Source organism: Mytilus galloprovincialis, chromosome 7, assembly GCF_965363235.1.
Source record: "Mytilus galloprovincialis chromosome 7, xbMytGall1.hap1.1, whole genome shotgun sequence".
NCBI classification, from domain to species: Eukaryota; Metazoa; Mollusca; class Bivalvia; order Mytilida; family Mytilidae; genus Mytilus; species Mytilus galloprovincialis.
In genome coordinates this window covers 37,898,892-38,015,786 of record NC_134844.1, presented here as the reverse complement: position 1 = coordinate 38,015,786, position 116,895 = coordinate 37,898,892, and the positions used below count along the sequence as shown (strand labels likewise).

Here is a 116,895-nt window from a genome sequence, read left to right as displayed (position 1 = left end):
TTCTGTATATTTCGGAACTTATTCTCGAGACGGTCTGCAGACTCGTTTTAGATTCAAATGACGTTTTCGGTTGAGACAAAACTGTTAAATAATTAAGTTAGAAATTTCTAAAACCCTTTACTAAGTTCTTTTACTGATCTATGAGAGCTTGCGTTTTTGTAATGGTTTTGCAGTGACTCGGTTCATATTCGTCCAACCGTTGTATTATAGTGCTCTAGTCATTTATTGTATTCTTGTCTTTCAATTTTGCTTATGTGCTTTGTCTATATGCCATTTAGTTTTTCTTTTTGACATAGCATTTTTAAGTGATTTAAATACGATGTTCACTGCTGTTCCCCGTTATTTTACCTTTTTACCTTCTTTTGTCTGTGCACATATTGCTTTCAAAATAATTGAATTTTATGCAAATTTCGTAAAATGTAAGCTAGCTTTAAAACTAGGATTGATCCAACATTTTTCTGCTTATTATAAGGAAAAACTTGTACCAAGTCAGGAATATGAAAGTTGTTATTCATTCGTTTAGTTTTTTTGAGATTTTGATTTTTCCATTTGATAAGGGACTTCATGTTTTTATTTTCTTTGGAGATCGGTATTTTGTTATTTTATATTTAAAAAAAAAAAAAAAAAATTCGTCTAAATTGGTCTGAACCTTAAACTTACACAGTGGTCCAATGTCTTTTCGTTCTTCTATAACTTTCGTAATAAACTACTCGGCTTCCAAATTTATCATTAAAATTGATTATATCTGGAACTTTATCATTTTTATTTGTACTCTCAAAATAATTTTCAGATCGGCCGGAATGGCACTTTTTGATAGCCCATTTTATTATCTAAAATATTCACGGAGAATTTTATTTGTTGTCACATAAAACTCAATTCTTTATTATTAAGTGATGCTTTTGTCTCAATATAACGCTTTTTATCAATATAACGCAAATGTAAGCAACTGTGAGACAGGTAGAAGGTTTAGCTTGGTATTAAAACCAGGTTCGACCAGACATTTTATTTTCCGAAAATGTCTGTTCCAAGTCAGGAATATGACAGTTGTCGTTCATTCTATTTGTTGACAAAGTTTAACGTTTGAATGTGTTAGGTTTAATGGACTCCCTCCTTTTCAAATTAAATTTAACTTTCAACTGAGCATGGAAGTATTATATTGACAGGAACTCCAACGAAAAATTAGCACATTCGCACCCCACTGATTTCTTTAGGAAAATAAAAGGTTCCGACTCAGTATGTCAAGTATGTGTTAACTCCTTTGTGGGGTATCTGCGATGCCGCCCTCGCTTGTGTAGTTTACAGAAACTGATTTTATCACGTGATCTGTTATCGAGGGTCTTATCTACCTACCAATGTAAATAAACACGGAAACTCCCGTGGCTAATTGCGAATCGCTATATGAATAACGACACCTGTTTCTATTCAATAATTAAAGACTACAGCTGAAACAATCTTAAAAATCGGTCCATATTTAACAGAATGACAAAAGAAAAATAACTGTATTTGGAAAGGAGATAAGATTATTTTTAGTTTTGTCTAATATGTTTTTATTACTAGAACTAGGAAATCGGGAAATATCGGATTATGCAGATTACATGACTCTGAAGTAGAGTGTTTGCAGAAAATAATTTGATGTCCGTGTAGTGTGCCTGATGGCGCCTGATAACTCAAATTTTAAGTTAAAGATTGTAAATTTTAATCGAGTGTAACACAAATATTAATAGTTTCTCGATCGTAAAATGTAACTTAACATATTTATAGAAATTGTTTTAAGCACTAAGAGGTGGATAATTATATGCCCGTGATTGTCTCTAGTATGTATCAAGTTAAAACACAGATTACATGTACACCTTCTTTTTTTTTTTAAATTCAACCTGGTCCGAGATTGCTCTGGCGTCTGACGGATTTGCTTTGGGAAATTTATAAAATTTTCTTTTTGTTGAAGTGAATGAAACATTTGACACCGGACTTTCAGTAAACAATTCAACAAGTGATTTGTTAGCAGTAAACCTCAATTATACATGCAGATTACAACTACATGTATTTGTTTCCTTACACAAGACATTTATTATAATTCAATATAAAAATAAGAAGATATGATTGCCAATAAGACGGTAAACGGACAGAAAGTCAAAGGACAAAAAGTCACAGGACATAAAGTCACAAATTTGATAGGACAAAAAGTCACAAATAATTTGGTGACAATTGTTTGAATATATAAGAGAAATATTTTGAAATATTTACTTTTTAATACATATACTCATATTAAAGTTTAGGAAATGTGTCATTATACTTGAAAAATCAAGATTTATTTAATTTTAATCAGGCAAAAGATACATTTCTTGGCACCATGAAGCCATTTAAGTGCCAAACCACTTTGACATTTTGTTTTTTTAACAATTATTTGATCATCTTTGATACTATTTTGATAAATTTTGTTAACAAAGTTGGTTTATATACAATAGTTCAAGAAAAATACAAAAATATTTTTGTAGAATTAAGCGGTTTTTATTCAAAGAAAATAATCAGAAAAAATAAATTGTGACTTTTTGTCCTGTGACTTTCTGACTACTCTCCACCAGAGATCAAATGAAACAGAAGTTTTCAACTATAGGTCACCTTACAGCCTTAAACATATTTTAGCAAATCCATTTCATATATGAAAAAAATTCTATTGGCCTGATTATGCACAAAACAAATAACAGAGAAACAAATAAGCGAATATAAAGAATAAATAGATATTTGCAATTGAAAATGATGTCCATGCAAACGGTTATGTTTTTTTATCTATTTTTTTTTGGGGGGGGGATCATATGGCATCTGTTTGAAATTAATCAGTTAGTTGTCAGTAATGATTTTGTTTCACATTGGTAGCGCAAAAGGGGGATGGTTATTTTTTTACTACAACTGAATCAAATGAAGAATAGCATTACTTTTTTTTTCAGTAAACTGATATGGCGGAACTGTGGTGGAAATTTTTTGTTTTGCAGTCGGGTCCTTCACACGGAATCATCTTTTCTATTGAACATGTTTCAGATTTACAAAAGCAATAAAACTCTTCAAGTTCTTCTCCGATAATTTTTTCAAATTCTTCATCATCAAAATCGTGCATGTCCATATTGATTAGTGAAATATTTGTAAATGTTGATAGTTTATTAACATAGAAAACCTAAAAATTATAAATTGTCAACTATCAAATATTGGCATGGTCGTTAAATGTCATATCCTTGACATTTATGTATACATCCGGTTACTTCGGTAAATTCCGTAATTACGAGTATCCCGAAAACGTCGTTGAACCCATGCATCGATACAACTAATTGAAAGATGTCAAATTAATTAACAGATACTTAACGATTTTGCGGCATCGCACTATAAACGTTTTAAGTCGGTTTGTTGGAGTTCCTGTCAATATAATACTTCCATGAACTGAGTAACTTTGTCAACACGTGTTTTTTTTAATGATATTTGTAATAATATAAATAGATATAGGAAGATGTGGTGTGAGTGCCAATGAGACAACTCTCCATCAAAATAACAATTTAAAAAAAGTAAATCATTACAGGTCAATGTACGGCCTTCAACACGGAGCCTTGGCTCACACCGAACAACAAGCTATAAAGGGCCCCAAAATTACTAGTGTAAAACCATTCAAACGGGAAAACCAACGGAATAATCTATATAAAATTTAAAAAAAACAGAAACGAGAAACACGTATAAATTACATAAACAAACGACAACTACTGTACATCAGATTCTTGACTTAGGACAGGTGCAAACATTTGCAGCGGGATTAAACGTTTTAATGGATCCAAACCTTCTCCCTTTGTCTGAAACAATAGCATAACATCACAAAATAGAAAAAATCACGGTAAAATATCAATTGGCCGGCTTAACTCAATCAAAAAACTTACATTAATACACTTTAATAATAAAAAGTCCGTTTTCTCGTCTTTTCTTTACTAAAATAGCTAGAAATCTATAAAAAAAAATACTTGACTTCTTTTTAAATACATTATATCCATGATATTTGACACAGTTTATTTTGTAGTATATATTTGGCCTTAAAGAAAATATCAACAACAGACTTTTAAAGATCACCTGTTTCGCGATTTAAATAAAGGGTGGTCACTTAACTTTTAAAAATAACAATTAAGTGTATTTTTAGAAGAAATCTGAATTGGAGCATATAGCGTCTACTTTCAAACAACTGAATAACTGGTCGACCGTGCGGAACAATGGCCATTCAAGGTCGCTAAGACCCCCTAGTAGTTTTAAACTGTTAGGAAATTTATTTCTTTATATTTCGTGTATTATACATCAACATTGGATGGTTAAGTATATTTTGAATGGAATGGATTTGAGTTGTGTAGGTATGTACATGTATAAAGTTATAAGGAGACCTTTGTGTATATCTTTTCAAAGTAGAAATAAAAAGTTTAAGCCCAAAATCATTTCCATTTTTTTTTTACGACATAGGCAAAATGCCAATTATCTACATGTATTTACATAAAACGGTTAAGTCTTCAAAGTTGTTTGTCTACCATATAAAGTAGCATGTCGTTCTACTCTTTTTCTACATATTTGCTGTGTTCGTCATTTAACTTTCAAATATATGAACTATTGGAGGTTATTATTAATGTACACATTATTAGTATACGTCACTAATTGTTGATCTAAATAACTTAAGTAAGTAAACTATGCGTGACCTATTTGAACTATTTAAATGATAAAGACAATTAAACTACTAACATATTGAAATTTTATACTTTTCTAAATTACATTTTTATTTACTATAGAACAGTCCTTTATATTTTTGTAGATTGGCCGTATGTCATTATAACCGTAACTAAAGGAGTATTCAAATTTAAGATATTAAATTTATTACTTCAACGTACGTTTCTCTCATATATAATACTCCATCAGTTACGGTTATAATGACATATGATAGAATTGTACGTTGAAGTAATAATTTTAATATTTTTAAATTTGAACACTCCTTTAGTTACAGGTATAATGACATACATGTACGGCCAATCTACAAAAAATATAAAGGCCTTTACTATAAGATACTAAGTATAGAGGAATCATGGGAATGTGCACCACAATCGAGAAAAGATAAAAAGAAAGAGTAGTTCCTAATGCAATTCTATGAACAGTATTGAACAGGGGGTATATTTAGAGCCCATTCCGTACGTTCTCTAGGTTATAAATTCCAGGCTAGAACAGACTTTTAACATTTGATTTAACCTTTAAGACTTTAGTGCTGTATTTTAATTTAAAAGTTTTATATTGTTTTATGTTGTGCTGTCTTGAGTCTATTAGTGCTGTAATTTAAAAAGGACATGTTTTATATTGTTTTATGTTGTGCTGTCTTGAGTCTATTAATGCTGTATTTTAAAAAGCACATGTTTTATTTTGTTTTATAGTGTGCTGTCTTGAGTCTATTAAACATTTTTTTTATTTATTATATATTATTTATTTACTAAAAAGGGTTAAAAATATTTCTCTAAAATGAGCTTATTTTAAAAGGTTACCTATTCAACACTGTAATAAGATCATTAAATATTGTTTTTATTGGAATAAATATTGATTTTGTTATTAGAAGATTAAAAGCTAACTAAATTTTACTAGTATGTTATATATATATACATATTCATGGATCTACAATCTGTCGATACCTGTAACTTAGCATTGCACAAGGTCATGTTTTTCTCTGGCTGTTTATGATGTCTTTACACTAAGTCCATTGGATGATGGATGTGTACGGATTGATAGTTTAGTCTTAGATGCATGATTTGTTTATTAGTTGTTAGTGGCTTTGAACTAGCTGTCAGATAACTGCGAGTACTCTCAGATCTGTTCATTGCGTCTTTTTGTGTCGGGATGTATAAGTACCCGGCCACGTCCACTTGTATTTTTGTCCATCTGATGAGTTAAGCCTTTTTCAATTGATTTTTATAGTTCGTTCTTACGTTGTTCTGTTATACCACTGTCCCAGGTTAGGGGGAGGGTTGGGATCCCGCTAACATGTTTAACCCCGCCACATTATTTATGTATGTGCCTGTCCCAAGTCAGGAGCCTGTATATTCAGTGGTTGTCGTTTGTCTATGTGTTACATATTTGTTTTTCGTTATTTTTTTTTTACATTAATAAGGCCGTTAGTTTTCTCGTTTGAATAAATGAACGAAAAACAAATATGTAACACATAAACAGTGTTACATATTTGTTTTTCGTTCATTTTTTTAACATAAATAAGGCCGTTAGTTTTCTCGTTTGAATTGTTTTACATTGTCTTATCGGGGCCTTTTATAGCTGACTATGCGGTATGGGCTTTGCTCATTGTTGAAGGCCGTAAGGTGATCTATAGTTGTTAATGTCTGTGTCATTTTGGTCTTTTGTTGATAGTTGTCTCATTGGCAATCATATCATATCTTCTTTTTTATATTTGACAATTTTAATTTTCGCTAAAATGGGTTAAATTCTGGCACTCAAACGTCCTATTTTTTTTTCGCTCAAATGTCCTATCAATGCGCTCGAATGTACTCCGCCGGTACTTGGATACTTCAGGGTGTTAAAATATCCATATCTACGGATATGAACGTAGATAACTTTCCTTCTTTGGAGACAAAGGGACGATTGAGAGTTTGACATATTATAAAGATACTTGTCTATTTGTTGAAGACTATGCTGGACTATACATTGATATAAATTATTTTTCTCATTTTTCGTGGTTTCAGGCATATCCAACATGTCCTGTTATTCATCAAGTAATAGAAATTTATCGAAATGTATTCAATTCAAAGTACATTTCAGATTGGACAGAACAACTGATGTTTCAATTAATTGTATAGATATTGGTGATTTACATGAACTTCCAACTAAATTTCAATAATCTCATCTATAACTCATTTATTTTCCCTTTTGAGATTTCACACGTTTTACTGGACAATCAAACTTATTTTGCTTTGACAGTTGACACTAATTTGTAAAGTGTGACACACGTTAACAATTGACAATCCGTGTGCATTTCATTGAGTTCTTGCTGCATAATACATGAACAATCTGATACATTCTTCTCGAAGTCACGATCCGCTATTACATGAAAATATTTGACACATGAAGAATTCAATGTCTTTATTTGTTCTCATCCCGAATAAGTATGAAATATTTGCCGCTGGATGTTAAGCTGACATCAACCAATCAATATGAAATGGGGGGGGGGACAAGTTTCAATGTTAGAATGATTTTCACTTATATACAAAATCTCAGAAAAGAGCAAAAGTCCCGACTTAGTGCAGCTCTCTACTCTTCATTCTCCACTTCCTCGATTACAGGTCCCTTAAACTTAGCATTGATTTAAGTGTTGTCTATTCTATTTATAACATTCCACAACACCACGATCACAAAGAAAAAACGTCAAGCTATGAAGTTTTAAATCACAATATTTTCTGAGTTGCGTTATCTATTATCTATTATCACCATTTATCTATTTCAAATACAGATTTCGGGTTTCAATATTAAGTAATAATTTCACAAATTATATCGAATTAAAATATGTTTATGCCAACATGATCTTGGAAATAATTATCATACTTCAAATATTTTCGTAAAGAGACACGTATATATCATTTTTTTTGGGGCGTTAGCCAATAATAGCCATATTGACCTACGTAATTGTCATATCAGTTTAATACCAAATACCGGTGGATGTAAATTCATGTGCAACACTCAATGAAAACATTGGCGAGACTGGATAACACTCTCATCTGTAATTAAACTAGAGGTAGTCAATGTTAGATACAACGTGCATCAACGATGTGTAAAAAGCATTGAATAGCCATCAAACCTTACTACTACCAAACAGTAATCTCCAGAATTTCAGTCATTCATATAATACAAATGTGTAGTATTAATATATTTTCTTCAAGTGTTATTTCTATTTGAAGGGTTCAGTGAAAAGGAGAGAATAAAATGAGCAGTTCGAAATGGCAGCCATTCAAAAAATGCCGAAAAGGGATAATAACTGTTGCTATTATTTTTTTTGTACTGCAGATTTTAAACTCCTTGCTATACGTGTATTTACTTGAAACATCTAGTAAAGGTGAGTTTATCATGAAACGGCCACAATCCATACATCAATAGTAATGTAGGAATTGTATAAACTCACAGTGATCAATCTAGGCCCAGTTGTATAACTTATTGATTGATTCATTGTTAATTGCTCAGCTTCCAGTGGCAAATATTTCATGCATTTTCAGGACGATTTATTTAACCTCCGGTTATTTTTTGCCTGTAGTGTAAATTTTACATTATAGTAACTTGCTAAACAACCGTACTGTTTCAAGGTGTGTAAATATACGTACATGGACATCTGAAATTGGCTATGCTCTTTTGATACGCTCTCAAAACGTTATGCAAAACCGAAACCACTTAAAAATACGGAACAACAATTATTGTGGGAAACGAAGTTTGATACATTTTCATGTGTTACATTCGACAATACATTTTAAGAACAACTAATGTGAAGCAAGCTTTCGTGATAAACCATGCAATTAGATCATACATGTTCTATTATAATATAAAAAGAAACCTATATACGCATTGTTCTTCATAATAAATTATTTCTTCACAAATGTCAGATATATTTCATTCTTCTCATAAATTGCAGCATAATAGTCCAATCTAGGAGATAACAGATTCATATACAATTTTAGAGGGTGGACATAATTCATATACAATCTAAGATGGTGGACATAGTTCATATACAATTTTAGAGGGTGGAATACTTTAATTTAACTTATCTTAAATACTAGCTAAACTGCATTCAGCTATTATATTTCCTGCAATATTGATGTATTGTCAAACCCAGAGTTTATATTCTGGCTAGTTCCATTTTATATCCACAGGACCATTATCAACGTTAAAAGCAAACTCTCAGATAAATTTTAAGTAACTTAATAATTTTATGACATGAGACTGTTATACTTATATAATAGTCCCAGCTTACGACTGATGTGTTTTATTGTCTTTTAGTGGTACAATGCAAAGGATATGGTCACGTGTATGAAGAAGACAATGAGGTAGGTTTTAATTGAATCCTTATATGGACATATCATTCATTTAAGAATTGAATGCTTTTTTTTGTAACTTTATTGGGGTGTAAAAGCGTTGACCGAAGTACATTTTGTATGAAGCGCGGAAGCGCTTCATACTAAAAATGTGCGCACGGTCAACGCTTTTACAACCCTATAAAGTTACAAAAAAAGCATTCAATACTTATAATTACATTTTTACCTATAGGATCATGAAAACACGCCTTTTATCAAGTTTTTATTTCATTTACCAGTGCACTTTATTGTGGGACCTCGTGTCATCATGAATGAAAAGTTGCATTATGTAATGCAATTGATTAAGGAATATCACGAGATTGCTAGTTAGCCAATCAGATTAACATATTATATATCTATAATACTAAAATTACGAGGTCCAATTTGTCAGCCGTCATCGGGTAAAAACGACAAATCAAAGAATTCAACTCTTTATATAACTAATATAGGACAATGGTGTAGATTAAAAATTACACCACTCCAGACCCTTTTGTTTTCCACATAATTAATATTGCCAATAATTAACAAGTTCCGGGTCTAATCCGATACCGATACCAATAGTATATTCACCTGTTAGCTTCTGTACGTTCCGCATTTGACAGGCGCACCACCAAACGGTGTATTTAGGATTTTGCTATATACACGGGTCATAATCAAAGGGCTGACACTACTAAATTCAATCATTGTCAAATTGTTCCCTATTGTAGCTTTATTCAGCAATCAGCAAGACTTTCTAAGATAACTAATATAAGACAATGCTGTTGATTAAAAAATACCCCATTCCTGGATAGCCTGGACCTTTTGTTTACCAAATAATTAATATTTCCAATAATTGATAACTTCCAGGTCGACTGGTTCAAACAGAAAGATTTGAAAGCAGAGAAAACTTTGTATCTTATAATCGACATGACTTTATCAGATGACAATACCAATTACTAAAATAAAGCGTAGGCATAGTTATATACTTTAATTCAGTCACGGACCCGCGATATCACGGGTGTGTACTTGTGTTTTTCTAAGTTTTTACAAAAATAATGATGGAAATACACATTGGAATAAATAATGACATTCATTCCCGATATCGTTTTTGAAAAGGTTATAAATTCTATTTTTTCCGGTATCCCGGCCCAAATTCCAGTTTCTATAGGAAATCAAATATTTGCACATCTCACAGTCAATTCAGTAATAATTACCCTTTCGTGGTCCTCGAGATGCATCAAACATGTTTCCTCTAGTCTAATGTAATTATATAGCCATGCACCAAAAGGAATTGAATGTGGAAACCGATAAAAATAAATATATTATTACACAGTCGATGTGTACATGGTACAAGATAAATAAAATAGTGAAAGAATAAGGTTCGATCAAAGGGAAACAACACGGGGAAAGTATTTAAAAGATCATTTAGAGAATCTTTTTATATCTGAATGACGAGGATCAAGCGTCTATGACATTTAACAATTCTTGTTTCCCTTGAGACCATTTTTGTATATATTGAATACAAAAAAAAAACATTAGTATATGTGAAAGAGGGACGAAAGATACAAGAGGGACAGTCAATTTCATAGATAGAAAATAAACTGACAACGCAATGGCTAAAAATAAAAAGACAAACAGACAAATAATAGTACAGAAGACACACCATAGAAGAGAAAGAGACTGCAATACAAAAGAAACAATAAATTGATTGGTTAATTGGCTGTTGTTAAACGCACTTTTCAGCACTAATGTGTTATTTCGTGACGCTCAGTTTTTTCTGGGTGGAGAAAACCACTATATTGCGGTAGGAAAACCGACAATCCTAGTCAATTAAGATAGGAGTCGAATGCACCTGCCATATGCGAGATCCGAACAGACAACCTCAGCGTTGGCAATATATTGATAATAGTAAGACAACATAGACCACTCGGCTACTGAGGTCACGAATCACTAGACGAAGGTTTGCAATTATTGAATAAAATTACATAACACAGTCGTCCTTCGTTTACAAACTCGTTTCTACATATCTTAAGTAGTGCAAGGAAGCACTAAAGTGAAAATCTTCGTCATTTCATTTCAGGTAAACACCACTGATTTGGAAAGTGTCAACTACTTTCAACTACAGGTCAACAGAAAAACGGCTTTGATACTCGGCAATTTCAGACAAAACAAAAGTAAAATATATGTATTATAGTTAATGATAAAATCCTATCATTTTGGTCTTTGAAAAACAGTTTGCCAGTTTGCTATATTTTCAGTAAAGTAGTTTGATTTGCTATCATTCTAAAAGATTGTATATTTTTTCTATGCGACATGTTTCTCCGACTCAAAGTATCGGATGTCATCGTCTGAACACCCACAAGGGTGACTTGGAAATAGAAATATGATCACTGAAGGTTTTTATCAGTAAACCCCTTTCCGAGGAAGAGCGTCTGGTCGGCTTTGCGGGATGTACAAGTACGCAGCCACGTCCGTTTAGAATGGGGACAAGAAATCCATCGTGAAGAGAGATTGCTAAGATATCTGCACTCAAAGGAACCTTGTAACAATCGTTTAAGGGGGGACTGTAGGCGGTCTAATACGGTTACGCAAAGCATATTCTCGCATTATAAAAACGCTATCAAGGTGCTGGTTGACAATTAGTTCTCAAAAGTTATATGCGCGCACAAAACAGTACTCTCAATGATGCACTTCTATCTAAATCTTCATTAAACCTATGCAATAATCCTACATGTACCAACACTACTTAAACAGTAACTCCCCAGGACAAAGATGACCTAAGACGTTTTGTTAAGCTTTTGTTTCTACATTAATTTACATGTACCCTTTTGGTTTTGAGGGTTTTATTTGTATAACGATCACTTTTTTTACTTAAAAACGGATATACAAAGAAACTGTGTGTTCGTTAAGCATGGTCATACTCGTGCATTAAATAAACAGTAGTCAAGTGAAACATATTCCAGTTCATGCAGTAAAAAAATAAAGAACTTATTGACCAATTAAAAATAATATGTTGCATGTTACGTATTTTTTTTAATTTTTGCAGGTTATTTAACAATCGGGATACCAACTGTTTGGAGGAAAGGCGTCAGTTACTTGGACGGAACATTATCTTCACTAATAAAGAACACCCATGAAAATGAAAGACAAGAAATTGTATTAGCTATATATTTGGCAGATCAAAACCAAACATGGATAAGAAAAACAGCATACCGTTTAAAGCACAAGTATGCAAATCATTTGAAATCAGGCTTTATGCAAGTATTTCATTATCGTGAAAACCTTTTTCCAGATTTTAAGTCTCTGCCTAGAACGTTTAACGACACACAAGACAGAGTTAAATGGCGGAGCAAGCAGAATATCGACTATGCGTTTATGTTCATGTATTGTAAAAATATATCATATTATTATATGCAGCTCGAGGATGACGTTGAAGCCTCTCCTGATTACTTTGCAAATATGAAATTTTTCATATCAAATGCAAACTTACAAAAAGAATGGTTTTGTTTGGAATTTTCAAATTTAGGATTTCTTGGTAAATTAGTTCGTAGCAGTGACCTACAAGAAATAGCAAATTTCTTACTGATGTTTTACTGGGACCAACCTGCCGACAATTTGTTCAATTATCTAAAACAAATAAAAACACAATTTACTGATATAAGGCGAAGACCGTCTCTTTTCCAACACAAAGGTGTGATTTCATCCCTTACTGGGAAACATCAGTTTTTACAGGATTCTTCTGCAAAACGTTCATTTTCTAGGAAACGATTCTACAATCTAAATCCTCGAGCCGATGTCTCAACCAATATAGAAACGTTTGAAGATCATACACCAGAGAAAGCCTACGATCTTTCAGATGATTACTTTTGGGGAATGTCTCCAAAGAAAGGAGACCAATATTTCATCAAATTTTTAAATCTAGAGAATATCACTCGTCTATATATAGGATTTGGTCTTCCACAACGATCAAATGATATTTTTTATAATTGCGATGTCAAAATATCCCAAAACTGCAAAGATTGGTCTATAATTGGGAAGGCAAATGGGAATTTGTTTGACACAGACGACCAAAAGATACATCTTCCAGCCAATGTAAAATGTATTATTTTGAATGTGACAGCCAATCAAAGTAACTGGGTTGTCATAAGAGAAATATCTGTCTTCAGAAAAGGAGACGTTGTGATCGAAAATCCGTCACATTCTTCAAACAAAAATTTCGACAAAGTACAGTTTGTAGCTCAAGAATTAAGAAACCGCATGCAAAATAATCCGATTTATGCACAGCAGATGCAAAAAATGCATTTTAATGCAATGCAATTTCAAGAAGAAATTTTTCGGAAAACAGGTGGTCGGAATAACAAACCATTTCAAGGAATGCCCGCAATTCAACAGAGATTTCCTGCTGCGAACAATTTCAAACAAGCGAATCAGCATCCAGATCAAATCAGAAGAAATATTAATCGAATTCCCCGAAATAGAATGATGAATATTCAGTATAAAAAGAAAAAGCATCATTAACACATGATTAAAAGAGAAAATTAAAGTTCATAAAATGGTGTTCAATTCAAAAATGTTTTATATCAATTGAACAAAAGGGAACTTAATATTGTTGAACATGCATTTTAAATACCTATACACTACAAATTGAAAACTACATTTCTCAAAGTTGTGTTGTTTTGTCTACAGTATATTAAAAAAAAATTAATCAATATGCCGAAATAAAAAAAAAGGCGTCATCCACAACAACTTTGAAATTACAGCAAAACAACACAGTACATTAAACGAAAATAACATACAATGTAGCAGTTAATCACTAAACAAGAAGTGTATTTTTTTTTTTTATCTTTTTCTTTCCAGACTGACGAAGAAGCGGTTAAAAGTTATTACACTCAGACAGGTTATTACAGAACAAACAAAATTGCATATATGAAAACAGGCCTTGTAAGAGCCACGAAAACTTTCAAAAAGAGTCTGACTATTGCTCATATCAAAAGGTGTGTTTTTTTCTCTTTTAATTTCCTCTCGTTAAGTGACTGCTTAGTTGAATGTGTCTCCAAAAATTAGTAGAACTAACATAGAGCGTGCAAGAATGTCTGCGTTAATTTCGTAAAAAATCGTTTGTGTGTAAATTCTTTTATTTATAACTAGACTACCAGAAGGTATAGACCCACTCATAATTCTGACCCGGCGACGAAAGAACGTATAAGAAAATAGTACATATTAAAAAAAGGGAAGTTCCCACGGATAGGTGTTAATATAAATCTTTGTAGAACATATTTTAGTTATTAAGGTATCAAATGAAAGGTGAAGGACTGGTGATCCTTGTAAAACACATATCAACTGACAGTTCTGAATAATACAAAAATGTATGAAGGATCGGATATTAAAATTGAGTGCAAAATACAAAACCGAAAAGAACAGACTTATTTTGGCATTTCGATGAACTTAATGAAGTTTTGAGAGAAATTTATGTATTACAGAAAATATATTACACTAGGGTTTTCGTCATCACAAACGGGTCAAAACATTAACTAAACTTAATCATTCGTAAATATAAGTCAACATAAAGACATCTTATACGTCCGGGTATTTCACATCCAATTTTTTATAGTATAAATATACCTTTAGAAGCACAAAAATGTCGGCATTCGCCTCAGAAGTTAACAAAACTTTCAAACAGACTTATTAAGAAGGGATATAGTTACGATACTGTTGTCAGGTCATGTAATATTTTGGCTTTAGTATTGATTCACTTATAGGATCTTTACATCGGAAATAAACACATTTATTCTAAATCCAGTTGTTGGCATGATACGGGTTATGTTCTTTACATATACTGTATGATGGTATGATACTAAACCCCTAACGAGATGAAGTGTGCTTGATATCCATAGGACGAAGACTCAATCTTTCAATCAGTTTAATTGAGGGTTGGAGCTTCTGGCATACCAGTAACTACTAGTAGTCCCTTGTTTATTTATGTAACATTGTCATCAAGTTTGTTTAGATTCTTTTGTTACGTATTCTAACATCGGACTCGGACGTCTTTTAAACTGAGTGTTACTATGCGTATTGTTGCGTATTTATTTTTTTTCTAAACTGGCTAGAGGTATAAAGAGGCGAGTTGAGATCTAAAAAAAAACACGTTTAACTCGCTGCATTATTGCGCCTATCCCAAGTCAGGAGCCACTGGCCTTTGTTAGTCTTGTGTGATTTCTTATTCTAGTTTATTGTACATGGTTCGGGGTTTAGTATGACGTCCATTATCACTGAACTAGTATACATTTTTGTTTAGGGGCCAGCTGAAGCACGCCTTTTAGTGCGTGATTTTCTCGCTGTATTGAAGACGCCTTCGAGTGGCCTTCGATTGTTTTCTGCTCGTTGGTCGGGTTTTTGTCTCTTACACATTTCCCATTTCCATTCTCAATTTCATTTAAGAAATAATTCTTTCATGCCATGGTCTATGCTCATTTTAACATGGGTAAGCATTATATTTGTCAATAGATATAGGAAGATATATTAATATATAAATATCTTAATAGCGAGTGTGGCAATGAATGTTGTGTGGCAACGCTTGACTGACATTACTGAGTGGAGGTGTTAGATGCATCTGGTGTAACAAATGTCCTCAAGTTTTACAACTATGTCACCAAGGATGGTCTGTAATGGTTAAAGAAACTGAATTTCATTAATATGATGGATACATTTTGTAACACAAAAACTTAACTTTATTTGACAAATAAATAAAGTGGATATGTACATGTATCAATTCATAAATTTACATTTAATGAAATTTAAAGGTGTATTATACCTCTATCTCTTTTAAACCATGTTTTCGGACAGCTGAATTCTGGTGGAAGAAGAAAAGCTAAGAAAAGCTGTCTCATGATGTCTTTTGCATTTGTCAGGTACTGGATGTTGGTACTGGCGTGACAAGTCTGTGTGCAATGCAGTGCATATTGACCAATTACAGTGATGAGATCACTTCTAAACTCTCAAAAAATCTGTCAGGAGAACTGTTCTAGGACAGTACGTAGAACTGTCAACCTGACACCATTTAAGTCAGTTCTAGCTAGAACAGTTCTAACCTAGAACTGATTTGGTCAGTTCTACCTAGAACTGATTTGGACGGTTCTACCCTAGAACAGTTTTAGACAGTTCTACCTAGAACTGACCAAATCTTAGGTTAGTTCTACTTCTAAAACAGTTCTACGGTTAGAATTGATTACAAATTCTACGGCTAGAATTGATTTATAAATTCTTCGGCTAGAATTGATTTTTAATGATAATTTCTACGGCTAGAATTGATTTTTAATGATAATTTCTACGGCTAGAATTGATTTGTTAGTTTTAAGAAATATTGTATATATATGGGGCTTGGGCAAAATAGCGATTAATATTATATAGAGTTTTGCTATTTTGCCGGTTTTATTTCAGATTTCTAATGAAGATAACATGTTTAACCCCGCCATATTCTGCATGTATGTGCCTGTTCCAAGTCAGAAGCCTGTAATTCAGTGATTTTCTTTTGTTGATGTCTTACATAAATTATTTGTTTTCCGTTCATATTTTGTACATAAATTTTAGTATTTATTATTATTTGAATTGTTTTACATTTGTCATTCCGGGAGTCAGGATGGCTCGTAAAACAAAATTATCTGACCTCATTAACCAAATGTAATAACTTGTTTCCCAATCTACTATTATAAATAAATATGTGTTTAAATTAAACTTAAACTGACCATATTTGCTCTTCATCATGTAAATCTATATACATTTAGCTGCACACTGCAGTAATCCAGTTATATTTGTAGGCAAGGATGTATTGTACAAATGACAGCAATTATATTGGAAAACAATGACTTCAAAATTTTGTTTGCACTAAATTAATAGTACTGTATCAGCATTGTCCTCTTTTTATTCAAAACATTGAATCGTAAACAAATGTGATATCTGCTTATGAGTAGTTTTCATACCTCGGACAGACCTGTTTAACAAAAATCTTTTGACCGCGCATCAATCTAAACATGTAAACTGACATTATTTGCTCTTTTTTCTACAAATCTATGTAGCTGCACATTAATTCAGTTATAATTTTAGGTCAAGAGGGACTGTAATATACAAGTTACAGCAGTATTGGAAAGTAATGACCACAAAATGTTTTTTAGCATCAATTGAGAGTGCCAGCATTTCCTATTTTTATTCAAAATATCGCATCAGAAACAAATATCAGTAGTTTTCATACCTCAGACTGACTCGTGTAACAAAATTACTTGTCTGCATCAATAAACCATATTGAAAACTGACCATATTTGACAGCATCAACCAAAACTGACCATAAAACTGAGTCATCTCTTATGTCGTAAAGTTTTGTTTTCAACCGACCCTTATTGTCAATTTCTAGATGTAAGTCAAGATATGAGGCCGATTTAACTGTATCAGTAGTATCGTTTATCTCTAGTGGGATGGGATAGATGCGTTCCACATAGTCACCAAATTTTGAATGATTTAGTGAAAGAACATCATCTATATAGCGAAAAGTAGAGTTAAAGGATATTGCTAACTTCTTGTCTTTCTTCCTAAAAAGTTCCTGCATGAAGTCAGCCTCATAATAATAAAGAAACAAGTCGGCAAGTAGAGAGGCACAGTTAGTCAGTTTGTTCCCATTGGAATGTCGACAGTCTGTTGAAAAACACGTCCTCCGAACGTTACAAATATGTTGTCAACCAAGAAATCAAGCATCTTGATAATATCAGTTTCAGAGAGTTTTTTGTTTGAATCAGAGTGATCCTTTACAAAGTAGGATTTATCCCTCCCTAAGACAAGATACTTGTATCTACGTTTGCCATTCTTTTTTATGAAGCAAAGCAATACCAACTCTTTCAATTTGTCTTTTAGTTTGGAATGTGGAATACTTGTGTAAAGAGTAGAAAAGTCATATGTTTTAATATTGTAACAAGATGAAAGAGAGTTAGATTTTATGTACTCTTGGAATTTTTAAGTATCCACATCTGATTCACGCCACCTCTAGAATAGGCAGTTTCACAATAACTTTGAAGCCCGTCTTTGATTGCTGATAAAATAGATGTTAATAATTTAGAAAGAGGTTTCGTGGAGAACTTGGAAGACCCAGCATTATACCGTTGTTTGTAAGGACACTTATGTAGTTTAGGTATCCGATACAGTGATGGAAGATCCAGTTCTTCATCTTTGGTTGAAATTCCAAAGGAACATAGAACAGACCTAGTATGATTATCCAGGATTTCCTCTTTGGTAAGTGTCGTGAGGGTATATGTTGAGTTTCCAAGTGAATTGTAAATACGTAATTCGTTTATCAAGCAGTTAATGTAATGAGTTAACAATCGTACGTACGACAATCTGACGACTATCGCAAGACACTCGTAATACAGTTGCACGATTGTCTCACGAATACCAAACTTCGTACGATACTCGCACAACATTTATTGTCTGCCAAACGACAGTTGTACATTCGCCGTGCCATATATTTTCGTCCCTGACGTCTCCAGTAATTTTAGAATCTTCATATGTTTCAGCTTGTGGTAGTGGGTCATCCGTCTGGTCAACATCATCCACGTTTACTGCTATTACGTTTCTTTTGTAAATTTTCTTTTCGCGGGCATCCTTGTTTAAAAATCGCTAAACAATTATAATATAAACGAAAAAAGAAAAAAACGTCGTTTACTTGGACCGAACTTATATTGACAATGAACGATATTGAAAGCAAATGGCAAATGACACGCAATCAATCGGGCCTTCTTCATACACAAGTAGGTCGAAGGCAAACGCGCAAGTGACCCACGACTGATTTGCGACAGGCGTACGACAGTGGCACGAGAGTGACACGACAGTAGCACGCGCATTCCATGAAATGAAAACCTGAAATATAGCCCAATATATTGTCATACGACTGTTGCACGACCGACTTGCGACAGACCCACGACAGTACAATTACATTTTTTTTTCTTTCGTGTACCCATCCTGAACATGTCGTAGCTGATGTGACCACTCGAAATATGTTTTTGACATTTTGCACGACAGCTATTTCATAGATCTTCCACGACAAAAAAAATGTACAATTGTTGTGACCGGGGCTTTAGGTGTAATATCACCATAATTGATTGGTTTTCCCTATTAGTCTTTGTTAAATTGCACTTTTCAAAAAATTGTGCAGAATTTATCTTTGTTTCAAGTAAAGAAATACTTGGCGTGAATGAAGTTTTATCCTGTCCAGTACTATAGAAAAAAATTCAAATGACATTTTGATTTGCATATACGAAAATAAATATATCTAGAAGTTAACCAATCAAATCTCCCCCCCCCCCCTATTTAACCTGTGTACTCAAGATTTCAAAATATTCTATAGAAACCCCAAATAAAAATAATAAGGGTGCTTTGAAATATCCAAGATATATGTGTATGACCCTGAAATGTTTTACTGCTATTAAATGGACCAGTTCTATTTTGTTCTCGTGTTCAACATATAGAGCCTTGCGGGACAGTTTGTCTAGATGATAATTTTGATAAATAATAGATAATAACCTCACAGCTTTAAATTTAGTGCTGATAATCAAATAATTCTTTTATAATTCTTTTATCATTTCAATTAGCGCTTATTCAGCCTAATGCTTAAGCGACACATCTTTGTTACATTCTTTTGTTAATCTGTAAATTCTTATTATATAATTTACAATGTAATTGTCATTCGATAACCTCTTTTGTATTATGAGATTGTCATCAAGCAATTTTTGTAACTAAATATGTTTTCTGAAGTTTTTACTACAGTGAGTCAGGCAGTCGTACTGACAACTTCCACAATTTTGAAAACTACATGTATATTCTACCCTGAAAACATTTTACTGTTAACTACTGCATAGGAGGTGTATCTAATTCTACCAGTGGAGTTAAAGTGGGTATTCTCAGGAGAGTGACTAGACCAAAGTCATTGTCTATCGTTAGCCTTCAACCGGCCATGTAGCCTCTCGTTTTCATCGCCAAGCTAGTAGATTACTGGTAGTAGTAGCCAGTCTCCCGGTCACAGTTTTATTCCACTAATGAGATTATGTAACTTACCTGTGATACTGTAGTTACATGATATTGACCGTGAACTTTAAAAAAAATGAATTACGAAAGTGAATCATTTGTCATGATATGAATATGATCTGCTTTGAATGAAATATTTATCAACCCAGTCGATATGAAAATCGCTGTACCATGATACTAAAATAAATTAACTGTATTCCCTTGTTGGGCTGGGATCGTAATATTGTGAATGTCTACTGCATAATAATTGAGAATGAAATGTTTAAAGCGAAATTATTGTTATTCTTACGGTCAAAAAGTGATTAAAGGAGCTGTTATATTGCTAATTCTGCAGATTACGGTTATTTTCACCTACATGCATTTGACTGTTAATTCAACCAAAGGTAAGTGAATTTATTGAACCCCCTAAAAAGTCAAATAGAGGTCAGAAACATATAGTTTATCATATCATATATAGATATAAGAAGATGTTGTATGATTGTCATGAGACAACTCTCCATCCAAGTAACAATTTATAAAAGTAAACCATTATACGTTAAGGTAAAAACGTAATACTTTGATATCGAGAAAACTACTTATTTTTTTATTGTTTTTATTTAAGACAATAATTATAAAACATTTGACGAGAACATTCAAGTTAAACAAGAAATGCTATTAATTGGGATTTTTTTTTACCGTCCTATAGCCATTTTCATTGATAACCTTTTTAGAAAAATCATTGGTTTCTATGTTAAACAAATTAGTTAAACTTCAAATTCGTGTCAACTGTAAAATACAATTAACTGTTACAATCTAATTAAATCAGACTTAGAAATTACATAACAGACTAAACGTGCTATTTAAACTTGTGTCCTATACTTGATTTCAGACTTACTTTTCGTAAAAGGCTAAAATTAGTCATTTTAACATTTACCATATAACTTTTAAGTTCGATAATATACTATATCTGATGATATTGTTTTTGTTTCAGTTTTTCAAGATAGAAATTATTACAAACTATACCAGAATATGCTATTGGTAAGTCGAAATGTCATAAAATAAAAGTTAATAAGGCAAAATCTTGAATCTCTGTATAACACCACTAATAATTCTATGTGATGTTTGATTTCAGCATTGTACTTTTTCAAAACTCATTTTTATTTTATATAAATCAGTCAAATTCAATCTGATTATATCATAGATTGTTGTTTCATATTTAGCCTACAAGGATCTGACGCTACGTTTTACTCTCTGTTTATAAACACCTTTTGGGATCCCTTGGTTTGTTTTAAGCGAAACGATGACGCGGGATCTCTAAGTCAATTTCAACTGCGAATTCTTAATCTAATAGACATAGGAAGATGTAGTGTGAGTGCCAATGAGACAACTCTCCATCTAAGTAACAATTTATTAAAGTTAACCATTATAGGTCAAGGTACGACGTTCAACACGGAGCTTTGGCTCACACCGAACAGCAAAATATAAAGGACCCTAAGTTATTCTAACATCGGACTCTGACCTCTTTAAACTGAGTTTTACTGGGCGTAGTGTGTGTGTTTCTTTATTGTACATTTAGCTATAGGTATAAAGGGGGGGGGGGGGGTTGAGATCGGACAAAACATGTTTAACCCCGTCACATTTTTGCGCCCGTCCCAAATCAGGAGCCTCTGGCATTTGTTAGTCTTGCATATTGTTTTTTTTTTATTTTAGTTCATTTGTATGATTTTGGAGTTAAGTGCGACTTCCATTTTCACTGAAATAGTACACATTTTTTGGGGGGTGGCTGGGCAGTAAGGACCACCTCCTTAGGGTTTTCTCACTGTGTTGAAGGCCCATTGGCGGCCATCGGCTGTGATCAGCTATTTTGCCGGATCGTTGTTTTGCTTGACATCATTATTTCCCATTTCCGTTCTCAATTTTATTACAACCTACTAGTATTTTAAACAACCGTTTCCTATACTTTTTTTTTTACATCACAGTCTAATGCAACAAAAATAGAGCGTTTGGATACAGCTAACACACAATCAGATACTGCAGTGGGATTCCAGCTCAAAGTCAACAGAGATGACGCATTAATTTACGGTCACTTTAGAAAAACTAAAAGTAAGTAAAAGTCGTTTACTTATATTCATATGATTGAAGTGAATGTAAAGAGATGGTTGGTGAACATCGATAAGATAATCCGAACAACACAAAAACCGTAACACATTTCAAGGTCAGTATAAGGTTTATTTGATACAAACACAGTATAAATCGTTCTTGGTAAAATGTATAAACAAGGTTTTAACTTGAGTGGAGCCTGTAAAATATACATCAATCACGATCAAATGTTCGGAAATGTGCACGACATAAGATTTTAAAATTTGTTTATGTTTAATAAAATTAATAGTTATTACAGATAATGGATAAGCTTCTATAAAAATAAAACGAACGCCCTAGAAGGAGTTATCAGAAATAGTTTGTTTTGAAGATTAAATTTTGCTTTACATATTATGTTAATTTATAACATGCATTTAATTGATAATTTTAAATTTTACGACTTCCTCAGGATTGAATTACAAAAACTTGATATTTCATTGGAATTTTTGATAAAGATGTAAATAAATTGTAAAACATTTACGGCAATCTTAGCAATTTTTTATAGGAATTTTCTAGTATTTCAATTATGTAATTCAATGCCAATTTTCCAATTCAATTTTTATCTCTTAATAATTATAATATATGATAATACAATTCAATTAAGTGTAAAAATATATAGAAATAAAAAGAGAGCCATTCTGTACAAAATAACAAGAGAATATGTAATATTAAGACACTAAATAAATTCGTATATTTATATAAGAACATTTAATTTACAGTATATAACACGTCTATTTAAAATAATATGACACAAGCTAAAAAAAAGTTATCGTATTTCTGTTAACGAAAGCTTTGAATTAATAATATATAAAGCGTTTTACTAGAAGCTAATTAAATCTTTTGCCATTTTTTTTTATTCGATATTAATAAGGGTTAAATTTGTTTAAACGAATATTTGAATTAACTAAACAAAGAAGTATGTCACTCTTTAGATAACCAAGTTGAAAGTCTTTAAATTTATAAATATTAAGTAATAAGTAAGTCAATACACTTATTTACTACTGAGCCGGGAACTAATAGAGTTCATGAAGTATTACAAATAAAGAACACGAAGTTAAATTTTCTTTTGAATTTTCTTTACATCGGGAACTATAAGAGTTCAAAATACAGAACACGAAGTTAATTTCCCCTGTGAAGTTTCCTTACATCGGTTTGAGTATAATATACATTTCATATGCTTCACCGACCTTTATAATAAACCGAGGTCAGCGTCACAAAGGTACAACATAAAAATGATTGAATGTGAAAAAAAAATTAAAACGTAATGACATGTGTAACTTACAATCGTGTATATTTGATTGCAAGGTTTAATTTACCAGTCTGCATACAAGCCTGTAAAAAGTGTGTACTTCATTTGTATTGAATTTCATGGTTAATCAATGTCCACGAAATAAAATAAAAAATGGTACTCCACGAACAATAATGAATCCACAGTACATCAATCAATAATTATCGGGAAGACATGGAACTTTAACTAAATAATATAAAGAGCTTACGTGTATAACTTTTGTGTGTATACGCACATGGTCATGACCATACGCGTATGGTCCAAATACTCGTATGGTCCGGAACAGTTACAAAAGATACGGTATCATTGCCAGTGAGACAACTATCAACAAGAGACCAATTGACACATAAATAAACAGCTATAGATCACCGTACGGTCTTCAACAATGAGCAAAGCGCATATCGCATAGTCACCTTTTTTTTTTAACAACAAGCACATACATACAGAATGTGCTTAGTTTTGAGCTACTATTAAACAAAAAATTAAAAAAATATATATGCCCATTGACCTGTCATACAAAATAGATATTCTCTGTTTCTAAAGTGAGCACATGGGAATGAAAACAATTTTGAAATGAAATGAATTATTATTTTGATTAAGGCAAAAGATAGTATTATGTGATGGTATTAACGGTGCGGATACTCAAACATTCACTGGAAGAAAAAAAGAAATAGAGGAACAAAACTCGCATTGAACGTAATATTCATACATTTACCACTGTATCTATATATATCATAAATTCTTAAATCGTTTACTAAAATAAAGAAAGAGAAAAATCGAGAATCTATTGTGGTTGTCCACAACTGAGTTTTTCCCTAATACTATTTATAAAACTAAAAATTTTTTTTTGTGGTGTTGCTTTGAAACCTCTGCAATAATTTCTGCATATTTTTAAATTCATATGGTAGAAACTTCAAGTTAAGCAAACTGAAAATATACCTAGTAAGTACCTTCTCCTTACACTGTCTGACATTATATTTTATCAGTTTGGAAAAGAAACAGAAAACAAAAAAGTGGTCTGTATGACAAAATGTGAAAAATACTATATAAATTAAGTCTTCAAAAGTATAAATAAGGGAATTGATATTTTCTTCAACGATGTGAAAACAAAAGTATTACTTTTCTAATCAATTATATATCTATTTATCCAAAACGAAATACCAAGAGAGGAATTCTTACTTTTGTTTGATTTATTGACAATACATGTATTACTAAAAGATGCTTTGAATGAAAACCATTTAAAAACATTGCAAGTGGTTAATACTATTTTTGTTCTTGTGAGTACTGTTCATTATTATTCATTTGAATGTAAATACTCAAAGTTTGCCTGTGTTGCTCAACATTAAACTTTACTATAATTCAATATTTTTTCATTTGTTTTATTATTTATTGTTACTTATTTAATCTTAAGAAATGTGATATAACATAAGACGATCTTTAAAAATTCACACACACACTTATAAACCGTGGATTTTAGTCATTTAAAAGACATTTGCTATCGGACTTCCAATGCTGGTGAGAATTACAAAATAAATAATCCTAATTATTCAGGAAAATTCCACTAATATACACAAATAACTCATAGATTAATGACAAACGTGTTAAATATCAGAAACAATACATTTATTTAAAAAAAAGGCATGTTAAGGAGGGTTGTATGTAGAGAAAGCTATCACATTTTTACCCCTCGAATGATAAATACAATGTACCGATTATCAGGTTGTCTGCTTATTGATATTGTTAAATGTCCGCTGCGAGTCACCATATGAAACTTTTTGTGAACTGAGCGCAACGAACACGCCAAAAAGAGGTTTAATCATGTGTCCAGCAACGGATATTTTACAATATAGTTACGTAAATATGATGAAAATCTGATACAATAATCAATTTATCGGGTAGTAAATGTGTATTTTGCAGTATAGAAACGTGTTTTTATTTGTTTATCATACCCAGAGACATGTAGCATATATTAAAACGTATTGATACACCCTGGCTTTCAGTGTGATTTACTTACATAAATGTACATGTATTAATTGATGAAGAAGAAAAACATATTATATTGGTGGATGAAGATAGGACACTATCTCATATTTTAGGAGTGATGTAAACTGGGCTGCTGACTCACAAACTCTCGAACTTTTATGCAGTTTTTGAGCTAAACCTCCCCAGTATACACATCAATTAAAACATCTAAAAAAAGGGTATTCAATCCTCTAATATGTGAAAACGATTTGGGATTTAACCTATTGTGTACAATACAATTTCTTCTTAACAGAAATTTCAGTATTGCATATAAATAGTGAGTGCAATATTTTACCTGTAGAGGTTGTATAAATGTATTTCATGATTAAATTCCATGTCTGTATACAATTTCCAATCAATAGTAGGTGGTTATTTGATCCCACAAATTACAGAGTTCTTCTTGTTTCGAAAAGAACTGTCATTTTGACAAGATGCCAACTCAAACAAATTAAATAAGAGACATAATAGATAGTTTTTTTTTTTAACAAAACAAAGCTCATCAGATGTGTTTCAATAACTACAAAACAAATAAAATCTGCTTATGTGATTTTATATTTTATATTTTCTGTTTTGTTATCTTTATAAAGGTTTTCTTACTATTGGTATCCCGACAATGCAAAGACCTGGAATTAGTTATTTGGAGAATACTTTAGAATCCCTTATAATGTTGACAACCGAGCAGGAACGATTGGAAATCGTGATTGCATTATATATGGCAGACGAAAATCAAACATGGGTAGAATATACAGCAAACGATCTCAAGAAAAAATACCAAAAGCATTTTGATTCAGGATTTTTACACATATTTCACTACCACGAACACATGTATCCTGACTTCAACAGTTTATATCGTACATTTAACGATGCCACCGAACGAGTTATTTGGAGAAGCAAGCAAAATATAGATTATGCTTACATGTTTATGTACAGCCACAATATATCTGAATATTATATTCAGTTGGAAGATGATATACAAGCCATTCCAAATTATTTCTATAAAATAAAAAGTTTTATTTCAACGATGAATAAAAAACACACCAAATGGTTTTGTCTTGATTTCTGTAATCTTGGATTCGTTGGAAAACTAGTACGTAATGATGAATTATTAGTTCTGGCAAAGTTTCTGTTAATGTTTTTTAACGACCAACCAGGTGACAACTTGCTGGGATATCTTAAGCACGTAAAAACACAATTCAAAGACATAAGACACAAACCATCGTTATTTCAACATGTCGGTGTTGTATCATCACTCAGAGGTAAAAGACAATTTTTGCAAGATGGTACATTAAAAAAGAAATCTTCTAAAAAAAGATTTTATAATGAAAACCCGCCTGCAGATATTGAAACAACGATTGAAACATTCGAGAAACATTTTCCGAAGAATCCTTATGGTCTCTCGGACGAATATTTTTGGGGTATTTCCCCAAAGCAGGGTGACGTATTCACCATAAAATTTCATAAACCCGAACAAGTTACAGGAATATACATAAAATTTGGATTGACAGAACAACCGGATGATATATTATCTGAAGGAAAGCTAAAAGTTTCACAAAATTGTGAAAACTGGAAATACATTAAGAGTATTCATGGACATCAAAGTGTCATAAATCTGGATAGAGGTTATTCGAATTGGCCAAGTAAATTACAATGTGTAACAATAGAAGTGACTAGAACACAAGCGATATGGCTGATCATTCAAGAAATATCTATTTTTACTAAACGGTAAATGCTGGAAATGAAATAAACAAAAGTGCAAAAAAAGGTTAAAACATTGTAAGACATTTACAAGATTTTTAAGTGTGTGGAATCAATTGTTACGCATAATACACGAACGAAAATATATACTTTTCAACAAATTTCAAAGAGTTGTACATACATGTACAATGTACCAGACTAAAATTGTTCTTTAGGATACTTATATAAGAAAGTAGTAAGTATCCTAGGATTCTAAAGTGATTTTAATAAACTAGACTGAAATTTTAAAATTGGTATTCCTGAATTCTTGTTATTTCAGGTCTTCTTTCGGCCGGTTGTAAAACCCTTGCCGAAGTGTAGTGTCCGTTTGGACATGGAGGAGGTACAAGTACGCAACCAAGTCCGGTCAGAATAAGAACGTTAAATCCGATGTCTCGTGAAGAGAGAGTGTCACTCTGGCTACAATATAAAAAGAAGCCCAAGGTAACAACGTTTAGAGGGGTCCGTATGTCACCCGTTGCAAGGCAACATTTCAGTCCACATCAGTATACCCTCATTTTCCACTGTGGCAGTCATAATGTTCCCTACCTTCATCATTAACGACCTTTATTACAAGACCTACATAGTTGAATTATTCTCGTCCTAAACATGCATGAAATATTTGCCGCTGAACGTTGAGCAACCAGCAATCATTCACGAGGCAACTATTTTTTACAGTGGCTTGTATTACTATACTTACAGGTTTTAAATTATACGTTTGGCTGTTAATGTAACGATACTGTATGATATAGTTATGCCGAATCTAAGGATGCAAGTGTTACAGTAAAATGTAAAATGTTATCTTGGCTGTTTTCAGTAGATCTTTTTCATGTTTGTGCTATAAAATGTTTAATGCTTCTGTATTTCTAAACTTTCGGTCTCGACTAAACTTGACAAATACACATGACAGTCTGCGATACTGCTATTGGCATATTACCAGTCCTATGGGGGATCATCGACCGAATAACACGTGCTCCGGTATTGGTATGATGGTATGCAGTTTTAACTGTCGGTTTCAGCTTATGAATATAATTATGTGTACTTTTCAAGCTACATTAACATTTATGGAATATGTTTCACAGATGATAGCAGATATGTTCCTTAATGTCGTCATTACAAAAACTAGGGTTAATCACAAGCTGAGCAGATCCTGGTCCACATGTGGTATCCGTCGTGTTTCTCATGTAATGAAAACCACTTCGATATAAAAAGTGACAATCATATTCAATTAAGATTGTAATCGAGTGCACCTGCACGAGCGGGATTCGCACTCACAACCTTAGTGTTGATTTGCTAGTAGTAACTACTTAGGGAACGACAAGGAGGATTTGTTTTTGCACTCTCTGTGCGGTTCCCAGATCCTTTCTTAATCCAAATCGCAAGTTCTGTTTTAGTAATTTTGGTCTCAAGGCAAAATGTATAGATACAGTGTAAGACTTTACTTTTTAGGGCAACATCAAAAGACAAATATGTAGGTTAAAGTCAAAATGTGATATACCTGGTTAAGTATGTGGCTGCTGGTTTTTTTAGCTCACCGGTACCCGAAGGGCCCCATGTTACCTTATGCAATCACTTGGCGTCCGTCTTCTGTCGTGGTCGTCTGTCGTCGTAAGCTATTTAAAAAATCTTCTTCTCTAAAACTATTCGGCCAAATACCTTCAAACTTTACCTAAATGTGACTTAGGGTATCCAGTTATTGAATTGTATCCGAAATTTAGATCCATCGACAATTTTACCTATTATGTTTGTTTGTTTTGTTCACGCATCGTTATGGATATAATGGAATTTGGTGCGACTGTCATACAAGTGAGAGGTTTAGCGTTGTGAAACCAGGTTCAATTCACCGTTTTCTACATTAGAGAATGCCTGTACCAAGTCAGGAAAATGACAGTTGTTGTCCATGCATTCGTGTATTCGTGCATGTGTAGTGCATCATGAAATAAGACATTGTTACGTGTACCGTGATGCACTTTCGTGCAGGACTGCTTTGTGTATTTTTGACATGGAACTCTTGACCAGACTATGACTTTTTGACTCTTGACCTATGCCATCTGGGTGTGTCATCATGATACAGTGTGTTCCTTTGTATATTAACCTGACCTGAAAGTATAATTCTAAATTGACCTTGCTTCTGAATATGTAGCATGAAGATGTATTGTCATAAGATGGTGAGTCTTGTTGCACGAGAAACTTCATATGAGCTTGACCTTTGCCCTTATTGTACTTGTATATTTTGTTTGAATTATATGGAGAATTGTCTGATTGCACTCATACCACATCTTCTTATATCTTTATTAGATATATAGATATATTTGTTAGTTTTGTGTACCACGATGACCCTTTCCTCAAAATCATTTGTCATGGAACTCTTGACCAGTCTATGAGTTTTTGACTCTTGACCTATGCATATTGGGTGTGCCTCTTGGTATGATTGCCTTGACAAAGTCGGGAGTCTCTGGTTTTTGTTAGTCTTGTATGTTTATAATTGTAAGTTCGGTTTTATGTATTGGAGTTTGAACTAGTACACATTTTGTTTAGGAGCCATCTGAAGTCCGCCGCCGGGCGAGGAATTTTTTTCACTTTGTTTAAACCCATTGGTGACCTTCGACTGCTTTTTGCTCTTTTGTCATTTTATTGTCTCTTTAACACATTTCAATTCTCAATTTTTGAATTGAAGAATGCTTTGATCAAATGAAAACTAATTTTTTTTATATTTTTTACTGCTTCAGTAGCACTATGTGCTGCCAGTTGTGATAGATAATTCAAAATGTTTCAATCATTTTGCCTTGGATTTCATTTCATGGACATGTAGATATGGATAGTCTGTTGAAGCATTTTGAAAAATCACACAGAATGTATACGCATATCAATAAACTGAACTCAGTGCGAAGAACCTTTAAAGTACACTTAGACATAGAGCTCAATCTAGTGAAACACTTTTTTTTAAAGCTGGTCAACGTCTGTTATCAAACTGCACCGCAATCCTAAAAATAATATGCACTTTAATTCTAATAGAAGTAGAATCCACAGGAAGTAAATAAACAGTTTAGGCCACACCAATTTGATTGATAGTTCTTTGGATTTTCCCTCTCCTGTTTTGGAGAAATTGACTTTTCAATAAAAAAAAATAATCACCGCTTCCGCAAATTTTTGGGCCACATGCCGCTTCAAAATTAGTTTATCCTTGACATTTTTTTTTTCTCGTAGACGTTTTTCTTGTGCATATATTGCTCCAATTAATTCAAACGCACGTGTGATAAATCGATTTGTTAATAAAAGGTAAAAAATCGGGATGCCAACATGAAGTTGTCTCAGATCATTGCATAGAACAAATGGTTATTAAACACATAGTTATTTGAAATGGATTTCGTTTTACCTATGAAGACTTGTTCTAGAAGTCAAAATAAAAAATCTTTCGTTAGACGACCATGATCACAACAGTACTCGTTAGAACCATTGCCATTCCCAATCATTGTTTCAATAGACACAGTCCAAGATTAATCTGACGTACAGCTGTATAGCCAGACTAGATATAGAGTTGTTCAACGGCTCCAGATTGTCAGGCAAAACAGCCGTTGGACGTCAGAATTATCTTGGACTACAACAGACATAGGTAGAGCTATCTGTCTTGAATGAAATTGATCTTAAATTAACTTGATTTAAAAAAAAATGACATATTAATCTTATTTTCAAATTGATGAAAACCCATATCCCCTTGTGAGTCTATTGACATGCACTCAGAACTCTTTTGTAATAGCCTGTAAATAATAATAATACATATATTATTGGTGCAACCACTTCAAGTTTGAGATACATTTAGGTTTCAGGGGCAAAAGGAAAATGTATTTTGCCAAATCAGAATAATGCATGTGAATGTGGTTTAAGGACATAATGTATTTTAAGTGAATGTTCCTTTACACTGAGATCAACATACTATAGCAATATAACTATTTTACTCAATATGTTGTTGAAATATACACCTCACTCATTATGTTGATCCTTTTATAGATAAATAGATCCAACTACATGTAGATGCCAAGCAGCCAATAAACAATCACTTCTATATATGAAAACAACTGTATCAAAGATATTTAATATTTTTCTAGGGCATTTTTGGGAATATATGCACATATTTTAATTGAATTCCATACAATATATTTACCTATAGTTACATAATTCCTCTTGTTAAACTTTATCCGCCTTGCCTCCTTATTATATACATGTGTGAATTTAAATAAAAATTCACACAGTTATAGCTTATTTGACGAAAATACTCAAAATGATACTTAACCAAAGTGAACCAGAAAGTTGGGTATGGTATAGACTGTACTACAGGCACAGTTACATCAAATTATATGCATAAGAGCATGTGTCTCCTCCTTTTTCTTTGAAGTTACACAGTTTTAACATGTACACAAATTTCTAAATTGCACAATTTGAAAAAAAATTATACCGCTCGCTCCACTTGCAGAGCACCCGCCTCAACAAAACTCATTTTCAATTTTTGGAGCTTTTGTCCAAAGAACTATAAATCAAATTGGTGTGACCTTACTGAAATAAATGTACAATATGTTTATGGGCAACAGATGCCTCTGCTGGTGCAAAAAAAAAACAAAAAAAAAAACACACAAGTAAACTTCCATATATAGGTGTAGGATTCACGTAATTTTGACTGTTTTGTGACCATAAGGATTTTGTATCAGTTTCAAAACATTTGGTTGAGGCAAACTAATTAAAGTTAAAGAAACAGAAACAACAGATTTAGCGTTGTTCTTATCTTAAGGCTATGTGTTGATATTTGTATCATTAGTACTCGTACCAACTTCTTATATCTAAAAACTCGTGAACAGTAACACCACCCAATATCGAACTTGATAGATTTGTGTTATGGGGTAATAGAATGTTAGATGAATAACTATTGTTGACAATTGAGAGTCGAGAGTGTTCAGTTGAGACATTTAAATTAGGGACCATCTCAAAAAATAAAATATTTATTCTTGATTGACACGTTACAATAACAACTTTTATCATTGCTATCTAAGTACATATCAAACCAATTTGATAGAGTAATCCATAACCTTGAACACCACTAAACGTTCACATAATTAAATAATTTAACAAAAATGGAAAAAAACGAGGGATCGAGTTCTTACTATACTCCTAGAATATCCCCATCGGGGGTCCGTCCATGCTACCTCACTTGATGAGTAATGTTTTGCAGTTCAGAGAAAAAACTCAAAGTACATGTATCATGAATTTGAACGTCTGTATTGTATCTGTTAATTTTTTATGACAGCGCTATATTAACAAAAACAAACGTATTATATAGCTAGTAAATTTTGTTTATTTTAATTGGAATCAGAATCAGATGCTGAGTTAATGCCAAAAGCCTTCTAAATCTTTGGCACTTGCTTCCTTATGAATCGGTCATGCCACATTAGGTGGAGGGTGGGGATACCGCTAGCATATTTAATCCGCCTCATTCTGTTTGTATGTGGCTGTCCCAAGTCAGGAATTCATGAATTGTCGTTTGTTTATGTGTTACATATTTGTTTTCGTTCATTTTTTGTACATACATTTGTCCGTTTCCTTTCTCGTTTGAACTGTTTTACATCGTCATTTCGGTGCCTTTTATAGCTGACTATGCGGTATGGACTTTGCTCAACTTTGTTGAAGGCCGTAGGGTGACTTATAGCTGTTAATTTCTGTGTCATCTAGTCTTTTTGGAGATTTCGTATTGGCACTCATGTCACATATTTTGTGTATAAGTTTTGTAGTATTTGGTTGAGGCAACTAAAGTTAAGAGAACGGAACCCTTTTTTTTTGGAAGTTCGGGACGAACGGACTAGAGTAACTCTTTATGCCCCTTTACTATGGTACCAACACAGAAGTTCTGACTATTGTGCTGGTGCTACTCATCCTACTAGCACTGTCATTAACACACACACAATTTTATTATAAAAATATTCAATCTTAATTTTGATTTGATATTTTGGGCCTATACTGATTATATGCATACCTTTCACAAGTAGTATCAAATTTGACAAATTTATTGTACATATACATTTTTGTAATATTTTATAGCTTTTTTTTAATTAAATAAAGCTAACACACTTAAATTGATCATCACTTTCTTTTTATATGTCTTGTAACATTCCGTTTTGAACAAAACGATTTGTTACATATACTTCACACGTATTTCTATCAAATCTGACATTATTACAAAGCAGACTGAGCTATTAAATAAAATTCATTCGAACTTTAAATGTGCAATCAAATATATATGCAAGTCGTCAACTGGTCAAGTGGCTAGATGCATATATCGTCGGCCAATTGAACGACAGGTCCTAATTTTGTTGTTTTAAAACTTCTAGAAATATTAAGGGAAATAAGGAATGAGTAAAGGGAAATAAATAAAAACAGAACGACTGAATTAAATAAAATGATGTTCGATATAATGTATATTTCGTTTTATTTTTAAAATCTAAACGATGCTTTATTTTAATCTAGTTTCCTAATCAAAATTATTAGAATAAGAAAATTAAATACCTTACAGCTTCTTTTACCGTCGATCCTGAAATATTTAATGTTATAAAACAATTTTAGCGTCTTTGACCTCTTTGTATTCGGATACTTGTGGTTATCTTCTCCAAGTACAACGGGAACATAAGAATAATCTAGAATAGAACCCAGATGGAACCAAGAAGTCGGGTTGCTATAACCAAACAACCCGGATGTTGAACCAGTTACCATGGTTTCGAACCAAAAAACCCGGATAGGACCAAGGTTCAGAACCAAACAACCCAGATGGAACCAAGGTTTTAGAACCAGAGTGCCCGGATAGAACCTTATTGCATTCGGAATTCTCATGACTTTTTATACCTTCAACATATTTTCCAAATCATTTATTCATTTAGTATATTTATATATTATAATTAAAAGATTCGGGAAGTGTACCACGATTTGATTTTTAAAAAAATGAATTTTATGAAGAATCTGGTGCCATCTCATATTTTTGAATTAGCATTTTATAAAATGGCATAAAAGACCTGCCCAGTTATTAATCGACAATAATTTGTAATTCAGATTATTTATTTTCAAATTACCACAAAACAACCCATTTATTTTTGTGATTTTCAAGGCTGAGTTATTTATTTTTAAATCCTCCTACCTCCCTACCCCCACCCCAGCGAATAACAAATGGTCGTCCCCTTAGAACACTCGACCACCAGAGCCCCTACGTCACTTTGATGAATGATGATGCCGTCATAACAGGTTTGCATGAAACACGACCTTCACATGCCTATTTTGAGTCTTATATACATTTTTTTGTGCATAACTCTGATTGTCTTTCCGGTTTTGACATTATCTTTTGGTCTTTTTAGTTTTATCATATCTTTAACGTGTTCTTTTAAGACGATTTTTTGTATGTTATAATTCAAAGATATCAATCATGGTCGCCTACGCCCTTAAGAGTGATATACCAACTTCAACTGGACATAAGATATACATTTCCAAACTTATTCGATATGCAAAAGCTTGCAGCTCCTACTCAGATTTTGTAAAACGTCGCCAGTGTCTGAGCAGAAAGTTGATGAACCAGGGGTATGTCAAAGAACATCTCGTCCTTTTTTTCTGAAAAAAAAGGTCATCGGAAGGTACCAAGACCTTGTTGATAAATATTCCGTATCAACATCACAAATAATACATAATGGTCTTGATGTAATAATTCTGAGTACTGACGTTTTTTTTTTATCATTTTAATAACGTGTTATATTGTTCTTGTCTGTCCTATTATTAATATTACTTTTACTGTTTAGTCTGTTTTCTGTGATATCCGTTTGACGTTGCTCGGTACTTATAAATTCCGTCAATGTATTTTGTATTGTCTCTCATTTTTGCTGGTGTGTTTTGTACATGTGACTTTTTGTGTTTTTTGATACATATGGCGTGGTTCTGTACTTCTGAAGTCCCGCCCTTATGTTATTGTTGTATTACAATGTCATTATATAATTGTTCTATTATAATTTTGAAATACTTTGAACGACATTTTTTTCTACTCGCGTAGTGGTATTAACCATTTTCTATATTTGAAAATGGCTGTACCAAGTCCTGAATATGACAGTTGTTGTCCATTCGTTTGATGTGTTTTATCATTTGATTTTGCCATTTGAATAGAGACTTTCCGTTTTGAGTTTTCTTCGGAGTTCAGTATTTTTGTGATTCTACTTTTTAGTTAGCATGTTAGTAATTGGTGCCTTACTAAAAAAATATACATGACATCAGTCACTATTTCTTGGAATCATACTGCATCAAAACAGAAATTGAAGAATGATTTGTTTTGTTTTCATTTTTACAAGTGATTGAGTCCTTTAGTTTTGTTCAAGTTTAACTACCTTTTCGTTTAAGCTACATTTTTTATGTCTTATCTAGTTCGCCGTAGAGCTTTAAACTGCGTGAATCCGTTAAGATGGATCTACATAACTAAATGGTGTTTTTTCATTTGAAATAATGTACTGTACTCAAACAGCAATATGTCACTCGTTCTCCATTTATTTCATCCATTTGATTCGGGATGATTTTTTCCGTATCGACCATGGTTTCGTGAATTTAAATGAACATTAGATGACATGTTCATGTTTGACTCGATAACTCATAATTTTGAATTATAACATACAAAAACGTATATCCAAATTTAAAATTGTTTAAAATATACATATGCAATGTATCAAGTAGATAATATATATCCTTATTTCATGGGTATTTTTGTCCAGATGCCAGTCATACATATTTTTTTTGCGAATCGAATCAGTAAACGAAAATTGAAATTAACATGAATATGGATTCACATGAGGTCGAATTATTCACTTGTAAGTCAATAAAAAATCAGCCAGGATTTGAGCTTATTTTGTCAAATTTGGACCACACTATCTATCTATAACGAAATGTTATTTCAAAATTCCACTTTTAATAATGCTGGAAACAGATACACCGTGTAGAACGCCACATGCGGGTGTGGGCTGTGTTTGACACGAAAGAAAAACTATCGATGTAAGTTCAAGTGTATTTTTTTTTTTAATTCTCGGTACCGATTAGTGTATTGCACGGAAGGAACTGGAACATGATTTATTGCCTGCAAGCAGAAGCAGTTGTTTTAATGCTCTGTTTTCTGAAACACATACTTTTCCGTGTTGCAGATTTTGAGGCTTCATATGCAAATTTCTGGATAAAAACTACTTTAGACGACTTCCCCTCGCATCATTTATATAGAATTGAATTCCTATCATGGATTTTAACCGAATACAAGCTTCTTACTTAAAATTAATTGGTTTTAAAACTATTTTTTTCATCAAAATACAGTGTTGCTCGGGGTGTCAGATTTTGCTTTTGGTTTCATAAAAAGTAAAAGATGACACAAAATTTTTGTTTTTAAAGCTGGAAAATGATTTCGTTTGAATTTTAGTCACCATCGTGGTCAGAAAAAAAGTCACGACTGTGGCTCAAGACACAGAAACATAGAGGAAAATCATAGAGCAAAGCTCCATATAAGATTTGTCCGAAGCCACCAGTCAAACTCCATCAAAGTTCATCATCAGGTTCCTCTCAAAAGCATTCGTGCACGCCACAAAAAACATTCACTCATTAACAAATTTGATTACCTCTCCAATGAAACACTCACCGGTATCTTTATCATCAAATGACAATACATCTTCGAGGAGACCTGAAGACGATGACACTACTATTCTTATTTTATCCAAATGGTAAAAGAAAATAAAAATGAATTTCTTTTAGACGATATTTCTCTTCTTTTCCTGGAGACGGTCAGATTTCTGTCCAAAAGAATAAAATCGGAAATGTGATATCGGGAAACAGCAAAGAGATTTTGGAAAACTGGCTACAGACTTTTTCACGGTAAATTTTTATATTTTATGGGTGAACAAAAAACCTATTTGACACATTACAAAAAACTTGTGTAAGCGCGTAATGGCCGAGCCCAAAGACGCAGGAATTAATTTTGCAGTTCCCAGGCAAAATATACTATCAGACGTCATCGCCATGGACATTAATATCCAAAAGTCTGACCTCTGCTTTAGATATCTTGGTTCTAACGTTGAAACACATGGTTTCCTTGATACGAGATATCTACTGTGCTTTCATTAACATAATGTGAATTTTTTCCAAATACGTCACTTGCACTTGTACTAGAAAGAATCGAGTTGATACAAGAATGGCCATTTGCAACACGTTCCGTTAGCTGATACAATGACGCCTGTAATCCAAACACAAATCTCGATTAACGCCAATTGTCACCTGCCATTCTTTCAAACTTTTGAAGACACAATTTCTGGCGCATGGCGAGCTCTTTACAGTCTTTCAGTAGTAGACATACAACATAAAGGACTTCATGTACCCTTTTACAAAGAGAAAGTTCCAAAAACTGTACCAAATAATATTTTGCCTGATAAAAAGTTAGTAATTTCATTCAAAATATTAATTTGGTTTACTAGAAGTGTTTTTCTTTCCTTAAATCTTCAAATCCGAACATAATCAACATCTCGTTTCTTGCCATCTACCGTTGCTTATTTTTTTTCCCTCAGCACATAACATAAACTCTTCATTGTATTGGTTGCGTAACATATTCAATACAGGATAAAGAATACCTGGAGAAGTTGACTTTGGGATATCAAGGCCCATGGCAATGAAGTCTGATAGTATATTTTGGGTTGGAACTGCAAAACTAATCCCTGCGTCTTGCGGATCGGATATTCTGCGCTCACACAAGTTTTCAGTAATGTGTCCAATACGTTTTGGTCACATATGAAATGTAAAATGTTACACCCGTAAAATATAAAAATTTCTATGGAAAAATCTGTAGCCAGTATTTCATAAAACTCGTATGGCCTTCAACTGTGTGCCAATACTGCATAATCAGCTATAAAAATCATGTTCTGTTATTACAGGCAACATTATTTTATCAGGATGCATTTCAGAACTAGTTGAATTATTTCTCGTTTTTCTTTTCGTTTACCTTTTACCTATGGGATGGGGTTTTCGCATTTTTAAAGGCCGTACATGATGACGATACGTCTTGACACAAATTTTTATTTATTTTTATTCATAGTTACGGCCTCTATTCTTCTCGTTTCAATGCTAGTTCACTTATAATGGCCCATTCATTCTGCGATTTTGTTACCTCGATTTGAATACAAGTTATGTTCCTCAACAGAACTGGAATGTCTGGATTTTTTACCTTTGCACTATCAAACGATCCTTTTGTCAACTCTCCAAGCTTTATCCAATCAGAACAGTGCTGGGATGAGGATATCTGCACTTCCCCATTTTGAATATAATCTGTCTTTTTTGTTGGATATGCTCCAACGATAACGAGAGCCTTTAAAGTCTGTTGCTCCTTCAGTACGACTGTATATGTTTGTCCTTTTTGAGGACTGACTGCCCAAAAATATTTATCATTTATAAGATAAGCTTTATCAGCTGTATATTCTTCGTATACTACCATAGTCGTGTCCACTTCCGCTGGTGGATTCAAATTGTAATATTTTTTGCGTCTGGTAATTTTTGATCCTTTGAAATAACGGTCTACTATAAGTTGCTTTTTATTCTTTAGAGATGAGATTATACCATGATGTTGAAACAAACTTGGACGATATCGTATTTCTTTTTCTTGCAGTTTTATTTTTGCAATTATGTTCATTAAAAAGTCACATGGTTGTACGGCATAAAACAATAGAAAGAAATCAGAAATTGTCAATAAGTTAGATGATTTAAAAAATATTCCGATAAATCCCATATTTGAAAACCGAATTAAAAACCAATTGTTCATAAAAATTCGTTTATATTTCCTAATGTCTTGAATATAATTTTTGGCTGCAACAACATCATCTTCTAAATGCATGTAAAAGTCTGAGATATTATGACAATATTTAAATAAAAATGCATAGTGAATATTTTGTTTACTTCGCCACTTTAGACGTTCGACGCTATCGTTATACGTCGTTGGCATTATATTAAAATCCGGATATTGTTGTGGCGGTAAAGTTATGACCTGAATATGTCCAGATTGTATGTATTCGTCATACGTTTCTGAAACGTTTAATGCTCGTTCATTGTTCCATTCAGTATCATCATCGCTAAACATTATCACTATAGTAACCGTTTCCTTATCTTTTGGTGACGAATTCGCTAATAACGAGTCGATCGTTTTATGGATGTAGTTATATCTTTCTCTTTTTACTGATGGGATGGCAATCGTAAGGAAACCTACAAAAGTTTTCAAATGATTAATGATTTCAGTGCCAAAAAAAAAAAAAAAGTTAGGTTGAACCATAATAATAATATTAAAGTTGAGTTTAGCAATTAACTTAAGCCCAGTAGCCAGTACTTCGGTACTGGCATGAAAATACGGTTTTTTTGTGTTATTAAAATTTGCTGTTACAAAATGATAGAAATTATAAATTACGGAATGTATCTCCCTCATGCAAAGCTCTGCTTCCTTTTACGAATTTGGCTATACTTTTTGGAACTTTTGGATTATAGCTCTGCATCTTTTATATAAGCTTTAGATTTCAAATATTTTGGCCACGAGCTTCACTGAAGAGACATGTATTGTCGAAATGCGCATCTGGTGCAAGAAAATTGGTTACGTTAATTTAATTATTAACATTCACCTTTGTGTTGGAACTGAATGGCCCATTCATGGCCTTCGGCTGTTGTCTGCTCTATGGTCGGGTTGTTGTCTCTTTGACATATTCCCCATTTCGATTCTCAATTTTACCATAACATATTTGGTAATGTTCAAATAACTCACTTTGTGTATTAAATACAAGCATATTAAGATATTTCACATCATTGAAAATGATTGGATAGTGTTCAGAATAAAAAATGTTAAAAGAATTTTTCAAAAAATTTAAAAGGTGTAATATCTTTAAAAGTTGCACGATTTATTCATTTATCAGCTGAACTCTGGATTTTGGATTCGTTTTGTAGTGCCGAATAGTCATACCTTTATTCTGTCTTTTTCTGGTGTTAAACAGAAGGTTGAGTCCTAATGAGTATTTTCAGTTTAAATCTCAAATTTATACGAAAGCTTATTACTTTCAATGGGGTACAAAAACATAATTAGATAATTCATTGTAAGTAAAAACAATTCTTTGACATACATGTACATAGAAACGAATCGTATACAGGACCCTAAGAATCCAGAACTACATATGTACATACCTTTTTGTGGTCTGAAATGACCATACTGTAATGATGCACTTACACTGAAATTTAACGTGAACTCTGTGGATCCCGGAGTCAGCATAGTTGTTTTCTGTCAACATTTACAATGATAGGAAGAATAAAATAGCATGTTTTGTACTATCTCCTCTTAATACTATTTAAAGCATTCGATGGCACTTGTTATCTTATCTATGTGTTGCATTGTCGTTTTGGTTTTTTGTTGAAATTCAGTGTTTCTGTTGTTTCGTTGTTTTCCTCTTATAGTTGATGTGTTTACCTCAGTTTTAGTTTGTAACCCGGATTTGTTTTCTCTCAATCGATGTATGACTTTCGAACAGCGGTATACTACTTTTGCCTATATTTAGAGTTTGGTTTATGCTATGATCAAACTAACTGACGCATTCGTGCATTCTTGTAAAACATATTACATTAGGAACTATAAGAGATGTAATTAATTCTATAAATTAATAATTATAGATCATTTGTGTATATACTAAAAATTGATAAAGAAGAAAATGTGCATTTGACTCTTTCAAAGTATAATAAAGTTATATATTAAAGTGTAATTTGCAATTTTAACAAATTATCGATATATGACATTAATATTTAAAACTTGTATACATTACCAATGTTTCAGAATGAAGCGATTTTGTAACCAATTGTAACAGTGCTTTGCTTGTTGTACTTTGACTGGTTACATTTACACTTGTTTTCATTCTTTTAGTACTGTTCTGAATCACTATAGCTGTGTAATTCTGTAAGAAAACGGTAGCTTTATAATTATATATATGTATTAAAGTTATATATTAGACACGTTTAATATTAAATTTCAGAGGCACACAGATAATCGCTGGTACTAGCAGGTGTAATACATTAAGTTTGACCTTAGTTCATCTATATGTATTTACTAATGTTTCAGGTAAGGGTGAAGGTTGGTACTTATTAAAACGTTTAAACCCACTGCATTTGTTTGCACCTGTCCAATGTCAGGAATTTGATGGTTGTCGTTTGTTGATGTGGTTCATAAGTGTTTTCGTTTTTATATAGATTTCACCATTTGTTTTCTCGTTTGAATTGTTTTACAGTAGTCATTCTTAGGGCCCTTTATGGCTTCCTGTGCGATGGGAGCCAAGGTTCCGCGTTGAAGACAGTACCTATAATGATTTACTTTTACAAAGTGTGACTTGGATGGAGAGTTGTCTAATGCATTGGCACTTATACCACATCTTCTTATATATATGAACGTCTGTAGTACGATTGTATGTCACTGATTGGTAACAATTCAAATCTTCCGGAAGTTAAGTCGTCATTTGAACCCTGATATCATTGCAGGGTTTCAAACAGCGGTATACTACTGTTGCCCTTATATACACAGTTCCATTTCGAACTTGAATTGTTATTATAATATTTTAAATACAATGCTCTTTAATAAAAATTAAAAAAAAAAGGCAAAGTCATAATTCATCTCGACAGTCATAATGGTTATTTTCGATGTCTTATTAATAATGCAGTACGGGTTTCAAAAAAAGCTTTGTTCGATGTCTTATTAATAATGCAGTACGGGTTTCAAAAAAAGCTTTTCATATTTACAGAAAAAGGTATAAGTTTCATTATAAGTTCCAACTTGACACTGATGTATCAGAATTAAGCCCCAAAACCTAGAATGTAGTAGCAAGTATTTGTTTTTTACTTAAGAATTATGGTGAATACACAAGTGAAAAAGTTTAATTTGTACCTTATTCAGCAAGACAGCTTTATTTTCACCTGAAAAAGAACAATTTAAAACATAAACATTTTAGATAGTCACTGGCATTGGGGTTTACGTCTATTATTGTGTGCGCTTATAGTCTGTTATAATTGTATAAAGTCAACTTTCACATGCTTTTTAGTTTTCTTTTTAAAGATCAAGATATAACTAAATATAGAAATTACCAACACTATTGGGACATTTTGTAGATGAACTGATATTAGGAAATGTTTCTTTTTAAGATACATGTATGCATTATAAACCGTCCTGTTGCGTTGAGTGTTAAAATAAACGTGTAATGATATAAGCCCCTACCCCAAAATAAATGAATAAGAAAAATGATGACACATACATACAATTTTGTGCCTAAGAAAAAAAAACAACAGTTTTGTTGAATTAATCAGTGTGCAGACCAAGAACACTTATTTTATATATTTATTGATTTCGACTTATATTTTAAAAAAATAATTTCCTTCGTAAAAGGCTAAAGATACATTTTAATAAATTAATAAATAAAGACAATAATGAAAATGAAACAACATAATATTATATAGTATATTTGGATGCATGTTAATACATCGATGTTTCTTAGAAAATACTTTTTTTTGTTAGTGTATTTGTCTTATGGTTAGAAAAGGCGTTCACGTAGATCACGAGGTATGTAAGGAATGTTGAAACATTTTTTATTTCGAGGTGCTATCATTGTTTTTCTAACTCGCTTTTGAGGCGAAATTGCTGATGAGTTCTATTTCGATGACGATGGCGGGTGGCTGATCAACGTCAAGTGGAAAGCTGAATGCATATTCAGGACGGACTTATAAAATGTGACATGAACATTAATTCTGTTGTTTGTATACAAGGCTTACACACTGAGCCATATCTTAAAAGTGCGAGTTCCCAACGTATAAACCAGAAGAAGCTAGACCTGTGACCTGACCGGACAGGTTTTAACACTAACTCCGTACTGACCAGTATTTGCTTTTACTTTTACAAGCCGAGTGCTAAGAGGAGAAGAAGCGAGTTCTAATTTGAAAGTTTTTCATTTGACCCGATCGGCGTTCGAACCGACGACCTTACGCAATCAAAACGAGCTCGAGACTACGGAGAAGGTGTGTTGTAATTCGACGTCAATGGCACAGGGTTAGTAATTTTTGAGTACGTTATTAATGTTACGTACTGTAAATGAAATTTCAAAACAAAAATAACAGATAATCGACAGTTAAATAGGAATGACAAGAATAATCAGTTGAAGGGTAATAACCAGAATAATTAGCAATAATCGTGGAATAATCAACAGTAATACAGGTACAAATGTATAGTCAACAGTTGGAGTGGAATAACCAAAAGGTAAAGAGGAAAATACAGTATTACAAGTTAAAGAGGAATAACCAAAATATTAGCAACGAGAATTGTCCAAAGTACATGGATGCCCCACTTGCACTATTATTTTCCATGTTCAATGGACCGTAAAATTGGGTGAAAAACCTAATTTGGCATTAAAATTAGAAAGATCATACCATAAGGAACATGTGTACTAAGTTTCAAGTTGATTGGACTTCAACTTCATCAAAAACTACCTTGACCAAACACTTTAACCTGAAACTGGCACTTCTATTTTCTATGTTCAGTGGATCGTGAAATTGGATTCAAAAGTCTAATTTGGCTTTAAAATGAGAAAGATCATATCATAAAGAACGTGTGTACGAAGTTTCAAGTTGATTGGACCGCAGCTTCATTAAAAACTACCTTGACCAAAAACTTTAACCTGAAGCTGGACAGACGAACAAACGGACGCACAAACCAGAGAACATAATGCCCCTCTACTATCGTAGGTGGAGCATAATAAAAGAGGAATAATCAACAGTAATGCAGGTACAAAAAAAGGTATAGTCAACATTTGAAGTGGAATAATTAAAAGAGGAAAACACAAAATTACCAGTTCAAGAGGAATATAAGTTTAAGATTAATAACCTTTATTCTTTATTTCTTATAAAACCAAGTTATTGGTACAAAGAAAGATATTTTTACATATTATAACATACAGATTTTGCGCATGACAAGTTTGCACAAAACGAGCAACAAGAATGAGAGATTTGTGATCAAACTGGAGAACATACTTCTATATTGATAATTCTAATTAATTTACACAAATGTTTTAATACACGAATATTTTTTGAAATAAATAAAGCGCCGAATTTCAAAACATTTACTCGGCTTACATAGTAAGGTTTAAAAAAAGCTCTTCTACTTTCTGTTAGAGCTGTACAGTTTAGAATATAGTGATATCCATCACCTATCTCTTGAGAGTTACAAAGTACACAGTGCCTTTCCTGTCTAATAATTCTACACCATCTACCGGTTTCTATAGGCAACTGATAATTTCCAGTTCTAAACCTACATAACGTTATTTTATCTTTATAAGGTAATAAGTCTAAATATTCTTCAAATTCAAAGTTTTCTTTAAATAGTTTGTAACATAATGCTTTTGGAGAATTTTCCATTTCTGATTTCCAAGTCTGTTGAAAATGGTCAAAATTTTTTTGTTTAATGCTCAACTTTAACCATTTTGGATTAAAACTATAGTTCCTCTGATTTAACCAAATATTTGAAAATCCATATATATTCAAGATATTTTTTATACAAATCAACCATTAGTTAGTAAATCCACCATCTACGTTGAGTTTATAAATATATCTATATAGAATATTTGTCATTTTACTATCGGAACTGTTTACAATGTTAGACCAAAAAGATACTATACGGTGTTCCACATATACTGACATAGGATAAGCGCCTAGCTCTCCATATACCATAAAGCTTGGGGTTGATTGTTTCAAGTTTAACAAAAGTTTACAAAACTTCAAATGCAATCTTTCTATTGTATCAATAGTACTAAATCCCCAAATTTCAAAACTATATAGCAATATAGGCCTTATAATTTTATCAAAAAGATCGTACTGACATTTAACTGTCAGTTTATGTAAGCGGCCGTTTTTTAGAACTTCATACATAGCTTAGGTGGCTTTACTAATGAGTTGATTTTTAGCACTTTTTAAACTACCCGTTTTGGAAAAATTAATGCCTAAATATGAAATATCTTTGACAATTTCTAAAACATTACCATCAAGTGTAAAATTTAATTTGTTTGTCAATCTACCATTACCAAAAATAACAATTTTTGTTTTGGTTGGATTAACTTCCAGTTTCCATACATCACAGTATTCATGAAATGTATTTAGCTGCTGTTGAAGATCTTGTGCAGTTTCAGAAAATAAAACAGTATCATCTGCATAAAGTAATACATAAAGTTTCAAGTAAATATTAATGTGTTCTTCTATTTCATTTGACAATGTGTTTAAACCTATTACGTCATTTCTGTGAAAAAAATCTTCCAAGTCATTCAGATACAAAGAAAAAAGAAAAGGAGATAAATTTTCTCCTTGTCTAACACCTATATTACATGGAAAGTATTCGGTAGTATCACCATTAAATGAAATACGAGATATAATACTACTATCTATACTATTAAACGAGAAGACCTCATTTTGTGTGTCGCTTCTCTTCTTTCCACAATAAAGTAGTCATCATGCCTCTGTGTCCTATATGTACAGTGCATAGTCGCATTTGTCATCCATTTTTATGATTATTCAGATTGAGTTACTTTGGGAGAAAAACAAGAAAAAACGCATCCGGATACTGATTCCGTCATTGGGCGAAATTTTAAGTCATATTAGACTTCCGGTTTGCGTTTTTCTGTAATCCCATTGGTCACATTTTTCTGGTTACTGGTAACTAGTATAAATAAACAGGTAACCAGATGAATTAAACCAATGGGATTGCACAGTTATATTAACTTCCTAAGTTTACCGGAAGTTAAGTACTTACAAATTCAATGGTCTGGAAAAAGGTCAATAATTCTCATCTGAAGTGTGTTATTCTGTTTGAGGGGTATTCTCAAGGTACGTGAAAGTTGTTACAGCTAGATCTTTAGCTCAGGTGGTAGGCAGAATTATTTCAATGACTCCCGTAATCGGAAATGTGGCTAGAATCATGTCAAAGTTCTGTTACATGGAAATTGAAAGTAGAAACGGGTGGGATATTCCCATTACAGGGTACAAACGCTTTGAGGTTTTATCAGAGTTAAAGTTCTGGTTAGAAAATGTCACTATGATTAACTATCGTAAATTAGGTCATTACAGTAAATCTTCTGTTGTCATATACTCAGATGCTAGTAATATTGCCGCTGGTGCATACACCGTTGAATTAGAAAATAAGATTTTCCATAAGATGTGGACATGTAGTGAAACGGTGCAAAGCTCCACCTGGAGAGAGCTGAAAGCTACAGGGTTAGCCCTTTTTTCTTTTAAGAATAGTTTCACAGGAAAAACTATAAAGTGGTTTACTGACAATCAAAATTGTGTCAAAATAGTTAGTTCGGGAAGTATGAAAGAAAATCTTCATATTATAGCAAAATCTATTTTTTCATTTTGCATTCAAAAAGGAATATCAATTGATATTCAATGGATTCCCAGAAAAGAAAATGAAAAGGCTGATTATATCAGTAAAATGGTTGATTTTGAGGACTGGGGAGTCACACATATATTTTTCAATTTTTTAAATGATATGTGGGGTCCTTATTCGATTGATAGATTTGCAAGTGTCGAAAATAGAAAAGTTATGAGATTTAACTCCTTATTTTGGCAACCTGATTCTGAAGCAGTTGATGCATTTTCTCAAGTTTGGACCAATGAAAATAATTGGCTAGTTCCACCAATTAATCTTGTGATTAGATCGATTAAACACATTATAGCTTGTAAAGCTCGAGGCACGTTAGTTGTGCCTAAGTGGACTTCGGCTGCATTCTGGTCTTTGATATTCGATAAACATTTGATTTATCAAGATTACGTAAAAGATGTTATTGTGTTTAAAAATACTGATGGTATTTATAAACAAGGTTCGAATAAGAATACGATATTCGGAATTGAACCGTTTAATTCGCCAGTTTTGGCTGTTTTGCTAGATGCATCTTAGACATGGCCCTAATATATGTAAATATATTTTAGCAGGCATGGTTTGTTTATGTTGACATGGCCCTAGTATCGGTAATGATATTGTAGCAGGCTTGGTTTTTTATTGACATGGCCCTAGTATCTATAATGATATTGTAGCAGGCATGGTCATTTGTTTTACAGAACATGGCCCTAGTATCTATAAAGATATTGTAGCTGGCGTAGAAATATTGAATATATATTATATTTTACTCTGTGTATAGATATATGAAATATGCGAATAATTCGTCCTATGTATATGTATATAAAATGTTATTGCAATTTTACGTTTTTCAGATATTTTTTCAGTAGGACAGTGGTCAGACTTTAATTCACAAGTTGCCTCTAATAATGATCGCAGCAGTTTGTTCAACCAGTTACAAGAATTCCTTTTTTCATCCAAGGATGAGAGTACTCAGAAGAAATATAGATATGCCTTTAATTCATGGTGTAAGTGGACTAGTCAATATTCTTTTTCAGCATTGCCGGCATCTCATTTACATATTTCTTTATATTTAATTCATTTGTCTGAAACTGCAAAATCTGTTTCAAAATTAAATGATGCTTTTTACGCCATAAAATGGGCACACAAATTAGCTGGCGTTGCTGATCCCAGTGAAAATAATCTAGTTGCATCTGTTCTAGAAGGGGCTCATAGAAAAATAGGTCATTCAGTTGTCAAAAAAGAACCTATCACACCGCATATTTTAAAAAATATTATATGTAAATATGCTAATAACACTTGTAATTTAAAAGATGTAAGAATAGCATGTATGTGTTTATTAGCCTATGCTGGTTTTTTAAGATTCTCCGAGTTAGCTAACTTGAGAAGGTCTGATATACAGTTTTCCCCTACTTACCTTACACTTTATTTAGTCAAGAGTAAAACTGATGTATATAGGGAAGGGAGAGATGTTGTCATTTCAAAAACAGGGAATATTACATGCCCGGTAGATGTACTTCAGCGTTATCTAAAGTTAGCTAACATTCCGGAAGAATCGAATGAGTTCATTTTTAGATCTATTTGTTATTGTAAATCTTTGAACATATACAAACTTAGAAAGAGTAGTCATATTTCTTACACCAGAGCCAGAGAGTTATTGTTATCTGCACTTGACAGTTTAGGTCTTGATAAAAAACTGTTTGGCTTACATAGTTTGAGGTCAGGAGGTGCTACTGCCGAGGCAGAAGCTGGAATAGATGACCGGTTGTTTAAGAAACACGGGAGATGGAAAAGTGATAAAGCCAAAGATGGTTATGTTAAAGAGAGTATACTAAACAGATTGTCAGTCTCTAAGAATTTAGGCTTGTAATATATATTGTTTGCCCCCCCCCCCTTTTCTTTATGTCCCTTTCTTTGTCAATCGAAGCTTTCTGTGCTGTCGGGGCGAGCTGATAACCAAATAACGAATAACAAATAGTATGTTTTGTGGAAAATAGTTGATAAGATATATGTATGTATTACTGTAAAGATTTTTTTCTTCAACTTATACAACATTTTTCTATTGTAGATTGTGTTTATATGTGATGGCAGCGGTCGATGACAGCAAATTGGACATTTGTTTATTGTTTATAATAAAATAAGCTTTCTGTGCTGTCTGGGCGAGCTGATAACCAAATAACGGTGTTGAGTTTTACTTTATAAATGCTTTATGTTCGTTTGAAGTATTGAATAAGAACATAAGGTGTACTTTTATTTGTGAAAAAATCAAGGGAAATTTAAAAAATATTGGTTGAAGCGAACACATTGAAAATTTCCGTTAGCTACCTTGTGTTTTTTTGTACTGGTATGGATAGTTAACCCCACATTGACAGAAACAAGTGCCTGTGGTACAGATAGATACACATAGAAAGTGACAATGGAGTGTGAGCATCGGAAAATAGTTTTGATGTTTCAAGAATAGAAAAGGTTTGAAGAAGTGTAAGAAAATTTGCAGAGCCAATAACATAATCTACCACACTGACATTTTTACATGTAAAATGTTACCAAAATTATTTTCCTTTTCATCCATACTTTCCTTAAAATATTAATATTGGAGCTTGCTAACGTGTTTAAAGATACAACATTCAAATCCAACATTCCTGAAAATTCATCATAGGTAACTTCTGTAAAATCTAAGTCCTCGCCTGTTCTGGCATTGAAATCTCCAAGAAGGCATATATAACTATGATCTGAACTAAACATAAGAAGTTCATGTTCAATTTCGTTAAATGGGTCACCTATACAAAATGATGAATTTTCTGGTGGAATATATACAATACCAAAAATAATATCTTGACATAGATGAAACATTGTTTTATCAATTTTGAACCAAAAAATATATTTACTATCTGTTTCAATAGGATGAATGTGTTCAGATAAGTTAGATTTATAAGCAAAGATTATTCCCCCTGATTTAACCCTTACATATTTACAGCGATTTTCATTTTAATACCCTGGTATATTTATTTCATCTACATCATCGGTCTTTGTTTCAACAAAACATAAAATATCATATTTTTGAATAAGTTCATTAAATTCTGGATACTGAATTCTTCTATTTAAACCACATACATTCAAAGTCAGTATATTTAAATTGATTATATTATTAGATAATGATTTGTTTTATTTTTAATATTGTTTACAACTTCAGAGTAATGTTTACAATGTTCACCACGGTAATCCTATCTGTGATCAGGTGTGTCTTCTCTTTCTGGTGTAGAATGTACCTTTGGACGTTTTTGTGGCCTTGAAGTTGATTGACGAGGATCTACATGCGTACTCTCCAACTCGTATACATCTGGATTTACTAGTTCATCATTAACGTATAACTTATCTCGGTTAAGCACAACCTTTGCTATTTGTCTTCTCTTCTCTTTCATAAACGGATATAAGCGTCTCCGTCTTTGTTCTATTTCGGGTGGAAATTGTTCATTGACACCGTAGTCTGATAAGTGTTTTCCTGCTTTCTTCACCATTTCTAAGTCAGAGAAATATAGAAACTTGACAACAATGGGTCTTTTACCATTTTCCGATCTCCTCCCAAAACGATGCACGTTGCTGAGTTCAATACGCTGATCAATTTTAATCTCATGGTATAGGAATCTCGTAGTTTGACTTCTATATTTTCGTCTCTATGTTCCGACAACCCTGTAAAAATCACGTTGTACTTCATGGCTCGACATTGAATGTCGGTAAGTTTCGTTTTGATGTCATTATTTTCTCTTTCTACTTTAATGAGATCTTCAGCTATTCTACATCTACTTGTATCTAATCTCAGGTAGTCCTCTTTTATTTTGTCCAAACTCTTTTCTAAGTAATCTGTCTTTTTTTTAAACTTCATCAAAGATATTACTGGTGCCTTGACAATTTGATTCTAAATCTGACACTCTGGTTTTAACATCATAGATATCTTTTTCGGCTGTTATGACCAGAGCTGTTATGGATATTAGTTTGTCGTTCATTTGAGTAGGTGTTGAAGTATAATTTTTTCCTGTATTTTTTTCAATACTTGACAGTCTCATGTCAATTTTATTTAACAGAGTTAATACATTGTTCATTAAAGTAGACAGATGAGTCACCGTATAAAATATTTCTGCTTTCATTTAAAATTTCAGCCGTCGACTGTTCATTTCTAGATTTTTTATCTTTTCTGCTAGCCATTTTGGAGGTGTTCGTTTAGACCCTCAATTTGAAAAACTGAACTCTATATACATGTATCTATTGACGATCAAATCGGAAAGGAATGCAGGACAGGTGAACTTCATTTAGCTTCACAAATGGGGTTTAAGGTGGTAAGGACCCCAATATAACATCACAATTATTCATACAGTATAAGTTCGATATGAAGTTGTTATTCACTATTTTCTCGAAGATTTCGAACGAGAGAAAAAATGCACGTCCATCTTGTCATGCGCACATCATAATAACCAGAACAATCAACATTTGAAAAGAAATATCCAGGATAATCAGTAAAAGAGCAACAATCAACAATGAAAATGCAACAATCACCAGAGAAAGAGCAACACTCAACATTGAAAGAGGTATAATGAACAGTTAAAAAGGTATAAGATGAACAGTTAAAGTGGAATAAGCAATAATTAAAGAGGAATAACTATCAGTCGAAGTGGAATTATTATAGTTAACAGTTAAAGCTAGAGGAATAGACTGCTGTAACATGTTTAAATTGAATAATAAGCATACTGTTCAGACACTTATGTTTTGAAAACTATTCTGTTACACCGTTCTGTAATTTATATAGTTCGTTTGATTATATTCTTAATCTGTTTATGTGTTCCAGTCTAGGAGGATTATTCATCTTTAACCTTATAAGAACATTTAAACATTGTATCATCGCTACCTTTCCCCTGCTCACACGGATCTCAAACCGAACATTGCAAGGTCATGCCAGTTCTGGAGAACTTTTCAAAGGACAAACGTCATCTAGGACACAATTCGTGGCTAACCACAGAGTGAGTTAATTCTACAACATTGTATTTGAACCCTTCAAATTGCTCTCTACATATTTGAACCTTTTCTCCGTGAAATACCTGGAATTTATCTGTTCTTGAAAGTACAACATTTTCTCGCATTCAACAGACTGCTATCAATTACCTTTGACATTTCGTTATAATAACATTAATTGAACACATTGTAAAATTGTATTTTATTTATATTTTTCAGCTTTTTACCATATGTCAGATTGGTTTAAGAATAAATTATCAGCACCTGATAGTCTTGTTGCTTGAGCCCAATCGTCGGTTAAACTTAATGGTCAGGCCATTACAGTAAAAAGTCTACAACTTGCCTGTTGTGTCTCACAGATAACGCCACTCCACAGCTACACAGCAACCTACCTGTTGAGCCCTGCATGTACGCGTCATCCCTTGACGTACAGTAAATTGACGACAACCTGTCTTTACATATCCAGACAAGGAACGACAACGTAGCAACGTACATACGTACATACCTTTACACTGACAGTGGACTACATATCTTGTGTGAACTCGACAGCAACCCAACAACGTTGAGTCAACATGGATCCCAGTCATGTAGAACAACAAGAAGAGATTCAGCCCCAAGAAGGAGATGTCCCTGAACTATTAGAAAATCCGTCTAATACATCACAGTCAGATGAAACTCCCGAGGCTAGGCGAGTACGTGACCTCACGGAAAAAGGACAAGGGGCTTTCACTGAAAAACGTGACAAGTTCTGTCAGGAACTAGAGGCTCTCTGGGCAGACATTGAATCCCAGTTATTGGAAGTAACAACGCCTCCTAACGATCTCCAGCAACTCCTAACAGTCCAGGACAAACTTGTTAAAGCCTGTAATAATTATCGTAGGCTCACAGATGAATACTTAGACTTTCTGAAAAGGACCCGAACATTGGAGAGTCAAAAAGAAATTGATGCATGTAAACTCTCTTTGGATTTACGTCTGTCCAAAGTGGAGCTAGTTATGGAAAAACTACACGAGCATCGCCTCGCTCTAACAAAGGCCAAATCCACTAAAACAAAGACCTCAAGGGGTAAGAAAACCTCTCACAGCGGTAGCTCTAACGTGTCAGACATGTCAAGCCTGGCACGGAGAAAGCGAGCCAAGGCAGAGGCTGCAAAGTCTAAGATAGCATTTGTCGAAAAACATGCCCTTATCCTACAACAGGAAGCAATGTTAGAAGAACAAGCCCTGTTCAGACAAAATGAAATGGAACAGGAAGCAGCACGCAAAAAAGCTGAAATGGAACAGGAAGCAGCACACAAAAAGGCTGAAATGGAACAGGAAGCCAGTCGTAAACAGGCAGAAATGGAGCAAGAAGTCGCTCAACGTAAACATGAGGCCGCACAGAGAACAGTTCAGCTAGAACAGGAGGCTGCTCACAGAAAAGTGCAATTAGAACAAGAGGCCGCTCACAGAAAAGTGCAATTAGAACAAGAGGCCGCTCACAGAAAAACGCAATTAGAACAAGAAGCTATGCGCAGGAAGGCTCAAATGCAACAAGAAGCCGCACGAGTAAGCCGGGAAAAGGCCGAGCTTAAAGTCAAATTTAATCTTCTTGAAGCACAAAGAGAAGCTGCAGCCGCAGAAGCCGAGGCTCGTATCCTGGAATACGATGATAGCCAAGCGTATAGCGATCTCCCTGACGAAAAGGAAGACCCGCTCCAGCGTGTGCAAGATTTCGTCAATAAACTTCCTGTATCAACTGTTGTTAAGGAAGTAACAGGACCTCAAAAGAAAAAACAAATTCCTGTTAAGATCGAGCTGAGTCACGAAGCACCAGCGTTCGTGCCATCCGTGGCATCGAACTTGCTGTCACAGACATCTGCCGTCTTGCCTTTCGATAATAAGTCACCGGAAGTTACCTTTATCCCAGATCTGGGATTAGTAACCGGCATGCAAAAACTAGGTCTTTCAGATGAGAGCACTACTGAACACCAAAAACAGGGTGTTAAAGAAGCGATCCCTGTCTTACGCACAAAACAAGACGTTATAGAAGAGATCCCTGTTTCACACCCAAAACAAGGCGTAATAGAAGAGAACCCTGTAGCATACCAGCAACAAAACAATCCTACGTTAGAGATAACCAGATTTCTCCTTCGCAAGGACTTGCTGTTCTCCCGGCTAACAAGCTTTAACGACCAGGCAGAATCATTTCATACATGGAAAGCCAGCTTTAAAAATGTCATAGACGAACTACAAGTTTCAGACTCAGAACAGATAGACCTACTTATTAAATGGCTTGGACCAGAGTCAGGTAAACATGCCATGAGTATAAGGGCATCAAATGCCAACAACCCAACAAGAGGCCTACACAGATTATGGGAAAGACTGGACGATCGATATGGTGCTCCAATAATGTTGCAGACGTCTCTCGTCAACAAACTTGACAACTTTCCAACACTGACAAATAAAGACAACTCACTCCTTTACGATTTGTCAGACATTATCTCAGAAATAGAGTATCACAAAGAAAATCCCAAGCTGGGATGTTTGCTAGCTTACTTCGACTCGTCAAAGGGGGTAAATCCTATTGTGGAAAAACTACCATACGGACTCCAAGAAAAGTGGATAACAAGGGCTTCAAGATACAAGTCTAAATATGAAGTTGCCTTTCCACCTTTTACAGAATTCTCTGCCTTCATCAGGGAAATGAGCAAAATTAAGAACGATCCTGGGTTCATCTTTGGTTCAAAGGTAACACCAAATACAAAAGACTCTACGCCAAGGTTCACACCTCAGACGTACTCTAAAGTCAACGTCCATAAGACGGCTGTTGAACAGCAAACTGAAGACAGCAGTCAACAACAAAATCTGTGTATCCTACACAAGACAAAGCATACCTTGAATGAATGCCGAGCATTCCGAGCCAAACCAATCGAGGAACGCAAGGAACTGTTAAGACAAAACAATGTGTGCTACAAGTGTTGTGAGTCAACCACACACAGAAGTCGGGACTGCAACGCAAGTATCAGTTGTAACGAGTGTGGAAGTGAACGACATACCACAGCACTTCACATCACTAGACCACAACAATCTGAAAGTTCCCAGTTTAGCTCACCCAGACAAGCCTACGGCGGGGAGCAGACAGAGTCAGCTGAAACAAAGTTAACCTCTGTAAGTTCGATCTGCACAGAGATCTACAAAGATCATAAGAGCGAGAAATCTTATGCCAAGATATTACCTGTGGACGTGTACCACAAGGACAAGACAAACAAAATTATCAGGATGTACGCCATTATTGACGACCAAAGCAACCGGTCTCTTGCCTCTCCTGAATTCTTCAGTCTGTTTAACGTTCGGGAGAAACCTGAAAACTACTCTCTTACGACATGCTCCGGCAGAGTAGCTACTTCCGGGAAAAGAGGAAAAGATTTCGTCATAAAATCTGTACATAGTGACGTACAATTTGATCTGCCTACATTAATTGAATGTAATAATATTCCCAATCATCGAGACGAAATTCCTACTCCTGAAGTTGCAATGCATCATCCTCATCTGAAAGAACTCAGAGGAAGCATTCCACCTATAGAGGAACGTTGTCAAATTCTTCTCCTTATTGGAAGGGACCTTATAGAGGCACACCACGTCCTTGAACAACGCCTAGGACCATCCCGAACTCCATTTGCCCAAAAGTTGAGACTTGGTTGGGTCATAATTGGAAATACATACATTGACAAGCAAACTGTTCCTATTGAAGTCAACACAAAGATAACTTACGTTTCAATCACGGAATCAAAACAACGTCTTGCCTCAAGACCGGAAATAGCCGTTAAGGACAATAATCCAATTGTTGTTCAGTCTAACAACAAAAACTTTCATTCGAATGCCAAGGTCGCTAAATCGCATTCAATACAATCCCTTGAATGTACAGGACCTAGTACCAAGCCTGGTAAACGCACAAATTCATCTAAAGGGACATCACTCGCGTCACTAAAAGCAAAATCTGTAACTTCTATAGAAAAATCTATAGATAAAGAAAGTTTCAATCCGAAATCAACAGAACCTAAAGTTCATGGAGAGGAAATCAATAGTATTCACAAACCTATTCCGAAAGAAGGACCTATTGCCAAATCTGACTTGAATATAAGTGAAAAGGAACCAATAGTCTTATCTGGACATCATCACAAAGTAACACCTATTCTTGGACATTACTACAACAAAATCAAACATAGAGGACCCCACTTCACAGATAAAACTGCAAGATCAGCAGGATTGAACATTAAGACGAAACGCTTAATTTCGCCTGATACTAAAGAAGATGGAGCTTTTCGCCAAACCGGAAGAGGATCAAATGTTAACTCTCGTCATACCCATCGGAGGACCACCTTTAACCGTCGTCGCCGTCTCACAACGTTGGAGAAAACAGTTCCTACTATCTCAACAACAGCTATAGAACATTCTACAAATCACAGCGATCTCATTGGAGAGATCCTTCTTCATAGGACAAGAAACTGTGCCAAACCCAGTTTTCCGTGGAATAAATCTATTCTGGAAACTTTATAGTGAAATGTCGTAAGTTGAGACGTGATAGTTCTCACACGACCAATAGTGGACATTTCACCTGTATATATTCAATTCATATTGGGATTAATTCATTTGTGTAAATCTTGCATATTCGAAAAATTTATGGAATAGTGATATCAGATAGACATCAGACGGGGAGTATTCTGTTACACCGTTCTGTAATTTATATAGTTCGTTTGATTATATTCTTAATCTGTTTATGTGTTCCAGTCTAGGAGGATTATTCATCTTTAACCTTATAAGAACATTTAAACATTGTATCATCGCTACCTTTCCCCTGCTCACACGGATCTCAAACCGAACATTGCAAGGTCATGCCAGTTCTGGAGAACTTTTCAAAGGACAAACGTCATCTAGGACACAATTCGTGGCTAACCACAGAGTGAGTTAATTCTACAACATTGTATTTGAACCCTTCAAATTGCTCTCTACATATTTGAACCTTTTCTCCGTGAAATACCTGGAATTTATCTGTTCTTGAAAGTACAACATTTTCTCGCATTCAACAGACTGCTATCAATTACCTTTGACATTTCGTTATAATAACATTAATTGAACACATTGTAAAATTGTATTTTATTTATATTTTTCAGCTTTTTACCATATGTCAGATTGGTTTAAGAATAAATTATCAGCACCTGATAGTCTTGTTGCTTGAGCCCAATCGTCGGTTAAACTTAATGGTCAGGCCATTACAAAAACATATCATCTAAAAATAAATTACTGACATTTAAACTGACCTGCAAGGTTTATAGACGTATGTGGGTATCCATCTATAACACTGTTTAGTTTTATAAATCCCAATACACTACATGTACTCAAAAATAGGACCAACGATTCTTTTCTCCTACCACGAGGCAATATTCGCATTTTGTGTCTGCAATAAATTGAAAAGGACATTAATAGTACATTAAGAGAAGATAAGAAAAATGTTGTATTTGAATTACAAGTCATTCTACAATATATCAACTTTCTATTACCACATGATATATGCATTTCATTAAAATTATCTATAATTTTCATATTTTTTTTATTTCTTTAAAGATACCGTTTGATCAGAAATTTACTTTATAAACATAAACAGTTGTAGATTATGGCTACTCCAGAAAAAAAAACATATAGTTATATGTCATTCATGTATAAAGTGTCTATCATAAAATCTAAAAAATAACATTTTCTTAATGCTTTTTGTATCGATCTACAACATACAGCTAAAATAACAGTGAGAGGAGTGGGAATAACAAGACTTTCAGTGAAATAAATAAAATCCTACCTGATGAGAAGTCACGCTGGAAAAATGCTTTAATAGTTACTACCCTGATTATATATCGTGATTATTAATATTTAAATTCCATCCTGTTTCCTCTTCAATAATCGACAATGTCACCAATCATTAGATCGTATCAATTGGATTATGTAGGGAATACTTTCTTCGGTATCCATTTAGTTATTAAATACGAGATTTCAATGATGTGTTCTGTGTCACAAATAATAACTGGATGTATCATGTGACTGAGTATGTGTAGGCCTGAAACCACAGTCACATAAACAATACGAACAATAATTCGAGTCTGTACCGACTCTGACTCTGAGACTTACTCTTGCAACAAAAAAACGACTCTGATTAGCGCGATTTAAAATTTTATAGTTCAGCATGGAATACAATTGTACAAAGTTGGACCTGTTTAGTTTAATACTAAATCCAATCTGTCATATCGAAATGATCATAAAACAAATTAATTTATAACAAACCAAAAATTACTAATTAATAGACTTGACAAACATTTTTCTAAATAAGTGACAAATTCAATTAACGGATTACAGAAAAAAATAGCACTTAGATAACAATTAACAAAAGATCAAAGTAAAATATCGCCAATTATAATATTTCAATTGTACCAGAAAACAATGACTTCACTTAGTATTTTACAAAATGTCTGAAATGTCTCAAAATCATAATTTGTCATTTTTTCTCATATCTGCCAGGAAATCCTTGTTCTGATCTTAATCAAACATCAATTTTGCAGTCATGATTGTGATGAAAAAGTGTAAAGGAGCAATCTTTTTGTTTACTTCAAAGGAGGGAAAAGGGGGTTATTTTGTTTTGAATGAGTCAGAATGTTTTGTTAAGTTTTTCGACACTACCAATCTTTTTTTTTGTCAGAAGTCAACACTATTAAATATGGGTAAAAGCTGGATTCAGGATTTTTTTGGTCATCTGCTTGACCACATGATAGTTTTTTTTTATCAATTGGGGATCAGTATATACTTTTTAGAAAAAAAATCATCCCCCTGAGGTAAAAAGGTCGTAACTTGAACTATAAACGCGCCAAACAATTATATACCATTTAACTGAACTACACTAAAGCCGGAAATAAATAAAGGTTGATTTACTATTCAAGGCAAATATGTTATAATTGTGACTTATTTCAAAACTTGTATCCAAATAAAGTAACATTCTTCATGTTCAAGCAGCAACAAGAAATGGCAGAAAAAAAACGACGAAAAGATGAACAAAACAAAACATCTAAAATAACGAGGTCAAATTTGTCTGCCGTCATGGGGTATAAAAAACGACAAATCAAAGAATTCAACTTTATATATAATAGCTAATACAGGACAATGGTGTTGATTAAAAATTACACCACTTCAGACCCTTTTGTTTTCCACATAATTAATATTGCCAATAATTAACAAGTTCTGGGTCGAATCCGATACCGATACCAATAGTATATTCACCTGTGTTACCTATTACCTTAACTGTACGTTCAGCATTTGACAGGTGCACCACCAAACGGTGTATTTAGGATTTTGCCACATACACGGGTCATAATCACAGGGTTGACACTTCTAAATTCAATCATTGTCAAATTGTTCCATATTGTAATATTTTAATCAGTAAGACTTTCTAAAAATCTGGACTTTAAATAAGGCATATAGGTACAGTTTTCAATTTGTTAACGGGCACGACGTGAAACAGCGAATCAAAAATTATTAATTTTATAACTCATACAGGACAATGTTGTTGATTAGAAAATACACCATTCCAGGATCTTTTGTTTTCCAAATAATTAATATTACCGATAATTGATAAGTTTCAGGTCGACGGGTTCAAACAGAAAGATTTTGAAAGCAGATAAAACTGTGCATCTTATAATCGGCATGACTTTATCAGATGACAAAACCAATACTAAAATAAGGCTTACGCATAGTTATATACTTTAATTCAGTCACGGACCCGCGGTATCACGGGTGTGTTCTAGTAGTCATGAAAGATACTGTTGTGTACGACAGACGCGTGTTTCGCCCACATAACTCATTATTTACACTCTAATAAAAAAAAGTTATTAATAAATAGGCCAAATAAAGTATGTACGAATTAATAGAGCACATAAACACAAAAGATATCCCCTTTCTTTAGTTTTCCTGTGTATTTTTTATTAGTATTTTGTTTGCGTTTATTGATATTATTGCAATAAAAACGATTTGTTTTAGTTTAATGTTTGGTTTATTATTGGCTATTTCACGTTTTCAAAAGAAAATGACAAAAGACTTTGACTTTGACTTTTTTTTGTCATCTTAATTTGAAATTACGGATGGTATTCAGATTCATAATAATTCAAAGGGAATTCAGTAAACTATCATGACTGAAAGTAAATGCGATTTTTTTTAATTATTGCATAATTTGAATCCCCTACCCGTATACTTCTAATTGAATGGATCTACACTAGTTATTTCGGGGACCCTTTATAGCTCGCTGTTCGATGGGAGCCAAAGCTCCGTGTTGAAGGACGTACTTTGACATTTATTTACATTTACAAATTGTGACTGAGATGAAGAGTTGACACTCATACCATATCTTCTTATATCAAGATAATAAAGTTATGATTTGAACTCACTGGCTAGAGGGCCGAGCTTAAGCAATAACAATAATTTTGAAAAGATGTCTCAACGAAAGTTTAAATAATACACACAATGGACAATTGTTGGACTGTTAAGAAGATACAGCTGACCCTTCGGGTTTGTGGTATCCTTTAAACAACCCAATGCGTATCCATTGTATCAACTTTATAGAACGTACAATGTATGGTTTTCCCTCACATCAATGTTGAACATCTTAATTTTAAAAAATATATAAATAAAGAAAGTACAAATTATGGTGCGCAAAATACTACTAAACTTAAATAATCGTTTGATAAGCTATTAAGCTTATTCGATAAAGAAACATAATTGTGGAAAAAAGAATTCGTAGACATAAGTAGGATTTGAAGGACTCTTGACTATAATATCAACAGGTTCTATATACTGTATAGTTGGGGACTATTTTTTAACAAGTTTCTGACGTCTTTTATTAAAGATACTTACCACCTTATAAGTAGAATAATCACAGCAAATCTTATTATCTTTTTGATGTCGAACTCAAGAACAGTATCTGTCTTTCTTTACGTTGATTACTAGAAATAGAAATAGAAATTTAAGGTTGAATCGTTTTATTAAATGTATAGCCTATACGACTGTGTGTCATGTATACATTTTGTAGTACATTTACTTTATGTTCACATTGTTGTAACCAAAATCCCGCCCTCCTTTTCCTTGAATTTTACCAACCGAATTAAACTTATAAATGGTTATGTAATTACATGAGCAACTCGACGGGTGCTACATAAGGAGCAGGATCTGCTAACCGTATCAAAGCTCCTCAGATCAACCCTCGCTTTTTTTTTGGTGGGGTTCGTGTTTTTCAGTATTTAGTTTTCCATGTGATGTATTGTATTGTATTGTGTTGTTTGTTTTGGGTTTTTTTCTTCCCTCAGGCTGGTTTAATGTGCAATACAGGAGTAATATTGATCTCGGGCATCAGCATGGTCGACCTCGGTATAAATTTCCAGCTAAGTTTGCATCTTCGAAAAAAAGTAACAAAAGCGGTGCTCATACTCTATGAGTAGATATGGGAAGATGTGGTGTGAGTGCCAATGAGACGACTCTTCGTCCAAATAACAATTTATAAAAGTAAACCATTATAGGTCAAGGTACGGCCTTTAACACGGGGCCTTTGCTCAAACCGAACAGCAAGCTATAAAGAGCACCAACAATTATAAACTGTATATTGATCGCCAGCTAAAGCCCGCCTTCTAGTGCTGATTTTCTCGCTGTGTTGAAGACCCATTGGTGGATTTTGGCTGGTTTTTTTTTTTTTTTTGGTGTCCTTTGGTCGGGTTGTTGTCTCTTTGACACATTCCCCATCTCCATTCTCAATTTGTTTTTTATATACAAAATAAGCAATATAAATTTATTCAGGAGGACACTCAATTAGCTTATTTATAATTCGTGTAAATTAACATTAAGTTACTAAATCTACCCTGTTTTACTTGACATAGTTTTAGTAAAATGCATAATACTTGACCTTTTCAACAATTGGACTACGAACGCTTGGTAAAATTTCAGATCAAATAGTATTTAATTGTAGCTTCTTTATGTGTGTAGACAATTCTGAACTGTATTACACACAATTTGAAATTTCATACATGATACATTAACCAACAGGACTTGTTTATTGTGCAACTGGATTTGGAAATTCAATAACTTGATTAAAATGTTGTGTTCTGTAATCTGTAATGGGTTGTCTGAGCGTTCAATAGCATCATATCACACTCAGTATAAATTCACATTTGAAATTAAAATAAACGAACATTGAAAACATGATGAATAACATATTAACCGTGATTCGAAATAAAGATAATTAATTTACTTTTTTTCTTTTGTTCTTCGGAATCGGTGATTCACTAGATTGATTGAAGCTTACTGCTATTAAATCAAATATCAATAATAAGATGGAGGTTTTCCCTATAAACTGCACGATATTTTATAGTCATGACTAAGCATGCCATATCCGTGTATATCTCAAAGATATAAATTAGGACTGACAAACATGCCATATCCATGTATATCTAAAAGATACAAATTAGGACTGAAAAATACAAAATGTTCTATGACTTATTGATGTGAAAATAAAATATATATTTTTTAATGTTCAACTATTCATTTATCGATGTTCACCTACATAATCAAAGATTTTTTCTATATCATAGTGGTTATTACAATATATCGCAGAACATCCTATCATTTCTCATTTTTTTTAATAAATAATTCATCTCAGGTCTCACGAAACACTGGTGCTCATGAAACATATATAGTCTGGGAAAACATGATTTATTCATTAGTAAAGATAGGCATTTGAACTAGTTTCAGCATGGAAGTATTATATTCATTTTTCATCTATGATTTCAGAAACTTAAGAGTACTTTTTTAGATTGGTACTTTTCACCCATTCTCATTCTGTTTGTTGCTAATCAGCAATATCACGGGTCAAGTCTTTACCAACTGAATTTCATCAGTTTGGTATTATGATGAGTCGTTACACCAAAATCCCAGGCTAGAGGAGACATGAACATTAACAAACATGTTTAACCCCACCACATTATTTAAGTCAATGTCTAAAGTTGAGAGAATGTTACCGAATGGTTGTCGTTGATTGCTGTCTGCCATTAATGTTTCACCATAAATGAAGACGTTTTTGGTCTCTTAGTTTTAACAGCATTTAATACTGAAAATTATGATAACGGAGTACGTGTGACTACCTACATTTATTTCAACTTTAATAGTTACAGATGATCGAAGCTAAATTGTTATCAAGTTATTTAAACTAGTTCAACCCCGCTACATGTACATGTCCCTAGTAATGACCATATAGTTCAGTGATTGTTGTTGGTTCATATCTGTCGTTTTTGTTTTAGGTAAATAGTGTTGTTTTACAATTAGGTATTTTAATCGTAATTAGTTTTTCCCGGTAAATTAGTTTACATTTTTTTCAGTCCGAGCTTTTTATAGCCGAATATATATATTTAGTATTGATCTTCTCATTGTAGAAGGTCATAAAGTTTCCTAATAAGTCTATATTATTGTTTATATCCATTTTATTTGAACTTTGATGGATAGTTGCCCCAATGGCAATCATGCAGATTTGATAAATTTTATTTCACATGCAGCATGTGAAAAGCAAAAATGGCCCAAGCACCAATCGTGATACTGAAATAAATTTAGCATTATTTTTGGGGGAATTAAATTTAAGTAAGAATTTTTATGAAGAAGTTTAAATAAAAAAAAAAGTTTTCATTTCAACAATGAGTGTTAAAGTAGATTCGTGATATGAGAAGGGCGTGGGATAAAATTTATAAAAAACATGTACAAGTATTGGTAAATAAGAAGATAATTCTTGTACCCTTAGGAGACATCCCCTAATATATTTCGAGGAGTTTGTTTCGTTCTAAGTATTTAATTAAAACCATTTAATTTACATGCTTTTCATTAATATCAACCGCCCAGAATTCGTCTTATAAACGTGTGTACAAAACAAATATATTTTAAACAATGCGACATTTTAAGTAATGCAAGAGCACTTATTTTTTAAGAGTTTAAAAAGTAAATGTTAAAGTCGAGGTAAATGACTTATCTATAATACTAAAATAACGAGGTCCAATTTGTCAGCCGTCATGGGGTGAAAAAGACAAATCAAAGAACTCAACTTTATATATAGCTAATATAGGACAATGGTGTAGATTAAAAATTACATCTCCAGACCCTTTTGTTTTCCATATAATTAATATTGCCAATAATTAACAAGTTCCGGGTCGAATCCGATACCGATACCAATAGTATATTCACCTGTTACCTATTACTTTATCTGTACGTTCCGCATCTGATGGCCGCACCACCAAACGGTGTATTTAGGATCTTGCTATATACACAAGTCATAATCACAGGGTTGACACTACTAAATTCAATTATTGTCAAATTGTTCCCTATTGTAGTATTTTAATCAGTAAGACTTTCTAAGATAACAATACGAATACTAAAAATCTGGACTTAAAATAAGGCGTATAGGTAAAGTTTTTAATTTGTTAATGGGCATGACGTAAAACAGCGAATAAAAGAATTCAACTATGTACAGATACAGTTTTCAATTTGTTAGTGGGCATGACGTAAAACAGCGAATAAAAGAATTCAACTTTATTTATAACTAATATAGGACAATGCTGTTGATTAAAAAATACTCCATTCTAGGACCTTTTGTTCTCCAAATAAATAATATTACCAATAATTGATAAGTTCCAGGTAGACGGGTTCAAATAGAAAGATTTTGAAAGCAGAGAAAACTGTGTATCTTATAATCGGCATGACTTTATCAGATGACAATACCAATACTAAAATAAGGCTTACGCATAGTTATATACTTTAATTCAGTCACGGACCTGCGATATCACGGGTGTGTTCTAGTATTATATAATATAATATGTTGATTATTGTGTTCCATTACATGGCAAGTACTTACATACATGTACACGCATCTACTTAAAGTTTACCTCACAGTATGTTGCAGTTCTAACGAACATTACATGTACTTTTCTACACGTTTCATAGAAAAGTTCACTTCACGAATAGTACAATTCCATACCGTGCGGGGGCTTAATAGCATAATATTACGGCATATTTTGAAAATACAGTTTTTGAACCATTGGCTCTGCTTAGTTTTAAAGGTTATTTCGAAATTGATGCAGGTTCCCTCAACCTTAGGCTATTTATTATCAGAGAAGACGGTGTACATGTAAATATTGAAATACTGGTGCCTGAACAGACAGTTAAACAGTCTGAAACCTATAGAGATTGAACACCATATTTATATATATATATATATATATGGTTTCTTTTTTTTTTACAATCATTCCTATTAGAATTATATGGCAACCACAGTGTTCGTAGCCATGAGCGACAACTTTCACATTAATTAATATATATATAGAAAAAGACAAGTACAGTAAACTCACATTTCAAGACTTAAAACAATAATAATATTAAAGCAGTGCAAATTAGCCAGATGACTACTGGAACTAAAGAACATAAAAAAGAACTACTACATTTATCACAGTAGAAAGACTTCTATGCGGTATGGTCTTTGCTCATTGTTGAAGACCGTGCGGTGACCTATAGTTGTTAATTTCTGTGTCATTTTGTCTCTTGTGGAGAGTTGTCTCATTGGTAATCATACCTTCTTTTTTATATTGACTGTCAGTATCACCTTTTGAAAAAGATAACCATTAAACTATTATAACAAGTCGGACTGTTTGTTTTGAGATACACTCATGAACCTATTCCACTACAAATTTATTGTGCATAAATAGGTGGATTTAAAGTTTATGACAATGATTATTTTTCAGAATCGCCACTGTCTCAAGCATTATAATATTCTTGTTAAATCTGTACGATAAAATTTCCTTGTTCAGAAACTGTTTAATTTGATGTAGCAGTTCCCCGAGGTTAAACAGAAAGACATAATGTGAATAAAATGTCAAAAGTAAACTGCACGGCAGCATGATTTCGATATATTACGTAGATTTACTAAACTAAGCTTGCTTGCAATAACCACGAGGTGACTTTGCTATGGTGTTATAAACTTGATATCGAAACAGCAATATTGAAACCAGAATTATTTCAGTTAAGCCTTTCAACTGCCTTTTTGGTAAGAATGTTAAGGAAAATCAATATCGATTTCTAAAACCATGTAAACTATCTAAGATTGATTCCCTGATGAAATATTACTAGTCACTTTGACCAGTATATTATAAATAATGTACTCTACTAAATATCAATCAATATGTTTGTTTTCTTGATCTGTATATCATGAAATCCCTATTTTCAAAAGCTAATATGTATAAACATAAGTTTACAAACAGATTATTTATTGATTATTTGATTGGCGTTTGTTAAACTTCAGTGGCAAATATTTCAAACATATTCAGGATATTAATATCAAATTTATAATAGACGAAGGGGTGGAAGTTATATCATTTTCTCGGATGAAGCACTGCTCATGAGTGCAAATTGGAACCACATTTTGTTAACGGTAGAATAACCAAACCGTAACTAACGGTTGACAATATTTTACCTCTGATAAAAGGTAAAACAACACATGTTTTTTGCCCGTCTGGTTCAGCAATACAAACGAGTAAAAATAGTGCACACATACGGCATCTTCAATATTTTCTCCAATAGGATTTTTTTTTAAATTGAGATTCCTATAGGATAAAAAGATGAACACCAAGAATCAATCATTCCTACAGACATACCTGATTAAATGTTGCATAGATGTTTTAATGTGTACATGTAGGAGCGTGGCACTCTTTATATAAAAGCCTTTGGTTTTTAAATTCCCATTCTGACGACGAAGATGGAAGTTTTAAACGACCTTGACTGGCTATACAACCCTTGCACGGTCGGTCCCATTCTGGTCGAACGTGGCTTCGTATTTATACATGACACACAACCAAACGAACGCCTCTTGTTAACATGACCTTTGTGGACGGATCGGAGATCTCGTGTGATAATATATGCACCAGACACACCTATGAGGTCAAAAATTCAAATTAGGCTTGTAACTCTGATATAGATAGGTGTATACTTTGTAATTGAACCGTGGGCAAGAATGTTAAATTGTTCGTTACTGTCTAATGATTTGTATAGTACATTATTTCCATATTAAATAACGAAAGTACTTAAAAAATATGTTCGTTTACACAAACGTGTCAAATCAATGAGCAATTACCAAAGTATAATTCATTATACTTCAGTTAAAGTTTGTCTGAATGTATTTACCTTTAGCAATGAAACAACGGTTGTTTATCCAAAATTCTTCCGCAGAAATCATTCATAATTGATATAAGATGTGCTAGCAACGACATTATTGGTCTGAATCCATTATGTAATAAACTAGGTCTTTTTACGTAGAAACATTATCAGTTCAAACAAATTTGTTAATTTCTTCCTCAATAACAAAAAAATCAACCATTCGTGGTACATTTAGTCTATTTGTATGATTTTTTAAAGTTTTAAAGTTGATGACCCGATTCGTTCCGGGTCATATTTAGGTAAAATAAACTTCATTTAAATAGTGTGTACAGTTATCTCTTTACTATTATACAACATCTCCACATTTTTCAGTCATGAGTAGTAACTTATAATTGACGTTTAAGATTCTTCTGAGTCTCATAGTTTTAATATATCCCAGAGGATAAGAGCCAGAGGATAGAAATACAAGGAAAAAACGAAGTCATTGATATTAACATTGGGGGCATTTCATACTGTACACATTTATTAAAGCCCTTATTTGTGTGTCTCGTTTTAAATTGTATTGTGTGTGGAAAGTAGAATGTAATGTCGAATTTGAGGTATATAATTTCGATCGCGTTAACTTTTCCTGTCTGGTATTACACACATGAGGAGATATGCAATTGGCATAGCAACATACGGTCTGATGTGGAAGTTAAATCAGTTTCTCAAAGCTCGCAAATGATTTTCTATCATTAAACCAAAATTGATGCACCCCTTGACTTTTTTGTGTTAATGCAAAGAGTACATAAATCAAATATTTGAAAACTGTTATAGAGAGTAAATAAAGATGCACGATTTTCGAATAATTCATAAAACTAACATATTTTTGGTGTATTTCATAACTTCATTATGCAACATGTGGGATCATAATAATATTAGTTACATAGTGTGCTAGTGACATAATACGGTATATATATGGGGTCAGTAAATTCCATATGAATTTATTTCCATCTTAATCATTAATTTTGTCGTCTGTTGAAAACTTTAAGATTTGTTTCTCAGTAACTGGTAACGTTTCGTTTATATAAAGAGAAGCAACACCACTGCTAACCGTGTATGAAATAACCCCTCCTCCCTTTTACCTAATATGGAATATAAAGAAACATGACACCACTACTAACCGTGTATGAAATAAGCCCCGCCTCCCTACTAACCTAATATCAAATATACATTGTCTCCACGAGGACGCTTTTAACCAATCATATTCCTAGACATGTATAGGAGGTAAGATAATGTTTGTTATTGATTCAGTTGAAAGTAGGTTTGTAACTGCAAAACTTTCGTGTATTTCTAAACAATGTCTAATTATATAGCCATTAAATTCAACCTCCTATAAGAAGATTGTATTGATCATTTTAAATTTTATGGAAAGAGGAATATCTCCAAAATCTATTACACTAACGGACAATTTTCAGAAACTCTAAATTTTAATTTAAAGTATAATAGATTATTAAAAAAGAGAAAATAGCAAAAATATAAAACTCCAAGTAAAACTCAAAACGAAAAGTCCTTTATCAAAAGCTCAAACACATCTAACGAATGCAAAACATCTGTCACATTTCTGACTTAGTACATGTAGAAAATGGTGGATTTAAACCAGGTTTTATAGCTATCTTTTATACCTCTCACTTGTATGACAGTCGTATAGAATTCCATTATATTGGCAACAATGTGTGAGCAAGACTAATCCTCATAATTATAATTGGGAAAAATGTCAAAAATTGGGTTCAAGCATTCAACATTGTGTTATAATCGTGATAACCTTAAAAAAAGAAATCTTATAAAAAAAGAAAAGAAAAAAATGACATATATAAATTAAGAAGATAAGCAAAACATGAAAGACAATGATACACAAGTGGCCATTACATAGTAGGACAATGGCGGGATGTATACATACCGAACCACGCCAAAAGTGGACAAAACAACCACGCCAATTTGTAATATTAAACGATATTTTTAAGTAGGAACATATTTTGACAAGACAAGACAAAACAAAACAATTCATTAAAACTTAGAAATACGTATTGAGCTACAAGACGATAACAATTACAGATTGACAGATATACTGTTCCCACCTTTACGCCAAAAAATCTTACCTCACGGTTGTAACTTATTTTTGAGATATCCTTTTTTTTTCATTTATTGTACATCATTCTGTTTGTAGTACAGCTTCCTGACTTGAGGTTCTTAAGCTAATATGGCGAATTTCAGGCTGTTTAACACAATTTTAAAGCCTACCAATGACTGATATACAATTTTAGTAGATTTTGGCAAGGTGGTAGTGTTAATTTCCAGGAATTTATTCGACATATGGCCTTTTTTTTTAAATGTCTTTCAACATTCATAAAATTCAATACCAGGAAAGTTTACTTGGTAAATGCATTTAGGTTTTAACAGCGTGATGGCTTCCTTGTAGTTAGATGACCAAACCGCTCAAGATAGCTTAAAACTGCAATTTCAAAGTCAAATTGTGTTCGAGATGATTACAAATGTATGACATCGACTCTTTGAATCACTATATAAGGAAATGGTTGCTACATGTACCTCTTTTGACCATTAATACCAATGATTTCAAAAATGATTAAGTTTGAAAATTTTAAAATGAAAATGGAAATCACATTCCCAAGATACAATTGGAAGTAAATCTGTTTGGCTTGCAAATACAAAATAATGAATGTTCATTCGGCGCAAAATTTGACAGACACATTTGAGTGATGAAGATGAAGACATAATCTCTATATCAGTTTACTTGAGGTCTAGTGCTGGAATTTCAGTTTCTGCTAGTAGTCCTTTGTTAATTTATGTCTCATTGTCATTTTGCTTATTCGTGTTACCTATTCTAGCATCGTGGCGATAATTACAATAACTGTCTTACCTGAAAGTTTGATGTTTTATGTTATCAAGAAATTTAACATTATTTAGTTACAAAATTTAACACAGGAATCAATATGATTGTTTAAATTTGAAACACATGTTGTCATGGATAAAAGTAATGTGTAACACAATCAGATGAGCATAGCATATGAAAAGAGTATATAAAGTTCGGGAATATTAACATTAAGGGCATACGATACAGTTACAGGGGAGGTAATGACGTTGCTAACGTAAATTGTTATTTTCGCGACGTCAAACGGTGACTTATCGGGAAAAGAGGCAGTTTTCGGCTAATTTTTAGCATTCAAACTGATTTCATGGACCTCCCTTTTTTAAAATGGCATTTGGTTTGATTACGTTAGAAGATTATAGGTACCAATTTTCATGAAAACGTAAATAGTGCAATTTTTTTTTAAATTTGATAAATATACAGCCATCAAAACTGTATCGTTTGCCCTTAAACTTATTTTGAAGATGTTGTTTAATTGATATATTAAGTCCAAGAAGGTTATATCTCCTATAACCTCCTTGATTGAGTCTGAATAGATATGAACAGATAACTTCTTTTTAAGATTTGTTTTTAATTTGATATTTCAAAATGAAGTTAACGTTAAATTTTATTCATCAACCGTCATAGTGATCACATTTTGTTAGACATCATATTGATAAAATTAAGAATAGTAACGGGAAATGTGTCAAAGAGACAACAACAAAACCAAAAAGGAGAATACAGCACACAGTCACGAATGGGTTTTTAACATAGCGGGAAAATCCCGAACGGATATGTAAATTAATATAGAATCTCTACTATGCATTTATTTTATATCAGTGTGGCGAAATCCGATCTGTATTTTGTACCTAACAATAAATGTAAACATGTGAAGAATAGGTATAAAGATGAATTATTTTTTTCGGCAAAGTGTTAAAAACTGCATGACATACAACATAAACATATCCAATATAACTAAACACACGTGATAGGGGTTTCTCAACAATCAGGGTAGAACGGTTGGAACTTTACAAACGTATTGCTAAGGAGCAGTGATTGTGTTAAGTAACAAATTAATTTCGATATAACAGTGTGTTTAAAGAAAACAGAAAACACTTTGATATTCTTTTCGCAACCTTGCCTTTATTGTTGTGGTTACTTTTATATTTATATATAGTGGATTGGGAAACAAGTTTTGCAGCTGATAGTAATCCCTTTCCACTTTGCGGGTGCGAGTGCTGCCTTGTAGCGGCATTAGCTTGCTCATTTTCGAAATCTACAAAAGAGGGACGAAAGATACTAAAGGGACAGTCAAACTCATAAATCTAAAATAAACTGACAACGCCATTGCTAAAAATGAAAAAAAGACAACAAAAAAAAAAACAAAAAAAAAAGCACACATGACACAACATAGAAAACCAAAAAATAAACAACATGAACCCCTCAAAAAAACCAGAGGTGATCTCAGGTGCTCCGGAAGGGTAAGCAGATCCTGCTCCACATGTGGCACCCGTCGTGTTGCTTATTTGATAACAAATCCGGTAAATAGTCTAATTCGGTAGGTCACATTCATGAAAGGGAAGGGGATTGTAGTTACGACGTAAGGAACGTATCCGATATCATTTGTGAAACGGTTATTCCATAACGGTCAACCAACTCGTGATGGCGTCCGTAAAATTTACGAAGGGATGATTTCAACTTCACCATTTGGAACTCTTGGTTTAATAGCTTCCTTATGAGCAGCAACCCTCAATCAAGAAAGTCATGATAGGAAATGCAAGTACGGGAATATCGTATCAATTGGGAGATAAATACCCCGTATGCAGGTGCTGCTGGAATGTTGCTACTTAGAAATGGAAAGTTCACAATTGGAAAGCTGAAATCATCTCTTTTGTCGTAAAGTTTTGTTTTCAACCGACCCTCATTGTCAATTTCTAGATGTAAGTCAAGATATGAGGCCGACTTAACTGTGGTATCCATTATCTCTAGCTCGATTGGATAGATGCGTTCCACATAGTCACCAAATTGTGAACTATTTAGTGAAAGAACATCATCTATATAGCGGAAAGTAGAGTTATCGGATATTGCTAACTTCTTATCTTTCTTCCTAAAAAGTTCCTGCATGAAGTTAGCCTCATAATAATAAAGGAACAAGTCGGCAAGTAGAGGGGAACAGTTTGTTCCCATTGGAATGCCGACAGTCTGTTGAAAAACACGTCCTCCGAACGTAACAAATACATGTTGTATGTTGTCAATCAAGAAATCAAGCATCTTGATAATATTAGTTTCAGAGAATTTTTTGTTTGAATCAGAGTGGTTCTTTACAAAGTAGGATTTATCTCTCCCTTAGACAAGATACTTGTATCTACGTTGGCCATTCTTTTTTATAAAGCAAAGCAATACCAACTCTTTCAATTTGTCTCTCAGTTTGGAATGTGGAATACTAGTGTAAAGAGTAGAAAAATCAAATGTTTTAATACTGTTACAAGATGAAACATAGTTAGATTGTATGTACTCTAAAAGATCTTTGGAATTTTTAAGTATCCACATCTGATTGACGCCTCCTCTAGAATAGGCAGTTTCACAATAACTTTGAAGCCCGTCTACAAGTGTGTCTTTAACGTGCAAGAGATATGACTCTCTCTTAACACGGGTTAGCCATTTATCGTCCCCTTCCGACGGACTATCATCGTTTCCTCAAGACCCTACTCGCAAATGGTGTCAAGGAAGAGCCGAGAATTCAGTTCCTGAAATTTTCATCCCGGAACGGGAAACGAACCAGGAACCTTTGTGTTAGTAGTCCGACGCACTGTGGTTAAGCATTAATGATTCAATTAATTTAGTGTTGTTGAATGATACGTAATCTTACCTTGAGTTTCGTTTATTAACATGTCTTTTATTCTTTCGATGTATTTCCCTTAACCATTAATTAGGCACATCGTCTTTGTACAATGTTGTAGTAAAGGTTGTTATTTAAAAAAAACCTAAGTTAGTACTTATCAACTTATCATTGACTTTTGTTTTACCCGAAGTTGATTTGATTGACAAAAAAAATGTTGACAATTTTTTCATATTTACTGTAAATAAATTCATGTACCGTGACATTTGGATGAAAACTCTAATTTGGACGAACGGACCGAAGGACGGACGAACGAACGAACGAAAGGATACACAGACCAGAAACATAATGCATTTTGTTTTATGTACATGCCTAAAATAATAAGAAACAAATGGGAAAAATAAAAATAGAAGACATTTATCATTTAAATATAAACAATATACCATAAAACCTCAATGAAGAAAAGAAGACAATATACAAGAACACAATAGCAAGTAATGTATACTAATATATGTATGACAATCAAAAATACTCAAAAAGAATAACAAAGGCCATGAAAACAACACAAACTACAAATGTAAAAAAAACAACAAAAACACAATAAAATACATTACAAATTATCTTTTTCAAAATTACTGGGTTTTTTTTTTCGAATATTTATTCCAATAGTTCCCTTTATTTATCTTCTTGTCAGTTGAGCTTGATTATAAATCAGTAATATTCATTTAGGGGAAGAAAGGATAATTTTGATTTAAGGGTTCGGGACAACGTTAACGAAATTAAAATCGAATCCGACGATGTTTCTCAATCTGAAAACTGATTTTTCAAGACGCGTTTCTTTATTTGTTTTACCTCATTTTTGCGTAGGAGTTTTACGGAGGGTCAACGATAATCTATAAAGAATGTTATCATAGACTAGACAAATTTTAATTGAAATCCCTATCCCCTCCTACCCCATTATTCTGCATTAACCCTTTTCACATGTATGTATCAAAAACTTCGATATGATGTCTTTTTTTATCAAATCTCTTGTATTTTAATTCTATTCGATTCAATACTGTATTAAAGTCTCATCTCTCAATAACGTATATTATCGCTATTTTGTGCATTTTTCCTTTGATCTTTTTTTATGATAATTTTCATATCATTCTACTCGCTTGGGATGGAAAATTATCGCTAGAAACTAAGGAGGCACGTGGTGTTGCTAAGGAAATTGACATGAAATTGACATCGTGGTCATAGGTAAAATAGCCGTCCCGGCTCAAGCGAGAAAATCAATCTCGTTGAGATGATCAACGACAATCTATAAATACAACATTACATTTAGTGTAAAAATATATAGATATAAAAAGAGAGCCATTCTGTACAGAATTATAAGAGATTATAACATTAAAAACATTACGTAAAGAATTCCTCTATTATAAAACATATCTATAAGAATATTATTTACAGTATTATTAGTTACATAGTGTGCTAGTGACCTAATACGAGATATATTGGGTCAGTAAATTCCATATGGGGTGAGAGCGAAGCTCGAATCACCTTATGGCAAGTTGTAAGAAATTATTTTTCTACATTTTATATTTTGAGGTTTTTGTACTGACTCGTCCGTAATTATTTCATGATGTTTCCGAAAGTTGACTTACATTTACTATCTTCTTCGTTACTTTCCCCTCTTTTGTAATTTCCCCTTATTTACATGCTCACGTTGATGATTCAGCATCATTTATTGATATATCTGCCAGATTCCGGCACAGTCTTTTTACCGTTCACGTTTGACGTTCACGTTTGATGTTCACGTTCAGTTTGGAGTTATACTTACCTGTCATCATTTGTAATCATTCATTGAACACCAGCATACCTTTGTTATTCATGCTACATTGTGTTAATAGAGTGGATTATATGACAATAAATAAAACGGTTATCTTTAATGAAGTCCATTATTTAATGCCCGCAAAGAATAGATGGGAGTCATTACAGTAAAAAGACTAAGGAGATTTGACTGGCTAGTGATATAACTTACCCGGCATTCAAGATGGCTGGTATAGAAGACAATACTGACTCTGCGTCAAGTACTACATCCGAGATGATCAACACTGTGGATACCGATAAAAGATTACGCACACTTACTGAGAGTGGTAAAGAACTTTTTGAAAACAAACAAAGAAAATTTCTGTTGAAAATGCAAATCGTAAAAAGTGACCTTCCGCTTTTAGCAAGAAACATTGAACCGTATTCAAATGAGTTAACATCATTACAGGAGCTAAAAACAGAATTCATGAGTGGAACTGTACGTTATGACACAATTTGTAAAGAATACTTAGATTTTCTTTCGAGGACTAACACTGCTGAAGGCATGGATGAAGTTCATAAACTATCAGGTGAAATGCAAGATTTTACGCAATTTGTGGAAACAGAAAGTAAACGAATGAACACATTCATTAATGAGTTACGTGCTATAGAGAGAGAGAATTCCTTAGCTAGCAGAAGTTCTAGGAGAAGCCACTCATCCAGAAAAACACATAGTACCTCCTCTTCATCAGTTCTTGCAAGAGCAAGGGCCAAAGCTGAAGCTGCAAAGGTGAAAGTTCATTTTGCAGAGAAAGAAACTTTATTATTGAAGAAGAAGGCTCTTATAGAAGAGAAAAGGTCGATAGAATCAGCAAAAGTAGAACGCAAGAAGGCCGACATTGAAGCCGATTTAGACCTGCTTTCTCGACAGAAGGAAGCAGCAGCAGTTGAAGCGGAGGCTAATGCTTTGCAAAATGAATGCGATGAAAATATGTCACAAGTGTTGCCTGATCAACCACCACTTGATTCGAAATAAAAAAACTGCCGCATATATAAATCATGTTCAGAAACAAATTAGTTCAATTGAGATCGACAAAGAAAACACTGATGCATTTCATATCGATAAAGAAAACAAACATTCAACTCATATCGATCAAGAAAACACACATGTCAGTGGAACATTAGACCCACACGCCAACTCGTTCATTCCAAGAAAAAATATTATTGCAGATACGCATGTGTCAGATAATCATCCTTATCCGAGTGATAGAACTCTTGCTACTGATTTCACACGTTTCTTGCTAAAACGTGATCTCTTAATGTCAAGGTTCAATATTTTTAATGACAAACCCAAGTATTATCCATCTTGGAAGGACAGTTTCAAGAAAATAGTGAAAGAGATTGATACAGATTCAAGTGAGGAAATAGACCTATTGTTAAAGTGGACTGGTCCTAGTTCTAAAACACAAGTTCAAAGTATCAAAGCTGCGAATACTAACAATCCGTCAAGAGCTCTAAAGCTAATCTGGGAGAGATTGAATGAAAGGTATGGTAGCCCAGAGCTTATCGATAGTGCACTCAAGACAAAACTAGCAGCTTTTCCACGCATTACAAATAAAGATTATTTTAAGTTGTATGATCTGTCAGACATCTTGTCAGAGATATCATCTGTGAAAGAAAATGACAATTACAAGGTTATATTTTCCTATTTTGACTCATCAGTTGGTGTAACGCCAATCGTAGCTAAGCTTCCATATCAGCTTCAGGAACGATGGACTACTATGGCCGTTAATTACAACGATAAAAACAAAACAATATATCCGCCATTTCATGTATTTGCTCAGTTTATTCAGCAACAAAGTAAGGTGAAGAACAATCCAAGTTTTTTTATATGACAGTCAACAGGCAAACACTGGTTTTAAGGATAAACTACCAACAACAAAAGGGAAACTTAATGACGTTCGTACCAGGAAAACAGACTTCGCTGAAACAAAAAAATGAGAGGAGTCAAAGTGTGGATCCACGTGAGAAATGTTTGATTCATGGTACAAACCATACACTTAATGATTGTAGAACATTTAAATCAAAGCCAATACAAGAACGTAGACAATTTTTAAAGTTGAACAAATTATGTTTCGGATGTTGCTTGTCAGTATCACATTTTAAACGGAACTGTCCTAACGCAATCAAATGTGGTGAGTGTGGAAAAACAGATCACCCTACAGCACTGCACATAAAAAAATCGTGATCAAAAGTCTACAGAGCCATCAGGTCATGGCGGGGAGCCTGTTGATTTGGAACACGAAGTTCAAACTCCTATACAATCAGCATGCACACAGATTTGCATGAATAAATTTGGTGGCAAATCATGTGCAAAGATAATACCGGTAGAAGTGTATCGTAGTGACAATCCGGATAGAAGGCTAAAAGTATATGCTTTAATGGACGATCAATCGAATAGAACCTTAGGAAAATCGGAACTCTTCGATTACTTTGGATCAACGAGTGTCTCTGATTTTACATTGTCAACATGTTCTGGAAAATCTCAATCATCTGGTCGAAAGCTTAGTGGTTTAGTCGTCGAGTCATTAGATAGACAAACTCAATTTAATGTGCCTGACATTTTAGAGTGTAACCTCATTCCAGATTCTAAAGACGAAATACCTACTCAGGAAGTTGTTTTGTTTCATAATCATCTCAGTGATCTCGTGGAATTTATTGAACCTCTTGACGAAGAGTCCAAAATCTTGCTCTTAATTGGACGCGATCTCATTTCTGCTCATCACGTGCTTGATCAAAGAATTGGATCTGAAAATGCGCCTTACGCACAGAAACTTCCTCTGGGATGGACAGTTATTGGTGAAACTTGTCTCGGAAAACTGCACTATCCAGACGAAACTCGTGTTAAAAAGACATACTTACTTTCTTCAGATAGAATATCGATATTTCCAACGTGTACAAGTGAACTTAAAATTTATGAAGTGCGTACAATTGAAGTTGATGAAAGTGCATACGACAAAATTGGCAAAGATGTGTTTATTCGCCGTCCTGATGATGATAAACCTGGACTGTCTCGTGATGACAGAGAATTTATAGAATCTATGGATACAAACCTTTGGAAGGACTCAAGTGGTAATTGGTCCGCCCCATTACCGTTTCGACAAGATCGTCAAGTTCTACCAAATAACAGAAATCTAGCATGGAAAAGAGCCAAAGGTCTAGATGCAAATCTTCGCAAAGATCTTCAGAAGCGTGAACATTTCTTCACTTTCATGAATACAATTCTAGAAAAGGGTCATGCTGAAAAGGCCCCACATATCAACGATGATCAGGAACAATGGTATTTGCCTATATTCGGGGTTTATCACCCCAAGAAACCTGGGAAACTTCGTGCTGTGTTTGATTCCTCTGCACAATTTGATGGAGTGTCTCTTAACAATGTGTTGCTTAGTGGACCAGATTTGACGAATAATCTTATCGGTGTTTTGCTCCGCTTCCGTAGGGAGCAAGTGGCCATTATGGGCGATATAGAACAAATGTTTTACAGTTTTAAAGTTGATGAAAAACACAGAGACTATCTACGATTTTTCTGGTACACCGACAATGATTTTGACAAACCTCTAACAGTGTATCGCATGTGTGTGCACGTATTCGGCAATAGTCCTAGTCCTGCTATTGCATCATACGGACTTAGAAAAACTGCCATGGAAGGAGAAAATGACTTTGGCTCCGATATGCTTGATTTTGTCACTAGAGATTTTTACGTTGATGATGGTTTAACTTCGAAACCTTCTAGCGCCGAAGCAATTGATCTCATGAAGAGAACTAAGTCAGCTTTAAAATCTATTGGTAATATTCGACTACACAAGATATCTTCAAATGTTGAGGAAGTTATGCATTCGTTTGATAATGAAGATCTTGCAAAGAGTCTTAAGGATCTCGACCTTAGTTCCGATATTCTTCCTGTACAACATAGCCTTGGTATGAACTGGGACCTTGAAACTGATACTTTCATGTACTGCATCGATAGAGATGTCAAACCGTATACTCGTCGAGGATTATTGTCAACAATAAACAGTATATTTGATCCTCTTGGATACTTAGCACCAGTAACTATTAAAGGAAAATTACTGCTTAGATCAGTTATGACAGGACAGATAATGTGGGATGAACCGTTACCGGAAGAGGTTTACAACGAATGGGAATCTTGGAGAACGTCACTCTTTGATTTGGAAAAAGTAAAATTCAAAAGGATGTTTGTACCTACTTCATTTAGTTTAGCGAAAACAAGGAAGATTCACATTTATTCCGACGCATCAGAGAAGGCAATAGCCGCAGTTGGTTACATACAACTAGATGACGATAAGAATTTTGGTTTTATTATGGGAAAGGCAAAAGTTGCACCCAGTCACACTCATACGATTCCACGCTTAGAACTATGTGGAGCTTTGCTAGCAACAGAAATAGGACAAACAATATCTGACCAGTTAGATATACCTTTGTCTGATATTCAGTATTATACCGATAGTAAAGTTGTACTAGGGTACATCTTCAATTCATCACGACGATTTTACAATTATTTTTCAAACCGTGTTGCGAAAATCCACACAGTGTCAAATTCCGAACAATGGTCTTATGTGCATACAGATGGCAACCCAGCCGATCTGGCAACTCGATCAATAATTCCTTCGAAATTAGAAAATAGTATATGGCTATCTGGTCCGGTGATAAAAATTTATGCCGATCAAACTATTAAAAGCTTTTCTCTCATTAATCCTGACACCGATAACGAATTAACTCCTGACATTACGAGTAGAAAAACAGCGAGTCTCGAGAAACTATCCTTAGGATCACAACGATTCAACAGATTTGGAAACTGAAAGTCACTTGTTAGATCAATTGCGCTGATAAAGAACTTTCTTGTTAATAGAATCTCAAAAGAAACTAGGTGTCGATTCAGGGATGTAGAGATGTTCGTTGTAGGAGTTGTGCTATTGTCAAGAAATTGTGAAAAGTAAAGTGGCATAAATAGCATGCCAGACGGGGAGTGTACTGACTCGTCGGTAATTATTTCATGATGTTTCCGAAAGTTGACTTACATTTACTATCTTCTTCGTTACTTTCCCCTCTTTTGTAATTTCCCCTTATTTACATGCTCACGTTGATGATTCAGCATCATTTATTGATATATCTGCCAGATTCCGGCACAGTCTTTTTACCGTTCACGTTTGACGTTCACGTTTGATGTTCACGTTCAGTTTGGAGTTATAATTACCTGTCATCATTTGTAATCATTCATTGAACACCAGCATACCTTTGTTATTCATGCTACATTGTGTTAATAGAGTGGATTATATGACAATAAATAAAACGGTTATCTTTAATGAAGTCCATTATTTAATGCCCGCAAAGAATAGATGGGAGTCATTACAGTTTTGGCTAGAGAAACGTGTTAGAAAACATATCAAACTGAGTTTCATAAATCATAAATACAATAATAAATTAAAGTATAAAAAAGATATATAACAGGCTTATAGCTTAAGGATGTGCACAATTAAGTAGGACAAGAAACAAGATTGGAATCCTTTATCTGAAACAATAAATAGGTGAAAAGTGTATATACACGTAAAAATAAATTAAGTCTTAAAAAGAGAAAAATTGCCTAATACATCTTTAAGAACGGGATGTATCAAAAAACTTGTAAACATAGAGACGGACGTCGGGTGGTATATAAGAAAACGTTGCAGCCAGGTTTAACACTTCTGGTGTGCCATTAAACTATATATCATTCTAATCTCGTGTCTATTTTTACAGGTACGTGTTATCTTCTTAATTTATTGCATTTTAATTTCTCACAATTTTATCAAAGGTAACAATTTATTTGAAACAAATAATTGATCACAAATGATATTTATTTGCTATATTAATTTTGACAATTATTTTTATGCTAACTGAAAATATTAGAAATATGCTTTAATACGAATTACAAGTTAATCCCTATAGTTCATGGTCAGTCATGAGACTTTATAATCAGATTAACTATGTCAAATCATAACAGAAAATATTAAGTCAGTAGGTAAACGGAACTAATCGTATTTGTGTTCATTTATTTATACATTTGTGTTTGTTTATATATTCAAATGAGGTTTATGACTTCTGGTGTGCAATAAAACTATATATCAATCTAATTTCGTGTCTATTTTTGCAGTCGTGAGTGAACCATTCCCACCCAAAACCGCTGTGGTGAATTGTCGGTATCGACAATTTTGGTGGAGACTCACTTTATCTAGCACTTTGTCAAGCAGCACAGAGCTAGATTCCCCAACGTTATTGAACATTTTAATTACAAAATCTTGATTGACCCAAAAGAGCAGCATGATAAATTACTGACCCCATATATATCGTATTACATCACTTGCACACTATGTTACGAATTTATCTTACCGACTATCTTAACGTGTGAAATTAAGACTAACGACCTATCAAGATGAGCAAGTCTTCAATACTGATAGCATTAAGAAACTACTTCCATTGATCCTATAAAAACAGATGCCAACAATAACAACTTGTTAGGTTTAAATGTGTTTTATGAATTTATTTCAATCTTAATCATCAATTTCTTCGTCTGTTGAAACTTTTAAAAATAATTCTCCGTACCGTTTTGTTTTTATAAATGGACGTAACACTACTGTTTGCCCGTGTATGAAATAAGCCCCGCCTCCCTTCTAACCTAATATGGAATGTAAAGGGACGTAACACCAATACTTACCGTGAATGAAATAAGTCCCGCCTCCCTTCTAACTTATATGACATATACACGGTTTCCACGCGGGCTTTTAACCAATCATATTCCTAGAAATGTATAGGAGGTAAGATAAAAAACATTTCTACGTCTCATGATTTGAGAAATAGGATTACAGGCTTTGGCACAGCTCCGAATCATATTATTTTCTGTAAATAAAAACACTAATTTTGGTTCATTATCGAAAGACATAAAATCACTATACTTCATCATATAATTATTTTCTAAAATCGTCATATAAAGGACACGATAATATAACATAACCTATCCACACAATTATCAGAAACTCGATCTTTTAAAAGTATTGTTTGCCTATCTCCCCGTTTTGATTCTTAGTGGTGCTACAAAACATCGAAGTTTGGCAAAAGAACTCCTTTGCGAAAATGGCATTGGAATTTTACAATAAGTTTCCGTTTCAAAACTGTTCTTAAAAAAATATATGTACGAAGTTTGTTACAACCTTTATTAAATAAAGCTTTCTCTGCCTGTAAATTGCATTGCCACTGTTCAACATATTTACTTAACATTTTAGACGTAACAGTATTGACAACTGAGGTACTATTAACATATTCTTTAATGATACACAAATGTTCTGCATTACAATCAGAAAATGTTTTCCTCACATGAAAATTCCATTTTTTTTTTATACACTTACGTTTTTAACTCATAATGTCTGCCCATATGATTTTTTTTCTGTTTAAACGATTAGAACACATATTGTTCAAAGGGCACCATAGTCGAATTAAGCATTGCCATTGTTTTTAATAAAAGAAAAGTTTTTCAACCCAAAGTACCAGCACAACATATTCAACATTTGGAAGCACCAAACTATCATATAATTTTAAAAAGACATTATGAGTAACACCACCAAACAAATTTGAACCTATCTATAACAAGGTCAAGTGCTCTTAGACTATTTGTAGTAGCTGCCACAGCTGTGGCAGTTACATTTTAATATAAAAGTTCACTTAAAACTAAACCTAAATATGTATAAGTATTAGAATATTAAATAATATCATTTCCATATTAAAATTCAAGATGTGACTTATTAACCGAAGGTGTTATAATATGCACGATATGTTGTACGATAACTGTCCTTTCATATTCTTCTCCATAATTTATTGATTAATCTACTGTTTTCAACTTGATTGAATCGTTTATTGTATATTATATTATTTGTGTTGTGTACAAGTTATCTTTCTGTACAATTTGTACAAAAAAATCGTCCAAATAATAATTTGTATTTAACTTTGTACAAATTGTAATTTGTACAAAAATGCAGTGGCGGATCCAGAACTTTGCATAAGGGGGGCCCGCTGACTGACCTAAGGGGGGGGGCGCCCCAGCCATGCTTCAGTGATTCCCTATATAATCAACCAAATTTTTCCCACGAAAGGGGGCCCGGGCCCCAAGGGCCCCCTGGATCCGCCTATGAAATGCCTCCTGTACAAATTACAATTTGTCCAATATTTGATGACAATTCACTTATAACTAAATTAATAATTTATAATATCGATCGATATACACCATCTTAGAACTGTTATTAAAATGACCATATAGTACATCTTATTTACAAAATAACAAAAACAGTTATTTATCATTCGTTTGAATAATGGTATCGGGAATTTGTGACTTTCACATTGATCTCTTCTTCAAAACTTTGCAATGGTTATTACTTTTGGGTCAATTGTTCATAAGTTGCCAAAGCTATATATCCCAGTATTTATTGTTTACACTCTTTTAGTCATTTACTCAGTTGATGAAATAGTGTAAACATGGACAACATTCTTGATCAGAAGGAGACATTTGCCCAAAGAGTTCTGAACCTAGCAAGAAACGATACACGAAAAAACAATCATGTGTACACCAAGGACAAGAATAATGAGCTTATAATTAAATTGAGTATGACACTGAAATTGAAACATCAATCATTCTTACTAGGAAGCGTGCGATAAGTTGACAATTATAGATCTAGATCAAAGACAAATATCTTAGCACGAAAACGAGACAGTAACTATCAGAACTTGGTGTTTTGGGGTTAATGTCCTTATACATATTCAGTAGTATGATTGTGTCCAAACCAGTTCACGAAATATATAAGGTAATTATTGGATCTGGAGATTGTGGGTACTAAATTTGAAAAGCTGTATATATTTTAACAGGATATCTATGTCTTAAAGTTAAATTAAAGTTCTGAAAGACACATGTTTATTCACAGGAACAGTTCTTTGGTTTCAGCTTTCGCTATATGACACAGTTAAGCAGCATTATAAAAACAGGTTGTCTGGGGTTTCTATCATGTAAATGCATATGAATGTATGTACAGGTTTCGGAATGAAACTATGATTGTCAAAAGATGTTGTGCAATTCCCGATGCCGTATTTACTGAACTGCAAAATCGAATGATAAGAAACTACTTTTATTTAGTATTTGATAAATAAGGTGAAGTGTGTGTGAATGCTTTTTTCACCAAAGTACATTATAAATTATTGTACAAGTTATAAATATATTTCAGAGGCCCCTCATGGGGGGGGGGGGTCCTAGTAATCACATAATCACCATTTTTTTGCCAATATAATCACATAATCATTAAATATTTGCTTATCTTTAGTAATCAAATAATCATAAACTAAAAATACAGTCCTAGGTAATCAAATAATCATGAAATATTTGGCTTAATAATCAAATAATCATTAAAAAAACGGCCAAGTAATCACATAATCAAAAACCCCATGAGGGCCCTCATTTCAGACAAAGACACTTTTTGTACAATTACAATGTGTACAAAGTAAAAATACAAATTATAATTTGTACAATTTTTTGGTTCAAATAAAATTTGTACAAATTGTCAAGTTGTACACAACATATATATATCAGGTTTTTAAAAATGACTACAACTCAAAATGGTTTAATACAAAACCTTTATTTATATTTTTATTAATTTAAAAGACTATGATTTTTTTTTAAGGTAGAGCACATCCGATAGTAAGCAATTAAATGAATGCTCCCTTTTTTCTCGCTACGGTTTAAAGCTACGTCAATTTTCGTTCGTTTGTAAGATGTTGAGAAACCTCTAATACAGGTAAAGCGGGTTAAAAAACACCTGCACGAATATATATATACAATGTATGGTCTTTTTCTTTGTATTTTTACAACGTTCAATTTTGTTTCAAACATGGTCAATTCCTGATTGTGAGAGGCTATTTTCCTATGATAATAATAATAATATTTCTGTATTTCTGTATTTCAACAACGATATAAAAGTAATAAACCAACAAATTGTAAATTTTGAGAAAAGCCAATTACCACAACTCGCCCTCATGTAACAAAACTATGAAGCATTTTTCAATCATCTTTAATCTTTACCTCAATTATCGATTCATAGTAAGTTTATTTCAGCCAAGACAGGGCATGAACACACAAAACGTTCTTGTTTTGATATTTATAAAAAGTATTACTTCCGTAAAAATCTACAACCATTTTCTAATGATTCTACTTATATAAAATTCCGTAAAATAACGACAAAATCTGCCAGTTGTACATACAAGCTTCATAACGTTCTCATAGTGAAAGGATGGACGCCCGACAGGTCTTGTTCACAATCTGTCATTGTTGTGAAGCATAACTGTCCTTAAATATATGTATTTTTTTTTAAAGAATTCGATACGCTAGAAGAAAAAAAGCTGTTGGCCGAGATAGACGAAACTTCTTTATGAAAGAATGTGTTTTACAGCTGAATGTCCCTAGGGAATTTCCATTTTGAATTTTTCTCGGAGTTCAATATTTTTGGGATTTTACTTTTTCCCTACCCGCGGTCTTTCATACATATCTTATAGATATCTTTGTATATAGTTAATAAACTCATCATATAGATACCAGGATTGGAATTTTGTGTTTGTGCCAGACGCGTGTTTCGTCTACAAAAGACTCATCAGTGACGAACGTATCCAAAAAGGTTAATGAAAATGCCAAATAAAGTACGAAGTTGAAGAGCTGATAATTGAGGAAGTAGTGAAAGTGAAACACTATAACTTACCTGTAATTACATTCATACCCAAGGTTTCCCCTGGGTCAATTATTGTTTTCGCCACCTATGATACCACACTACTAAGTCAGTCAGTTTCTGGTCACTTTGTATCAATCAACGGTTACATGCGTACACTACCACGCATTAATCAGCACATTAATTCCTTAATGAAGACACTTTACATAGAAAAACTGAGAGTGAATAGATTGAATTGTTATATATATAAAAAAAGACGGAAATCCGGTATATGTAGACTTACTTATTTGTGGTGAACGGTTGTTTACTTTTAACGAATATATCAAATTTGCATCATGTATTATACATGTAAATTTAATTATTGTAGTATTCTTTTAAGCGGCAAATTTCTGTACTGTATTATTGTGAAGTATGATTGAAACAAACTTTTGAAGTTTTGAACAAACAAAAGTATCGTTGTTAAAGTCAATGTGAGAATGCTATAAATAATGATATAAGTTAAATCGTATGTTATTTGATACGTCATGTTACATTTAGTCAATGTTTGATCGATTTCCGTTTTACAGTTCATTGTATATGTTCCGGACCATATGAGTATTTGGACCATACGCGTATGGTCATGACCATATGCGTATACTCATATGGTCCGACCATACGCGTATGGTCCGACCGTACGCGTATGGTCGGACCATATGAGTAGAATACTCGTTTGGTTATTAACGGGCCGGACCATATGAGTATTTGGATCATATAGGTATATTTATTTTTCCAAATTACATTATAAACGTTTCAATAATACAAGAACTTTATCTAAAAAAAAACAGTGATGGTTTAAAACATGACAATTTTTTAATTTTATAATAAAAAAAACTACGTAAAAAATTAATATTGATGCCATAGTTAGTTTTCATCGCTAGTTACATTAGTGCATGTAGGCTTGGATGACATTCACTTCCACACGGTATCATAGCTTTTTTGCATTTGCAAGTTTTGTGCACGATCTTTTTCATTTACACATTTTGTTTGCGAGTGAAAAACAAGCCTTTTTTGCAGCTGCCTACAGTGATACCGAGGTCTTTGGGAATTCTGATGTCTACAGTGTTTTTAAGAAGCTCTAGATCTCAAATATCGTAAAATGGTTGACTGCAATACACCATCTTCACAACACAACTTAAATAAACTAATAGTATGCTACTTTCCAGTGACTTCTTATGTAACAGTTCATTAAGAAATTTTTGGAATTTAATTTTTTAGTCGACATATTGCCATTTACTCGTAATAACAAATCGGTTATGACCATCGGTAATGACCATCGGTATAAAATGTGTTACTTTAAATTTGACAATTAAGTAAAAATAACAATGTGAAACTTCTTATTTTTATTTAGCTTATCTTTTTATTATAATATAACGATAAAATTACCTATATGATAGCGTCTTTTGAATGAACGGTCATACCATATGAAGAGTTTAGAAGTATTAAAAGTAAACTGTAACAGAGTGTTAATTACCCCGACCATACGCGTATGGTCGGACCATATGAGTATATACCCATATGGTCATGACCATATGCGTATGGTCCAAATACTCATATGGTCCGGAACATATATATAACTTTTGAATATGATTTCATTTGTTGTTGTTTTTTTTTTTTTTTCTTTCTTTTTTTAAAAGAACCTTTGCTTCGATTTAGATACAAATTGAAACATATCTTTTTTTTCGTTTCAAACATTGATTTCATTAAAGCGGAATGTTGAAATAATATTTCACTATATTTGCAGTCAGTTGCAGTCAGTTAGATTCAATTTTGTATTATTCTATGTTATCAATCATATAACATAATTTGTATCGATTTTTATGTAACCTTTAAAGTGACATTTTTCTGGTGATGGGCTATGCATGTTCAGTTATTCGAAAAAAAATGATATTAACATTAAAAACTGAAAACTGAAGGACTATTTCCGTTGACTGAATTCATTCTTATAAAGGGTACACGGTAATTTACACATTTATTTAATCTATTATTAAATTATAATAGATCAAACTCCACCTGGAAAATGGTCATGATCAAATGCGATTTCTCGTGCTTGCTTGTCTATTTATATTAATGTTTGATCGTTACACAGTGATCTATTGACCTTATACTATGTATACGGGTCAGTAAACTTCATATTGTGCTCGAGCTTAGCATGCTCTCGCCACATAAAAAATTTACTTGTACCGTATGTATTGTATAAGTGTGTTACTTAACTTATTTTTTACGTTCATCTTAAAACTGTTATATTTCTGCTCATCTAAATTTGTACGGATATATGCTAGTAACAACAACCGCATAGAAATATAATTTTCAGTTACACGTAGATTTCTCATGTATCACACCCTCAACCGGTACCCCCCCCCCCCACACACACACCAAAAAAAACCAAACCGACTCCACTCCTGTATCGTAGTCAAACGATACTTTGTCGTCAACAGTGACGTGAGAAGGTAACGAGTATAGCTAATGAACTGCCGGTTTGGAATATAAAATTTTCAAAGAAACGTTTTTTGTCGAGAATAATAAAATTTATTTTTGAGACAATGATGACTATTCAGTATATGTTCACTGTTATAAGAAATATCCGTCCAGTTACCTGCCTGCATATGGTCCTTTTCACAGAATTTTTTACAAAGACTTCGTCATTTATTTTTTTCTAAATCGGTTAAACCGTCAATCACAATAAACTGCCGTATTATGTATGTCTGTTATTTAATCGAACTCAAGACTGGATCATTAATTAAATAGATAAAACGGAGAAACAACTTTTAAAACTAATTAATTGCTTCCAAACTAGTCAATAGATTTATTAACTTATAAAATATTTTCATAAACACCAGTATTTGTTCTAGATAATATGCAATGGGTTTAATACACGACATACATGTTGTACGTGAATGTACATTTTTTTACAAGAGATTCCATGGTTAGCATATAACACCAATGCATCAATAGTTTCATCGAGTATGCGATTTTATTATGTAGGTTTCTGAAATGTGAACTCATTGTGTGTTTTTTTTTTTTTTTTTACATCTCTATTTTAACGTCTGGCCTAATAGTGCATTTATAAACCAGTTTTAGTATTTCTTCTTACAGTTTGAGCAGTTTTCAGGGTTTTTTTATTCTGCTGTTATACCTTGTCTCGACGTAACTGATGGGTGTGCGCTAACGCTTACTCACATTATCTTTCAGTTTTCTGTGTCTTTTATCTCGCGGTTCCTACTACATGTATCTTCCGTTTTCTTATTTTCTGTCATACATTTTAGTTTCCCTTACATATGAAAAAAATAGATGAAGGGTATGCGCAAATGAGATGGAAGACAAACGACACAAAATACAAAATCACTTCAATATATCTTATGGCCAATAATTGGTCTTCTACAATTAACCACGATTGTCATGACAATATATTGAGCTCAAAAAATCCCGAATCTAGAAAAGTGGTGAGTGTTAAGTAATCATTATATTTGTATATTGCTTTCAACCTCTGATTTCCAAAATGACAATATAACTAAGATATAATTTCCGAATATATTACACTATTATTCTGACTATAGTCGTACATATGACTATGTTGCATGGATTGATTAAATTGTTTAATCTCCCTATTTAATCTCGGTCATTGAAATAGAGAATAGTACTAGTTTACGTAGAATAAGAACACTTATCCGTCATAATTACGGTATAATATATGACACTTTTAAACACAGCTGAATATAACCCATTTAGAATACCGCACAGTGACCATTTCGTATAATTGTGTATATATTTACCATCATGACCTTGTGTGAAAGTTAGTTTTATCATTAGTGACTATAATATATCCTTTCATGTGTATAGAAGATGGTATACATCTATAATAATAGAATTACAGTAATCTATCAAAAAAATTATCAACGATGGACAAATACCTCTGAGATTGCTTTCATTTTCTCTATCATATTGAAAATGTTTATTAAATTAAATAATTGAAATCAATCCTATTGAAACAATGTTATCTTTTAACGGATTAAAATTTTTAATATATTCAATTATACAGCTCTGTATTTATCAAAATATTTATTCATCAAGCAAATGGTACTCACCGTAAACGATCGATGCTGTTGCATCTTCTTTAGTAGTATTGATTATGGCACAACAAGTCTTTTAAGTGTGACTAAACGTTGATATAATTAACTAAGCTTTATCGATCTTCTAAACAATGAAAAACCATATGATCACAAATTTCCGGTTCTAGTAATGAATGGGAAATTAGTATAAAGTGTTGAGCAGTTTGAAGAGAACCCTGAATGATTTTAAAATCTAAGCCTTTCTCCTAATGGAGCTAGACATTTAACTTAACGGAACTTTAAAGTATTTTAAAAAGAAATATCAAAGAAATGCTTAAGTATGACAGCTTATCATCATAATAAGGTTGTTTTATCTATTTTGTTTGACTTTCAAGTTTTAATAAGTATCGTGTACAAGTAAAAATGTGTGGATACATCCAAATTTTACCCAGATAACAAACTATTATAATTACTGAAATATCAATGCACTTTGTTTATTATTATACTAACATAAAAAAGATTTAAACAACTGACAAGCCTTTTAAAAATATGCAGACATGACAGAAAATATACTTAGACCACCATAGCGATTCTGGAAGTATATCAAATACAACACAAGTGATACAAATGGAGTAGCACCACTTAAAAGAAATTGGAAATTATAAAGTCATTCAATAAATAAAGCAAGTATACTTTTTATCCCCCCCTAAAATAATATCTTTATTGCACTTGTCTTTGCTGTTATGACAAATGCAAGTATACGAATTGGTCAAATTAAATCAGTCATCTTCGCTGCATGCCCCATTTGAAAAAAAGGAAAATAAAGTTTGAAAAGAAAAAAGACTTATAAACAAATAGTCAAAACGTAAGTTATTAGAAATATTTGAAACATCAAACCACAACATCTTTCTTTGTTTACCGAATAAATACCTTCCTCAAAAATCGCCGAACCGCTTCCTAATTTTGGAGTTTTAATCACTTTATGGAAAATACTCTGAAAACTGGAGTTCATATTTAAGTTTCTCGGTAGTATTACAGTCTTCATTATTGTGTTTCTTGGAAGAATTCGTGAACAGACGACGCATTTTTTACCCTCTCACATAGTTTGAAAACAACAAACTTTAAGAATCTTTATTCCAGAATAAATATAGTGTGCTAAGTCAAACAGATAACAAATAGGAGGAAGTATCATTTTAACATATGTTCTGTGATGTTTATTCTAAGTTAAGAGACTTCATTTGAAAACCCCTTTTTGAGACTTTCAAAATTCAATTATTATAATCATAGATACAAGTATTAAATAAATAATGTGTCTTGGTTTTTTAACCTAACTTACCTTTAATTTTTTTAAATTGGGTGAAGAAGAAAAACAAGCAATCATTATGTTTACATATGGAAATCATAATCTGTATACAATGTTGTTCTTTAACCTGTCTGTTAAATTGTCCTGGTTTCTTTAATAGTTAAAACCAGTAAATGAAAATCAATGTTTTCATTGACAGGAAATCTACACTTCAAACTATAGCCTACTTATTTGATACAACGATATGGTTACATTTAAATCTCGTAATACCTCAATGAATTAGTAAATAAAGACTCACTTGTTTTATATGTTTACAAGACTGTTCTTTACATTCCAATAATACCCATACAAATGAGAAAAAAAACTTTGACATTGATATTTATAGGAATATGGATCTTGACATTTGTCCTACAAAGCGGATCATTATAGATCCCAATTGTAGTTCAATTTCAATGCATCATTGGAACTTCTATATTTAACAAGCTGTGATATTTTGAGTTTAATCGTTGATTACAAAAAACAAACAAGAATCGTTAAACAACATCAAGAAAACCCGTCCTTCTCCCTAAAGCCCAAGCAAATATATATCGGTCAAGACGTAATGTTTTTTATTGGAATCTATCTAGAACGGCTGTTTGCTTCATCATACAGGTATATATCGTACCAGATTTTGTATAGGGCATCGGATCCTTAATAATTTGTTGAACGGTCATTAAATTAATAGACAACAAATATATATTAGATTCTTCTATTGCAGATTGTGAAAAAAATCCACATAAAACAGCTTTTCTCACCTTACAGGTAAAGTGTGTACCAGTTTCTACAACGACCATCGTATTCTTAATTATTTATGGGACAATCGTTAACCGAATAAAGAAAAATCACCATCCATATCGGCTTTACTATTGTAATAAATTGTACCCAGCAAGTACATAAGCATAATTCACAAGTACAAAAAGCTTACCAAATGATTCAATAGTGATGACATATGAAGAACATCTCCACTTTTAATCCATTTTGATAATTAAGAAATTAATCGTTTCTTTGTTGAACACAATATCAATGAATGTTGGCTCATCATGATGTAAAAGAAATGACTGTAAGATTGGAATTGGTGTTAAATACCCAACATCCGACGTTTGAATCACCTATGTAGTTTATATTGTATTTTATGGATAAAGCTGATAATTATATAGAAAAGAACAGAAAATGAATGCAACTCCCAGTACAGACACAAGCCGGAAATTAATCATAAAAAATGTTGATGTATTCCGTATCAAATAATAATGCATTATTGTAATCTGTTCAATCCCATTATTAAAGATGCAATACTTTACAAAAAAAAGTATAAAGGTACAATTACAATCTGCATTAATAAATAAAGAAAATTCCAGAAAAAAAGATAAAAATCTGAAAGTTTAGACAAACAAAATACAGGAAGCTGTGAAATACCGAATGTCTTTTAATTTATTTCTTGCAAGTAAGAAAACTAAAAAAAATATTCGTATCACTAATATAAGGTTTTTAAGAATACTACGTGCATGCACATGTAGTCTTGTCGACACTTAAAAATTAGAAATTGTGTACAATGACGGCAAAGTATTTGTATAGTTCTTTGCTGTGCACTGACTGTTGTTTGTTATGTTGGTTTATTCTCTTTGTGTACTGGCTTTGTCTTTTAACATATTTAGTTGACAGTTTTGTTAAAAAAAATAATTACATAGGACTCCCCTGTATTGTAAATTGTCTTGGACAACTAGCTGATTACTACATTAGTTTTCCTCATGCATTTTAAAACAATCGATGACACAGGAGTTGCGATTTTCTCACGGAACAATTTACATTTGTAATACAAGTGAGAGGTTAAACTAGTTCTAAACCAGGTTATTAAAAGTAAAATCACAAAAATACGGAACTCCGAGGAAAACTTAAAACGGAAAGTCCCTATATATAATCAAATGACACGATCAAAAGCTCAAACAAATAAAAAAAATCCTGACTTGGTACAAGCATTTTTTCAATGTAAAAAACAGTCGATTAAACCGACATTTCTACGGGAAATGCCGGCACCAAGTCAAGAATATGACAGAATTTTCAGTTCGTTCCGGTTGTTGGTTTAGTCCAATGTTCGATTCTCTCATTTTTTATGGGCTTCAGCTTAATGAATTTATGTTTGAGTTTTTTTTTTATATAAAATTGAGAATGGAAATGGGGAATGTGCCAAAGAGACAACAACCCGACCATAGAGCAGACAACAGCAGAAGGTCACCAACAGGTCTTCAATGCAACGAGAAATTCTCGCACCTGGAGGCGTCCTTCAGCTAACCCCTAAACAAATATATATTGGTTCAGTGATAATGAACACCATACTAAACTCCAAATTGTACACAAGAAATTAAAAGTTAACATAATACAAGACTAACAAAGGCCAGAGGCTCCTGACTAGGGACAGGCGCAAACATGCCTTTTTACCATTATTTTGCATATCATAGTTCAATCACCAATATACTCAAAATCCATATTTCTAGAGCCGACTCTTGTATTAAAGGTAAATTTGCAATTTGTTACTAAACTGTTTGAGATGAAAACTGCAATATTTCATACTAGTTTTCTTCTTCATGTGATCTATTATTGAGCTATTGCTAATAGAATTATTGTAAAATAGAATAAGAACGATAAATTATTGATTAGATTCTCGATTAAAGGAGAAGGTTCACGAAGGGTTAAAATTGGCCCTGATTTTCTAATGTTTTTTTAAATCGGGCCAAAAAAAAAAACTACAAATTTCATATAGAAATACTTGAGATAATACTATTAAGACAAACATATTTTTTCTGGCACTTTCCTTTACTATTTATTGAGCTATGACCCATTACATAAACACTATTTGTATTGAAAGGTCAATTTTGGTACTTTTTTCCCATAATTTTAATTGTTTTTGGCATAATTAACGTTGGCCGCCATCTACGATCCAAAAAGATTTTATATTGAATCTCAATCAAAAGTTGAATATTTTGTTTACAACACATTTTGGATCGTAGGTGGCGGCCAAGGTCTTTCTAAAGCTTTTACGGGTCGGAAAAATGTACAAAATCATCATATTTTGACAAAATGTCCAAAATGGGCTCATCCATCGTAATACGTAACTATAAGTGATTTACTATGCAGCTATATATATATATTATGATTTACATAATAAAGTGGAAATATGGTAAGTTTTGGTTGATGCTGTCACATATGGTCAGTTTTGGTTGAAAAGAGGACATGCTAGCACTATAAACTGATGCGAGCATAATTTTGTTTTCGGATATTGCTTTCATTTATATTAAACAATCCATCCTGATATAAAAATATAAGTGATTTACTTTGCGGCTATTAAGATTTACATCATGTACATAATAAAGTGCAAATGTGGTCCGTTTTGGTTGATGCGGACAAATAATTTTGTTATACCAGTCAGTCTTAGGTATGAAAATTACTGATAATTGTTTATGATGCAATATTTTGAATGAAAAGAGGACATCATGGCACTCTAAATTGATGCAAACGAAATTAGATAGCATTGTGTTCCAATATTTCTACCATTTGTATTGTACAATAATCCTTACATAAAAATATTACAGATATACTATGCGACTATAAGAGTTACATAAAAAAAAGAGCAAACATGGTCAGTTTTGGTTGATGCGGTCAAATATGGTCAGTTTTGGTTGATGTTGTCAAATATGGTCAGTTTTGATTGATGCAGACAAATAATTTTGTTACATGAGTCAGTCTGAGGTATGAAAACTACTGATATTTGTTTTTGATGCTATATTTTGAATAAAAATAGGAAATGCTGGCACTCTCAATTGATGCGAGAGAAAAAATTGTGGTCATTGATTTCCAATATTGCAGTTATTCATATACTACAGTCCCTCTTGACCTAAAATTATAACTGAATTACTGTGCAGCTATATAGATTTACATAAAAAAAAAAGCAAATATGGTAAGTTTTGGTTGATGCGGTCAAAAGATTTTATTAGACGACTCAGTCTGAAGTATGAAAACTACTGATATTTGTTTATGATTCAATATTTTGATTGACGATCAATGCATTTGAATAGGAGCGTATAGTTGGCACCCCCTCCCCCTTAAGTACTGTGCAGCTATATAGATTTGCAGAAAGAGAGAGCAAACAATGTCAGTTTAGATTAATGCGCTGAAAAGATTTTTGTTAAACAGGTCCTTCCGAGGTATGAAAACTACTCGTAAACATATATCACATTTGTGGATTGGGTAACAAGTTATTACATTTGGTTAATGAGGTCAGATAATTTTGTCATGTGATAACGAGCCATCCTGACTCTCGGAATGAAAAATATAAAACAATTCAAATAATAATTGCCCCCCTTTCCCATTATACTAACGGCCTAAATTATGTAAAAAAAATGAAAGAAAAACAAAAAATTTATGTAACACATCAACAAAAAAAAATTACTGAATTAAAGGCTCCTGACTTGGAACAGGCACATACATACAGAATATGGCGGGGTTAAACATGTTCTCTGTCCGATTAATTTATAAATCTGAAATAAAACCGGCAAAATAGCAAACTGTATATAATATTAATCGCTATTTTGCCGAAGCCTTTATATTTAGACAAAGAGTTCTTAAAACTTATCAATCAATTCTAGCCGTAGAATTTATAAATCAATTTTAGCCGTAAAAGTTATAAATCGGCAATTATAGCCGTAGAATTTGAAATAAATTTTAACCGCAGAACTGTCTAAAACTGTTCTAGCGTAGAACTGTCAGGATCAGTTCTAGGTAGAGCTGTCCAAATCAGTTCTAGGTAGAACTGACCAAATCAGTTCTAGGTTAGAACTGACTAAAAGGAAAGGTGTCAGGCTGACAGGTCTACGTACTGTCCTAGAACAGTTCTCCTGACAGATTCTGACAGATTTAATGAGAGGTTAGAAGTGATCTCCACTGTATATATCAACCCAACAATGTTAGATCTGTGTTCTTCCCTCGCCGGGATTCGAACCCATGCTACTGAGATATCGTGACACCAAATCGCCTGCACTGTAGCCGTCCCGCTGGACCACACGAACACCTGGGTTTCACAAAAATAAAGCTTTCGGTGGCCGTGTGTTACCTTTCCTCGTCAGTTTTTAATCTAGCGTTGTACTACAGTACATGATATATAAGACATGGAGATGTTATCGTTACAGATCAGCTCAATAATCTGTAGTAAAGAATCCTACAAATTACTGCAAGATACAGTCACAGAAAATACTTATATTTATAAGTACGTCTGAGTCAGTGACAACTGTACAACAGATTTATCCATTGGATCACCAGCAATGATGGTGATACAATGCTGTGTACATTATGTATATACAAGTCGTCTAAACATCAACCCAACAATGTTAGATCTGTATATTTGCTTTAGCAAATTTTTTTTCTTCTTCCCTCGCCGTGAGTCGAACCCATGCTACTGAGATATCGTGACACCAAATCGCCTGCACTGTAGCCGTCCCGCTAGACCACACGACCACCTGGGATTCACAAAAATAAAGCTTTCGGTGGCCGTGTTACCTTTCCTCGCCAGTTTTAATCTAGCGTCGCACTACGGTACATGATATATAAGACATTGAGATGTTATTGTTACAGATCAGCTCAATTATATATAGTAAAGGATCCTTCAAATTAATGCAAGATACAGTGACAGAAAATAATTATATTTAGAAGTACGTCTGAGTCAGTGACTATGTATATGGAATCTTCCTTTTAGTTCCAATTTTAATAATCACGGTTGAAAATGGTAAAATATTATTTTGGACTTTCATGAAAGTTTATGTTGGAAAATGAAGATTTTTTAGGATGCACCTTATACTAAGTATACAGTTAAAAAAAACTTGGTACAGCTTGTATCTCGAACCAATCATAACTTTCCTGTCTGATTTAGAAAAAAATATAACCTTAACCTGGAACACCATTTGTTAACAGGCATAAAAGTGGGACGAAAGAAAACAGAGGGACAGTCAAACTCAAATCGAAAATAAACTGACAACACCATGGCTAAAAATGAAAAAGACAAACAGATAAACAATAGTACACATTACACAACATAGAAAACTAAAGAATAAGCAACACGAATCCCACCAAAAACTAGGGGTGATCTCAGGTGCTCCGGAAAGGTAAGTAGATCCTGCTCCACATGTGGCACCCGTCGTGTTGCTTATGTGATACCAAATCCGGTAAATAGTCTAATTCGGTAGGTCACATTCATGAAAGGGAAGGGAAACAACATGATCGATATACATATAGAGAGAAATGTTAACAATGTTGGCATTCTGATTTTTTAATTATTCATCAGATAAATTTTTCTTTTATCCCCTCACGATTCTTATAAATTTAGGTAACAAAGAAAACTAAATTGCTACATGGAGAAAAAACGACAACCAATCGAACTCTTGTCAATAGAGCAATTATCTATAATAACAATGTCACAGAGTAGAACTTTAACAATTGTCTACTGAACTGGTGGTTCTTACGATAATCAAGCAATTAAAATAACATTTAAGATGCTATCTGTTGAAACGTAGTTCGATTAAATGTTTTGATATAATAAAAGTGAAATCAATTTAAGGTCTTATACAAGCATTATTGAAACAGGTTTTCTAGAACAACCATAATAATTAAGAGGGGAAAGAGGGGTCGCTAATTTTGCCATCTGTTGTTTGAGTTAACTCATATGGCTTTTAAAATGATTGGCATCTGATACACGGATATTTTCAAATGTACAAACTTAGAATTTAAAATGAATGAAGTTAATAAGCTGTTTGAAATAAAATTGATATTAAAAGCAAAACTCTACATTATTCAATATATTCATCATTTTTCAAATTGATACACCCACTTGATGTTGTGCATTATAGATGACAATAAAGCATTTAAACGAACTATACATAACCGTTTTACAACTGGATGTTACAGAACATGTTTTGCCTGTTTGTTTAATTGACTTTAATATTGAAAGCACTGTTATATACCCAACTATTCGAATCCTTCAGTGAATTCAATTTATTACTAATTTGTTGTTTTTTTACAATTTGTATATTGAATTTTCAGGATAAAGATTAATACAAAAGATGGCTATTATAGCAGTAAATATTGAATTTTACAAAACTGATTAAAACATTTATGGAATAAATTAATTAAGAGGTAAAAATTATGTATTTTTTGCCGAAAGTCTGTAGGTCATATTTACATTGACCATACATTTATTAATAATAGCTCTTTGTAATTCATATATTTTCCTTTCTTTAATCCAATCATGAGTTTTATTATAATAACATTTAAAATTGAAATACATTGTATTGCAATAGATCTTTCTTTAAATAAATCTGTTTTTAATTATTTTTTTCGCGTCAACAGGGTTGGTAATTTATATTGAATTGTTATACTTTTAATGCAAGTTAATGTTCATTTATTATACAGGAAAATTGTAATTGGCACATGGAATTTGAAAACAACATTAAGCATCTAACAAATGTTATCTTTCAGATGTTCACAAAGCATTTATTTGTCAGATCTTAGTATTAATATTGCTGAATTTTGTCTTACATATTTACTTTTGGTTTTCAAACTGCCCCGTAAAGATTAATGCTAGCAACAGTCTAATCCAGATAGATGTTTTAAAAAGTCTTATACTCATAATTTCCTGACCAAAACTATGTCTACATTGGCTTTATTTGAAAAAAAAAATTTTTGACATGTTAATGTGACGTTTGGCTTTCAAACTATTTTAATCTGAGCATCACTGATGAGTCTTATGTAGACGAAACGCGCGTCTGGCGTATCATATTATAAGCTTGGTACCTTTAATAAAATTTGGACTGTATCAATGAGCAATGGACTATTCACCAAGATAACAGCACCGTGGAATTTGTTTAAAATTGGTTTTTGATTCATTACCAAATAATATTCAATTTTGAAAAGTAATCTTATGTAAGCAAAATCAATTTACGATTTATTCTGAAACAGTATTAAACGAGATTAATTTATTTCCAGTGATAAGTAATCATTAGTAATAACCATAAATTGGTAAATGATAACAAATACATGTTGCAAAATGTCGAAAAAATTGTTTTGAATTGTAGTTTTGAACAATCAATTTACATATCTAAATCAATCCATCAGATGTTTAACCTTTTTCATTAACTACATTTCAATTTTTAATACGTCATTATAGAATTAACTACAGGAAGACACTGTATATGTTATACCGGTATCTTCGACAATCATTGTGTCCTACACAAAGCTATTGGCGATATTATTTCGAGCTGGTCTCAATGAACAACATCAGAAAACGTAAAACCTATTTGGAGAGAAAGTCAAAAAATGCAACTGTGCTAATGATGGCCATGGATTTATAAACCATATAGATATTTTCCTAAATAGACAATAATAAACAGTAATAGAATTTTGATAATTTGGTTGCATAATCATTTAATGATAAACAGGGCGTGATGACATAATATCAAAGAAACGCATTTAACCAGATCATGATGTTTTCAGAAAACAACATATTCTTATTTTTTTTAAACAATCAATAACCTTAACTAGACTTAAACAGTATAGATAATATTTATAAATATTAACCTCTGGTCAGCCGTCCAATACATTACTTTAGAATATCAATATAATCAACTTTTACGTTGCAAAACAAACAACAACAATCACTCTAAAATATCATTTGCTCACTATACGGATATCGAACCTAAAAAAAAAAGGAGGCGGAAGAAACAAAAGAGATATTCAATCTTAAACGAAATGTATTTGCTTGTTCGAAACACACAATCAAAGTTACATTTTTGCTGTTCTCTATAATTAACCAGCAAAGATTACAGTGTTGAATTTACTCAGCGATTTACGTCCATAATAGTTATAAAGGGTACCAGGATTATAATTTTGTACGCCAGACTTGCGTTTCGTCTACATAAGACTCATCAGTGACGCTCATATCAAAATATATTTATAAAGCCAAACAAGTACAAAGTTGAAGAGCATTAAGGATCCAAAATTCCAAAAAGTTGTGCCAAATACGGCTAAGGTAATAAATGCCTGGGATAAAAAATCCTTAGTTTTTCAAAACCTACAAAGTTTTGTAAACAGGAAATTTATACAAAAAAAAAAAAGACCAGGCATAACGTTGGCACGGTAAAAACGATCAAAATAAACCTGCATTGAGTTGTCGAAAACTATGGGGCCGGTAAAGGCCATTTCGCGTTTTCGGGTTTTCGTGTTTTCGCCTTTCATATTCTATAGGGCGAAAACGCGAAGTCGAAAACGCGAAATCGGAAAGAAAAAATGTTTCATGAACTTCAAAAAAAAAAACAACTTTTAACTCCATTTCAAGTTTTCGCGTTTTCACCTTACATATTCTATAGGGCGAAAACGCAAAATCGCGAAGTCGATAAGGCGAAACCTTTTTTCTTTTCGATTTCGCGTTTTCGACTTCGCGTTTTCGCCTTTTCGCCCTATAGAATATTAGAAAATTACACAATTCTCAAAATCTGCTGTACATTTAGAAAAAAACAAAACCTACCATAAAGCTTATAATTTATAAAGTGTTTGCGACGTCCTGTTTGCCATAGATTTTAAATACACCATAGATATGAAACCACCATATATTTGAGTCCTATATACAGATACTCCCTAAACTACAAGTAATTGCTTCTATTTTAATTTGTTCCTCCATATTAACGCAGATGGACGACGTCAACATAGAATCAATGACAAACGTGATGATTTCAACTTTCCAATTATCAATTTACAATTTCTCAGTAGTAACATAGTACCGTCCATCCCATTGTATGGCGTTTTCATATCTTAATTGATATGGTGTCAGTGCCTGAGTATAATTTATCGACTTTAAAAGCAGGGAAAAGCATTAGATGTTCCAAACGGGGATAAGTACGAGGATGACTATGAGGACATACCCGATGATAACACTGTATTCGACTTATTGGAAGATTTGGATCAGATTCATAATGATGATCAACAGGAAATCTCCGATGTTGATGACCTGCTTAGTGATATCAGTGAAATCCGTGATCCAATTGAAATTGACGATATTAACAACAACAGCACGGTAGAAACAGATAAACATAGAAAAAAAGAAGAAGACCCGGAGATTGTTAAGTGACATTGTGACAATAAGTGATGATAATGATGAAGATAATGTTAAATCCGCTTTAGAGTCTTGAAATCTAAGAATAAGAACACAAACCTTAACCCTTACTTGTGACAGAAAGATACACTATGTTGACGGGGTTGAAACATTGTGCCCGTTTGTGGATTCATGTGATTCGATCAGTTTTTATTTATTAAGTTTTCTTAATTGTTCGTCTTGATGGAACTATGAGATTTTAACATCAGTTAACATGGTCAACTACTGTTATCTATTTTTACTTTGTTCTAATTTTACATTATTAGTACCGTTGCGAAAAAAAACCCCAGATATTTGTAGTCGCAAAGGATGCTCATTTGATAAGACTGTCATACAAATAAGAGGTTTAGCGCTATAAACTAGGTTCAATCCGGCATTTTCTACATGCCTGTACCAAGTCAGGAATATAACAGTTGTTGTCCATTCGTTTGGTGTAGTTTTTTTATTTGATTTTGCCATTTGATTAGGGACTTTCAGTTTTGAATTTTCCTCGTAGTTTAGTATTTTTGTGATTTTACTTGTTAAAAGTAAAAACGACATAAAAAGTATTAGAATCATTTACATTTAAAAGTGGGCAACAAATATTAAAAAAAATGTAATATATAATATTGTGATCGACTACATGAAATTGTGTGACGATCTTTGCTTATTGACAACATATTGTTAAAGAGATGTCTACCATAAATGGCAATAACATGTCTCCAAATATATATAAAGCGCCATTTAACAAAATATTGATTGATGAATGAAAACACGATGATTAGTTGATTTAAATTGCGACTAAAACCAATGGTTTTGTATTTGCAAACATTTTATCGAACATTGTTGCCTCACTTTTTCTTCAGTGCGAGAAGATGCTTTACAATTAAATGGCCTATAGGAAAATATGTTATAATCTAACATTACCTTAATCTTATGTAGTTGTTTTAAGTTCCTTTGAATGTAAGATTTCAAATAAAAAAAGACCTGCTAATGTTACATTGATCAATTAACATTAATATAATGAGCAAATATTACAACATTTATATTTTGTCTTATTCGGTGTATCATAAAGTTCTGAGTTCAAAGAAAAAATGTTAAGAAGTATGTTACATTAACAGATTATTTGGATATGTGATCATTAAGAAACAGATAGACACGGATGGTGTACTCATTAAAACCACAGATACATAGTTCAGAAGTTCAGACTTCATTTTAACGTGCGATGCTGAAGCTTGTACATACATGGGAGAAATTCAATCTATAATACATCATAAAGGGGCAACCATTTAACTCCGATAAGGGTGTTGTTTTGTTTTACCTAAGTCACAAATTAATGTATCTTTTCGACGCTATCAATCATTTTTTTTTACAAAATTTAACACTATAAGTTAAGGGGGAAATCTGTATTCATAATACTTTTTTTGACATCTGCTTGACCAGAATATTTTTTTTCATCAAATATGAAATCAAAACAACTTTTTTTTTAAGAAAAATTCCATACCTCCCTCCTTTTGAAGTTAAATGGTCGTTCCCTAATTAATACACAAAAAATAATATGAAGAAAAATATAATGATGTATTATTTAACCAGAAAGGCTGATGTTTCCAGTTTATAACGTGGGAATCGTCGTAGTAAACAGAGAATGAAATTTCAATTAAGGTAAATGGTATCGGGAGCAATGTAGTGGTAGAATATTTTCCTGTTGTGTTCTATGACAGAGCATTTTCTTATATAATGATATTCGTTACCCTATTTGTGACGTGTTACAGCTATTTCATTTCAATAAATCTGCCTCAGTGCTATATTGATTTTTAAATGATAAACATAACAACAGTGGATAGTAGTAAAAAAGAATACTTTAGGGAAGAGTTTATTGACTATACTGACTGGGATTTTAAAAACGTACGACATGGTTTAACCTTTGTTGACATCAACGTTTTGAAAGCTAAAGATAAAATACATAGGAATGCGGAAAAAACACTAAATGATCTATTTATAATAGAACATGTACACCCTTCCTTGTCAACTTTGTCTGAATGAGTATCAAAGTTTAGTTTAAGAATAATGATGTAATTCTATTACTTTGTAATGTATAGACAAAAAGTAGCATTAAATAACAGCCAATACAGAAGCCATAAGTTCTGGGTAGACAGTATTTTAGTGTACTTAAAATAGATAACCAGAGCAGTGCATTTGTAAATGTATACAAACTATGTGATGTAAAAAACGGATTGATATTTCCGAGCGCACAACAGTTGTTTTGGAATTACTTTCAACAGGCACGTCCTAGGTTTACATAGAAAACAGTATTTTTACGTTGGAGTTCAAATCTAACTTTTGACTTAGTCGTTCGATTCTTTTTCTTTTCAAAAATAAATGACATATATTGTGTGTGTGTCTTAAGGTGCATTCACACGATACGATTTTCCATTCGATTTTCATTCGATTTTTACCTGTGCACCTGCTTTCGACTAAAATCGTATCGTGTGAACACTAAAATCTGAAGTCGAATGTCAAGTCGAAACGTCGTTTTGAAATCGAAACGTACGCTATTTCCATTCGACGTTTTAACTGGAATCGGACCGTGTGAACGCCAAATCGACTAAATTTATCAGTCGATTGAAAAAATCAAGCTTATAAATTTAATCGACAATATTCCGATTTTCGCATCATTCTAAACGTTTTTAATTCGTACAGGAAACATAGTCATCTTTTGTTCATATTAAAACCTGGCCACCGTTTTACAAAGCCTTCGGAAGTCTACGTGTCATTAGATCCATAATGCCAACCATCGTTAATAAATCTTAGGTTTTTTAAAATACAGCCGTTTCACAAAGCCTTCGTAAATAATGATCGTGAATAATAGGTAAATCCTGGCATAATACTTATTTACTACAGTAACTGCTATATTATCGTGTACTTGGCTGGGGGACTATGGTTAGACCAAGTTACGAAAAGATGATGTGCATGGTTCCTATAAATGATAATAACTGGCGGACTTACATGGCGTTAATAGGACGACAAGTGCTAGTAAATGCAATACATCCCTTAGCACTTCCAAAGTCAGGAGGATGAATTTGTCTGTTCAGGAATTACAAAAAAAATAAGGAAGATTAAGGAAGTGTTTCATACACAGGCGCTTGCATGTTTCTATCCATGGGAAGACACACTATCAACAAATCTCCAAAAAATGACGAGGGGCCAGCATTTGTTTGTCGTGAGCAGTTCCGTGAATTGAATGATGCAAATCTGAAGTATTAATTCACTTTTAACTCAACTTATTTCCTTCCCGGCTAGACTAGACAATGTTCTAAATTAGGCTTTCTATCACGTCCGCGTTCTGATATCTATTTATAAATATTTCACTTCAGGCACAGTGGTAATCCACAAAGCGTTTAAAAGAGGATGTTTTATTCCCGAATAAAAGAGCTCATAATGAATTGATTAATACAATGTATTATCATTATTTTTTTTTACACATAATTCACCAAAACAATATACATAGTTACAATGGTATAAATTGCAATTATTTTGAAAAAAAATTCACCTACGTTTTTTTATTATTTAGACAAAAATTTCCTTTCTGTGTTTATTTTGTAGAGGTATCATTGTTTACACCAATTTAATTTTGAATTTTGAAAAAAATGTCGATTTTAAAAGCTCACTAGATCTTGTGTTACTTTGTTTACTATGTATCGACAATAATTAAAACTTTGATTTTGAATCCATATTGAATCAAAGAAAAATTGGTCTGAACAGACCTCCAAATGATCCAGGATTCCGTAATGAGGAGTACCCAAATTGCAACGGCCATACTTAAATCCTGTTATTAAAAAATTGAATAACAGATGTTTTGTTCCATTTCTCCAAATATAAAGATTAAAGAATAAATTGATAGAACGTCGCTAGCCGATGTATTTTCTTTGATATAAGCATACACTAGATGATGCCCGCCAAAATTGCAGTACAATTTAGCAAGTGTTGAAACAAAAGTGAGGGTACAGTAAGGATTTAGATACGGTTAATGCATTTAATTCTAACTTAGGCAGCAACCATTTGATTTTCTGGGGGGGGGGGCTATGGTTTTTTTTTTCTGGACATTTTTTTTTTCGCCTATGGCGAAAAACAATCTATTTTTTTCGCGACAAGTCGAAAACAATTTTTTTCTTTCAATTTTAGCATTACATATAGTGGCAGCTGAGGGTGAAACAAACAATTGTTTTTTCTCAGAATCAAAAACAAATTATTTTTTTCTCCAAAAACTTGAAACAAACTTTTTTTTCCAAGTGAAAGTGGTACAGTTTTAGCCGTAAAAGGAGTTCCTATGGGAAATCGCATTGTCAATATTTACAGAAATGCAACCTATACCACTTCCAGTGGCGGATCCAGAAATTTTCATAAAAAGGGCCCATTGACTGCCTAAGAGGGGCTCCAGTTATTCTTCAGTGATTCTCTATTTAATCAACCATGTTCTTCCACAAAAAGAGGGTGGGGTGATCCCCTGCCTCTGGCTTCATCAGGAATCAAAACCTGTTGTATCTCAGAAACCATTGACGACAATCCAAATCATAAAAATAGGTCAAACTTTCTTAATTTAAAAAAAAATTATAAACTTTTGGATTTCGAGGTGAGATTCAGTTAGATATGGGAATGTATGAACTGGGAGTATAGCTTATAGGATCATATTAATACTGAAAATTCTAATGGACATTTTAAAGGAATTCAAATCATGCTGGCTATTCCTTGTCCGATAATGTAATGACGTGTAGCGACCTTGAATCTCGGCAATTTTTTTTTAAGGGATTGGAAAGTCCCTTCTTTTTATTTATTCTAAATTTTCCAATTTATGGTATTGCACAAGCTGGGCTACTAGTATATCAAATTGCAAAGTTTCGAAGACCTTTAGCATTATTTTATAAAAAGGTATTATTTTCCTTTATTATACTTCACGTTAAAATGCCATATTTTGATTGGCTAAGACGTGAGTGTCAATTTACTCTATCACATGGCTGAGCGGGTGACAATTTTTTTTAATGTTACCCTCTCGTCTAGACCAATCAGATAACCAAATCGATAATTCAAAGAACAATGAATTGCATTTACATCAAAGAATCAAATACAATGCTTAAGTTCTACGTTTTGACTCAGATTTTATTATCGACTGTTAAAATAAATAAAATAAAACATCTTGCTTGACTTTTGTTGTTTTTTCTAATGCCCGTAACGTTGTTATGAACGTGACGTCATAGAAAATACTTTTAAATAAAAGTAATCTGTTTAGGCCAATAATGATAGGACATTCAGTATAATAAATTAAATAACACATAGCTGAGAGGGTGATAGAGCAGATTGGAACCCCTCAAAAAGACATTGTCAACCTTGGCTTCGCCGCGGTTGACAATGTTTTCTCGGGTACCAATCTGCTCTATCACCCTCACCGCTATGTGTTATTTATATAATATTCCCCTAAACCCAACTTTAGCTCGCACATGAATAAAGTTCTTTATTTTCCAATCAAAATATTTCGAAATAAGTTTGAAAAAAAACCAAACAAATAATTATAAATACTTGAGAACATTATAAATAAGAATATGTGTTATAAGTGCCATTGAGAGAACACCGCATCCAAGTCTCAGCGAATTTAAGCTAACAATTATAGGTCCAAGTACGTCGGACCTTCAACACGGAGCCTTCTTTTGGTTAGCAGACCCAAAACAGCAAATTATAAAGGGTCCCAAAATGACCAGTGTACATACACATTTTCAAACAGTAAAACCAACGGTCTAATCTATTTACAAAACGGGAAACAAACCAGATGCTCCGCAGGGCGCAGCTTTATACGACCGCAGAGATTGAACCCGAACAGTTGGGCAAGTATGGACATAACATTCAAGCTTGGTACAGCTCTGAATTTGAATTGTGATTAAATAGTTGACACAAAATAGGTTTCTGACACAGAATGAATGAGGTCTAAAAACTTTAAAAAATAAAATTGGACATTTTCTTATTATGGTTCAATATCCAAAATCTAAATACATGGTTAGATTCAGCATATCAAATAACATCAAGAATTCGTTTATGATGAAATTAAATAAAGTTCAATTTTAAACTCTTTTGTTGACCAATTTGACAAAGGGCTCAAACACCAAAAACATTAATACATGGTTAAATTCAGCATATTAAAGAACCCCATATATCTAATTACTTTTGTTGAAATCAAACAAAGTTTAATTTTGGACTCCGCTTTGGACCAACTTGAAAACTGGGCCCGTAACCGAAACTATAAGTACATGTTTAGATTCAGGATATCAAAGAACCCCAAGAATTCATTTCTTGAAAACTAATTTTGATTTTGGACCCTTTGGACCTTAATGTAGACTTATTTGAAAACAGGACCAACAATTTAGAATCTAAATACACGATTAGATTCAGCATATTAATTAACCCTATAATACAATTTTAGATGAAATCAAACATAGTTTAATTTTGGACCCTTTGGCCCCTAATTCATAAAATGTTGGGACCAAAACCACCAGAATCAATCCCAACCTTCCCTTTGTGGTCATAACACTTGCGTTTAAATTTCATAGATTTCTATTTACTTATACTGAAGTTATTGTGCGAAAACAAAGAAAAATGCTTATTTGTGTCCCTTATTCACAAACCGTTGGGACCAAAACCCCAAACTCAATCCAAATTTTAGTGGTAATTAATCTTGCGTTATAATTTTATCGATTTCTATATTAACTTTAAAAAAAAACTAAAGTTATCATCCGGAAACCATCCATCATCGGACGACGCAGACGATGACGCCGACCACAACGATGTATGAAGTATGAATGTTTTAAAAGGCGCCAACCTTCTCCCTTATCTAAAAAGTAGTACGTATATGTATGACATTACAACACGAAGACGCACTATAGAATATTAGTTAAAACTCTACCAAAAAAAAGACGTGAATTACACAAATACATGTGCCTATTAAACAAAGACGTACTGAATAAATTAAGACACGAAGCAACTCGGTTATCTGTTTTAGAGTTCTATTCTTTAATCGTATCGAGTTCTCTTTTTAATCTATATTTTAAATACAAGTTTCATATTTTGAGTATTGAAATCGGGTCTAAATTTTTTACTAGCATTAATATTGATGTAAATATATCCGTTACTTTTTTTTCTAGATCTCAGAACAAAATCAACTCTTTTACACTAATATTATCGAAAAATTAAGAGTGTCACATGGTGTCTCTATATGTCGTCTGAATTACAATGTATGTTATTGTTCTGTAATTTATATATTCACCATGATTCGCAATAAATTTTCAAATGTTATTTTGGCATGCCATACTTGATAGAAGTGCGGACGTGAAAGAAAGCACTCTTCACAAAAACTTCAACGGATATTTCATTTCGAGTATTCCGTCTTTTATAAAACATTATACGTGTGTCTGAAGAGAGAAGTTGTATTAGAACTAAATTTTACACCGATATCAATCATCAATATGTTGGGTTTAGAATCTATTTTCAAAACTGTGTTTATTTAGAAAACAGAGATTAAATGCCGAACAAATTTCTGCATTTTTCGCCATTGTTTCAAGACTGATAATCATATAATTTAGAGTATTTTAAAAATGACCATCATTGTTAGAAACAAAAATTATTCAAGGTAACCTTATAACTCATACTTACACTCTTTATTGTGCTAAATATTTCGCCAAGCTTGGGTCTTTTATCTCTTATTAGTCTTAACGGAAATTACAGGTTTGCGAAGAAACATTTATTACGGCCAGTACGATCACTATGATAGTCTCAATTAAGATGGTAGTGCAATATATAATAAAGATAATAATATTAAAGAAATATAAAATATCTGATAAAGTAGTAAAAGCTACAGGTATACATAAAAAAAAATGGCTAGACGAAACAAATATTTTGGAGAATTTAGGAATAGTCCTTGTAAATTCATTATCAAATCACCATTCAATAAATAACTCAATAATATTTGTTTAAACTTTAATAATACTTGCGTATAAAGATAATTTCGGAAGTTGCTGCGTTTAGAAATATAAAAAAAAGCACTTGTTCAAATCTGAAGAAAATCGAATGGAAAATCGTATCGTGTGAACAGAACGCTGTACGATTTACACATGTGCGACGGTGTCAAGTCGAATGGAAAATCGAACGGAAAATCGTATCGTGTGAATGCACCTTTAGTATCCGGTACGTGTACGACACCACTTGACCATAATTATTGACATACAAGTTAAGATAGTTTAAAGCACTTATACATTGATAATTCTTATCAACACAAACACGCTAATTCCTTTGATGTGTCATTGAACTTCTTAATTTACTAGCCTTTCTTTTTAAAAAATTTGTTCGTGTTATTTGTTTTATCGAGAACAATTAGGAGATAACTGTATTTATTTGAAGCTCCGACGGCATCAAATCCCAAATTGATGCCATCGGAGCTTAAAATACAATATTGTTATCTCCATTCTAATGAAATTAACAGAAAACAAAGTTGAAACATGTATTTAAAATCTGTCATATGCCGTCTGCGCTTGCGCGTACGTCCCATAGCATCAATTGTCAATTGATGCCATGTAAGAAAGTGACGTTATCCAATCAAAATGAACGTTACAAAAGTTGTTGCATTAGAATATGTGTTTACTTTAGGAATATACCGATCGTCATTCGATCTTTCTAAATCAGTATCTAGTTTGTTATTACAGTATACGTTCAAAAAGTAGGACAATCAGAACACAATGCAAAAAATATTATACATGAACCTTGGTTTTGAATGACAAAACTGGTTTACCGAGAACACATGTACTCAGAATTATAAATATAAAACATAATGATCATTTTGTTCTGGCTGGGTGTCAGGTTTGAATATGGAATGAATCCAATATTTGAACTTCATGTAACATTGTAATAACTTATTCTTGTAATTTTTTATTTGAGAATAAGGATTCATCTTGATATGCAGTGCAGGGCTGCGATTTTGCATAAAGATTGAGAATTGATTTCACATGTAATATGTGCAAGGATATTTTAGATTTTTTTTTTAAAATATGACAAAAGTTTACTTACTTAGGGTTTTAATTTTACTATTCGTGTTATTTTGATTGATCTTCTAAATCAACAGCACGTCAACTTCAAACTTTAACGATTTTAGATATACTGAAATATAATAGCAACAATCGAGCCTTTATTACATGGACGTAGTTAACATATATATCATTGGTTTAAAATACATTGTTTAATATGTGATTTGAAAAATATATCAGACACACTATGATAGTATATAAGATGCGTTAAAAGTATCCAAATATCGGTTGGAAAATTCATTTTCAATAGCATGTACCGCTCTATCATTCGTGACGAACCTCCATACATTCTGCTATTGCCACTATGATCAAATGAAAGAAGGAAAATTAAATTAAAATATTTATCTGGTCATTTTTCACGACTGGGAGTTAATACATTTAAACGATCACATATTAGAGCATAAATGCGTACTAGTAATAAGTTGTGTCTTGGGATGGAAGTCAAGATTTGGTCAGTCGTTTATGCATTAAACAATACGTCAACGTTAAACTGGGGCGATTTTAGATGAAGTTTGTGATAATGAGCAAAGTTTGATATAACAGCTATAATCGTATCCTACTTTTGACAATTAAAAAGAATAAAATCATCGTTGATGGAGAAAATGTACATTGTTTTTTCGGTGATTATAACTATATATATTGTGTGCTATTACATTGAATATCCCTTTTATCGGTTGTAAAAATCAAACACCATTTATGCTCTTCAACTTTGTATCTTTTTTTTTTGGCTTTATAACTATTTTGATCTGAGCGTCACTGATAAGTCCTATGTAGACGAAATGCGCGTCTGGCGTACTAAACTATAATCCTGGTACCTTTGATAATATTGAAGACATTTTCAAAAAAAAGAACAGTACACATTTAAAATCGAAAATATCTTCCTAATATCATTATCATACTGATTAAATTGGTATGTGTTTGGATAATGTGAAGCTGTATTACTAATATAGTCATTATAATTATAGATTAAATGATAACAAAACCTTGAATTTTACGAAATCCTAAAGATTTACTACCCAAGGAATAGATTACCTCAGATGTATTTTTAAAACTTTTAGAAATTTGTCCCTTAATGCGCTTAAAGTTTATTTTTTTATTTGACCTTTTCTTTTATTTGAGCATCACTGACGAATCAATTCTAGATGAAACGCGCGTATGCGGAACAAAATTTTAATCCTGATATAAGTGATGTGTGTGTTGTTGTTTTTTTTAAATCAATTTTGATATTATACACATTTATAATTATTTAAAGTGCCACTTGTTAATCTTAACTGCTAAATGAGTTATTATTTATTGTAAGAGTTGGGTTTTAGTGTTGATGTTGTCTGGTGTAATGTGTAATGTAGTTGGTTATTCCTTTTATTCTGTTTGTGTATATATTGTATATTGCTAGAATTCAAAAGAAGTATTAGTGTGTTGTTAAGACTCCTCACAAATATAACAGGCTTGAGCTCCTGGTTTAGAAAGAATATAATGAAATATAAATACTGTAGCATATGTTAAACATACACAGTTCAGCAGTTAGAGATGTATGGGCGGTTGGTGATTTGCAAAAAAAAAAAAAAAAATAAGAATGGACAAGAACTTGCATTTGAAAATAATACAAATAAAATAGTATTAGATAGTGAATATAGAAATGGCAGTTCTGTTTACGCGTCCTGGATTATCTTAACGAGTTATTTTGTAGTTTTGAGAATATGGATATAAGGAAATATATAGTGATTTACCGTTGAGGGTCAAGATAAATCATCGGCATATTTAAACGTTAACAGTGCTTTATACTGAACCAACACGCTTATATTTTTTATCGTGCTAGTTCAAAAGCTAACAATCCTCAGAAATACGCGAGTCATCACAATATAATTCTATTCGGACTTCGGGCCGAAAACTTTTTTCTTATAATCCTAAATGCAGTATGCTTATTTAAGAAACATTACAGACAATGTTCATTTAATGGCAAATATGGTCTTGATATACAACTTTCTCATAAAATATCAAAATTACCATAATTTGACCTCCAAGCTTGTGCATTGAAATCATTGGCCGCAACCACCATGTACGCTCTAAAATGTTCTGCAGCCACAAGTTGCAAAGGATGATATTGAATCCCTAGAAACACACAAAAATTGATCCTTGGTGGCGGCCAAAGTGAATTATGTTAAAAACTGTTAAGAATCATTGAAATTTTGACCATTACTGACATTACAACACAAACAAAAAATGCATTAAGGGGTAATGTCTTCGTCATTTCTAATGTGATGCACTTTAAAACATATTTTGTTACTATACGATATTCGTATCACAATTATTTCTATCCATAATCATCAAATTCTTGGGGCCATTTTAAATCCTTTGTAAATATGCTCCTTTTGTGCCTCATAGAGCGAGTAACAATCAACCAATCTTCCCATACCAAGATAATGAAAAATAAAGAAGACTTACCAAAAAAGGTATTCATATCCTTGACTATCTCAACTTTTAACCAATATAGGTTAATGAATTATTCAAATGTGTTGACCGGTGTGTATTGTTCAGCATAACAATTGGAATATTTAACGTACGAAGTGATGTGAAACATTCAATATTTGTGTTAAATAATATATTGTCGTGTATTTTATGCCAGTAATCAGGTTTAACCGAAGTGAATGTTTCCTGGAACCATTGATTTTTTATATAGTATCTAGAACAAACACGTTTTGCAGGAAGACAAAAGAACCTAACGTAATTTGGTTAAAATATAACTTATTCTTTAAATGAAAATCCACTTTAAAAACATTTCTTACTGGAGTGCCAAAACTTTTAATCTAACGACAAATAATTTAAAAGCAAATTAAGGAAACTTAATTTATCTTAAGGTAATGAATTAAATTGTTTGAAATAGCAAATATAATGTTGAACTATTTACTATTGAATTTAAATCAGGATGAATACAAGCAAATTTAAATTGTCACTTTTTTCCTAGTCACATGTTATCTGTTTTTCGTTTACCAAGACTACGTTTATTTTCTTTCTATTTTTATTCAGTTATGTTGCTGGCTTTTTGCATTGGGTATCATTTTCATTAACTGTCAAAATCAAACATTTATTGATACGATTTTCTTGAAACTTGTTTTGAATGTTTAATTGTTGTTTGTTGAACGCTTAGTTGCAAACATTTCATGCATACTCAGATATTCAGGAAGAGAGCAAATAAGTTATATATGAATGGGTTCTTCAAAGAAGACGGTTCCTATTGGAATGAGAGAATTCAGGTTGTCACTTGAAAAAAGGGTATGGAGATTACGTTCCCATCGTGTTGATCATGTTAGTACAAACCCGGTGATAAGGGACGACATCAAAAGATCAATGTAAGATAAAAAAAAAACTTTATTCAAATAGTTTGGGGGTGGGGATTGAATTGCTGCAAGATTTGGTTATCCAACATTGATTTTTACATATATCCATATGGGTCTATCAATTTTTCCCAAATTAAGTTAAGAGGGGGGTAGCGGGGTCAGTGAAAGAACTATGTGAATTTAGTTTTTTATCCTTCATTTAACTTTTGATGTCGTCCCTAAGTCTTACTCGGTAGATCACATCGTTGAAAAGGGAACGGGTTTGTAGTAACGACAATCGGAAACGAATGGCTAGATTTAACTCGTATTTTCAGTGTTTTAGCATAACAGTTATTTTAACAATTGAATATACTACATGTAGTTATCAAAAGTACCAGGATTATAATCTAATATGACAGACGCGCGTTTCGTCTTTATAAGACTCATCAGTGACGCTCCGATCTAAATAGTTATAAAGCCAAACAAGTACAAAGTTGAAGAGCATTGAGGACCCAGTTGTATTAGGTTATAAAAGCATTGACTGCAGCCCATTTTAATGTGAAGCACAGATTTTCCTAATATGATCGTCAATCTCGATAAGAACTAAGTCTGGAAGGCTGACTTTACAAATCAATAAATTCTGTAAAAATGACCTTTATTACACATAGTTCCAATAAAAGGAACTAAATGATTTATTTTCACATAGAAAATAATGAATATTTACACAGCTGAGTCTCGTAACATTATCAGTATAAGATGAATTATCTTAAGGACATTACGGTTTTCAAGACAGACCTTGATCAATAAAATTCAAGCTCAAGAACATTATTGGAATAATAAATGGTTGTTATACTTTTGTCATTTATTATTAATCATCGTTATTTATCATCATAATTATAATTTAATTTTGGATGTAACGCGTCTTCTGATTGGCTGACATTATTTTGTTATGAGCCCATAGACATAATTTAGTCATGTAACCGTGACGTCATCAACGTTTTTTCATGGTTTTCTACGGTTTAAAATGGAATTTTGACTTAAATTATAAAAAAATGACTGTAATATTTTTTCTGTCTATTCGAAATAACATAAAAAATGTGGTGCACACTGTTAAATAACCCGCTACGCGCGTTATTCAGTGTGCACCAAATTATTTATGTTTTTTCTTCATAGACAGAAAAAATATTACTGTCATTCCTTAAATATACTTTATTTTATTATGAAAACATTGGTATACCTCATTATGGACATTTTGACTGGATCAGGCAAAATTGTCTTGTAGACATTTTACAATCACTTAATGCACAAAGGTATTACAAATTATTGATAGCTAAAATATAATTAGGGATATACTGTATATGAATCTATTCGTTTCATTATTGTCCTGTATGAATTATACATATTTTGTAAACCTAGGCTGATAGCGTATTAATAATATGAAACTCATATCCATTAGTGATATGAACCCTTTGCAGTTTAAAAATTACACTGTATGAATTATGCAGATTTATAAAAATCTTTGTTCATATCACAATCACGTGAATAACTTGATATTTTTCGATTTTTTATTTAGACTTAGAATAATTTTTAAATGTTCTTACATGAAAAATAATCGAAGAAGTACATTCCAAAGGGATTTCCAAAACTCTTATGTCGAGAGAAAGCCATGAAAACCATAGAAAAATACACACTTAAAACATAAACCAGTTCTTTGCAACTGGCTACTTCATTGTGATACTTGTTTTTTCTACTTCAAAATACACAAACTTTAAGATCTTCTTTGAAAGTTAACACTTTTCTGTTGCCTTCTTCTAGGACATTGCCTTTCATACAATGAAAAATAAGATAACTCTCAGACGAATGAGTAGTTGCGGAACCGTAGCTCTTATAAGTCCTTGTGTTATTCCGCAAATAGTCAAAAAAAATAACCCAAGGACCTAAGAGCTTCTGTTACGCAGCTAACAAATGAGGAAAATTGTGTCATTTAAAACGGTGATGTTTTAGTCTAAATTACAGAAAGTAATGAGTTCTGGATGGGTATCCTTCATTACTGTGTTCTTTAACTTTTTAGAACATTATTCTCTATTCTTTATATTTTAGCACCTTGTTATTCTCTATTCACATTTCTATGGCGTCCTTTTTCTCTATTCTTTATATTTCTGTCCATTATTCTGTATTATGTACAAGCTCATCCACAACCCTCAGTTATGATAGTGTTGACTATATCCATGTATATCAAACAAATGACAAAGTCAATAATCAACCAATAAAAAGTTGATTTCCAACGGTAGAACATTTAAACTGTGTTTATTCACTGAATCATTATTATAATATACGATGTGTATATAATAGTTCAACTAAATATACATGTACATATCGACAGTCGTAAATTTTGGTAATTTAATTGTTATCAATCAACTCTTATTATGATACATTTATTATAATTTAACTCAACATTTCAATACGTGTACATGTATTGATGGTCAGCATGTATACATGTACACGAAAGACAAACATTGTAATTATTCGTTAAAAAACGATCAGACAGAAAGAATGTGCTTTTTCGTCATGATGAACGAGTTTTAAGAAGTAATGAAAAAAAAAATATTTATATAACAAGGTGATTATATATAGCGGGATCCCAGTCTAGATGCGGGAATTCAAAACATGACATCAAAAAATATGAACGATTTTGAGTTCATTAGTACAATGAAAATTTCGGGAAAATTTTCACGATTTTTAAATTTTTTTTTATTGATTTTTCTACTGTTATTGGGGACTTCGTCCCCATATTATATATAAAAAGAGGGAAAACTCCTGTCAAATGTCTACGTACCCTTTCGACTAAGATTTATGTGCTACGACATGTCGTAACTTACAATTTTGTGAAAATATTTTGTCGATATCTTATATGATTTCTGATGATAATCGAAATTTTTAACATGACCTTGACCTTTGACATTGACCTCATTTTCATTTTTTTTGGACCTAGGACCCTAGGCCTCTATCACTTATGGTTTTCCTGTTCAAAATACATTTCACTTATATCAAATACAAAAGGGGAAATAACTCTCATAAGGAGTCTCCGGATAGCTTCCGTAAAAATTAATAAAATCCTGAGGATATGACGAGCAATTTGAAAAAAAATAATTTGTCAGTTCCTTATACGGTTGCGAAGATTAAGCGATAACAAGAAAAATAGTGTTCTGGGAGATAACTCTTATATGGGAACGTACTCGGTTAAGCAGGGTCAGTTTCTAAAGCGCATAAACTGTTCGATATCATATTCCAAATATATAAGCGACTTCTTGCAAGTACAAAAACAGCGCAGGAACAAAATTTAGCAGAAGAAAACAAAATAATAATCAGAACAAAAGCAATAGGTCTTTCCACGGAAAGGTGGAAAGACCTAATTAAATGATATGATAAGTTGAAATATCCAAGGATGGATTGTAAAATTATCCTTCTTAGGTCTTCTTACCTTGAAACCTTGGGTTTGGCACA

The 116,895-nt window shown here is 32.8% G+C and overlaps 3 protein-coding genes and 1 long non-coding RNA gene across 9 annotated transcripts; 3 read left to right on the top strand and 1 right to left on the bottom strand.

The window, feature by feature from the left end:
• Positions 1-3,433: 3,433 nt before the first annotated feature.
• On the top strand, positions 3,434-13,754 carry LOC143082920 (alpha-1,3-mannosyl-glycoprotein 4-beta-N-acetylglucosaminyltransferase C-like). Of its 2 annotated transcripts, XM_076258935.1 has the most exons (5): positions 3,434-4,373; positions 7,950-8,104; positions 9,037-9,083; positions 11,170-11,263; positions 12,136-13,754. In XM_076258935.1, the coding sequence occupies exons 2-5, from the start codon at positions 7,975-7,977 to the stop codon at positions 13,605-13,607; spliced, it is 1,743 nt and encodes a 580-aa protein (XP_076115050.1). In that variant the 5' UTR covers positions 3,434-4,373; positions 7,950-7,974; the 3' UTR covers positions 13,608-13,754. The 2 variants fall into 2 exon arrangements, with proteins under 2 accessions (XP_076115050.1, XP_076115051.1); XM_076258936.1 differs by lacking the exon at positions 7,950-8,104.
• Positions 13,755-19,836: 6,082 nt separating this feature from the next.
• Positions 19,837-28,169, top strand: LOC143082919 (alpha-1,6-mannosyl-glycoprotein 4-beta-N-acetylglucosaminyltransferase-like). The gene is made up of 4 exons (XM_076258934.1): positions 19,837-20,533; positions 21,121-21,167; positions 22,109-22,232; positions 26,166-28,169. Exons 1-4 carry the CDS (start codon positions 20,404-20,406, stop codon positions 27,302-27,304), a joined length of 1,440 nt encoding a protein of 479 aa, XP_076115049.1. The 5' UTR covers positions 19,837-20,403; the 3' UTR covers positions 27,305-28,169.
• Positions 28,170-38,401: 10,232 nt separating this feature from the next.
• Positions 38,402-89,621, bottom strand: LOC143082918 (alpha-1,3-mannosyl-glycoprotein 4-beta-N-acetylglucosaminyltransferase C-like). 5 transcript variants are annotated; one of them, XM_076258933.1, is made up of 8 exons: positions 89,494-89,621; positions 60,718-60,806; positions 57,626-57,641; positions 57,093-57,229; positions 42,290-42,318; positions 41,181-41,309; positions 40,552-40,645; positions 38,402-39,591 (listed from the first exon to the last, which is right to left on the bottom strand). In XM_076258933.1, exons 4-8 carry the CDS (start codon positions 57,220-57,222, stop codon positions 38,444-38,446), a joined length of 1,530 nt encoding a protein of 509 aa, XP_076115048.1. In that variant the 5' UTR covers positions 57,223-57,229; positions 57,626-57,641; positions 60,718-60,806; positions 89,494-89,621; the 3' UTR covers positions 38,402-38,443. The 5 variants fall into 5 exon arrangements, with proteins under 5 accessions (XP_076115048.1, XP_076115047.1, XP_076115046.1 ...); XM_076258932.1 differs by lacking the exon at positions 89,494-89,621 and adding an exon at positions 85,406-85,579; XM_076258931.1 differs by lacking the exon at positions 57,626-57,641 and having other exon boundaries at positions 89,494-89,620.
• Positions 74,377-74,707, top strand: LOC143081675 (uncharacterized). The gene is made up of 2 exons (XR_012980022.1): positions 74,377-74,549; positions 74,582-74,707. It is a non-coding gene; the product is annotated as an uncharacterized LOC143081675 (long non-coding RNA).
• Positions 89,622-116,895: the final 27,274 nt, after the last annotated feature.

What these genes read in the sequence shown, in the direction of transcription:
- LOC143082920 (XM_076258935.1), top strand. Translation starts at nt 7,975, where the DNA reads ATGAGCAGTTCGAAATGGCAGCCATTCAAAAAATGCCGAAAAGGGATA. An exon ending in TGTATGAAGAAGACAATGAG is followed by an intron (nt 9,084 to 11,169) that starts GTAGGTTTTAAT and finishes ATTTCATTTCAG; the next exon opens with GTAAACACCACTGATTTGGA. An exon ending in CAATTTCAGACAAAACAAAA is followed by an intron (nt 11,264 to 12,135) that starts GTAAAATATATG and finishes TAATTTTTGCAG; the next exon opens with GTTATTTAACAATCGGGATA.
- LOC143082919 (XM_076258934.1), top strand. Translation starts at nt 20,404, where the DNA reads ATGAAATGTTTAAAGCGAAATTATTGTTATTCTTACGGTCAAAAAGTG. An exon ending in GACTGTTAATTCAACCAAAG is followed by an intron (nt 20,534 to 21,120) that starts GTAAGTGAATTT and finishes TTTTTGTTTCAG; the next exon opens with TTTTTCAAGATAGAAATTAT. An exon ending in TATACCAGAATATGCTATTG is followed by an intron (nt 21,168 to 22,108) that starts GTAAGTCGAAAT and finishes TTTACATCACAG; the next exon opens with TCTAATGCAACAAAAATAGA.
- LOC143082918 (XM_076258933.1), bottom strand. Translation starts at nt 57,222, where the DNA reads ATGCGAATATTGCCTCGTGGTAGGAGAAAAGAATCGTTGGTCCTATTT. An exon ending in AAGCTGTCTTGCTGAATAAG is followed by an intron (nt 41,310 to 42,289) that starts GTACAAATTAAA and finishes GTTTTCTTACAG; the next exon opens with AATTACACAGCTATAGTGAT. An exon ending in TCATTTCAGACCACAAAAAG is followed by an intron (nt 39,592 to 40,551) that starts GTATGTACATAT and finishes AAACTTTTGTAG; the next exon opens with GTTTCCTTACGATTGCCATC.